This window comes from Sprattus sprattus (assembly GCF_963457725.1).
Source record: "Sprattus sprattus genome assembly, chromosome: 12".
NCBI lineage: Eukaryota > Metazoa > Chordata > Actinopteri > Clupeiformes > Clupeidae > Sprattus > Sprattus sprattus.
This window is the reverse complement of record NC_137910.1, coordinates 33,020,482-33,164,660: the sequence shown is the minus strand read 5'-3', so window position 1 is coordinate 33,164,660 and position 144,179 is coordinate 33,020,482.

The window sequence follows — 144,179 nt, the reverse complement described above, 5'->3', positions numbered from 1 at the left end:
GCATATTCATATGGACATATTACTCACCTCTGCATTAATCGCATTCAAAATTGTGAATACGTCACGTAAGTCATTTGCAGATCCATTGCTGCAATTGGACACTGCTTGCATACGTGAACAAGCTGAGCTGAGCTGTGATTGGATGGCCCGCCAGAGACGACTGTCTGGCGGGTAGCGCAAGGATGACACGCAAATTCGTGAAGCGTTCCACATTTTGAGTTTATTTGCCATATTTCGAGTTTTTTTTGCCATACTTCGAGTTTTTTTGCCATTTGCAATTTAAAAGAGACACTCCGGATGCGCCTTTCGACGCTGAACACGCCAGACGTGGTTTCAAGTGGATCCGACTGTTTTAATGTGTTCTTTGTTTGTTCATTTTTTTTGAGGATTTGTTTGGTTTGTTTTTGCCTGATGTATGCTATCCCAGTGCATAGTTTTCTGTTTCACAACAGCGGTGGCAATCTAACTTTTTGTCAAAAGTTACAGGCAAAATAAGATTTCCCCCCATCGACTTCAATGGGATTTTTTAGGGTTAGGGTTAGGCTTAGGGTTAGGGTTAGGGTTAGGGTTAACCTAATTTTTTATTTATTTTTTGCCAAAAATTGACAGGAGCACGTTTCAAGCCATTTTGAATCTTTTGAGCCCTATTTCATGTTTTTGATTTTTTGGTTGATTTTGCCAAATATCACCCAGACCAAACCCTCATACTAAACATAACCCTTGCAGCTCAGGTTAGGTTTAGTATGAGAGTTTGGTCCTTGCAGCTCAGGTTAGGTTTAGTATGAGAGTTTGGTCTGGGTGATATTTGTATGTTTCATTTTTGATTTTTGGGTGTTTTTGCCAAAAATTGCCAGGAGCATGTGTCAGGCCAAATGGAACCACTGCAGACTCAGACGCTAGGGAGGTCTTTCCTCCCCTGGGCAATGTAAGTGAATGGCAGGAAGAAACCTTAGGCAGAACCACGGCACATCAGGGGGGGACCCATCCGCTTGAGGTCGGCCGGGTATATACACCGTTCTCTCTACTACACTGACTGAGAAGTCATTTGAAAATATATTTGTTGGTGTGCTCGTATTCTTCCAGCCTGGACGGCATCATGTGGGCGGAGCTGGTCTCTGCTACGAACCAATGACTGGACAGGAAAGCACGATTTAAGTGATACCCACAATGCAACGCACCGCTCTTCTAGACCGTATTTCTGCTTTTTCAAGTGCATAAGCATAAAAAATAAATGTTTAAATAAAAGTTGTATGCAAACCCTACCGAGTACTGTGTCCATTGACTCCTTAGTTTACAGTTTTGTTCTGCTGCCGTGGTGAAAAGGAAGTCTTACAAAGCCCAAGCCACTGGAGAATGCGGGCATCGATCCCGCTACCTCTCGCATGCTAAGCGAGCGCTCTACCATTTGAGCTAATTCCCCTTGACGGCGCACAAGTGCCCTGCGACAGAGTCGATTTAAAAGCACTTCCTTTTCAGTGGAACACCCTTGATTCCCACCAGCCGTTGTGAATAGATCTCGACTTGTGCAAGGTAGAAGCCCCATTCCAATATTCGACCATTCTTCTCTGTTGACCCTTTAGAACCGGGTTCGATTCCCGGCCAATGCAGCTGGCTCTCCTCTTGGCCTTTCTTCGACTCAGCCCAGGGCCGAAGAAAGATAAAAGGACAGCCATCGTCTCCCCGTCGGGGAATTGAACCCCGGTCTCCCGCGTGACAGGCGGGGATACTATCCACTATACTAACGAGGAGCTTGTCGTCTCACTGTTCAGGGGACCCGTAGAATCCAGAAAAGGAGTTGACCGTCGACTGCTACACGGGGACCTGCTCAGTCCTTGGGGGAATGGCTGTTGCGAAGAGAGGCAGGACTTGTCGACCGTGGCCGGTTAGCTCAGTTGGTTACAGCGTGGTGCTAATAACGCCAAGGTCGCGGGTTCGATCCCCGTACTGGCCATTTTTAGACATTGAGCCCTGAAGTAGAAGAACTATGTTCTGGTGAGCATGAGGACATCCCTCTGAAACACGTTGTTGGCTGGCAACCTTCTCGCAGAAAAGAGGCACTTTCGTCCCTGGGTGGGCTTGAACCACCAACCTTTCGGATAACAGCCGAACGCGCTAACCAATTGCGCCACAGAGACTGCGCATGGTGCTGGAGGGGCTCAAGGATACAACGTTCAACCTACGGGCAGACAGGCGGCTGGCCGTTTGTCTCGTGCGTCGCCCTGCCGTGAACTGACAGCATCCCTGCAGGCTGCAAAAGCCCGGCTAGCTCAGTCGGTAGAGCATGAGACTCTTAATCTCAGGGTCGTGGGTTCGAGCCCCACGTTGGGCGCAGACTTTTCGCATTCGCCATGGCCAGAAAGTAGTCTATGCCAAAGAAGCAGTACTCCTCGACATAGCACAAGGAGCTGCCTGAGCCGTTGTCTGCTGCCGTGGTGAAAAGGAAGTCTTACACAGCCCAAGCCACTGGAGAATGCGGGCATCGATCCCGCTACCTCTCGCATGCTAAGCGAGCGCTCTACCATTTGAGCTAATTCCCCTTGACGGCGCACAAGTGCCCTGCGACAGAGTCGATTTAAAAGCACTTCCTTTTCAGTGGAACACCCTTGATTCCCACCAGCCGTTGTGAATAGATCTCGACTTGTGCTAGGTAGAAGCCCCATTCCAATATTCGACCATTCTTCTCTGTTGACCCTTTAGAACCGGGTTCGATTCCCGGCCAATGCAGCTGGCTCTCCTCTTGGCCTTTCTTCGACTCAGCCCAGGGCCGAAGAAAGATAAAAGGACAGTGTTACGGCCCACCTTGGGCACTAAACAAAGAATTGAGGTCCAGGCGAGAGGTAGAGTTAACCAGGGGTATTTATTAATTCCCGCACAAGACCAAAAGACCCGAAGGCCAAAAAAAGGTAAGCTCTCACGCAGGAGAGCGAATTTGAAAGAGGTAACGGAGGCGGTGGCGAAGCCGGAGACCAGCCACGCAATCCTTCCGTTGGTGGTCGAGAGAGAGAGCTCAGGTGGGAACTGGGCTCTTAAATAGGGAACGCCAGGTGCGCCTGATAGCCACAGCAATCAGCCTGGAAAAGACGGACAAAAAGGGTGAAAGCAATAACTGCCCCAGCAGGGGGTGCTAAAAATAAACCACAAAAATATGAGCGTCCGTAACACCCTCTCACCGAAATGGTGGCTCTAGCCAACATAAATTAGCTGCAGGTACAGGAGGAATACATCCACATTAACATTCAAACCCACAAGTCTTAGATGTTTACAAAAAATATCTATCTTATTGAAAAATACAGAAACAGTTTAGCAATTCCTAACTTGGGACTCAAATTAGGCGTTTACCCGGAACACTTTTCCAGCCCGTCAGGTAAAGGACGGTTCAATTCAAGAGTAAACCTAAATGGCCATGATCAAAGCCTAAACATCACAAGAGAGAAGCAAAAAGAAATAACCCCTTCCCTCAACCTAATGCCCACGAGATAATGCATCAGCCAAGATGTTATCTGCCCCGCGCACATGCACTATCTCGAGGTCGTATGGCTGGAGGATAAGGCTCCAACGCATAAGGCGTTGGTTAGAGTTGCGCATTTTGTTGAGGAAGCGCAACGGGTCGTGGTCACTGTAGACCGTGATGGGATACGACGACGAGCCGAGGTAAACCTCGAACTGTTGGATTGTGAGGACGAGGCTAAGTGCTTCCTTTTCAATAGTAGAATATACTCGCTGATGTTGATTAAACTTTCGAGAAAAGTAGCACACGGGATGCTCGACATCGTCAGGACCACGTTGAAGGAGGACAGCGCCCGCACCTACGTCACTCGCATCGACCGCGATGTTAAAGGGTCGACTGAAGTCGGGGGCTAGCAGTACGGGTGCGGAAATGAGAAGACCCTTTACGGTCTCAAACGCACATTGACACATTTTAGACCACACAAACGGAACCTTAGGACTGAGTAAGTCAGTTAGAGGCGAGACTACGGACGAAAAGTTTTGGCAAAAGCTACGGTAGTATCCTACCATTCCTAAGAACCGCCTCAGACCGCGTCGGTCATCAGGCGCAGGGAACCCCAGGATAGCTGAAACTTTAGCCTCCACTGGCCTAACCTCACCCCCACCAACTACATGGCCTAAGTAGGTAATCTTTGCTTTCGCGAACTCGCATTTTGCTAAGTTCAGTGTGAGATTCGCATCGGAAAACCGCTGGAACAGCTCACGCATTTGACACATGTGTAGCGACCATGTCTGACTGTACAACACGATGTCATCAAGATAGGCTTCACAACCAGACATGCCACTTAACACAATATTCACGAGCCTCTGGAAGGTCGCAGGAGCTTTTCGCATTCCGAACGCCATGACGCGATAACTTAGGAATGCGTCGGGAGTTACAAACGCGGAGATTTCTCTGGCGCGCGCGGTTAACGGGACTTGCCAGTAACCTTTAAGCATGTCGAACTTACTGACATAGACAGCAGCCCCCACCCTGTCTACACAGTCATCCGCACGAGGCAGAGGGAAACAATCTGGCCTAGTTACAGAATTAACTCGACGATAGTCCGTGCAGAAGCGCAGAGAACCATCTGATTTACCTACGAGCAAGCAAGGGGAACTCCAGGCACTAGTGCTGGGTTCAGCTATGTTATGGCTCAACATGTACTCGACTTCACGTTGCAGAAGTGCCCTTTTCGTTGGGTTAACCCGATAGGGATGTTGTTTTATCGGCGGAGTTGACCCAACATCGATGTCATGCTCGAGCACATTCGTTTGCGACGGTACGTCACCGAAAAGATTTCCGAAAGCACATATAAGCCGCTGGACATCCTCACTCTCACTAGGCGACAGATATGACAAAACCTCTGGGAGTTTTGCAAGCATTTCAGAGTTGCTAAGCCTGCCCACAGGGACAGACCTACTCGGGTCTGTTATGTCATCTTCTTCGGTTCCCACCAAAGACGACAACATAACAGGTGTTACTTTAGGAGGCGGAGGATCCGGGTTCAGGACCCCGGAGAGCGCCGCAGTATCGCTTTCTCGCTCGAAGTACGGTTTTAGCATGTTTACATGACACATACGGGAGCTTTGGCGTCGATCCGGTGTTTGGATCACATAATCACGATCAGACACTTTCCGTTCGACGGTGTATGGACCGCTAAAACGAGATTGCAAGGAGGAACCAGGGACAGGGAGCAACACGAGCACCTTGTCACCCGGCTTAAACACGCGTTCTTTCGCTTTGACGTCGTACCACCTTTTCATTTTTGATCCCGGACGAGCCCCCAATCAATTCCTGTTACGGCCCACCTTGGGCACTAAACAAAGAATTGAGGTCCAGGCGAGAGGTAGAGTTAAACAGGGGTATTTATTAATTCCCGCACAAGACCAAAAGACCCGAAGGCCAAAAAAAGGTAAGCTCTCACGCAGGAGAGCGAATTTGAAAGAGGTAACGGAGGCGGTGGCGAAGCCGGAGACCAGCCACGCATTCCTTCCGTTGGTGGTCGAGAGAGAGAGCTCAGGTGGGAACTGGGCTCTTAAATAGGGAACGCCAGGTGCGCCTGATAGCCACAGCAATCAGCCTGGAAAAGACGGACAAAAAGGGTGAAAGCAATAACTGCCCCAGCAGGGGGTGCTAAAAATAAACCACAAAAATATGAGCGTCCGTAACAGACAGCCATCGTCTCCCCGTCGGGGAATTGAACCCCGGTCTCCCGCGTGACAGGCGGGGATACTATCCACTATACTAACGAGGAGCTTGTCGTCTCACTGTTCAGGGGACCCGTAGAATCCAGAAAAGGAGTTGACCGTCGACTGCTACACGGGGACCTGCTCAGTCCTTGGGGGAATGGCTGTTGCGAAGAGAGGCAGGACTTGTCGACCGTGGCCGGTTAGCTCAGTTGGTTAGAGCGTGGTGCTAATAACGCCAAGGTCGCGGGTTCGATCCCCGTACTGGCCATTTTTAGACATTGAGCCCTGAAGTAGAAGAACTATGTTCTGGTGAGCATGAAGACATCCCTCTGAAACACGTTGTTGTTGGCTGGTAACCTTCTCGCAGAAAAGAGGCACTTTCGTCCCTGGGTGGGCTTGAACCACCAACCTTTCGGTTAACAGCCGAACGCGCTAACCAATTGCGCCACAGAGACTGCGCATGGTGATGGAGGGGCTCAAGGAAACAACGTTCAACCTACGGGCAGACAGGAGGTTGGCCGTTTGTCTCGTGCGTCGCTCTGCCGTCAACTGACAGCATCCCTGCAGGCTGCAAAAGCCCGGCTAGCTCAGTCGGTAGAGCATTAGACTCTTAATCTCAGGGTCGTGGGTTCGAGCCCCACGTTGGGCGCAGCCTTTTCGCAATCGCCATGGCCAGAAAGTAGTCTATGCCAAAGACGCAGTACTCCTCGAAATAGCACAAGGAGCTGCCTGAGCCGTTGTCTGCTGCCGTGGTGAAAAGGAAGTCTTACACAGCCCAAGCCACTGGAGAATGCGGGCATCGATCCCGCTACCTCTCGCATGCTAAGCGAGCGCTCTACCATTTGAGCTAATTCCCCTTGACGGCGCACAAGTGCCCTGCGACAGAGTCGATTTAAAAGCACTTCCTTTTCAGTGGAACACCCTTGATTCCCACCAGCCGTTGTGAATAGATCTCGACTTGTGCAAGGTAGAAGCCCCATTCCAATATTCGACCATTCTTCTCTGTTGACCCTTTAGCAACAGCTCGGTGGTTCTTGGTGGTTTCTCTTTGGCGGTTTTTCTTCTCTTCTTGCCCGTGGCACGCATTGGTGGTTCAGTGGTAGAATTCTCGCCTGCCACGCGGGAGGCCCGTGTTCGATTCACGGGCAATGCAGCTGGCTCTCCTCTTGGCCTTTCTTCGACTCAGCCCAGGGCCGAAGAAAGATAAAAGGACAGCCATCGTCTCCCCGTCGGGGAATTGAAGCCCGGTCTCCCGCGTGACAGGCGGGGATACTATCCACTATATTAACGAGGAGCTTGTCGTCTCACTGTTCATGGGACCCGTAGAATCCAGAAAAGGAGTTGACCGTCGACTGCTACACGGGGACCTGCTCAGTCCTTGGGGGAATGGCTGTTGCGAAGAGAGGCAGGACTTGTCGACCGTGGCCGGTTAGCTCAGTTGGTTAGAGCGTGGTGCTAATAACGCCAAGGTCGCGGGTTCGATCCCCGTACTGGCCATTTTTAGACATTGAGCCCTGAAGTAGAAGAACTATGTTCTGGTGAGCATGAAGACATCCCTCTGAAACACGTTGTTGTTGGCTGGTAACCTTCTCGCAGAAAAGAGGCACTTTCGTCCCTGGGTGGGCTTGAACCACCAACCTTTCGGTTAACAGCCGAACGCGCTAACCAATTGCGCCACAGAGACTGCGCATGGTGATGGAGGGGCTCAAGGAAACAACGTTCAACCTACGGGCAGACAGGAGGTTGGCCGTTTGTCTCGTGCGTCGCTCTGCCGTCAACTGACAGCATCCCTGCAGGCTGCAAAAGCCCGGCTAGCTCAGTCGGTAGAGCATGAGACTCTTAATCTCAGGGTCGTGGGTTCGAGCCCCACGTTGGGCGCAGCCTTTTCGCAATCGCCATGGCCAGAAAGTAGTCTATGCCAAAGACGCAGTACTCCTCGAAATAGCACAAGGAGCTGCCTGAGCCGTTGTCTGCTGCCGTGGTGAAAACGAAGTCTTACACAGCCCAAGCCACTGGAGAATGCGGGCATCGATCCCGCTACCTCTCGCATGCTAAGCGAGCGCTCTACCATTTGAGCTAATTCCCCTTGACGGCGAACAAGTGCCCTGCGACAGAGTCGATTTAAAAGCACTTCCTTTTCAGTGGAACACCCTTGATTCCCACCAGCCGTTGTGAATAGATCTCGACTTGTGCAAGGTAGAAGCCCCATTCCAATATTCGACCATTCTTCTCTGTTGACCCTTTAGCAACAGCTCGGTGGTTCTTGGTGGTTTCTCTTTGGCGGTTTTTCTTCTCTTCTTGCCCGTGGCACGCATTGGTGGTTCAGTGGTAGAATTCTCGCCTGCCACGCGGGAGGCCCGTGTTCGATTCACGGCCAATGCAGCTGGCTCTCCTCTTGGCCTTTCTTCGACTCAGCCCAGGGCCGAAGAAAGATAAAAGGACAGCCATCGTCTCCCCGTCGGGGAATTGAAGCCCGGTCTCCCGCGTGACAGGCGGGGATACTATCCACTATATTAACGAGGAGCTTGTCGTCTCACTGTTCATGGGACCCGTAGAATCCAGAAAAGGAGTTGACCGTCGACTGCTACACGGGGACCTGCTCAGTCCTTGGGGGAATGGCTGTTGCGAAGAGAGGCAGGACTTGTCGACCGTGGCCGGTTAGCTCAGTTGGTTAGAGCGTGGTGCTAATAACGCCAAGGTCGCGGGTTCGATCCCCGTACTGGCCATTTTTAGACATTGAGCCCTGAAGTAGAAGAACTATGTTCTGGTGAGCATGAAGACATCCCTCTGAAACACGTTGTTGTTGGCTGGTAACCTTCTCGCAGAAAAGAGGCACTTTCGTCCCTGGGTGGGCTTGAACCACCAACCTTTCGGTTAACAGCCGAACACGCTAACCAATTGCGCCACAGAGACTGCGCATGGTGATGGAGGGGCTCAAGGAAACAACGTTCAACCTACGGGCAGACAGGAGGTTGGCCGTTTGTCTCGTGCGTCGCTCTGCCGTCAACTGACAGCATCCCTGCAGGCTGCAAAAGCCCGGCTAGCTCAGTCGGTAGAGCATGAGACTCTTAATCTCAGGGTCGTGGGTTCGAGCCCCACGTTGGGCGCAGCCTTTTCGCAATCGCCATGGCCAGAAAGTAGTCTATGCCAAAGACGCAGTACTCCTCGAAATAGCACAAGGAGCTGCCTGAGCCGTTGTCTGCTGCCGTGGTGAAAAGGAAGTCTTACACAGCCCAAGCCACTGGAGAATGCGGGCATCGATCCCGCTACCTCTCGCATGCTAAGCGAGCGCTCTACCATTTGAGCTAATTCCCCTTGACGGCGAACAAGTGCCCTGCGACAGAGTCGATTTAAAAGCACTTCCTTTTCAGTGGAACACCCTTGATTCCCACCAGCCGTTGTGAATAGATCTCGACTTGTGCAAGGTAGAAGCCCCATTCCAATATTCGACCATTCTTCTCTGTTGACCCTTTAGCAACAGCTCGGTGGTTCTTGGTGGTTTCTCTTTGGCGGTTTTTCTTCTCTTCTTGCCCGTGGCACGCATTGGTGGTTCAGTGGTAGAATTCTCGCCTGCCACGCGGGAGGCCCGTGTTCGATTCACGGCCAATGCAGCTGGCTCTCCTCTTGGCCTTTCTTCGACTCAGCCCAGGGCCGAAGAAAGATAAAAGGACAGCCATCGTCTCCCCGTCGGGGAATTGAAGCCTGGTCTCCCGCGTGACAGGCGGGGATACTATCCACTATATTAACGAGGAGCTTGTCGTCTCACTGTTCATGGGACCCGTAGAATCCAGAAAAGGAGTTGACCGTCGACTGCTACACGGGGACCTGCTCAGTCCTTGGGGGAATGGCTGTTGCGAAGAGAGGCAGGACTTGTCGACCGTGGCCGGTTAGCTCAGTTGGTTAGAGCGTGGTGCTAATAACGCCAAGGTCGCGGGTTCGATCCCCGTACTGGCCATTTTTAGACATTGAGCCCTGAAGTAGAAGAACTATGTTCTGGTGAGCATGAAGACATCCCTCTGAAACACGTTGTTGTTGGCTGGTAACCTTCTCGCAGAAAAGAGGCACTTTCGTCCCTGGGTGGGCTTGAACCACCAACCTTTCGGTTAACAGCCGAACGCGCTAACCAATTGCGCCACAGAGACTGCGCATGGTGATGGAGGGGCTCAAGGAAACAACGTTCAACCTACGGGCAGACAGGAGGTTGGCCGTTTGTCTCGTGCGTCGCTCTGCCGTCAACTGACAGCATCCCTGCAGGCTGCAAAAGCCCGGCTAGCTCAGTCGGTAGAGCATGAGACTCTTAATCTCAGGGTCGTGGGTTCGAGCCCCATGTTGGGCGCAGCCTTTTCGCAATCGCCATGGCCAGAAAGTAGTCTATGCCAAAGACGCAGTACTCCTCGAAATAGCACAAGGAGCTGCCTGAGCCGTTGTCTGCTGCCGTGGTGAAAAGGAAGTCTTACACAGCCCAAGCCACTGGAGAATGCGGGCATCGATCCCGCTACCTCTCGCATGCTAAGCGAGCGCTCTACCATTTGAGCTAATTCCCCTTGACGGCGCACAAGTGCCCTGCGACAGAGTCGATTTAAAAGCACTTCCTTTTCAGTGGAACACCCTTGATTCCCACCAGCCGTTGTGAATAGATCTCGACTTGTGCAAGGTAGAAGCCCCATTCCAATATTCGACCATTCTTCTCTGTTGACCCTTTAGCAACAGCTCGGTGGTTCTTGGTGGTTTCTCTTTGGCGGTTTTTCTTCTCTTCTTGCCCGTGGCACGCATTGGTGGTTCAGTGGTAGAATTCTCGCCTGCCACGCGGGAGGCCCGTGTTCGATTCACGGCCAATGCAGCTGGCTCTCCTCTTGGCCTTTCTTCGACTCAGCCCAGGGCCGAAGAAAGATAAAAGGACAGCCATCGTCTCCCCGTCGGGGAATTGAAGCCCGGTCTCCCGCGTGACAGGCGGGGATACTATCCACTATATTAACGAGGAGCTTGTCGTCTCACTGTTCATGGGACCCGTAGAATCCAGAAAAGGAGTTGACCGTCGACTGCTACACGGGGACCTGCTCAGTCCTTGGGGGAATGGCTGTTGCGAAGAGAGGCAGGACTTGTCGACCCTGGCCGGTTAGCTCAGTTGGTTAGAGCGTGGTGCTAATAACGCCAAGGTCGCGGGTTCGATCCCCGTACTGGCCATTTTTAGACATTGAGCCCTGAAGTAGAAGAACTATGTTCTGGTGAGCATGAAGACATCCCTCTGAAACACGTTGTTGTTGGCTGGTAACCTTCTCGCAGAAAAGAGGCACTTTCGTCCCTGGGTGGGCTTGAACCACCAACCTTTCGGTTAACAGCCGAACGCGCTAACCAATTGCGCCACAGAGACTGCGCATGGTGATGGAGGGGCTCAAGGAAACAACGTTCAACCTACGGGCAGACAGGAGGTTGGCCGTTTGTCTCGTGCGTCGCTCTGCCGTCAACTGACAGCATCCCTGCAGGCTGCAAAAGCCCGGCTAGCTCAGTCGGTAGAGCATGAGACTCTTAATCTCAGGGTCGTGGGTTCGAGCCCCACGTTGGGCGCAGCCTTTTCGCAATCGCCATGGCCAGAAAGTAGTCTATGCCAAAGACGCAGTACTCCTCGAAATAGCACAAGGAGCTGCCTGAGCCGTTGTCTGCTGCCGTGGTGAAAAGGAAGTCTTACACAGCCCAAGCCACTGGAGAATGCGGGCATCGATCCCGCTACCTCTCGCATGCTAAGCGAGCGCTCTACCATTTGAGCTAATTCCCCTTGACGGCGCACAAGTGCCCTGCGACAGAGTCGATTTAAAAGCACTTCCTTTTCAGTGGAACACCCTTGATTCCCACCAGCCGTTGTGAATAGATCTCGACTTGTGCAAGGTAGAAGCCCCATTCCAATATTCGACCATTCTTCTCTGTTGACCCTTTAGCAACAGCTCGGTGGTTCTTGGTGGTTTCTCTTTGGCGGTTTTTCTTCTCTTCTTGCCCGTGGCACGCATTGGTGGTTCAGTGGTAGAATTCTCGCCTGCCACGCGGGAGGCCCGTGTTCGATTCACGGCCAATGCAGCTGGCTCTCCTCTTGGCCTTTCTTCGACTCAGCCCAGGGCCGAAGAAAGATAAAAGGACAGCCATCGTCTCCCCGTCGGGGAATTGAAGCCCGGTCTCCCGCGTGACAGGCGGGGATACTATCCACTATATTAACGAGGAGCTTGTCGTCTCACTGTTCATGGGACCCGTAGAATCCAGAAAAGGAGTTGACCGTCGACTGCTACACGGGGACCTGCTCAGTCCTTGGGGGAATGGCTGTTGCGAAGAGAGGCAGGACTTGTCGACCGTGGCCGGTTAGCTCAGTTGGTTAGAGCGTGGTGCTAATAACGCCAAGGTCGCGGGTTCGATCCCCGTACTGGCCATTTTTAGACATTGAGCCCTGAAGTAGAAGAACTATGTTCTGGTGAGCATGAAGACATCCCTCTGAAACACGTTGTTGTTGGCTGGTAACCTTCTCGCAGAAAAGAGGCACTTTCGTCCCTGGGTGGGCTTGAACCACCAACCTTTCGGTTAACAGCCGAACACGCTAACCAATTGCGCCACAGAGACTGCGCATGGTGATGGAGGGGCTCAAGGAAACAACGTTCAACCTACGGGCAGACAGGAGGTTGGCCGTTTGTCTCGTGCGTCGCTCTGCCGTCAACTGACAGCATCCCTGCAGGCTGCAAAAGCCCGGCTAGCTCAGTCGGTAGAGCATGAGACTCTTAATCTCAGGGTCGTGGGTTCGAGCCCCACGTTGGGCGCAGCCTTTTCGCAATCGCCATGGCCAGAAAGTAGTCTATGCCAAAGACGCAGTACTCCTCGAAATAGCACAAGGAGCTGCCTGAGCCGTTGTCTGCTGCCGTGGTGAAAAGGAAGTCTTACACAGCCCAAGCCACTGGAGAATGCGGGCATCGATCCCGCTACCTCTCGCATGCTAAGCGAGCGCTCTACCATTTGAGCTAATTCCCCTTGACGGCGAACAAGTGCCCTGCGACAGAGTCGATTTAAAAGCACTTCCTTTTCAGTGGAACACCCTTGATTCCCACCAGCCGTTGTGAATAGATCTCGACTTGTGCAAGGTAGAAGCCCCATTCCAATATTCGACCATTCTTCTCTGTTGACCCTTTAGCAACAGCTCGGTGGTTCTTGGTGGTTTCTCTTTGGCGGTTTTTCTTCTCTTCTTGCCCGTGGCACGCATTGGTGGTTCAGTGGTAGAATTCTCGCCTGCCACGCGGGAGGCCCGTGTTCGATTCACGGCCAATGCAGCTGGCTCTCCTCTTGGCCTTTCTTCGACTCAGCCCAGGGCCGAAGAAAGATAAAAGGACAGCCATCGTCTCCCCGTCGGGGAATTGAAGCCTGGTCTCCCGCGTGACAGGCGGGGATACTATCCACTATATTAACGAGGAGCTTGTCGTCTCACTGTTCATGGGACCCGTAGAATCCAGAAAAGGAGTTGACCGTCGACTGCTACACGGGGACCTGCTCAGTCCTTGGGGGAATGGCTGTTGCGAAGAGAGGCAGGACTTGTCGACCGTGGCCGGTTAGCTCAGTTGGTTAGAGCGTGGTGCTAATAACGCCAAGGTCGCGGGTTCGATCCCCGTACTGGCCATTTTTAGACATTGAGCCCTGAAGTAGAAGAACTATGTTCTGGTGAGCATGAAGACATCCCTCTGAAACACGTTGTTGTTGGCTGGTAACCTTCTCGCAGAAAAGAGGCACTTTCGTCCCTGGGTGGGCTTGAACCACCAACCTTTCGGTTAACAGCCGAACGCGCTAACCAATTGCGCCACAGAGACTGCGCATGGTGATGGAGGGGCTCAAGGAAACAACGTTCAACCTACGGGCAGACAGGAGGTTGGCCGTTTGTCTCGTGCGTCGCTCTGCCGTCAACTGACAGCATCCCTGCAGGCTGCAAAAGCCCGGCTAGCTCAGTCGGTAGAGCATGAGACTCTTAATCTCAGGGTCGTGGGTTCGAGCCCCATGTTGGGCGCAGCCTTTTCGCAATCGCCATGGCCAGAAAGTAGTCTATGCCAAAGACGCAGTACTCCTCGAAATAGCACAAGGAGCTGCCTGAGCCGTTGTCTGCTGCCGTGGTGAAAAGGAAGTCTTACACAGCCCAAGCCACTGGAGAATGCGGGCATCGATCCCGCTACCTCTCGCATGCTAAGCGAGCGCTCTACCATTTGAGCTAATTCCCCTTGACGGCGCACAAGTGCCCTGCGACAGAGTCGATTTAAAAGCACTTCCTTTTCAGTGGAACACCCTTGATTCCCACCAGCCGTTGTGAATAGATCTCGACTTGTGCAAGGTAGAAGCCCCATTCCAATATTCGACCATTCTTCTCTGTTGACCCTTTAGCAACAGCTCGGTGGTTCTTGGTGGTTTCTCTTTGGCGGTTTTTCTTCTCTTCTTGCCCGTGGCACGCATTGGTGGTTCAGTGGTAGAATTCTCGCCTGCCACGCGGGAGGCCCGTGTTCGATTCACGGCCAATGCAGCTGGCTCTCCTCTTGGCCTTTCTTCGACTCAGCCCAGGGCCGAAGAAAGATAAAAGGACAGCCATCGTCTCCCCGTCGGGGAATTGAAGCCCGGTCTCCCGCGTGACAGGCGGGGATACTATCCACTATATTAACGAGGAGCTTGTCGTCTCACTGTTCATGGGACCCGTAGAATCCAGAAAAGGAGTTGACCGTCGACTGCTACACGGGGACCTGCTCAGTCCTTGGGGGAATGGCTGTTGCGAAGAGAGGCAGGACTTGTCGACCGTGGCCGGTTAGCTCAGTTGGTTAGAGCGTGGTGCTAATAACGCCAAGGTCGCGGGTTCGATCCCCGTACTGGCCATTTTTAGACATTGAGCCCTGAAGTAGAAGAACTATGTTCTGGTGAGCATGAAGACATCCCTCTGAAACACGTTGTTGTTGGCTGGTAACCTTCTCGCAGAAAAGAGGCACTTTCGTCCCTGGGTGGGCTTGAACCACCAACCTTTCGGTTAACAGCCGAACACGCTAACCAATTGCGCCACAGAGACTGCGCATGGTGATGGAGGGGCTCAAGGAAACAACGTTCAACCTACGGGCAGACAGGAGGTTGGCCGTTTGTCTCGTGCGTCGCTCTGCCGTCAACTGACAGCATCCCTGCAGGCTGCAAAAGCCCGGCTAGCTCAGTCGGTAGAGCATGAGACTCTTAATCTCAGGGTCGTGGGTTCGAGCCCCACGTTGGGCGCAGCCTTTTCGCAATCGCCATGGCCAGAAAGTAGTCTATGCCAAAGACGCAGTACTCCTCGAAATAGCACAAGGAGCTGCCTGAGCCGTTGTCTGCTGCCGTGGTGAAAAGGAAGTCTTACACAGCCCAAGCCACTGGAGAATGCGGGCATCGATCCCGCTACCTCTCGCATGCTAAGCGAGCGCTCTACCATTTGAGCTAATTCCCCTTGACGGCGAACAAGTGCCCTGCGACAGAGTCGATTTAAAAGCACTTCCTTTTCAGTGGAACACCCTTGATTCCCACCAGCCGTTGTGAATAGATCTCGACTTGTGCAAGGTAGAAGCCCCATTCCAATATTCGACCATTCTTCTCTGTTGACCCTTTAGCAACAGCTCGGTGGTTCTTGGTGGTTTCTCTTTGGCGGTTTTTCTTCTCTTCTTGCCCGTGGCACGCATTGGTGGTTCAGTGGTAGAATTCTCGCCTGCCACGCGGGAGGCCCGTGTTCGATTCACGGCCAATGCAGCTGGCTCTCCTCTTGGCCTTTCTTCGACTCAGCCCAGGGCCGAAGAAAGATAAAAGGACAGCCATCGTCTCCCCGTCGGGGAATTGAAGCCTGGTCTCCCGCGTGACAGGCGGGGATACTATCCACTATATTAACGAGGAGCTTGTCGTCTCACTGTTCATGGGACCCGTAGAATCCAGAAAAGGAGTTGACCGTCGACTGCTACACGGGGACCTGCTCAGTCCTTGGGGGAATGGCTGTTGCGAAGAGAGGCAGGACTTGTCGACCGTGGCCGGTTAGCTCAGTTGGTTAGAGCGTGGTGCTAATAACGCCAAGGTCGCGGGTTCGATCCCCGTACTGGCCATTTTTAGACATTGAGCCCTGAAGTAGAAGAACTATGTTCTGGTGAGCATGAAGACATCCCTCTGAAACACGTTGTTGTTGGCTGGTAACCTTCTCGCAGAAAAGAGGCACTTTCGTCCCTGGGTGGGCTTGAACCACCAACCTTTCGGTTAACAGCCGAACGCGCTAACCAATTGCGCCACAGAGACTGCGCATGGTGATGGAGGGGCTCAAGGAAACAACGTTCAACCTACGGGCAGACAGGAGGTTGGCCGTTTGTCTCGTGCGTCGCTCTGCCGTCAACTGACAGCATCCCTGCAGGCTGCAAAAGCCCGGCTAGCTCAGTCGGTAGAGCATGAGACTCTTAATCTCAGGGTCGTGGGTTCGAGCCCCATGTTGGGCGCAGCCTTTTCGCAATCGCCATGGCCAGAAAGTAGTCTATGCCAAAGACGCAGTACTCCTCGAAATAGCACAAGGAGCTGCCTGAGCCGTTGTCTGCTGCCGTGGTGAAAAGGAAGTCTTACACAGCCCAAGCCACTGGAGAATGCGGGCATCGATCCCGCTACCTCTCGCATGCTAAGCGAGCGCTCTACCATTTGAGCTAATTCCCCTTGACGGCGCACAAGTGCCCTGCGACAGAGTCGATTTAAAAGCACTTCCTTTTCAGTGGAACACCCTTGATTCCCACCAGCCGTTGTGAATAGATCTCGACTTGTGCAAGGTAGAAGCCCCATTCCAATATTCGACCATTCTTCTCTGTTGACCCTTTAGCAACAGCTCGGTGGTTCTTGGTGGTTTCTCTTTGGCGGTTTTTCTTCTCTTCTTGCCCGTGGCACGCATTGGTGGTTCAGTGGTAGAATTCTCGCCTGCCACGCGGGAGGCCCGTGTTCGATTCACGGCCAATGCAGCTGGCTCTCCTCTTGGCCTTTCTTCGACTCAGCCCAGGGCCGAAGAAAGATAAAAGGACAGCCATCGTCTCCCCGTCGGGGAATTGAAGCCCGGTCTCCCGCGTGACAGGCGGGGATACTATCCACTATATTAACGAGGAGCTTGTCGTCTCACTGTTCATGGGACCCGTAGAATCCAGAAAAGGAGTTGACCGTCGACTGCTACACGGGGACCTGCTCAGTCCTTGGGGGAATGGCTGTTGCGAAGAGAGGCAGGACTTGTCGACCCTGGCCGGTTAGCTCAGTTGGTTAGAGCGTGGTGCTAATAACGCCAAGGTCGCGGGTTCGATCCCCGTACTGGCCATTTTTAGACATTGAGCCCTGAAGTAGAAGAACTATGTTCTGGTGAGCATGAAGACATCCCTCTGAAACACGTTGTTGTTGGCTGGTAACCTTCTCGCAGAAAAGAGGCACTTTCGTCCCTGGGTGGGCTTGAACCACCAACCTTTCGGTTAACAGCCGAACGCGCTAACCAATTGCGCCACAGAGACTGCGCATGGTGATGGAGGGGCTCAAGGAAACAACGTTCAACCTACGGGCAGACAGGAGGTTGGCCGTTTGTCTCGTGCGTCGCTCTGCCGTCAACTGACAGCATCCCTGCAGGCTGCAAAAGCCCGGCTAGCTCAGTCGGTAGAGCATGAGACTCTTAATCTCAGGGTCGTGGGTTCGAGCCCCACGTTGGGCGCAGCCTTTTCGCAATCGCCATGGCCAGAAAGTAGTCTATGCCAAAGACGCAGTACTCCTCGAAATAGCACAAGGAGCTGCCTGAGCCGTTGTCTGCTGCCGTGGTGAAAAGGAAGTCTTACACAGCCCAAGCCACTGGAGAATGCGGGCATCGATCCCGCTACCTCTCGCATGCTAAGCGAGCGCTCTACCATTTGAGCTAATTCCCCTTGACGGCGCACAAGTGCCCTGCGACAGAGTCGATTTAAAAGCACTTCCTTTTCAGTGGAACACCCTTGATTCCCACCAGCCGTTGTGAATAGATCTCGACTTGTGCAAGGTAGAAGCCCCATTCCAATATTCGACCATTCTTCTCTGTTGACCCTTTAGCAACAGCTCGGTGGTTCTTGGTGGTTTCTCTTTGGCGGTTTTTCTTCTCTTCTTGCCCGTGGCACGCATTGGTGGTTCAGTGGTAGAATTCTCGCCTGCCACGCGGGAGGCCCGTGTTCGATTCACGGCCAATGCAGCTGGCTCTCCTCTTGGCCTTTCTTCGACTCAGCCCAGGGCCGAAGAAAGATAAAAGGACAGCCATCGTCTCCCCGTCGGGGAATTGAAGCCCGGTCTCCCGCGTGACAGGCGGGGATACTATCCACTATATTAACGAGGAGCTTGTCGTCTCACTGTTCATGGGACCCGTAGAATCCAGAAAAGGAGTTGACCGTCGACTGCTACACGGGGACCTGCTCAGTCCTTGGGGGAATGGCTGTTGCGAAGAGAGGCAGGACTTGTCGACCGTGGCCGGTTAGCTCAGTTGGTTAGAGCGTGGTGCTAATAACGCCAAGGTCGCGGGTTCGATCCCCGTACTGGCCATTTTTAGACATTGAGCCCTGAAGTAGAAGAACTATGTTCTGGTGAGCATGAAGACATCCCTCTGAAACACGTTGTTGTTGGCTGGTAACCTTCTCGCAGAAAAGAGGCACTTTCGTCCCTGGGTGGGCTTGAACCACCAACCTTTCGGTTAACAGCCGAACGCGCTAACCAATTGCGCCACAGAGACTGCGCATGGTGATGGAGGGGCTCAAGGAAACAACGTTCAACCTACGGGCAGACAGGAGGTTGGCCGTTTGTCTCGTGCGTCGCTCTGCCGTCAACTGACAGCATCCCTGCAGGCTGCAAAAGCCCGGCTAGCTCAGTCGGTAGAGCATGAGACTCTTAATCTCAGGGTCGTGGGTTCGAGCCCCACGTTGGGCGCAGCCTTTTCGCAATCGCCATGGCCAGAAAGTAGTCTATGCCAAAGACGCAGTACTCCTCGAAATAGCACAAGGAGCTGCCTGAGCCGTTGTCTGCTGCCGTGGTGAAAAGGAAGTCTTACACAGCCCAAGCCACTGGAGAATGCGGGCATCGATCCCGCTACCTCTCGCATGCTAAGCGAGCGCTCTACCATTTGAGCTAATTCCCCTTGACGGCGCACAAGTGCCCTGCGACAGAGTCGATTTAAAAGCACTTCCTTTTCAGTGGAACACCCTTGATTCCCACCAGCCGTTGTGAATAGATCTCGACTTGTGCAAGGTAGAAGCCCCATTCCAATATTCGACCATTCTTCTCTGTTGACCCTTTAGCAACAGCTCGGTGGTTCTTGGTGGTTTCTCTTTGGCGGTTTTTCTTCTCTTCTTGCCCGTGGCACGCATTGGTGGTTCAGTGGTAGAATTCTCGCCTGCCACGCGGGAGGCCCGTGTTCGATTCACGGCCAATGCAGCTGGCTCTCCTCTTGGCCTTTCTTCGACTCAGCCCAGGGCCGAAGAAAGATAAAAGGACAGCCATCGTCTCCCCGTCGGGGAATTGAAGCCCGGTCTCCCGCGTGACAGGCGGGGATACTATCCACTATATTAACGAGGAGCTTGTCGTCTCACTGTTCATGGGACCCGTAGAATCCAGAAAAGGAGTTGACCGTCGACTGCTACACGGGGACCTGCTCAGTCCTTGGGGGAATGGCTGTTGCGAAGAGAGGCAGGACTTGTCGACCGTGGCCGGTTAGCTCAGTTGGTTAGAGCGTGGTGCTAATAACGCCAAGGTCGCGGGTTCGATCCCCGTACTGGCCATTTTTAGACATTGAGCCCTGAAGTAGAAGAACTATGTTCTGGTGAGCATGAAGACATCCCTCTGAAACACGTTGTTGTTGGCTGGTAACCTTCTCGCAGAAAAGAGGCACTTTCGTCCCTGGGTGGGCTTGAACCACCAACCTTTCGGTTAACAGCCGAACGCGCTAACCAATTGCGCCACAGAGACTGCGCATGGTGATGGAGGGGCTCAAGGAAACAACGTTCAACCTACGGGCAGACAGGAGGTTGGCCGTTTGTCTCGTGCGTCGCTCTTCCGTCAACTGACAGCATCCCTGCAGGCTGCAAAAGCCCGGCTAGCTCAGTCGGTAGAGCATGAGACTCTTAATCTCAGGGTCGTGGGTTCGAGCCCCACGTTGGGCGCAGCCTTTTCGCAATCGCCATGGCCAGAAAGTAGTCTATGCCAAAGACGCAGTACTCCTCGAAATAGCACAAGGAGCTGCCTGAGCCGTTGTCTGCTGCCGTGGTGAAAAGGAAGTCTTACACAGCCCAAGCCACTGGAGAATGCGGGCATCGATCCCGCTACCTCTCGCATGCTAAGCGAGCGCTCTACCATTTGAGCTAATTCCCCTTGACGGCGCACAAGTGCCCTGCGACAGAGTCGATTTAAAAGCACTTCCTTTTCAGTGGAACACCCTTGATTCCCACCAGCCGTTGTGAATAGATCTCGACTTGTGCAAGGTAGAAGCCCCATTCCAATATTCGACCATTCTTCTCTGTTGACCCTTTAGCAACAGCTCGGTGGTTCTTGGTGGTTTCTCTTTGGCGGTTTTTCTTCTCTTCTTGCCCGTGGCACGCATTGGTGGTTCAGTGGTAGAATTCTCGCCTGCCACGCGGGAGGCCCGTGTTCGATTCACGGCCAATGCAGCTGGCTCTCCTCTTGGCCTTTCTTCGACTCAGCCCAGGGCCGAAGAAAGATAAAAGGACAGCCATCGTCTCCCCGTCGGGGAATTGAAGCCCGGTCTCCCGCGTGACAGGCGGGGATACTATCCACTATATTAACGAGGAGCTTGTCGTCTCACTGTTCATGGGACCCGTAGAATCCAGAAAAGGAGTTGACCGTCGACTGCTACACGGGGACCTGCTCAGTCCTTGGGGGAATGGCTGTTGCGAAGAGAGGCAGGACTTGTCGACCGTGGCCGGTTAGCTCAGTTGGTTAGAGCGTGGTGCTAATAACGCCAAGGTCGCGGGTTCGATCCCCGTACTGGCCATTTTTAGACATTGAGCCCTGAAGTAGAAGAACTATGTTCTGGTGAGCATGAAGACATCCCTCTGAAACACGTTGTTGTTGGCTGGTAACCTTCTCGCAGAAAAGAGGCACTTTCGTCCCTGGGTGGGCTTGAACCACCAACCTTTCGGTTAACAGCCGAACGCGCTAACCAATTGCGCCACAGAGACTGCGCATGGTGATGGAGGGGCTCAAGGAAACAACGTTCAACCTACGGGCAGACAGGAGGTTGGCCGTTTGTCTCGTGCGTCGCTCTGCCGTCAACTGACAGCATCCCTGCAGGCTGCAAAAGCCCGGCTAGCTCAGTCGGTAGAGCATGAGACTCTTAATCTCAGGGTCGTGGGTTCGAGCCCCACGTTGGGCGCAGCCTTTTCGCAATCGCCATGGCCAGAAAGTAGTCTATGCCAAAGACGCAGTACTCCTCGAAATAGCACAAGGAGCTGCCTGAGCCGTTGTCTGCTGCCGTGGTGAAAAGGAAGTCTTACACAGCCCAAGCCACTGGAGAATGCGGGCATCGATCCCGCTACCTCTCGCATGCTAAGCGAGCGCTCTACCATTTGAGCTAATTCCCCTTGACGGCGCACAAGTGCCCTGCGACAGAGTCGATTTAAAAGCACTTCCTTTTCAGTGGAACACCCTTGATTCCCACCAGCCGTTGTGAATAGATCTCGACTTGTGCAAGGTAGAAGCCCCATTCCAATATTCGACCATTCTTCTCTGTTGACCCTTTAGCAACAGCTCGGTGGTTCTTGGTGGTTTCTCTTTGGCGGTTTTTCTTCTCTTCTTGCCCGTGGCACGCATTGGTGGTTCAGTGGTAGAATTCTCGCCTGCCACGCGGGAGGCCCGTGTTCGATTCACGGCCAATGCAGCTGGCTCTCCTCTTGGCCTTTCTTCGACTCAGCCCAGGGCCGAAGAAAGATAAAAGGACAGCCATCGTCTCCCCGTCGGGGAATTGAAGCCCGGTCTCCCGCGTGACAGGCGGGGATACTATCCACTATATTAACGAGGAGCTTGTCGTCTCACTGTTCATGGGACCCGTAGAATCCAGAAAAGGAGTTGACCGTCGACTGCTACACGGGGACCTGCTCAGTCCTTGGGGGAATGGCTGTTGCGAAGAGAGGCAGGACTTGTCGACCGTGGCCGGTTAGCTCAGTTGGTTAGAGCGTGGTGCTAATAACGCCAAGGTCGCGGGTTCGATCCCCGTACTGGCCATTTTTAGACATTGAGCCCTGAAGTAGAAGAACTATGTTCTGGTGAGCATGAAGACATCCCTCTGAAACACGTTGTTGTTGGCTGGTAACCTTCTCGCAGAAAAGAGGCACTTTCGTCCCTGGGTGGGCTTGAACCACCAACCTTTCGGTTAACAGCCGAACGCGCTAACCAATTGCGCCACAGAGACTGCGCATGGTGATGGAGGGGCTCAAGGAAACAACGTTCAACCTACGGGCAGACAGGAGGTTGGCCGTTTGTCTCGTGCGTCGCTCTGCCGTCAACTGACAGCATCCCTGCAGGCTGCAAAAGCCCGGCTAGCTCAGTCGGTAGAGCATGAGACTCTTAATCTCAGGGTCGTGGGTTCGAGCCCCACGTTGGGCGCAGCCTTTTCGCAATCGCCATGGCCAGAAAGTAGTCTATGCCAAAGACGCAGTACTCCTCGAAATAGCACAAGGAGCTGCCTGAGCCGTTGTCTGCTGCCGTGGTGAAAAGGAAGTCTTACACAGCCCAAGCCACTGGAGAATGCGGGCATCGATCCCGCTACCTCTCGCATGCTAAGCGAGCGCTCTACCATTTGAGCTAATTCCCCTTGACGGCGAACAAGTGCCCTGCGACAGAGTCGATTTAAAAGCACTTCCTTTTCAGTGGAACACCCTTGATTCCCACCAGCCGTTGTGAATAGATCTCGACTTGTGCAAGGTAGAAGCCCCATTCCAATATTCGACCATTCTTCTCTGTTGACCCTTTAGCAACAGCTCGGTGGTTCTTGGTGGTTTCTCTTTGGCGGTTTTTCTTCTCTTCTTGCCCGTGGCACGCATTGGTGGTTCAGTGGTAGAATTCTCGCCTGCCACGCGGGGGCCAGTCGAGAATACTGGACGAGTCCAGCAAGCCAATAGGATCGAGGCATTCTCTCCGGGTCCGTTCATTTATTTATTTATTTCCGATTCCCCAAAAGAACGGGTTCGTATCCCGATCGAGTTGTTATTGAATGTGATATTTTTGAGTAAAAAGCATTGAAAATACGTGGAGATTAACAATTAATTACGTTTTTGTAAGTAAAAATATATATTTTTGCCGTTTATAGAATGTAAATGCTACAACATTGAATTTGGTGAAATACTACTTTAACATATTTCCTGTGTCTTTGTGGAGATCTTATAATGTTTTTTTTTATGTCTTCACGTGATTGTAACAGTGTGTTTAATTATCATTAAAATCCTCCATTCTTATGACTCAGAACTTTTTGTCTTTGTGGAAATCTTTTAATGTTTTTTCTAGTTCTTCACTTGTTTGTAACAGTGTGCTTAATTATCATTAAAATCCTCCTTTCTTATGACTCAGAACCTATTGTTGTAGATGGTGTAATTAAGCTGAGATATAGATATATACATACTATAATATTGTTTTTATTTAAGCAGGACAAAAAGGCAGTGTGCAATATTTCAAAGAAAGTTACAGTTTTATTTATGAACATGTGAAATAATGTATATATGACAAATGAAATAATTGGACTGTAAGTTTTAGAAATAATATGGATAATTTAAGACAACAATTAGATATGACAATGACACAGTACATACATAGGGAGGGGGAGTATATAGTGATAGATACAGTGCTGGTTAATATGACAAGTAGAAAACTGGTGTTTCTGGTCATGCATTAATGTTAAAGTAAGTAAAACAATTAAGTAAAAGAAAAAAAAGAAAGAAAAAACTTTACAGCTATATTCAGCTCAACAGAAGTGGATCCATCAGTTTCAAATTCAGACTTGGGCTGTCCACAGGCAAGACAGGTCTTTGTCCGTCTTCTCTTCTGTTCTGGCTGGTGCTGCTGCTTCTCCTAGATGCCTCCCACAATTTTCTTAATGGAGTCTTCTGTCAGAGGTGTGGACAGAGCCACTGTACTGCCCCTGTCAGCCCTGGGCCTGGAACAATTCAGTGGCCAACTACTCTCTTCTTGGCACTGCCAAACTCTTTACACCTGGTAAGGCTGGAGCCTAGGGGACAGTAAAATAAACCAGTTATTATTTTTATGTGACTGAAATGAACACATTTGATTAGCAGGCAGGCAGGCACGCAGACACACGCAGGCAGGCACACACACACAGACGGACGCACGCATACACACAGGCATACGCATGCAGGCAGGCACGCACAGATTCAGGCAGACGCACACAGACGCACGCATACACACAGGCATACGCAGGCAGGCAGGCACAGATTCAGGCAGATACATACAGACAACATGCACCCATGCACGGACAGACGTACACACGCACACACAGACAGACGTACGCACGCACGCAGGCACAGACGCACGCACGCACGCACACACAGAGGTACGCAGGCAGGCAGGCAGGCACACACAGAAGCACGCACGCAGGCACGCACAGACGTAGGCAGGCACACACAGACGCACGCACACACACACACACACACACACACACACACAGAGAGGTACACAGGCAGGCAGGCACACACAGAAGCACGCACGCAGACAGGCAAGCAGGCAGGCACGCGGGCAGACGTAGGCGGGCCGGCACGTACAGACATACGCACTCACAGACGCACGCACGCACGCGCACACACACTCACACAGATGTACGCACCCAGGCAGGCAGGCACACACAGACGCTGGCAGGCACACACAGACGCATGCATGCACACACGCACAGACGTACGCACGCAGGCACGCACACACAGTGTTTTAAGTAGATACTCGTACTTCTACTCAGAAGAAGTGCTGTGCGTGCAGGCATGAGTGTGTGTGTGTCCTAGCGTGTGTGTCCACGTGTTTTCTGCGCGCCATGTTGTGCAACCCACATATGATGACTGGAGAGAGCTGAGGGGAGATAGGAGGGAGAATAGGCTTCACACACACCACAGGGAGATACTCCTATCTAAACACACACACCATCTCACAGCATACACACACATTCACACACACACACACACACACACACACACACAGAGGTTTTACTCACACTCTGTTCCCTCAGCTTGTCATACAGCAGGTCCTGGCGTTTATTGGCGACATCCAGCTTTCTCTTGGTTTGCTGAAACAGAGGAAGGAGATGAGAGCAGGAAGGAGGTCAGATACTCAACTGAACAGCCACCAAACACTCTCTCTTCTGTAGTGGACGGAGAAGGAAAGTCTAACCAAACCAAACACTATCTGGTCTACAACAAGTGGACTGTGTGTGAGAATGAGTGAGAAAGAGAGTTTGTGTGTGTGACCGTGTGCGTGTGTGTGCGTGTGTGTGTGTGTGTGTGTGTCCTGGCGTGTTTGTGAGTGTAACTAAGTGTATGTGTGCGTGCGTGCGTCTGTGTGTTCTTTCACATTCTGTGAGCCTGGGCAGAAGAAGTGCTGTGTGTGTGTGTGTGTGTGTGTGTGTGTGTGTGTGTGTGTGTGTGTGTGTGTGTGTGTGAGAGAGAGAGAGAGAGCAAGATGGGAGAAGGAAGAGAGGGGGGCAGGAGAGGTGTTGCATAGATCAAAGACTGAGGGGAAATTAAATTACATTTGATTAACACTGTAGACAGACTTCAGTTGATTGTTTGAAAGTCTACTGTGGTTCTAGTATAGTATTTACAACGTAATTTGTACATTAAATGTATGTTATATTGTATATTGTAAAAGAGAGCTCGTATCAATCCCTTAGTAGTCCAGCTGTCAGTTAGTGCAATGCATTAAGCCAATAGCTCTTACCAAGCCAGTGATTCTGACGAGTTATCAACACATTACAAGTCAAATCCATGGTGTAAGGATGAGTTAACATCAGAACATGAAAACCGTACACATAAATATAAAACACAATCATGTTCATGCATTATTACGTTATTTAAACACAAGCCTATAGCGTCAATCTCTTAGCAAGCTAGCAATGCTGAGGTATAGGTAGCTAACTTATCAACACAACATTACAACCCTGTCAGAAACGAACTGACAAGACTATTTAACGTCAGGACATGAAAGCTGTACACATGACTTTATAAAACGATCATGTCCATTAATACTTTGACGTGTTATTTCACCACAAATCTTCTGCGTTACCCTGCGACTGCGAGTGATGCTAGGCAACTGCTGACACGACATTACTGTCAATACCGCGCTGACGAATATATAAAATTAACCAACAACCTAAAAACCACACACAATATCAAGAAATAGCATGATGTTCATTCATTATTTAGCCCATAATTACCCCAAACTTAATTCCGGGCAGTTCTATCGCATCAACCAAGCGAATTAGCAGCGAACTAATGTTATCACAAAGCAGTCTAACTTTTATGAAAATAAAGCAACGTGTCTTACCTTTGACGAATGAAAATGAACACTGAAGTGAATAAACGCGAAAATGTAGCGATGATCTGGTCACTTGTACCGTCTTTTGTGATATCTGGCGATTCTCCGGTGACTTGTCTATGACCGTCTCCCGCTAGAGGTTTGCCTGAAGTCAAAACAAAATTTGAGGACCGCGGGTCTATAGAAAAAGTCGGAACAGCGCCACAACCGGAAGAGTGGCCAAAAGAATATTACATTCACACTGCACTATCATTGAAATGCATGTTAAAAGGCGTTTAGGTCGGTTTAGGTAAACTTTTCTCGACGGCCGCGCGGGAGGCCCGTGTTCGATTCACGGCCAATGCAGCTGGCTCTCCTCTTGGCCTTTCTTCGACTCAGCCCAGGGCCGAAGAAAGATAAAAGGACAGCCATCGTCTCCCCGTCGGGGAATTGAAGCCCGGTCTCCCGCGTGACAGGCGGGGATACTATCCACTATATTAACGAGGAGCTTGTCGTCTCACTGTTCATGGGACCCGTAGAATCCAGAAAAGGAGTTGACCGTCGACTGCTACACGGGGACCTGCTCAGTCCTTGGGGGAATGGCTGTTGCGAAGAGAGGCAGGACTTGTCGACCGTGGCCGGTTAGCTCAGTTGGTTAGAGCGTGGTGCTAATAACGCCAAGGTCGCGGGTTCGATCCCCGTACTGGCCATTTTTAGACATTGAGCCCTGAAGTAGAAGAACTATGTTCTGGTGAGCATGAAGACATCCCTCTGAAACACGTTGTTGTTGGCTGGTAACCTTCTCGCAGAAAAGAGGCACTTTCGTCCCTGGGTGGGCTTGAACCACCAACCTTTCGGTTAACAGCCGAACGCGCTAACCAATTGCGCCACAGAGACTGCGCATGGTGATGGAGGGGCTCAAGGAAACAACGTTCAACCTACGGGCAGACAGGAGGTTGGCCGTTTGTCTCGTGCGTCGCTCTGCCGTCAACTGACAGCATCCCTGCAGGCTGCAAAAGCCCGGCTAGCTCAGTCGGTAGAGCATGAGACTCTTAATCTCAGGGTCGTGGGTTCGAGCCCCACGTTGGGCGCAGCCTTTTCGCAATCGCCATGGCCAGAAAGTAGTCTATGCCAAAGACGCAGTACTCCTCGAAATAGCACAAGGAGCTGCCTGAGCCGTTGTCTGCTGCCGTGGTGAAAAGGAAGTCTTACACAGCCCAAGCCACTGGAGAATGCGGGCATCGATCCCGCTACCTCTCGCTTGCGCCTGCTGTCTCCTGTGAACTTCGCCAAAGTGAGCCCAAAGTAAGCCCACCTTAGCCAATCACGTTTCCTCCCCTGTGGCTTACTTTGCCAAAGTAAGCCCACCGTGGCTTACTTTTGACCAATCACGTCTCCAGCTGTGGGCTGACTTTCAGCCGCTCCGTTCTCGCGCTCGTTCTCGCGCTGCTTTTCACCCATCCCTGCTGATATAAGTTGAATTCACTGAAGAAAAAAAGAGAAGAGGTACATTAAAGAAAAAAGAGAAGAGGTAAGTCGAATTTTACTCTCTGTCATTGAATGTGAACAGTACGATTTTCTACGATTAATAAAGAGCAAAAGGTGTCGCTAAAGTAAATACAAAATATAATTACGTGCTAAGGTTAGCCTGCTTTGAGATAACATTAGTTCGCTGCTAATTCATTTGGTTGCAAGAGCTGACAGGCATTATGTTTGAGGTAGTTATGTAATTATGTGCTAAAGAATGAATGAACATCATAATAGTTGTGGTTTTGTGTGTGGGTTTTCATGTTATTACATGATTATATATCGTCAGCTGTGGTACTGACGCTAACTGTGTGTCACCAATTGGCTAGCAACACTAACGATTTGTGGTGAAATGACGCGCCAAATTGTACATTTACATGATCGTTTTGTAAAAGAATATTTATAGTTTTCATGTCGTGACGTTAAATAGTCTTGTCAGTCCGTTTTTTGTCAATGTGTTTATAAGATAGCTATACCTCAGTAAAGTCTAATTCGCTTAGTTGCAAGAGCTGACAGGCATTATGTTTGAGGTAGTTATGTAATTATGTGCTAAAGAATGAATGAACATCATAATAGTTGTGGTTTTGTGTGTGGGTTTTCATGTTATTACATGATTATATATCGTCAGCTGTGGTACTGACGCTAACTGTGTGTCACCAATTGGCTAGCAACACTAACGATTTGTGGTGAAATGACGCGTCAAATTATACATTTACATGATCGTTTTGTAAAAGAATATTTATAGTTTTCATGTCGTGACGTTAAATAGTCTTGTCAGTCCGTTTTTTGTCAATGTGTTTATAAGATAGCTATACCTCAGTAAAGTCTAATTCGCTTAGTTGCAAGAGCTGACAGGCATTATGTTTGAGGTAGTTATGTAATTATGTGCTAAAGAATGAATGAACATCATAATAGTTGTGGTTTTGTGTGTGGGTTTTCATGTTATTACATGATTATATATCGTCAGCTGTGGTACTGACGCTAACTGTGTGTCACCAATTGGCTAGCAACACTAACGATTTGTGGTGAAATGACGCGCCAAATTATACATTTACATGATCGTTTTGTAAAAGAATAATTATAGTTTTCATGTCGTGACGTTAAATAGTCTTGTCAGTCCGTTTTTTGTCAATGTGTTTATAAGATAGCTATACCTCAGTAAAGTCTAATTCGCTTAGTTGCAAGAGCTGACAGGCATTATGTTTGAGGTAGTTATGTAATTATGTGCTAAAGAATGAATGAACATCATAATAGTTGTGGTTTTGTGTGTGGGTTTTCATGTTATTACATGATTATATATCGTCAGCTGTGGTACTGACGCTAACTGTGTCACCAATTGGCTAGCAACACTAACGATTTGTGGTGAAATGACGCGTCAAATTATACATTTACATGATCGTTTTGTAAAAGAATATTTATAGTTTTCATGTCGTGACGTTAAATAGTATTGTCATTCCGTTTTTTGTCAATGTGTTACTAGAGGTAACAGTCTTTCTTATTTTCTTTCAGAAAATGTATGCATATCCGGTTTTTCAACGCCAGTCACCCAGGTCAACCAGACTCTCCATGGCACCGTCAGAGGAGGCAAGGGCCGGTGGAAATGTCTGCTCAGGAAGGGCTAAACCCAAAGAGGAGGTGCTGGAAGAGGCCAGTACGTTTGTCACTGGCTATGGTGGAGACCCAGCTGATGAGTTTCTTGTACTGGCTCACTGCAAGCTGCAGTTTGGCATGTACCAGGGCCAGAGATTTAGATGGCTCCTGGAGAACAGTCTTGGCTATGCACTATATTTAGTGCATAGTTTTTCAAAGGAAAGAGCACAGGCAACCCCTCTATCTGAAAATAAACAGCTGTTACTGAAGTACACTTGTCGCATCAGAGAGTTTTCACAGGAACTGGAGAGGTTCAGTAAGAAGCAGGAAATGCAGGCTAAAGCACAGGAAACTGGAGACCAGGGCTTTTTTATGGTGGCGTGGGGAGAATTCGCTGGTCGCTCCATGAAGGATGTTTATGAGGACCAGAGCAAGGCGGCCCAGGCCCTCATCAAGTACCTGGTTACAGCTCCTGACCGGCCCAACACCAACATGGCCATTTTCAAGGCATATGTCTTGAAGAGACGAGCATCTGCAGCCTCCAGCACCTCTGCACTTTCCTCTGCAGCCTCCAGCACCTCTGCACTCCCATCTGCAGCCTCCAGCACCTCTGCAGCCTCCAGCACCTCTGCACTTTCCTCTGCAGCCTCCAGCACCTCTGCACTTTCCTCTGCAGCCTCCAGTACCTCTGCACTCCCATCTGCAGCCTCCAGCACCTCTGCACTCCAATCTGCAGCCTCTGTGAAAGCGCTGATGGCGCGTGGCAAACATTTGTCTCCCTCACAGCTGGCGAAAAAGATCATGTCACCAGTTAAACCCTGTGAGTAGGAGTTTGAATTCTAGCAGTTCTACACGTACAGCTTTACTAGTTTACCTGACCTTTTTAAATTCAGCAGTTCTACATGTATAGATTTACTAATTTTCCTGACTTTTTTTTCAGCTCCAGCACCCCAGCGCACCTTGCATCCTCGTTCGAAACCCCTGTCACAACGGCAGCTTTTCCCTTCTGGTAAGTATGCACCATCTTGCATACATTTGTGTCTTGTGTACTGTTAACAGTAGGCTAATAGCGTTAACATTTGTTCTCCAGGCGCCTGTGGGGATGGTGATGATGATGAGGAACATATACTTGCTGCATCACAATGCGAAGCACAGCTAAATACAGGTGTGGCATATGACACAAATGTCAATAAACATTCTCACAATATTTGCATGTTATTATTTTAGTATACGTGTGTATATATACTGCATTTATGGCATATTAATTTAATATCAAACACAAGTCAACCAGATTGTTTTTCTGCCCTGCTTCATTTCTCCTTCATTAGCTCTTGCAACCACTGCCGATCCCCCTCCAGCAGCGATAGCAGATCATCAGCCACCAGCTGAGCTTCCAAGTCACTGGAAGGATCAGCTTCCGCCTTTCCAGCAGGAGTGGATTCGGCACACGCTGTTCAAGGCCAACCCAAAAACTGGCAAGCCAGAACTAGTGGCCCCGCTGCAACTGTGGTGGCATCCTCCTCAGCCCGTCCGCATACACACCCAGCCTCCCGCCTCACCTGACCACTTCTTCTGTCGGCCATTGTTCCTTTGGATGCCCCAGAAGATGTGGAAGTTTCCTCTTGCCTGTGTTCACCCTGCCTGTGGCAAGCACAGACTTACAGCAGCAGGGCTGTACCAAACAGTCCGCAAGGTGTTGGCAATTGACGGGTGGTATGACCTTACCACTGAGTACCTGGAGTGCAAGCGCTGCAAAAAAAAGTATCCTGCCTGGTCCGAGGACATCTTAGGCCAGCTGGATATGGGTCACCGCAGCTACTTTCCAGCTTTGCTTACATACAGGTAATTCATCATGAATGTCGATCATTATTAGGTGCTTGTATTTGTGTTATCTTTTAGACATTACTCTCTTTCCTTTCCTTAGATACTTATGTGACATCCGGGTGCTGAGGATGATGAGGGAGAGGACAATGGGCAACAGTGTGACTCAACTGTTCAGAAAGCTGCAGGAACAACACAGCGAAGCATGGATGCAGCGTGTCCTGCAGTACCTGACAGCTTGTGAGCCATTCTCAAGGTCCTCTGTTGCGCGCCCCCCTGCATTCGCTGAACCTCCCCTCTTACCTGCCCTTCCCAAACCCAAGTGGATGTTAGCAGTGTATGCCAGGGATGTTTTAGGACGCCTGCCTGAGGTGAAGGCCAAAATAACATCTGTCTTTGGCTCTGTCCTCAAGATGGACTCCACAAAAAAGGTATCACAGCCCTGTTTATATCCAGTATTTTGAGTGCATACATAGTGAACACCGTTTTAAAACTCTTATCTTTTCTAAATAGGTCACCAAGAAACTTGCTGGTGCTGCTGCAGGTACAGCTGCCTGGTGCACCAATGTGGGGAACGAGCACGGTCAAGTGCTTGTCTCGGTCCTGACAGCCGGCGAGGGACATGCGCTGGACGCTATGGCAGCTGGCCTAATGAAGCGCTACAGGGGAGCTGGAGAGGCGGCACCAAAAGTTATGTACGTGGACAGAGACTGCTGCGGTCAGCATGGCCCTTGCCGGGTGAATGCCATGTTTGCCGAGTGGGAGAGGCTTCAGGTGCGCCTTGACATATGGCATTTCATGTGCCGGTTTGCTGCAGGCGTCACAACAGAGGCTCATCCCATGTACGGCACTTTCATGGCACGCCTGTCCACGTGCATTTTTGAGTGGGATCCGGAGGATGTTGTTGCTCTTCGCCGTGCCAAGGAGGGCGAGCTGGCAGCAGAGAGGGTTGGCCACCTCTCGGAGAAGGCGCTTAACACTCGCATCACCCGGAGGGAGTTGGCTCTGCACTGCAGGAGGACGACCAGAGGGGTGGAGGAGACCACGAGACTGATCGGGTCATTGATCAGTCTGTTTGACAGTGCAAGTGGGAAGGACACTCTGGGCGTTCCTCTGCTGGAGCACGATCGGATCCAGCAGATATGGCAGGAGCAGCAGAAACACGTGCGCTGTATCCAGGACCCAGAGGACTTCCCGCTCTACACCCAAACAGGCACCCTGAAGAAAGGTGGTGTGGAGCTGTGCTGCTACAGGTGTGCCCGTGGATCTACCTCCCTGGAGTCCTTCCACCTCCACCTGAATAAATTCATTCCAGGTATTGCATATGGGTTTCTGGTATAATACCTATGTTTTCCTCAATGTCTGGTTGTAATGACAAACATATTTCTATTACATGTTATAGATACAGTAGTTCATAGCATCCCATATGTAGTGAATATCTTGTATGAATGTGACAAACGCTTCTTTGGGTATTTAACCTTCAGGAACCAGTGCCAGTGCTGCGCATTTCCAGGCGTATCTTCTGGAAGGCCTGATGCGCTGGAATGATGACCGGATGGAGAGCGCCGTAAAAGGAGCACCTTCCATCCGCTCTGATGGCAGTGCTCTGAGAGAGGCAGTGGACCAGCTCAGCCAAAAGGTGCTCAGGAGATGCTGGGATGAGCGTTATCGCACCCCTGGAGCATACACAGGCAAGAAATGATCCCCCATTCAACATGAAAAAGAACACGTTAATGAATGAATTTGTTCTTTAGTAACACTGGTTATAAATCAATAATGTATTAGATATTATGAATATTTTCTTTTTTCTGTTTTGTTTTTGTAGGTGAATTGCTGGGAATTGAGTACCTGTACGACCAGACTGGCAAAACCCTGACTCCAGTGCTCCAGAACCCAGAGGAGGAGGAGGATAGGCTGGTGGAGGAAGTGATGGATGAGGAAGCACAAGATGAGGGGTTTGAAGACGAGACCGCGGAGGACATCACAGTTCCCGTCCTTCATGAGGATGACCCCTGCCGTGATCTGGGATCGTTGAGGACGAGTCCTCAGGCCTCCCCGTCTCAAGCCCCTGCATCACCTGCTGATCTGCCATCACGTGATGGAGGACAACATCCTGCTGCCGCCTCTGCAGTACCGCCCGACACTTCTCAGGCTGCACAGGAGAGTGACACCAGTATGTCCAACGAGGCTCAGGTAAGACACTTGAATGGCTATTTCAATCCAATCGCAATGACATTTTATTTCACATACATTACTCCTAATTTATTTATGTATTAGGGAGAAGTCATTGGACCACATGGGATCGCTGGGTGGGACAAGGTCCAGCATTTAGCGACCTACCTGGTGGGTCTCCGTGAGGCTTCCTACATCAATCCGCTGCAGGTGACCCAGGTCATCAAACTGTGGAATGAGCTCCCGGAAGGCGACCAGAAGAGGGTTGTCTACCAGCCACGACACCAGCAGCAACTAACAAGTGGCCGTTTTAAGGCACCCAAGCGGAAGCGGTCTGGAGTCACACCGGGTGTGGAGAGTGTCAAGCGTTGCTTGATCGGACATCCTGGGGGGCCCGCTCAGTGGCCCAACACCAGCCGCTTGGTGGAGGCCATGTGCATAAAGCTGTGCACTTTGCACAAGACACCCACCAGGAAGGCTGGAGGTTCCACCCCCAGATGGACGAAAATTCTCTCTGATTACCACCACATCCGGGACTTAGTGCTTAGCTCTAGTGTTGTAGAAGACACAGAGATCCAGCTCTTTGAGCTAAATCAGAGGACACTCATTCAATGGTAGGTCAGGCACATTATTTACCTCAAATTGACTAGAATAATTCTCTAATTAATACATATCTAACACATATGATCTTCTCTCAGGTTTCAACGGCGGCAGAAGAACCAGGAGCTGAGTGTCCTTTCTCAGGGAATGGCTCCACCCAACCCCATTCCTGTGGCCCCGGCCCAGCTTCCACCACCGAAGGAGAAACTGCAGCTCCTTCCTTCGACATCAGGCCCCCAACATGTATTTGTCCTCCCTCCAAATCTGGAAAGACATTCTCCTGTTCTGCGGCCAGGCAGACGGCCAGCTGCTGAGCGCCCCATCGCACTTCTCCCCACTGCACCATCATACACTGCACAGCCCTGGACACTCCTCCTCAACCCAGCTCCACTTGCTCCTGCGCCTGCTGCTCCTCCTGTGTCCCGGGCACTCCTCCTCAACCTAGCTCCACTTGCTCCTGTTCTGCAGCCAGGCAGACGGCCAGCTGCTGAGCGCCCCATCGCACTTCGCCCCACTGCACCATCACACACTGCACAGCCCCGGGCGCTCCTCCTCAATCCAGCTCCACTTGCTCCTGCTGCTCCTCCTGTGTCCCAGGCACTCCTCCTCAACCCAGCTCCACTTGCGCCTGCTGCTCCTCCTGTGTCCCGGTACACACAGAGGAACAGGCGGCGGCGGGCCCGTGAGGAAGAAAGTGGAGCCAGCAAGCGGCCTTACAATAGAAAGGTTACCTTTAACACCTGTAGCCTGTGTAACTGCCCCAAAACAAATGAGTACGGGCATAGCCGTCATGGCAGTGCCACATTTTGCTCTCGTACCACACAGGGCAAATCTCTCGAAGAGTGGTTGGCAGAGCAGAGAGCACAAAAATAGGTTTTGCTTGTGTATAGATATTGTATATAACTGTTTTGCTTGTATATATTGTATATTGTGTGTTTGCGTAAAGTTCCTTGTATGGTATGTATATAGTTTTTCTGAAGTGTGTGTTTTTACCTATTGTGTTCAAGTACATTAAATCTGATCCTATCAACATTTAAGACTCTGTCTGTGCATCAGCAAAAAGGTCCATATTGTCCCATACTCTTTGAAGGCACATTTTATTGTTATTATCATTACATTAACAGATACAGACACCAAAATAAACATTACAAGTCATTGGGGGGACATATGTTCTTAAAGCCAAAACAATGTTCTTCCTTTCAGAAATGAAAGGTGTGTCCATAAATGAAAGTAGGAGGTATTAACTAATTTGGTCTAATTTAATTAAGTGTTTGTCTGGGGTCCTGGCTCCGGGACATCTCATACAACCATTGATCTCCAGCTGTCTTTAAGCCCCTGGACAAAAGACAGGATCTACCTTGATGTTCCAGTCAAACATCAAATGGTCAGGAAGTGTGAAGGAAGCAGGCCTGACGCTCCGTCTGTGAGACCCGTCTGATCCTATCAACATTTAAGACTCTGTCTGTGCATCAGCAAAAAGGTCCATATTGTCCCATAGTCTTTGAAGGCACATTTTATTGTTATTATCATTACATCAACAGATACAGACACCAAAATAAACATTACAAAGACAGATGCCATAGCATGTCATGCCATTGTATTGATTCATACATCTTATTTTGTGTTTATTATGATAATTATTTGGCAATGTGACACGTAAATGTCCTTTGATTGGATACTGAGGCAGACTGATGCAGTGCCTCAGTGCTCAGTTTAGTTGGCGAATGCAAAAACGTACACGTAGCGAAAACGTACATTTCAGTTTATTTTCAACCGACAATGGCTGAAGGAGGAGGAGATAAAGATAAGCCAAAGCAATGTTCTTCATAATAAACACAAATTAAGTTGTATGAATCAATACAATGGCATGAAATTGCTATGGCATCAGTCTTTGGGGGCACACTTTATTATTATTATTATATTTATAAGGCTGCCTCTTCCGTTCAGCGTCTGTAGAGCTAAATTAACTAAATTAGTGTCCGGCAGTTCGTAGCTTCGAATCCAGCTCACGGCGGGTGACTCGATAAACATATAAATCAAAATCTTCCACAACGCCCAGAAATGTCGTCTGAATGTAATTGCATGACAGAATATCTCTGTTATTTAATTATTATACACTTCCCCGTATTTTCCGTGTGTTTTTATGCTTGCGCGAGGGAGCGAAAAGATCGGCTCCCTGCCTTTGCGCAGCGAGCGCTCTACCATTTGAGCTAATTCCCCTTGACGGCGCACAAGTGCCCTGCGACAGAGTCGATTTAAAAGCACTTCCTTTTCAGTGGAACACCCTTGATTCCCACCAGCCGTTGTGAATAGATCTCGACTTGTGCAAGGTAGAAGCCCCATTCCAATATTCGACCATTCTTCTCTGTTGACCCTTTAGCAACAGCTCGGTGGTTCTTGGTGGTTTCTCTTTGGCGGTTTTTCTTCTCTTCTTGCCCGTGGCACGCATTGGTGGTTCAGTGGTAGAATTCTCGCCTGCCACGCGGGAGGCCCGTGTTCGATTCACGGCCAATGCAGCTGGCTCTCCTCTTGGCCTTTCTTCGACTCAGCCCAGGGCCGAAGAAAGATAAAAGGACAGCCATCGTCTCCCCGTCGGGGAATTGAAGCCCGGTCTCCCGCGTGACAGGCGGGGATACTATCCACTATATTAACGAGGAGCTTGTCGTCTCACTGTTCATGGGACCCGTAGAATCCAGAAAAGGAGTTGACCGTCGACTGCTACACGGGGACCTGCTCAGTCCTTGGGGGAATGGCTGTTGCGAAGAGAGGCAGGACTTGTCGACCGTGGCCGGTTAGCTCAGTTGGTTAGAGCGTGGTGCTAATAACGCCAAGGTCGCGGGTTCGGTCCCCGTACTGGCCATTTTTAGACATTGAGCCCTGAAGTAGAAGAACTATGTTCTGGTGAGCATGAAGACATCCCTCTGAAACACGTTGTTGTTGGCTGGTAACCTTCTCGCAGAAAAGAGGCACTTTCGTCCCTGGGTGGGCTTGAACCACCAACCTTTCGGTTAACAGCCGAACGCGCTAACCAATTGCGCCACAGAGACTGCGCATGGTGATGGAGGGGCTCAAGGAAACAACGTTCAACCTACGGGCAGACAGGAGGTTGGCCGTTTGTCTCGTGCGTCGCTCTGCCGTCAACTGACAGCATCCCTGCAGGCTGCAAAAGCCCGGCTAGCTCAGTCGGTAGAGCATGAGACTCTTAATCTCAGGGTCGTGGGTTCGAGCCCCACGTTGGGCGCAGCCTTTTCGCAATCGCCATGGCCAGAAAGTAGTCTATGCCAAAGACGCAGTACTCCTCGAAATAGCACAAGGAGCTGCCTGAGCCGTTGTCTGCTGCCGTGGTGAAAAGGAAGTCGTACACAGCCCAAGCCACTGGAGAATGCGGGCATCGATCCCGCTACCTCTCGCATGCTAAGCGAGCGCTCTACCATTTGAGCTAATTCCCCTTGACGGCGCACAAGTGCCCTGCGACAGAGTCGATTTAAAAGCACTTCCTTTTCAGTGGAACACCCTTGATTCCCACCAGCCGTTGTGAATAGATCTCGACTTGTGCAAGGTAGAAGCCCCATTCCAATATTCGACCATTCTTCTCTGTTGACCCTTTAGCAACAGCTCGGTGGTTCTTGGTGGTTTCTCTTTGGCGGTTTTTCTTCTCTTCTTGCCCGTGGCACGCATTGGTGGTTCAGTGGTAGAAATCTCGCCTGCCACGCGGGAGGCCCGTGATCGATTCACGGCCAATGCAGCTGGCTCTCCTCTTGGCCTTTCTTCGACTCAGCCCAGGGCCGAAGAAAGATAAAAGGACAGCCATCGTCTCCCCGTCGGGGAATTGAAGCCCGGTCTCCCACGTGACAGGCGGGGATACTATCCACTATATTAACGAGGAGCTTGTCGTCTCACTGTTCATGGGACCCGTAGAATCCAGAAAAGGAGTTGACCGTCGACTGCTACACGGGGACCTGCTCAGTCCTTGGGGGAATGGCTGTTGCGAAGAGAGGCAGGACTTGTCGACCGTGGCCGGTTAGCTCAGTTGGTTAGAGCGTGGTGCTAATAACGCCAAGGTCGCGGGTTCGATCCCCGTACTGGCCATTTTTAGACATTGAGCCCTGAAGTAGAAGAACTATGTTCTGGTGAGCATGAAGACATCCCTCTGAAACACGTTGTTGTTGGCTGGTAACCTTCTCGCAGAAAAGAGGCACTTTCGTCCCTGGGTGGGCTTGAACCACCAACCTTTCGGTTAACAGCCGAACGCGCTAACCAATTGCGCCACAGAGACTGCGCATGGTGATGGAGGGGCTCAAGGAAACAACGTTCAACCTACGGGCAGACAGGAGGTTGGCCGTTTGTCTCGTGCGTCGCTCTGCCGTCTACTGACAGCATCCCTGCAGGCTGCAAAAGCCCGGCTAGCTCAGTCGGTAGAGCATGAGACTCTTAATCTCAGGGTCGTGGGTTCGAGCCCCACGTTGGGCGCAGCCTTTTCGCAATCGCCATGGCCAGAAAGTAGTCTATGCCAAAGACGCAGTACTCCTCGAAATAGCACAAGGAGCTGCCTGAGCCGTTGTCTGCTGCCGTGGTGAAAAGGAAGTCTTACACAGCCCAAGCCACTGGAGAATGCGGGCATCGATCCCGCTACCTCTCGCATGCTAAGCGAGCGCTCTACCATTTGAGCTAATTCCCCTTGACGGCGCACAAGTGCCCTGCGACAGAGTCGATTTAAAAGCACTTCCTTTTCAGTGGAACACCCTTGATTCCCACCAGCCGTTGTGAATAGATCTCGACTTGTGCAAGGTAGAAGCCCCATTCCAATATTCGACCATTCTTCTCTGTTGACCCTTTAGCAACAGCTCGGTGGTTCTTGGTGGTTTCTCTTTGGCGGTTTTTCTTCTCTTCTTGCCCGTGGCACGCATTGGTAGTTCAGTGGTAGAATTCTCGCCTGCCACGCGGGAGGCCCGTGTTCGATTCACGGCCAATGCAGCTGGCTCTCCTCTTGGCCTTTCTTCGACTCAGCCCAGGGCCGAAGAAAGATAAAAGGACAGCCATCGTCTCCCCGTCGGGGAATTGAAGCCCGGTCTCCCGCGTGACAGGCGGGGATACTATCCACTATATTAACGAGGAGCTTGTCGTCTCACGGGGGAATGGCTGTTGCGAAGAGAGGCAGGACTTGTCGACCGTGGCCGGTTAGCTCAGTTGGTTAGAGCGTGGTGCTAATAACGCCAAGGTCGCGGGTTCGATCCCCGTACTGGCCATTTTTAGACATTGAGCCCTGAAGTAGAAGAACTATGTTCTGGTGAGCATGAAGACATCCCTCTGAAACACGTTGTTGTTGGCTGGTAACCTTCTCGCAGAAAAGAGGCACTTTCGTCCCTGGGTGGGCTTGAACCACCAACCTTTCGGTTAACAGCCGAACCCGCTAACCAATTGCGCCACAGAGACTGCGCATGGTGATGGAGGGGCTCAAGGAAACAACGTTCAACCTACGGGCAGACAGGAGGTTGGCCGTTTGTCTCGTGCGTCGCTCTGCCGTCAACTGACAGCATCCCTGCAGGCTGCAAAAGCCCGGCTAGCTCAGTCGGTAGAGCATGAGACTCTTAATCTCAGGGTCGTGGGTTCGAGCCCCACGTTGGGCGCAGCCTTTTCGCAATCGCCATGGCCAGAAAGTAGTCTATGCCAAAGACGCAGTACTCCTTGAAATAGCACAAGGAGCTGCCTGAGCTGTTGTCTGCTGCCGTGGTGAAAAGGAAGTCTTACACAGCCCAAGCCACTGGAGAATGCGGGCATCGATCCCGCTACCTCTCGCTTGCGCCTGCTGTCTCCTGTGAACTTCGCCAAAGTGAGCCCAAAGTAAGCCCACCGTAGCCAATCACGTTTCCTCCCCTGTGGCTTACTTTGCCAAAGTAAGCCCACCTTGGCTTACTTTTGACCAATCACGTTTCCAGCTGTGGGCTGACTTTCAGCCGCTCCGTTCTCGCGCTCGTTCTCGCGCTGCTTTTCACCCATCCCTGCTGATATAAGTTGAATTCACTGAAGAAAAAAAGAGAAGAGGTACATTAAAGAAAAAAGAGAAGAGGTAAGTCGAATTTTACTCTCTGTCATTGAATGTGAACAGTACGATTTTCTACGATTAATAAAGAGCAAAAGGTGTCGCTAAAGTAAATACAAAATATAATTACGTGCTAAGGTTAGCCTGCTTTGAGATAACATTAGTTCGCTGCTAATTCATTTGGTTGCAAGAGCTGACAGGCATTATGTTTGAGGTAGTTATGTAATTATGTGCTAAAGAATGAATGAACATCATAATAGTTGTGGTTTTGTGTGTGGGTTTTCATGTTATTACATGATTATATATCGTCAGCTGTGGTACTGACGCTAACTGTGTGTCACCAATTGGCTAGCAACACTAACGATTTGTGGTGAAATGACGCGCCAAATTATACATTTACATGATCGTTTTGTAAAAGAATATTTATAGTTTTCATGTCGTGACGTTAAATAGTCTTGTCAGTCCGTTTTTTGTCAATGTGTTTATAAGATAGCTATACCTCAGTAAAGTCTAATTCGCTTAGTTGCAAGAGCTGACAGGCATTATGTTTGAGGTAGTTATGTAATTATGTGCTAAAGAATGAATGAACATCATAATAGTTGTGGTTTTGTGTGTGGGTTTTCATGTTATTACATGATTATATATCGTCAGCTGTGGTACTGACGCTAACTGTGTCACCAATTGGCTAGCAACACTAACGATTTGTGGTGAAATGACGCGTCAAATTATACATTTACATGATCGTTTTGTAAAAGAATATTTATAGTTTTCATGTCGTGACGTTAAATAGTATTGTCAGTCCGTTTTTTGTCAATGTGTTACTAGAGGTAACAGTCTCTCTTATTTTCTTTCAGAAAATGTATGCATATCCGGTTTTTCAACGCCAGTCACCCAGGTCAACCAGACTCTCCATGGCACCGTCAGAGGAGGCAAGGGCCGGTGGAAATGTCTGCTCAGGAAGGGCTAAACCCAAAGAGGAGGTGCTGGAAGAGGCCAGTACGTTTGTCACTGGCTATGGTGGAGACCCACCTGATGAGTTTCTTGTACTGGCTCACTGCAAGCTGCAGTTTGGCATGTACCAGGGCCAGAGATTCAGATGGCTCCTGGAGAACAGTCTTGGCTATGCACTATATTTAGTGCATAGTTTTTCAAAGGAAAGAGCACAGGCAACCCCTCTATCTGAAAATAAACAGCTGTTACTGAAGTACACTTGTCGCATCAGAGAGTTTTCACAGGAACTGGAGAGGTTCAGTAAGAAGCAGGAAATGCAGGCTAAAGCACAGGAAACTGGAGACCAGGGCTTTTTGATGGTGGCGTGGGGAGAATTCGCTGGTCGCTCCATGAAGGATGTTTATGAGGACCAGAGCAAGGCGGCCCAGGCCCTCATCAAGTACCTGGTTACAGCTCCTGACCGGCCCAACACCAACATGGCCATTTTCAAGGCATATGTCTTGAAGAGACGAGCATCTGCAGCCTCCAGCACCTCTGCACTCCCATCTGCAGCCTCCAGCACCTCTGCACTTTCCTCTGCAGCCTCCAGCACCTCTGCACTTTCCTCTGCAGCCTCCAGTACCTCTGCACTCCCATCTGCAGCCTCCAGTACCTCTGCACTCCCATCTGCAGCCTCTGTGAAAGCGCTGATGGCGCGTGGCAAACATTTGTCTCCCTCACAGCTGGCGAAAAAGATCATGTCACCAGTTAAACCCTGTGAGTAGGAGTTTGAATTTTAGCAGTTCTACACGTACAGCTTTACTAGTTTACCTGACCTTTTTAAATTCAGCAGTTCTACATGTATAGATTTACTAATTTTCCTGACTTTTTTTCAGCTCCAGCACCCCAGCGCACCTTGCATCCTCGTTCGAAACCCCTGTCACAACGGCAGCTTTTCCCTTCTGGTAAGTATGCACCATCTTGCATACATTTGTGTCTTGTGTACTGTTAACAGTAGGCTAATAGCGTTAACATTTGTTCTCCAGGCGCCTGTGGGGATGGTGATGATGATGAGGAACATATACTTGCTGCATCACAATGCGAAGCACAGCTAAATACAGGTGTGGCATATGACACAAATGTCAATAAACATTCTCACAATATTTGCATGTTATTATTTTAGTATACGTGTGTATATATACTGCATTTATGGCATATTAATTTAATATCAAACACAAGTCAACCAGATTGTTTTTCTGCCCTGCTTCATTTCTCCTTCATTAGCTCTTGCAACCACTGCCGATCCCCCTCCAGCAGCGATAGCAGATCCTCAGCCACCAGCTGAGCTTCCAAGTCACTGGAAGGATCAGCTTCCGCCTTTCCAGCAGGAGTGGATTCGGCACACGCTGTTCAAGGCCAACCCAAAAACTGGCAAGCCAGAACTAGTGGCCCCGCTGCAACTGTGGTGGCATCCTCCTCAGCCCGTCCGCATTTACACCCAGCCTCCCGCCTCACCTGACCACTTCTTCTGTCGGCCATTGTTCCTTTGGATGCCCCAGAAGATGTGGAAGTTTCCTCTTGCCTGTGTTCACCCTGCCTGTGGCAAGCACAGACTTACAGCAGCAGGGCTGTACCAAACAGTCCGCAAGGTGTTGGCAATTGACGGGTGGTATGACCTTGCCACTGAGTACCTGGAGTGCAAGCGCTGCAAAAAAAAGTATCCTGCCTGGTCCGAGGACATCTTAGGCCAGCTGGATATGGGTCACCGCAGCTACTTTCCAGCTTTGCTTACATACAGGTAATTCATCATGAATGTCGATCATTATTAGGTGCTTGTATTTGTGTTATCTTTTAGACATTACTCTCTTTCCTTTCCTTAGATACTCATGTGACATCCGGGTGCTGAGGATGATGAGGGAGAGGACAATGGGCAACAGTGTGACTCAACTGTTCAAAAAGCTGCAGGAACAACACAGCGAAGCATGGATGCAGCGTGTCCTGCAGTACCTGACAGCTTGTGAGCCATTCTCAAGGTCCTCTGTTGCGCGCCCCCCTGCATTCGCTGAACCTCCCCTCTTACCTGCCCTTCCCAAACCCAAGTGGATGTTAGCAGTGTATGCCAGGGATGTTTTAGGACGCCTGCCTGAGGTGAAGGCCAAAATAACATCTGTCTTTGGCTCTGTCCTCAAGATGGACTCCACAAAAAAGGTATCACAGCCGTGTTTATATCCAGTATTTTGAGTGCATACATAGTGAACACAGTTTTAAAACTCTTATCTTTTCTAAATAGGTCACCAAGAAACTTGCTGGTGCTGCTGCAGGTACAGCTGCCTGGTGCACCAATGTGGGGAACGAGCACGGTCAAGTGCTTGTCTCGGTCCTGACAGCCGGCGAGGGACATGCGCTGGACGCTATGGCAGCTGGCCTAATGAAGCGCTACAGGGGAGCTGGAGAGGCGGCACCAAAAGTTATGTACGTGGACAGACTGCTGCGGTCAGCATGGCCCTTGCCGGGTGAATGCCATGTTTGCCGAGTGGGAGAGGCTTCAGGTGCGCCTTGACATATGGCATTTCATGCGCCGGTTTGCTGCAGGCGTCACAACAGAGGCTCATCCCATGTACGGCACTTTCATGGCACGCCTGTCCACGTGCATTTTTGAGTGGGATCCGGAGGATGTTGTTGCTCTTCGCCGTGCCAAGGAGGGCGAGCTGGCAGCAGAGAGGGTTGGCCACCTCTCGGAGAAGGCGCTTAACACTCGCATCACCCGGAGGGAGTTGGCTCTGCACTGCAGGAGGACGACCAGAGGGGTGGAGGAGACCACGAGACTGATCGGGTCATTGATCAGTCTGTTTGACAGTGCAAGTGGGAAGGACACTCTGGGCGTTCCTCTGCTGGAGCACGATCGGATCCAGCAGATATGGCAGGAGCAGCAGAAACACGTGCGCTGTATCCAGGACCCAGAGGACTTCCCGCTCTACACCCAAACAGGCACCCTGAAGAAAGGTGGTGTGGAGCTGTGCTGCTACAGGTGTGCCCGTGGATCTACCTCCCTGGAGTCCTTCCACCTCCACCTGAATAAATTCATTCCAGGTATTGCATATGGGTTTCTGGTATAATACCTATGTTTTCCTCAATGTCTGGTTGTAATGACAAACATATTTCTATTACATGTTATAGATACAGTAGTTCATAGCATCCCATATGTAGTGAATATCTTGTATGAATGTGACAAACGCTTCTTTGTTTATTTAACCTTCAGGAACCAGTGCCAGTGCTGCGCATTTCCAGGCGTATCTTCTGGAAGGCCTGATGCGCTGGAATGATGACCGGATGGAGAGCGCCGTAAAAGGAGCACCTTCCATCCGCTCTTATGGCAGTGCTCTGAGAGAGGCAGTGGACCAGCTCAGCCAAAAGGTGCTCAGGAGATGCTGGGATGAGCGTTATCGCACCCCTGGAGCATACACAGGCAAGAAATGATCCCCCATTCAACATGAAAAAGAACACGTTAATGAATGAATTTGTTCTTTAGTAACACTGGTTATAAATCAATAATGTATTAGATATTATGAATATTTTCTTTTTTCTGTTTTGTTTTTATACGTGAATTGCTGGGAATTGAGTACCTGTACGACCAGACTGGCAAAACCCTGACTCCAGTGCTCCAGAACCCAGAGGAGGAGGAGGATAGGCTGGTGGAGGAAGTGATGGATGAGGAAGAACAAGATGAGGGGTTTGAAGACGAGACCGCGGAGGACATCACAGTTCCCGTCCTTCATGAGGATGACCCCTGCCGTGATCTGGGATCGTTGAGGACGAGTCCTCAGGCCTCCCCGTCTCAAGCCCCTGCATCACCTGCTGATCTGCCATCACGTGATGGAGGACAACATCCTGCTGCCGCCTCTGCAGTACCGCCCGACACTTCTCAGGCTGCACAGGAGAGTGACACCAGTATGTCCAAGAGACCAGAGGCTCAGGTAAGACACTTGAATGGCTATTTCAATCCAATCGCAATGACATTTTATTTCACATACATTACTCCTAATTTATTTATGTATTAGGGAGAAGTCATTGGACCACATGGGATCGCTGGGTGGGACAAGGTCCAGCATTTAGCGACCTACCTGGTGGGTCTCCGTGAGGCTTCCTACATCAATCCGCTGCAGGTGACCCAGGTCATCAAACTGTGGAATGAGCTCCCGGAAGGCGACCAGAAGAGGGTTGTCTACCAGCCACGACACCAGCAGCAACTAACAAGTGGCCGTTTTAAGGCACCCAAGCGGAAGCGGTCTGGAGTCACACCGGGTGTGGAGAGTGTCAAGCGTTGCTTGATCGGACATCCTGGGGGGCCCGCTCAGTGGCCCAACACCAGCCGCTTGGTGGAGGCCATGTGCATAAAGCTGTGCACTTTGCACAAGACACCCACCAGGAAGGCTGGAGGTTCCACCCCCAGATGGACGAAAATTCTCTCTGATTACCACCACATCCGGGACTTAGTGCTTAGCTCTAGTGTTGTAGAAGACACAGAGATCCAGCTCTTTGAGCTAAATCAGAGGACACTCATTCAATGGTAGGTCAGGCACATTATTTACCTCAAATTGACTAGAATAATTCTCTAATTAATACATATCTAACACATATGATCTTCTCTCAGGTTTCAACGGCGGCAGAAGAACCAGGAGCTGAGTGTCCTTTCTCAGGGAATGGCTCCACCCAACCCCATTCCTGTGGCCCCGGCCCAGCTTCCACCACCGAAGGAGAAACTGCAGCTCCTTCCTTCGACATCAGGCCCCCAACATGTATTTGTCCTCCCTCCAAATCTGGAAGGACAGGCTCCTGTTCTGCGGCCAGGCAGACGGCCAGCGGCTGAGCGCCCCATCGCACTTCTCCCCACTGCACCATCATACACTGCACAGCCCTGGACACTCCTCCTCAACCCAGCTCCACTTGCTCCTGCACCTGCTGCTCCTCCTGTGTCCCAGGCACTCCTCCTCAACCCAGCTCCACTTGCTCCTGCTGCTCCTCCTGTGTCCCAGGCACTCCTCCTCAACCCAGCTCCACTTGCGCCTGCTGCTCCTCCTGTGTCCCGGTACACACAGAGGAACAGGCGGCGGCGGGCCCGTGAGGAAGAAAGTGGAGCCAGCAAGCGGCCTTACAATAGAAAGGTTACCTTTAACACCTGTAGCCTGTGTAACTGCCCCAAAACAAATAGTACGGGCATAGCCGTCATGGCAGTGCCACATTTTGCTCTCGTACCACACAGGGCAAATCTCTCGAGGAGTGGTTGGCAGAGCAGAGAGCACAAAAATAGGTTTTGCTTGTGTATAGATATTGTATATAACTGTTTTGCTTGTATATATTGTATATTGTGTGTTTGCGTAAAGTTCCTTGTATGGTATGTATATAGTTTTTCTGAAGTGTGTGTTTTTACCTATTGTGTTCAAGTACATTAAATCTGATCCTATCAACATTTAAGACTCTGTCTGTGCATCAGCAAAAAGGTCCATATTGTCCCATACTCTTTGAAGGCACATTTTATTGTTATTATCATTACATTAACAGATACAGACACCAAAATAAACATTACAAGTCATTGGGGGGACATATGTTCTTAAAGCCAAAGCAATGTTCTTCCTTTCAGAAATGAAAGGTGTGTCCATAAATGAAAGTAGGAGGTATTAACTAATTTGGTCTAATTTAATTAAGTGTTTGTCTGGGGTCCTGGCTCCGGGACATCTCATACAACCATTGATCTCCAGCTGTCTTTAAGCCCCTGGACAAAAGACAGGATCTACCTTGATGTTCCAGTCAAACATCAAATGGTCAGGAAGTGTGAAGGAAGCAGGCCTGACGCTCCGTCTGTGAGACCCGTCTGATCCTATCAACATTTAAGACTCTGTCTGTGCATCAGCAAAAAGGTCCATATTGTCCCATAGTCTTTGAAGGCACATTTTATTGTTATTATCATTACATCAACAGATACAGACACCAAAATAAACATTACAAAGACTGATGCCATAGCATTGCATGCCATTGTATTGATTCATACATCTTATTTTGTGTTTATTATGATAATTATTTGGCAATGTGACACGTAAATGTCCTTTGATTGGATACTGAGGCAGACTGATGCAGTGCCTCAGTGCTCAGTTTAGTTGGCGAATGCAAAAACGTACACGTAGCGAAAACGTACATTTCAGTTTATTTTCAACCGACAATGGCTGAAGGAGGAGGAGATAAAGATTAGCCAAAGCAATGTTCTTCATAATAAACACAAATTAAGTTGTATGAATCAATACAATGGCATGAAATTGCTATGGCATCAGTCTTTGGGGGCACACTTTATTATTATTATTATTATTATTATTATTATATTTATAAGGCTGCCTCTTCCGTTCAGCGTCTGTAGAGCTAAATTAACTAAATTAGTGTCCGGCAGTTCGCAGCTTCGAATCCAGCTCACGGCGGGTGACTCGATAAACATATAAATCAAAATCTTCCACAACGCCCAGAAATGTCGTCTGAATGTAGTTGCATGACAGAATATCTCTGTTATTTAATTATTATACACTTCCCCGTATTTTCCGTGTGTTTTTATGCTTGCGCGAGGGAGCGAAAAGATCGGCTCCCTGCCTTTGCGCAGCGAGCGCTCTACCATTTGAGCTAATTCCCCTTGACGGCGCACAAGTGCCCTGCGACAGAGTCGATTTAAAAGCACTTCCTTTTCAGTGGAACACCCTTGATTCCCACCAGCCGTTGTGAATAGATCTCGACTTGTGCAAGGTAGAAGCCCCATTCCAATATTCGACCATTCTTCTCTGTTGACCCTTTAGCAACAGCTCGGTGGTTCTTGGTGGTTTCTCTTTGGCGGTTTTTCTTCTCTTCTTGCCCGTGGCACGCATTGGTGGTTCAGTGGTAGAATTCTCGCCTCCCACGCGGGAGGCCCGTGTTCGATTCACGGCCAATGCAGCTGGCTCTCCTCTTGGCCTTTCTTCGACTCAGCCCAGGGCCGAAGAAAGATAAAAGGACAGCCATCGTCTCCCCGTCGGGGAATTGAACCCCGGTCTCCCGCGGGGCCGCCGTGGATAATTTAGCTAAAAGGACCTAAATGCTGTCCCATGCATTTCCAATGTTACTGCTAAAAAGTGTGGTTGTAATATTATTTTGGCCACAACGACTTTTTGGCGCTGTTCCGAGGTTTTTTAAAGACGCGCCGTCTTTGAAATTTTACTTCAGGCAAACTTCTGACAGGAGACGGGACAAGTCACCAGAGATTCGCTACTTTTATTCACGCTAATGTGCATGCATTTAAGGTAAGCTACGTTGTTTGGGGGGAATGTAAAAATACAGGATTCATTTAAGTTATAACGCCATATATTTCCTGCTTTGTGGTAACATTAGTGTTCGCTGCTAATTCGTTTGGTTGATGACAGGATTTTCTCTCTCACATTAGACAAGTTTGGAGTAATCATGTGTTAAATAATGAATGAACATAATAACAATCATTGGTATTGTGTATGGTATTCCTGTTGTTACATGATCTTATATTGTAAGGACGGTACTGACACTCATTTAGTGTCACCAATTGGCTAGCATCGCTAGCTAGGTAATGATGTAGACTTGTGGTGAAATGACACGTCAAATAATGAATGGACATGATCGTTTTATATAGTCATGTGTCCAGCTTTCATGTCGTGACGTTAAATAGTCTTGTCAGTTCGTTTCTGACAGGGTTGTAATGTTGTGTTGATGAGTTAGCTACCTATACCTCAGCATTGCTAGCTTGCTAAGAGATTGACGCTACAGGCTTGTGTTTAACTAACGTAATAATGAATGAACATGATTGTATTTTATATTTATGTGCACGGTTTTCATGTTGTGATGTTAACTCATCCTTACACCATGGATTTGACTTGTAATGTGTTGATAACTCGTCAGAATCACTGGCTTGGTAAGAGCTATTGGCTTAATGCATTGCACCAACTAACAGCTGGACTACTAAGGGATTGATACGAGCTCTCTTTTACAATATACAATATAACATAGGCTACATATAATGTACAAATTACGTTGTAAATACTATACTAGAACCACAGTAGACTTTCAAACAATCAACTGAAGTCTGTCTACAAATGTTATGTAATTTCCCCTCAGTCTTTGATCTATGCAACACCTCTCCTGCCCCCCTCTCTTCCTTCTCCCATCTTGCTCTCTCTCTCACACACACACACACACACACACACACACACACACACACACACACACACACACACACACACACACACACACACACACACACACACACACACACACACACACACACACACACACACACACACACACACACACACACACACACACACACACACACACACACCACTTCTTCTGCCCAGGCTCACAGAATGTGAAAGAACACACAGACGCACGCACACACATACACACACACACCACTTCTTCTGCCCAGGCTCACAGAATGTGAAAGAACACACAGACGCACGCACGCACGCACACATACACTTACACTCACAAACACGCCAGGACACACGCACACACAGAAGAGAGTGTTTGGTGGCTGTTCAGTTGAGTATCTGACCTCCTTCCTGCTCTCATCTCCTCCCTCTGTTTCAGCAAACCAAGAGAAAGCTGGATGTCGCCAATAAACGCCAGGAGCTGCTGTATGACAAGCTGAGGGAACAGAGTGTGAGTACAACCTCTGTGTCTGTGTGAATGTGTGTGTATGCTGTGAGATGGTGTGTGTGTGTTTAGATAGGAGTATCTCCCTGTGGTGTGTGTGTGTGAGGCCTATTCTCCCTCCTATCTCCCCTCAGCTCTCTCCAGTCATCATGTGTGGGTTGCACAACATGTCGCGCAGAAAACACATGTGGACACACACGCTAGGACACACACACACTAATGCCTGCACGCACAGCACTTCTTCTGAGTAGAAGTATGAGTATCTACTTAAAGCACTGTGTGTGCGTGCCTGCGTGCGTACGTCTGTGCGTGTGTGCATGCGTCTGTGTGTCCCTGCCTGCCTGGGTGCGTACGTCTGTGTGAGTGTGTGTGTGCGTGCGTGCATCTGTGAGTGCGTATGTCTGTACGTGCCGGCCCGCCTACGTCTGCCCGCGCGTGCCTGCCTGCTTGCCTGCCTGCGTGCGTGCTTCTGTGTGTGCCTGCCTGCCTGTGTACCTCTCTGTGTGTGTGTGCGTGCGTGCGTCTGTGTGTGCCTGCCTACGTCTGTGCGTGCCTGCGTGCGCACGTCTGTGTGTGCATGAGTGCATCTGTGTATGCATGCGTGCATCTGTGTGTGCTTGCCTGTGTCTGTGCATGCCTGCCTGCGTGTGTACCTCTGTGTGTGCGTGCATGCGTCTATGCCTGCCTGCGTGCGTACGTCTGTCTGTGTGTGCGTCTGTGGGTGCATGGGTGCATGTTGTCTCTATGTGTCTGCCTGAATCTGTGCGTGCCTGCCTGCGTATGCCTGTGTTTATGCGTGCGTGCGTGCGTGCATCTGTGTGGATGTGTGCGTCTGTGTGTGTGTGTGCCTGCCTGCGTGTGTCTGCGTGCCTTCCTGCCTGCTAATCAAATGTGTTCATTTCAGTCACATAAAAATAATAACTGGTTTATTTTACTGTCCCCTAGGCTCCAGCCTAACCAGGTGTAAAGAGTTTGGCAGTGCCAAGAAGAGAGTGGATGGCCACTGAATTGTTCCAGGCCCAGGGCTGACAGGGGCAGTACAGTGGCTCTGTCCACACGTCTGACACAAGACTCCATTTAGAAAATTGTGGGAGGCATCTAGGAGAAGCAGCAGCACCAGCCAGAACAGAAGAGAAGACAGACAAAGACCTGTCTTGCCTGTGGACAGCCCAGGTCTAAATATGAGACTGATGAAGGAGCTTTAATGTATTTATTGAAATCTCACATGCTCTGCCCCTGATGCTGAGGTCTTCACCATGACGACAGTGCACATTCACATGTATTGAACACACGCATAAAGTACTAATTTGGAGCGAGGGGATGTATGTCTATGCTTGTCAGTTTCATTTAGACATTGTGAAAAGGTATATTTGAAAGCTGGCCTTAAAATGTTCCATATCATTTCTGAAATGCTTATCTTATGATTACCATACTACATTTGTAAAAACCATGCAGTCCTATTGATACATATAATTTGATGCGTATATTTTGTCAGTTATATATTTGACTTTCTTTTATCTGTGCACATAAGACTGTATGTTAAACTGACCAGCCAGGCAGATGCTCCCTTTTGATCAAGTTTCCATCTTTTTAAAGGGAAGTTTGGCATTGTTAATAGCTATTTGTTAGTCATTTTCTTTTGTCATTGTTAGCAGTTATATTTAATTGTTGGCCTTAAATGATACATGTTATTTCTAAAACATGTATCTTTACATACAGTCCACGGTATTCCATTTGTGTAAATATTGAGACAAGTACAAATTATTTCAGATAATGTCAATAAAACTATGATGACTAATAAAAATTGAACTTTCTTTGAAATATTACACACTGCCTTTACTCCTGCTTAAATGAAAACCATATAGCTTTTTCTCAGCGTAATTATACCATCTACAACAATAGGCTCTGTGTCATAAGAATGTATCCAAGTCTGCTGGTTCGGTTGATTTAAGCACTGCAGGGGATATTAATAATAAACACACTTTGACAAACAAGAGAAGAACTAAACAACATTACTACATTTCTCCAAAGATACTGACAATCTGATGGAGTAGTAATTGTACTATGTTCAAAGTAGTAGCATTACTATACATTTGATATAAACTACAAAAAAACTAATTTTACATAGAAAGTTGTAATTGTTTTTTTAATCCCCAAGTATTTCCAATGCTTTCTACTCATTTATTTCACTTTCGATAACGCCTCAATGGGGATACGAACCCTCTATCTTGGGGAATATAAAATAAATAATCAAATGCACGGACCCAGGAAAATGCTTCAATCCGATTGGCCGGTAATCCGTTACAGGAATACACAACTGGCCCCCGCGTGACAGGCGGGGATACTATCCACTATACTAACGAGGAGCTTGTCGTCTCACTGTTCATGGGACCCGTAGAATCCAGAAAAGGAGTTGACCGTCGACTGCTACACGGGGACCTGCTCAGTCCTTGGGGGAATGGCTGTTGCGAAGAGAGGCAGGACTTGTCGACTGTGGCCGGTTAGCTCAGTTGGTTAGAGCGTGGTGCTAATAACGCCAAGGTCGCGGGTTCGATCCCCGTACTGGCCATTTTTAGACATTGAGCCCTGAAGTAGAAGAACTATGTTCTGGTGAGCATGAAGACATCCCTCTGAAACACGTTGTTGTTGGCTGGTAACCTTCTCGCAGAAAAGAGGCACTTTCGTCCCTGGGTGGGCTTGAACCACCAACCTTTCGGTTAACAGCCGAACGCGCTAACCAATTGCGCCACAGAGACTGCGCATGGTGATGGAGGGGCTCAAGGAAACAACGTTCAACCTACGGGCAGACAGGAGGTTGGCCGTTTGTCTCGTGCATCGCTCTGCCGTCAACTGACAGCATCCCTGCAGGCTGCAAAAGCCCGGCTAGCTCAGTCGGTAGAGCATGAGACTCTTAATCTCAGGGTCGTGGGTTCGAGCCCCACGTTGGGCGCAGCCTTTTCGCAATCGCCATGGCCAGAAAGTAGTCTATGCCAAAGACGCAGTACTCCTCGAAATAGCACAAGGAGCTGCCTGAGCCGTTGTCTGCTGCCGTGGTGAAAAGGAAGTCTTAAGGTGCTCACATGCTTGTCCGATCGTGCTCTCCGATCCGACGAGGCACGCCCTAAAACGCCCTCCTTGAGTTGGGACCACACCTTTGAGCACCTGGGACAGCCTTCCGATCGTGTCGGATGGCCTCTGAAGCACCGCTCGAATTTTCTCACTGTCCGATCCGACCTGTCCGACACCCCTGGCTGTGATTGGACGCGACAAATGCATACTTTTCGGAATCACGTTTCCTGTTTCCTGTCCCTATATGACAGCACCGCCGTTTTTAAAAACCCAAACAGATCTTGGAAGAAGAAGAATATGGTCAGCATCGCAGAAGAAAGACTGTCCGAAGAGGTGAGGCTATATGACCACTTGTACAACCCTACGCTGAAGACGCACAAAGACGCGCAGATGACTGCAAACTCTTGGCGAGAGATCGCTGGGCACCTGGGGATGGAGGTCCAGGAGTGCAAAAATAATTGGAGGAAGATAAGGGACAAGTTCGTTAAAATGAAGAGAACTATGCACGGCACCAGCGGCGATGCCGGAGGAAAAGAGACACCTCCCTTCTTCATTGCTCTATCGTGGCTCTCGCCGCATATAAAGCATAGGGAGACGTCGTCTAATTACGGCAATAAGGTAAACATTTCTTGGTTTTCGAACAGCCTCTTTGTGTTTGAGCTAGCAGATCATGCAGCGTAAATGATTAAATTGTAAAATAACCTGAATTGTTGACGTATAAAAGCAGAACTGTTTGTGTGGTATAATAATAGAAAATATTCGGCAATAACCGCCAGCTGGGTCATTGTCGTTAGTAATTCATTTCACAACAACAGCCTCTGATCATTAATGGAAAATACACGGGATAAAGACAAACGATTTCTTATTTTATAGTTGTACTGTTGTTTATGATGATGTAATGGCCTTGTAACATCAAAGAAGCTGATGGTAATTAACACTGTTATTTTATTATCATGAACAGGAGACAGAGGTTACTGCAGAAGTCCATCCACCACCCCAGGCATCCACCCTGGCACCTGCACCTGAGGTCTCCCCACAGTCTTCATCAGCCTCAGCGGAGGATGACTCCTTATCAACGCAGCCATCCACTTCAGGCAGCTGTCCATCTCCCAGACTCCAGGCTCCAGTCACGCCTCAATCCTGTCCCCGGGCCGGGCCATCCCCACGGTGGCAGAAGAGGAAAAGGAGGACGGAGGCCGAGGAATGTGATGCGGTGGATCGTGTCCTGGCCAGGATCGAAGAGCGCAGGCTGGAGCTGACGAATACCATGCTCGCCAGACGAGACGTGATTTCTACGTTTTGCATGAGTATTGATGCTCAAATGAGGACAATGCCGGACGATATGACAGGCCAAGTGATGTCAAGAGTCCAGCAACTTATCACGGAACTGAAGACGGAAGCCTCCAGAAGCCCCCAGTACTACTCGTTGTAGTTTGCATCTTGTGTCATTTTTACTTTTTGGCACCTATTTTTGTGTCTCCATTGTAGCACCTTTGCACTATTACTTATTTTTATTTACTTATTTGTTTGAATTTTAAATTTCACTTATTTACTTATTTAATTATTGACCTGTTTGTACATAGTTCTTTGCCTGTTTCTTTGACTTGGTTTCTTTTACATATATATACATATATGTTGTGTTGCATGCTCTTTTTCTTGTACTTACTTTGCTTGTTGTTTCTTGTTTGTCTTAATACTTATTGTGCTTGTTGTTTATATTATGTTACTATTAATAATAAAAAACACCAAGCTTAACCCTAAACTGTTGATCTTTTTTATTACAAGGCTATAAGCTGGCATTAATTCATGCTCAGATGCAGAATACAGAAACAGAACAGATACCGAACCTAGTAGTTGGAATAGTTGCTACCTACAATGTAGACCACACAAAACACCAAATAGCTTAGGAAACAGTTGTCAGCATCAGGTATAAAAGAATATGAAATGAAACCCAAATTAAAGAATGTGCTCAGGTATCATCAGGTCAATATCAGGTCAGGGTCAGGTGCAACGGGGCTGCTGTTGCCTCTGTGGCCAGAAATAATTGCATAATTTAATTGTAATTACAATGGCTTTAAGCCAGCATTTAACAGGTCATCAGGTATGTTCAGGTCCAACAGTCTTGCATGTCTGGAGACAAAGACCAGCAATTTGCTTCTAAATAGAGACACACAAAAGACAGGAGGAGATGTCTGATGACTCTCAGCATAGACAAAGGGCCAGGAACCAAGTCCACATGTGATATTCATGTCAATGTAACAGGTATCATCAGGTCGTTAACAGGTGAACCATCATTGTCATCAGGTATGAAAGACTATGCTATGGCCAGGGCTATATGGATCATCTCGCGTGACTGGAGACAAAGCCCAGTAATTTGATTCTAATAGCTCTATCTCAGAGACACACAAAAGACAGGATGAGATGTCTGATGACTCTCAGCATAGAGGGGCAACATACAGGGTTGTTGCCTCTGGCCAGAAAATTTGCATTGCATCTTTTAATTCTAATTACAACCAGTATTGTCATCAGGTATGTACAGTTCCACAGCCTGTTTTATAAACAACAAGGTTGTTCATATACAGTAATGTTTGCATTGTTTGTGCTTTGCACCTTGTTTATGTGCAGAGTAAAATAAAACCAAAAAAGAGAGAGAGTATTGGGTGTTTTTATGTACAATTCTAAAAGCCTGCTTTATAAACAACAAGGCTATTCTGTAGCCTACAGTATTGTTTTAATTGTTTGTGTTTTGCATCTTGCTTTTTATGTACAGTAATAAAACAACAAGTAGGGTTTGAGAAGGTAGGGATTTTTTATTTACAATTCTGCATATCAGGTAATGTACTGTCATGGTCTGGGGTCAAGTGTGCCACGAGACACTGCATCATTTTGCCATGGAACCTCACCCTCAGGTGTGACAAAGAACTCCATCAGGTCATTCCTCACACCCTGAGCAACTCTGCTGGCATGGGCTCTTGTCATCTGTGGTGTCTGTGATAGATTGGCATCGCCAGCCACCACTGCGCGCCACTCACCCGCCTGTACCGTTCCCCCTGTGTCTGTGTCAGAGTACCGTGGCGGAATGTAGCGGCTGTCAGGTGTAGACGTCTCATCTGTGTAGGCCAGGTAGTTGTGCAGAACTACACAGGCCTTGACCACATCCACTGCCTTGTTTGGTCCAAACTCAATCGACCTCCCCAGAATTCTCCACCGTGCCGCCATGATGCCAAATGCATTCTCAATTACCCTCCTGGCTCTAGAGAGGCGGTAATTGAATATCTGCTTCTCCCTGCTCAGATGTATCCCTGTTCACAGCGAAAAACAAAACATGCAGAGTGTTTTAGAACATGGCTACACCACTGTCTACAAGAGTCTACATGCTGTCACGTACCTATGCAACGTTTATTATTATTGTTACTAGTTATTATTGCAGTTCATTATTATGGTTTGTGACATACCTGGAAATGGACGCATAATGTTCCTATGCAGGGGAAAGGCAGCATCGGCTACAATGACGTGCGGGGCATCGGTCCTGGTCCCGGGAAGGTGTGCTGATGGGGGCAGGTTCAGCTTATTGTTCAGAAGTTGCGACCCAAAATTGCTACGCTGGAAAACGCCACCGTCGCTCTCCCGTCCGTAACCTCCAACGTCCACCATCGTAAAACGATATCTGGCATCACACGTTGCCATCAACACAATGGAGTGAACACCTTTATAGTTGAAATAGTCACTACCGGCGCGAGGAGGTGCCCTGATGTTGACATGCTTCCCATCAACGCTTCCAACGCAATTCGGGAAATTCCACAGCCGCCAGAAATCTGCTGCGATCGCTGTCCACTGGCCTGTCGAGGGACATGGCAGGTAGTCCGGCTGAAGAACTGTCCATAACGCCTTGCACACCTCTGACACAATGGCAGACACCGTTGAAGTTCCCAGCTTGTAGCTCGCCGCTACACCCTCTTGGATCCCACCAGAGGCTAAAAGCCGTAGCGTCACAGCGAGTCTCTGGCTGGCTTCAACCGGCATGTTGTGAGTGCCCTGGTGCCGTATATGTGGTTCCAACCGGCGAAGAAGGTCGTTAAATTTGAAAGACGACATACGGAAATACTTGAAATGCCTTTCTTCGTCAATGGCCCTCAGTGGTCGTACAAGCGTTGAATACTCTCCCGTCCCCGACCTGGATTGATTTAGTGGACGGACTGCCCACCTCCTCCGCCTCCGTCTCTTCCTTTCTTGCTCTCGTTTCCACATTTTCACTATAATCAGATCCTCTTCCAGCGCAAGCAGCTCCAATTCCATCAACTCCATGTCAGTTGCCATTGTTAACGTTCAAGTGAAGTGACAGTACTGGAGGCATAGACATTGGGAGGCAGTATATAAACAATCAACGACGACGCTCAAAGAGGCCCTATGATCGTCTTCGACACAAACGTTGCTCCACCTACTGCTCTGGCGGAGAATTGCTGTCCAATCTCTACGACCCCTCGTAGAACCGTGAAACCAAAAGGTGAGTCGTACAATCATCCGATTAGAAAGGGCGTGCCTCTCGTGAAGTCGTACGAGGTCGTACGAGGTGAGTCGGAGAAGCATGCAAATGCCTTTACACAGCCCAAGCCACTGGAGAATGCGGGCATCGATCCCGCTACCTCTCGCATGCTAAGCGAGCGCTCTACCATTTGAGCTAATTCCCCTTGACGGCGCACAAGTGCCCTGCGACAGAGTCGATTTAAAAGCACTTCCTTTTCAGTGGAACACCCTTGATTCCCACCAGCCGTTGTGAATAGATCTCGACTTGTGCAAGGTAGAAGCCCCATTCCAATATTCGACCATTCTTCTCTGTTGACCCTTTAGCAACAGCTCGGTGGTTCTTGGTGGTTTCTCTTTGGCGGTTTTTCTTCTCTTCTTGCCCATGGCACGCATTGGTGGTTCAGTGGTAGAATTCTCGCCTGCCACGCGGGGGCCAGTCGAGAATACTGGACGAGTCCAGCAAGCCAATAGGATCGAAGCGTTCTCTCCGGGTCCGTTCATTTATTTATTTATTTCCGATTCCCCAAAAGAACGGGTTCGTATCCCGATCGAGTTGTTATTGAATGTGATATTTTTGAGTAAAAAGCATTGAAAATACGTGGAGATTAACAATTAATTACGTTTTTGTAAGTAAAAATATATATTTTTGCCGTTTATAGAATGTAAATGCTACAACATTGAATATGGTGAAATACTACTTCAACATATTTCCAGTGTCTTTGTGGAGATCTTATAATGTTTTTTTTTAATGTCTTCACGTGATTGTAACAGTGTGTTTAATTATCATTAAAATCCTCCATTCTTATGACTCAGAACTTTTTGTCTTTGTGGAAATCTTTTAATGTTTTTTCTAGTTCTTCACTTGTTTGTAACAGTGTGCTTAATTATCATTAAAATCCTCCTTTCTTATGACTCAGAACCTATTGTTGTAGATGGTGTAATTAAGCTGAGATATAGATATATACATACTATAATATTGTTTTTATTTAAGCAGGACAAAAAGGCAGTGTGCAATATTTCAAAGAAAGTTACAGTTTTATTTATGAACATGTGAAATAATGTATATATGACAAATGAAATAATTGGACTGTAAGTTTTAGAAATAATATGGATAATTTAAGACAACAATTAGATATGACAATGACACAGTACATACATAGGGAGGGGGAGTATATAGTGATAGATACAGTGCTGGTTAATATGACAAGTAGAAAACTGGTGTTTCTGGTCATGCATTAATGTTAAAGTAAGTAAAACAATTAAGTAAAAGAAAGAAAAAACTTTACAGCTATATTCAGCTCAACAGAAGTGGATCCATCAGTTTCAAATTCAGACTTGGGCTGTCCACAGGCAAGACAGGTCTTTGTCCGTCTTCTCTTCTGTTCTGGCTGGTGCTGCTGCTTCTCCTAGATGCCTCCCACAATTTTCTTAATGGAGTCTTCTGTCAGAGGTGTGGACAGAGCCACTGTACTGCCCCTGTCAGCCCTGGGCCTGGAACAATTCAGTGGCCAACTACTCTCTTCTTGGCACTGCCAAACTCTTTACACCTGGTAAGGCTGGAGCCTAGGGGACAGTAAAATAAACCAGTTATTATTTTTATGTGACTGAAATGAACACATTTGATTAGCAGGCAGGCAGGCACGCAGACACACGCAGGCAGGCACACACACAGAGACGCACACATCCACACAGACGGACGCACGCATACACACAGGCATACGCAGGCAGGCAGGCACGCACAGATTCAGGCAGACACACACAGACGCACGCATACACACAGGCATATGCAGGCAGGCAGGCACAGATTCAGGCAGATACATACAGACAACATGCACCCATGCACGGACAGACGTACACACGCACACACAGACAGACGTACGCACGCAGGCAGGCACAGACGCACGCACGCACACACAGAGGTACGCAGGCAGGCAGGCACACACAGAAGCACGCACGCACAGACGTAGGCAGGCACACACAGACGCACGCACACACACACACACACACACAGAGAGGTACACAGGCAGGCAGGCACACACAGAAGCACGCACGCACAGACGTAGGCAGGCACACACAGACGCACGCACACACACACACACACACACAGAGAGGTACACAGGCAGGCAGGCACACACAGAAGCACGCAGGCAGGCACGCGGGCAGACGTAGGCGGGCCGGCACGTACAGACATACGCACTCACAGACGCACGCACGCGCACACACACTCACACAGATGTACGCACCCAGGCAGGCAGGCACACACAGACGCAGGCAGGCACACACAGACGCATGCATGCACACACGCACAGACGTACGCACGCAGGCACGCACACACAGTGTTTTAAGTAGATACTCGTACTTCTACTCAGAAGAAGTGCTGTGCGTGCAGGCATGAGTGTGTGTGTGTCCTAGCGTGTGTGTCCACATGTGTTTTCTGCGCGCCATGTTGTGCAACCCACATATGATGACTGGAGAGAGCTGAGGGGAGATAGGAGGGAGAATAGGCTTCACACACACCACAGGGAGATACTCCTATCTAAACACATACACCATCTCACAGCATACACACACATTCACACACACACACACACACACACACACACACACACACACAGAGGTTTTACTCACACTCTGTTCCCTCAGCTTGTCATACAGCAGGTCCTGGCGTTTATTGGCGACATCCAGCTTTCTCTTGGTTTGCTGAAACAGAGGAAGGAGATGAGAGCAGGAAGGAGGTAAGATACTCAACTGAACAGCCACCAAACACTCTCTTCTGTAGTGGACGGAGAAGGAAAGTCTAACCAAACCAAACACTATCTGGTCTACAACAAGTGGACTGTGTGTGAGAATGAGTGAGAAAGAGAGTTTGTGAGTGTGACCGTGTGTGTGCGTGCGTGTGTGTGTGTGTGTGTGTGTGTGTGTCCTGCCGTGTTTGTGAGTGTAAGTGTATGTGTGCGTGCGTGCGTCTGTGTGTTCCTCCTGGTGAGCATGAAGACATCCCTCTGAAACACGTTGTTGTTGGCTGGTAACCTTCTCGCAGAAAAGAGGCACTTTCGTCCCTGGGTGGGCTTGAACCACCAACCTTTCGGTTAACAGCCGAACGCGCTAACCAATTGCGCCACAGAGACTGCGCATGGTGATGGAGGGGCTCAAGGAAACAACGTTCAACCTACGGGCAGACAGGAGGTTGGCCGTTTGTCTCGTGCGTCGCTCTGCCGTCAACTGACAGCATCCCTGCAGGCTGCAAAAGCCCGGCTAGCTCAGTCGGTAGAGCATGAGACTCTTAATCTCAGGGTCGTGGGTTCGAGCCCCACGTTGGGCGCAGCCTTTTCGCAATCGCCATGGCCAGAAAGTAGTCTATGCCAAAGACGCAGTACTCCTCGAAATAGCACAAGGAGCTACCTGAGCCGTTGTCTGCTGCCGTGGTGAAAAGGAAGTCTTACACAGCCCAAGCCACTGGAGAATGCGGGCATCGATCCCGCTACCTCTCGCTTGCGCCTGCTGTCTCCTGTGAACTTCGCCAAAGTGAGCCCAAAGTAAGCCCACCTTAGCCAATCACGTTTCCTCCCCTGTGGCTTACTTTGCCAAAGTAAGCCCACCGTGGCTTACTTTTGACCAATCACGTCTCCAGCTGTGGGCTGACTTTCAGCCGCTCCGTTCTCGCGCTCGTTCCCGCGCTGCTTTTCACCCATCCCTGCTGATATAAGTTGAATTCACTGAAGAAAAAAAGAGAAGAGGTACATTAAAGAAAAAAGAGAAGAGGTAAGTCGAATTTTACTCTCTGTCATTGAATGTGAACAGTACGATTTTCTACGATTAATAAAGAGCAAAAGGTGTCGCTAAAGTAAATACAAAATATAATTACGTGCTAAGGTTAGCCTGCTTTGAGATAACATTAGTTCGCTGCTAATTCATTTGGTTGCAAGAGCTGACAGGCATTATGTTTGAGGTAGTTATGTAATTATGTGCTAAAGAATGAATGAACATCATAATAGTTGTGGTTTTGTGTGTGGGTTTTCATGTTATTACATGATTATATATTGTCAGCTGTGGTACTGACGCTAACTGTGTCACCAATTGGCTAGCAACACTAACGATTTGTGGTGAAATGACGCGTCAAATTATACATTTACATGATCGTTTTGTAAAAGAATATTTATAGTTTTCATGTCGTGACGTTAAATAGTCTTGTCAGTCCGTTTTTTGTCAATGTGTTTATAAGATAGCTATACCTCAGTAAAGTCTAATTCGCTTAGTTGCAAGAGCTGACAGGCATTATGTTTGAGGTAGTTATGTAATTATGTGCTAAAGAATGAATGAACATCATAATAGTTGTGGTTTTGTGTGTGGGTTTTCATGTTATTACATGATTATATATCGTCAGCTGTGGTACTGACGCTAACTGTGTCACCAATTGGCTAGCAACACTAACGATTTGTGGTGAAATGACACGTCAAATTATACATTTACATGATCGTTTTGTAAAAGAATATTTATAGTTTTCATGTCGTGACGTTAAATAGTCTTGTCAGTCTGTTTTTTGTCAATGTGTTTATAAGATAGCTATACCTCAGTAAAGTCTAATTCGCTTAGTTGCAAGAGCTGACAGGCATTATGTTTGAGGTAGTTATGTAATTATGTGCTAAAGAATGAATGAACATCATAATAGTTGTGGTTTTGTGTGTGGGTTTTCATGTTATTACATGATTATATATCGTCAGCTGTGGTACTGACGCTAACTGTGTCACCAATTGGCTAGCAACACTAACGATTTGTGGTGAAATGACGCGTCAAATTATACATTTACATGATCGTTTTGTAAAAGAATATTTATAGTTTTCATGTCGTGACGTTAAATAGTATTGTCATTCCGTTTTTGTCAATGTGTTACTAGAGGTAACAGTCTTTCTTATTTTCTTTCAGAAAATGTATGCATATCCGGTTTTTCAACGCCAGTCACCCAGGTCAACCAGACTCTCCATGGCACCGTCAGAGGAGGCAAGGGCCGGTGGAAATGTCTGCTCAGGAAGGGCTAAACCCAAAGAGGAGGTGCTGGAAGAGGCCAGTACGTTTGTCACTGGCTATGGTGGAGACCCAGCTGATGAGTTTCTTGTACTGGCTCACTGCAAGCTGCAGTTTGGCATGTACCAGGGCCAGAGATTTAGATGGCTCCTGGAGAACAGTCTTGGCTATGCACTATATTTAGTGCATAGTTTTTCAAAGGAAAGAGCACAGGCAACCCCTCTATCTGAAAATAAACAGCTGTTACTGAAGTACACTTGTCGCATCAGAGAGTTTTCACAGGAACTGGAGAGGTTCAGTAAGAAGCAGGAAATGCAGGCTAAAGCACAGGAAACTGGAGACCAGGGCTTTTTGATGGTGGCGTGGGGAGAATTCGCTGGTCGCTCCATGAAGGATGTTTATGAGGACCAGAGCAAGGCGGCCCAGGCCCTCATCAAGTACCTGGTTACAGCTCCTGACCGGCCCAACACCAACATGGCCATTTTCAAGGCATATGTCTTGAAGAGACGAGCATCTGCAGCCTCCAGCACCTCTGCACTTTCCTCTGCAGCCTCCAGCACCTCTGCACTCCCATCTGCAGCCTCCAGCACCTCTGCACTTTCCTCTGCAGCCTCCAGCACCTCTGCACTCCCATCTGCAGCCTCCAGCACCTCTGCACTTTCCTCTGCAGCCTCCAGCACCTCTGCACTTTCCTCTGCAGCCTCCAGAACCTCTGCACTCCCATCTGCAGCCTCCAGTACCTCTGCACTCCCATCTGCAGCCTCCAGCACCTCTGCACTCCAATCTGCAGCCTCTGTGAAAGCGCTGATGGCGCGTGGCAAACATTTGTCTCCCTCACAGCTGGCGAAAAAGATCATGTCACCAGTTAAACCCTGTGAGTAGGAGTTTGAATTCTAGCAGTTCTACACGTACAGCTTTACTAGTTTACCTGACCTTTTTAAATTCAGCAGTTCTACATGTATAGATTTACTAATTTTCCTGACTTTTTTTTCAGCTCCAGCACCCCAGCGCACCTTGCATCCTCGTTCGAAACCCCTGTCACAACGGCAGCTTTTCCCTTCTGGTAAGTATGCACCATCTTGCATACATTTGTGTCTTGTGTACTGTTAACAGTAGGCTAATAGCGTTAACATTTGTTCTCCAGGCGCCTGTGGGGATGGTGATGATGATGAGGAACATATACTTGCTGCATCACAATGCGAAGCACAGCTAAATACAGGTGTGGCATTTGACACAAATGTCAATAAACATTCTCACAATATTTGCATGTTATTATTTTAGTATACGTGTGTATATATACTGCATTTATGGCATATTAATTTAATATCAAACACAAGTCAACCAGATTGTTTTTCTGCCCTGCTTCATTTCTCCTTCATTAGCTCTTGCAACCACTGCCGATCCCCCTCCAGCAGCGATAGCAGATCATCAGCCACCAGCTGAGCTTCCAAGTCACTGGAAGGATCAGCTTCCGCCTTTCCAGCAGGAGTGGATTCGGCACACGCTGTTCAAGGCCAACCCAAAAACTGGCAAGCCAGAACTAGTGGCCCCGCTGCAACTGTGGTGGCATCCTCCTCAGCCCGTCCGCATACACACCCAGCCTCCCGCCTCACCTGACCACTTCTTCTGTCGGCCATTGTTCCTTTGGATGCCCCAGAAGATGTGGAAGTTTCCTCTTGCCTGTGTTCACCCTGCCTGTGGCAAGCACAGACTTACAGCAGCAGGGCTGTACCAAACAGTCCGCAAGGTGTTGGCAATTGACGGGTGGTATGACCTTGCCACTGAGTACCTGGAGTGCAAGCGCTGCAAAAAAAAGTATCCTGCCTGGTCCGAGGACATCTTAGGCCAGATGGATATGGGTCACCGCAGCTACTTTCCAGCTTTGCTTACATACAGGTAATTCATCATGAATGTCGATCATTATTAGGTGCTTGTATTTGTGTTATCTTTTAGACATTACTCTCTTTCCTTTCCTTAGATACTCATGTGACATCCGGGTGCTGAGGATGATGAGGGAGAGGACAATGGGCAACAGTGTGACTCAACTGTTCAGAAAGCTGCAGGAACAACACAGCGAAGCATGGATGCAGCGTGTCCTGCAGTACCTGACAGCTTGTGAGCCATTCTCAAGGTCCTCTGTTGCGCGCCCCCCTGCATTCGCTGAACCTCCCCTCTTACCTGCCCTTCCCAAACCCAAGTGGATGTTAGCAGTGTATGCCAGGGATGTTTTAGGACGCCTGCCTGAGGTGAAGGCCAAAATAACATCTGTCTTTGGCTCTGTCCTCAAGATGGACTCCACAAAAAAGGTATCACAGCCCTGTTTATATCCAGTATTTTGAGTGCATACATAGTGAACACCGTTTTAAAACTCTTATCTTTTCTAAATAGGTCACCAAGAAACTTGCTGGTGCTGCTGCAGGTACAGCTGCCTGGTGCACCAATGTGGGGAACGAGCACGGTCAAGTGCTTGTCTCGGTCCTGACAGCCGGCGAGGGACATGCGCTGGACGCTATGGCAGCTGGCCTAATGAAGCGCTACAGGGGAGCTGGAGAGGCGGCACCAAAAGTTATGTACGTGGACAGAGACTGCTGCGGTCAGCATGGCCCTTGCCGGGTGAATGCCATGTTTGCCGAGTGGGAGAGGCTTCAGGTGCGCCTTGACATATGGCATTTCATGCGCCGGTTTGCTGCAGGCGTCACAACAGAGGCTCATCCCATGTACGGCACTTTCATGGCACGCCTGTCCACGTGCATTTTTGAGTGGGATCCGGAGGATGTTGTTGCTCTTCGCCGTGCCAAGGAGGGCGAGCTGGCAGCAGAGAGGGTTGGCCACCTCTCGGAGAAGGCGCTTAACACTCGCATCACCCGGAGGGAGTTGGCTCTGCACTGCAGGAGGACGACCAGAGGGGTGGAGGAGACCACGAGACTGATCGGGTCATTGATCAGTCTGTTTGACAGTGCAAGTGGGAAGGACACTCTGGGCGTTCCTCTGCTGGAGCACGATCGGATCCAGCAGATATGGCAGGAGCAGCAGAAACACGTGCGCTGTATCCAGGACCCAGAGGACTTCCCGCTCTACACCCAAACAGGCACCCTGAAGAAAGGTGGTGTGGAGCTGTGCTGCTACAGGTGTGCCCGTGGATCTACCTCCCTGGAGTCCTTCCACCTCCACCTGAATAAATTCATTCCAGGTATTGCATATGGGTTTCTGGTATAATACCTATGTTTTCCTCAATGTCTGGTTGTAATGACAAACATATTTCTATTACATGTTATAGATACAGTAGTTCATAGCATCCCATATGTAGTGAATATCTTGTATGAATGTGACAAACGCTTCTTTGTTTATTTAACCTTCAGGAACCAGTGCCAGTGCTGCGCATTTCCAGGCGTATCTTCTGGAAGGCCTGATGCGCTGGAATGATGACCGGATGGAGAGCGCCGTAAAAGGAGCACCTTCCATCCGCTCTTATGGCAGTGCTCTGAGAGAGGCAGTGGACCAGCTCAGCCAAAAGGTGCTCAGGAGATGCTGGGATGAGCGTTATCGCACCCCTGGAGCATACACAGGCAAGAAATGATCCCCCATTCAACATGAAAAAGAACACGTTAATGAATGAATTTGTTCTTTAGTAACACTGGTTATAAATCAATAATGTATTAGATATTATGAATATTTTCTTTTTTCTGTTTTGTTTTTGTAGGTGAATTGCTGGGAATTGAGTACCTGTACGACCAGACTGGCAAAACCCTGACTCCAGTGCTCCAGAACCCAGAGGAGGAGGAGGATAGGCTGGTGGAGGAAGTGATGGATGAGGAAGCACAAGATGAGGGGTTTGAAGACGAGACCGCGGAGGACATCACAGTTCCCGTCCTTCATGAGGATGACCCCTGCCGTGATCTGGGATCGTTGAGGACGAGTCCTCAGGCCTCCCCGTCTCAAGCCCCTGCATCACCTGCTGATCTGCCATCACGTGATGGAGGACAACATCCTGCTGCCGCCTCTGCAGTACCGCCCGACACTTCTCAGGCTGCACAGGAGAGTGACACCAGTATGTCCAACGAGGCTCAGGTAAGACACTTGAATGGCTATTTCAATCCAATCGCAATGACATTTTATTTCACATACATTACTCCTAATTTATTTATGTATTAGGGAGAAGTCATTGGACCACATGGGATCGCTGGGTGGGACAAGGTCCAGCATTTAGCGACCTACCTGGTGGGTCTCCGTGAGGCTTCCTACATCAATCCGCTGCAGGTGACCCAGGTCATCAAACTGTGGAATGAGCTCCCGGAAGGCGACCAGAAGAGGGTTGTCTACCAGCCACGACACCAGCAGCAACTAACAAGTGGCCGTTTTAAGGCACCCAAGCGGAAGCGGTCTGGAGTCACACCGGGTGTGGAGAGTGTCAAGCGTTGCTTGATCGGACATCCTGGGGGGCCCGCTCAGTGGCCCAACACCAGCCGCTTGGTGGAGGCCATGTGCATAAAGCTGTGCACTTTGCACAAGACACCCACCAGGAAGGCTGGAGGTTCCACCCCCAGATGGACGAAAATTCTCTCTGATTACCACCACATCCGGGACTTAGTGCTTAGCTCTAGTGTTGTAGAAGACACAGAGATCCAGCTCTTTGAGCTAAATCAGAGGACACTCATTCAATGGTAGGTCAGGCACATTATTTACCTCAAATTGACTAGAATAATTCTCTAATTAATACATATCTAACACATATGATCTTCTCTCAGGTTTCAACGGCGGCAGAAGAACCAGGAGCTGAGTGTCCTTTCTCAGGGAATGGCTCCACCCAACCCCATTCCTGTGGCCCCGGCCCAGCTTCCACCACCGAAGGAGAAACTGCAGCTCCTTCCTTCGACATCAGGCCCCCAACATGTATTTGTCCTCCCTCCAAATCTGGAAGGACAGGCTCCTGTTCTGCGGCCAGGCAGACGGCCAGCGGCTGAGCGCCCCATCGCACTTCTCCCCACTGCACCATCATACACTGCACAGCCCTGGACACTCCTCCTCAACCCAGCTCCACTTGCTCCTGCGCCTGCTGCTCCTCCTGTGTCCCGGGCACTCCTCCTCAACCTAGCTCCACTTGCTCCTGTTCTGCAGCCAGGCAGACGGCCAGCTGCTGAGCGCCCCATCGCACTTCGCCCCACTGCACCATCACACACTGCACAGCCCCGGGCGCTCCTCCTCAATCCAGCTCCACTTGCTCCTGCTGCTCCTCCTGTGTCCCAGGCACTCCTCCTCAACCCAGCTCCACTTGCGCCTGCTGCTCCTCCTGTGTCCCGGTACACACAGAGGAACAGGCGGCGGCGGGCCCGTGAGGAAGAAAGTGGAGCCAGCAAGCGGCCTTACAATAGAAAGGTTACCTTTAACACCTGTAGCCTGTGTAACTGCCCCAAAACAAATGAGTACGGGCATAGCCGTCATGGCAGTGCCACATTTTGCTCTCGTACCACACAGGGCAAATCTCTCGAAGAGTGGTTGGCAGAGCAGAGAGCACAAAAATAGGTTTTGCTTGTGTATAGATATTGTATATAACTGTTTTGCTTGTATATATTGTATATTGTGTGTTTGCGTAAAGTTCCTTGTATGGTATGTATATAGTTTTTCTGAAGTGTGTGTTTTTACCTATTGTGTTCAAGTACATTAAATCTGATCCTATCAACATTTAAGACTCTGTCTGTGCATCAGCAAAAAGGTCCATATTGTCCCATACTCTTTGAAGGCATTTTATTATCATTAAATTAACAGATACAGACACCAAAATAAACATTACAAGTCATTGGGGGGACATATGTTCTTAAAGCCAAGGCACATTTTATTGTTATTATCATTACATCAACAGATACAGACACCAAAATAAACATTACAAAGACAGATGCCATAGCATTTCATGCCATTGTATTGATTCATACATCTTATTTTGTGTTTATTATGATAATTATTTGGCAATGTGACACGTAAATGTCCTTTGATTGGATACTGAGGCAGACTGATGCAGTGCCTCAGTGCTCAGTTTAGTTGGCGAATGCAAAAACGTACACGTAGCGAAAACGTACATTTCAGTTTATTTTCAACCGACAATGGCTGAAGGAGGAGGAGATAAAGATAAGCCAAAGCAATGTTCTTCATAATAAACACAAATTAAGTTGTATGAATCAATACAATGGCATGAAATTGCTATGGCATCAGTCTTTGGGGGCACACTTTATTATTATTATTATATTTATAAGGCTGCCTCTTCCGTTCAGCGTCTGTAGAGCTAAATTAACTAAATTAGTGTCCGGCAGTTCGTAGCTTCGAATCCAGCTCACGGCGGGTGACTCGATAAACATATAAATCAAAATCTTCCACAACGCCCAGAAATGTCGTCTGAATGTAATTGCATGACAGAATATCTCTGTTATTTAATTATTATACACTTCCCCGTATTTTCCGTGTGTTTTTATGCTTGCGCGAGGGAGCGAAAAGATCGGCTCCCTGCCTTTGCGCAGCGAGCGCTCTACCATTTGAGCTAATTCCCCTTGACGGCGCACAAGTGCCCTGCGACAGAGTCGATTTAAAAGCACTTCCTTTTCAGTGGAACACCCTTGATTCCCACCAGCCGTTGTGAATAGATCTCGACTTGTGCAAGGTAGAAGCCCCATTCCAATATTCGACCATTCTTATCTGTTGACCCTTTAGCAACAGCTCGGTGGTTCTTGGTGGTTTCTCTTTGGCGGTTTTTCTTCTCTTCTTGCCCGTGGCACGCATTGGTGGTTCAGTGGTAGAATTCTCGCCTGCCACCCGGGGGCCAGTCGAGAATACTGGACGAGTCCAGCAAGCCAATAGGATCGAAGCGTTCTCTCCGGGTCCGTTCATTTATTTATTTATTTCCGATTCCCCAAAAGAACGGGTTCGTATCCCGATCGAGTTGTTATTGAATGTGATATTTTTGAGTAAAAAGCATTGAAAATACGTGGAGATTAACAATTAATTACGTTTTTGTAAGTAAAAATATATATTTTTGCCGTTTATAGAATGTAAATGCTACAACATTGAATATGGTGAAATACTACTTCAACATATTTCCAGTGTCTTTGTGGAGATCTTATAATGTTTTTTTTTAATGTCTTCACGTGATTGTAACAGTGTGTTTAATTATCATTAAAATCCTCCATTCTTATGACTCAGAACTTTTTGTCTTTGTGGAAATCTTTTAATGTTTTTTCTAGTTCTTCACTTGTTTGTAACAGTGTGCTTAATTATCATTAAAATCCTCCTTTCTTATGACTCAGAACCTATTGTTGTAGATGGTGTAATTAAGCTGAGATATAGATATATACATACTATAATATTGTTTTTATTTAAGCAGGACAAAAAGGCAGTGTGCAATATTTCAAAGAAAGTTACAGTTTTATTTATGAACATGTGAAATAATGTATATATGACAAATGAAATAATTGGACTGTAAGTTTTAGAAATAATATGGATAATTTAAGACAACAATTAGATATGACAATGACACAGTACATACATAGGGAGGGGGAGTATATAGTGATAGATACAGTGCTGGTTAATATGACAAGTAGAAAACTGGTGTTTCTGGTCATGCATTAATGTTAAAGTAAGTAAAACAATTAAGTAAAAGAAAGAAAAAACTTTACAGCTATATTCAGCTCAACAGAAGTGGATCCATCAGTTTCAAATTCAGACTTGGGCTGTCCACAGGCAAGACAGGTCTTTGTCCGTCTTCTCTTCTGTTCTGGCTGGTGCTGCTGCTTCTCCTAGATGCCTCCCACAATTTTCTTAATGGAGTCTTCTGTCAGAGGTGTGGACAGAGCCACTGTACTGCCCCTGTCAGCCCTGGGCCTGGAACAATTCAGTGGCCAACTACTCTCTTCTTGGCACTGCCAAACTCTTTACACCTGGTAAGGCTGGAGCCTAGGGGACAGTAAAATAAACCAGTTATTATTTTTATGTGACTGAAATGAACACATTTGATTAGCAGGCAGGCAGGCACGCAGACACACGCAGGCAGGCACACACACAGAGACGCACACATCCACACAGACGGACGCACGCATACACACAGGCATACGCAGGCAGGCAGGCACGCACAGATTCAGGCAGACACACACAGACGCACGCATACACACAGGCATATGCAGGCAGGCAGGCACAGATTCAGGCAGATACATACAGACAACATGCACCCATGCACGGACAGACGTACACACGCACACACAGACAGACGTACGCACGCAGGCAGGCACAGACGCACGCACGCACACACAGAGGTACGCAGGCAGGCAGGCACACACAGAAGCACGCACGCACAGACGTAGGCAGGCACACACAGACGCACGCACACACACACACACACACACAGAGAGGTACACAGGCAGGCAGGCACACACAGAAGCACGCACGCACAGACGTAGGCAGGCACACACAGACGCACGCACACACACACACACACACACAGAGAGGTACACAGGCAGGCAGGCACACACAGAAGCACGCAGGCAGGCACGCGGGCAGACGCAGGCGGGCCGGCACGTACAGACATACGCACTCACAGACGCACGCACGCGCACACACACTCACACAGATGTACGCACCCAGGCAGGCAGGCACACACAGACGCAGGCAGGCACACACAGACGCATGCATGCACACACGCACAGACGTACGCACGCAGGCACGCACACACAGTGTTTTAAGTAGATACTCGTACTTCTACTCAGAAGAAGTGCTGTGCGTGCAGGCATGAGTGTGTGTGTGTCCTAGCGTGTGTGTCCACATGTGTTTTCTGCGCGCCATGTTGTGCAACCCACATATGATGACTGGAGAGAGCTGAGGGGAGATAGGAGGGAGAATAGGCTTCACACACACCACAGGGAGATACTCCTATCTAAACACATACACCATCTCACAGCATACACACACATTCACACACACACACACACACACACACACACACACACACACACACAGAGGTTTTACTCACACTCTGTTCCCTCAGCTTGTCATACAGCAGGTCCTGGCGTTTATTGGCGACATCCAGCTTTCTCTTGGTTTGCTGAAACAGAGGAAGGAGATGAGAGCAGGAAGGAGGTAAGATACTCAACTGAACAGCCACCAAACACTCTCTTCTGTAGTGGACGGAGAAGGAAAGTCTAACCAAACCAAACACTATCTGGTCTACAACAAGTGGACTGTGTGTGAGAATGAGTGAGAAAGAGAGTTTGTGAGTGTGACCGTGTGTGTGCGTGCGTGTGTGTGTGTGTGTGTGTGTGTGTGTCCTGCCGTGTTTGTGAGTGTAAGTGTATGTGTGCGTGCGTGCGTCTGTGTGTTCCTCCTGGTGAGCATGAAGACATCCCTCTGAAACACGTTGTTGTTGGCTGGTAACCTTCTCGCAGAAAAGAGGCACTTTCGTCCCTGGGTGGGCTTGAACCACCAACCTTTCGGTTAACAGCCGAACGCGCTAACCAATTGCGCCACAGAGACTGCGCATGGTGATGGAGGGGCTCAAGGAAACAACGTTCAACCTACGGGCAGACAGGAGGTTGGCCGTTTGTCTCGTGCGTCGCTCTGCCGTCAACTGACAGCATCCCTGCAGGCTGCAAAAGCCCGGCTAGCTCAGTCGGTAGAGCATGAGACTCTTAATCTCAGGGTCGTGGGTTCGAGCCCCACGTTGGGCGCAGCCTTTTCGCAATCGCCATGGCCAGAAAGTAGTCTATGCCAAAGACGCAGTACTCCTCGAAATAGCACAAGGAGCTACCTGAGCCGTTGTCTGCTGCCGTGGTGAAAAGGAAGTCTTACACAGCCCAAGCCACTGGAGAATGCGGGCATCGATCCCGCTACCTCTCGCTTGCGCCTGCTGTCTCCTGTGAACTTCGCCAAAGTGAGCCCAAAGTAAGCCCACCTTAGCCAATCACGTTTCCTCCCCTGTGGCTTACTTTGCCAAAGTAAGCCCACCGTGGCTTACTTTTGACCAATCACGTCTCCAGCTGTGGGCTGACTTTCAGCCGCTCCGTTCTCGCGCTCGTTCTCGCGCTGCTTTTCACCCATCCCTGCTGATATAAGTTGAATTCACTGAAGAAAAAAAGAGAAGAGGTACATTAAAGAAAAAAGAGAAGAGGTAAGTCGAATTTTACTCTCTGTCATTGAATGTGAACAGTACGATTTTCTACGATTAATAAAGAGCAAAAGGTGTCGCTAAAGTAAATACAAAATATAATTACGTGCTAAGGTTAGCCTGCTTTGAGATAACATTAGTTCGCTGCTAATTCATTTGGTTGCAAGAGCTGACAGGCATTATGTTTGAGGTAGTTATGTAATTATGTGCTAAAGAATGAATGAACATCATAATAGTTGTGGTTTTGTGTGTGGGTTTTCATGTTATTACATGATTATATATCGTCAGCTGTGGTACTGACGCTAACTGTGTCACCAATTGGCTAGCAACACTAACGATTTGTGGTGAAATGACGCGTCAAATTATACATTTACATGATCGTTTTGTAAAAGAATATTTATAGTTTTCATGTCGTGACGTTAAATAGTCTTGTCAGTCCGTTTTTTGTCAATGTGTTTATAAGATAGCTATACCTCAGTAAAGTCTAATTCGCTTAGTTGCAAGAGCTGACAGGCATTATGTTTGAGGTAGTTATGTAATTATGTGCTAAAGAATGAATGAACATCATAATAGTTGTGGTTTTGTGTGTGGGTTTTCATGTTATTACATGATTATATATCGTCAGCTGTGGTACTGACGCTAACTGTGTCACCAATTGGCTAGCAACACTAACGATTTGTGGTGAAATGACACGTCAAATTATACATTTACATGATCGTTTTGTAAAAGAATATTTATAGTTTTCATGTCGTGACGTTAAATAGTCTTGTCAGTCCGTTTTTTGTCAATGTGTTTATAAGATAGCTATACCTCAGTAAAGTCTAATTCGCTTAGTTGCAAGAGCTGACAGGCATTATGTTTGAGGTAGTTATGTAATTATGTGCTAAAGAATGAATGAACATCATAATAGTTGTGGTTTTGTGTGTGGGTTTTCATGTTATTACATGATTATATATCGTCAGCTGTGGTACTGACGCTAACTGTGTCACCAATTGGCTAGCAACACTAACGATTTGTGGTGAAATGACGCGTCAAATTATACATTTACATGATCGTTTTGTAAAAGAATATTTATAGTTTTCATGTCGTGACGTTAAATAGTATTGTCATTCCGTTTTTTGTCAATGTGTTACTAGAGGTAACAGTCTTTCTTATTTTCTTTCAGAAAATGTATGCATATCCGGTTTTTCAACGCCAGTCACCCAGGTCAACCAGACTCTCCATGGCACCGTCAGAGGAGGCAAGGGCCGGTGGAAATGTCTGCTCAGGAAGGGCTAAACCCAAAGAGGAGGTGCTGGAAGAGGCCAGTACGTTTGTCACTGGCTATGGTGGAGACCCAGCTGATGAGTTTCTTGTACTGGCTCACTGCAAGCTGCAGTTTGGCATGTACCAGGGCCAGAGATTTAGATGGCTCCTGGAGAACAGTCTTGGCTATGCACTATATTTAGTGCATAGTTTTTCAAAGGAAAGAGCACAGGCAACCCCTCTATCTGAAAATAAACAGCTGTTACTGAAGTACACTTGTCGCATCAGAGAGTTTTCACAGGAACTGGAGAGGTTCAGTAAGAAGCAGGAAATGCAGGCTAAAGCACAGGAAACTGGAGACCAGGGCTTTTTGATGGTGGCGTGGGGAGAATTCGCTGGTCGCTCCATGAAGGATGTTTATGAGGACCAGAGCAAGGCGGCCCAGGCCCTCATCAAGTACCTGGTTACAGCTCCTGACCGGCCCAACACCAACATGGCCATTTTCAAGGCATATGTCTTGAAGAGACGAGCATCTGCAGCCTCCAGCACCTCTGCACTTTCCTCTGCAGCCTCCAGCACCTCTGCACTCCCATCTGCAGCCTCCAGCACCTCTGCACTTTCCTCTGCAGCCTCCAGCACCTCTGCACTCCCATCTGCAGCCTCCAGCACCTCTGCACTTTCCTCTGCAGCCTCCAGCACCTCTGCACTTTCCTCTGCAGCCTCCAGAACCTCTGCACTCCCATCTGCAGCCTCCAGTACCTCTGCACTCCCATCTGCAGCCTCCAGCACCTCTGCACTCCAATCTGCAGCCTCTGTGAAAGCGCTGATGGCGCGTGGCAAACATTTGTCTCCCTCACAGCTGGCGAAAAAGATCATGTCACCAGTTAAACCCTGTGAGTAGGAGTTTGAATTCTAGCAGTTCTACACGTACAGCTTTACTAGTTTACCTGACCTTTTTAAATTCAGCAGTTCTACATGTATAGATTTACTAATTTTCCTGACTTTTTTTTCAGCTCCAGCACCCCAGCGCACCTTGCATCCTCGTTCGAAACCCCTGTCACAACGGCAGCTTTTCCCTTCTGGTAAGTATGCACCATCTTGCATACATTTGTGTCTTGTGTACTGTTAACAGTAGGCTAATAGCGTTAACATTTGTTCTCCAGGCGCCTGTGGGGATGGTGATGATGATGAGGAACATATACTTGCTGCATCACAATGCGAAGCACAGCTAAATACAGGTGTGGCATTTGACACAAATGTCAATAAACATTCTCACAATATTTGCATGTTATTATTTTAGTATACGTGTGTATATATACTGCATTTATGGCATATTAATTTAATATCAAACACAAGTCAACCAGATTGTTTTTCTGCCCTGCTTCATTTCTCCTTCATTAGCTCTTGCAACCACTGCCGATCCCCCTCCAGCAGCGATAGCAGATCATCAGCCACCAGCTGAGCTTCCAAGTCACTGGAAGGATCAGCTTCCGCCTTTCCAGCAGGAGTGGATTCGGCACACGCTGTTCAAGGCCAACCCAAAAACTGGCAAGCCAGAACTAGTGGCCCCGCTGCAACTGTGGTGGCATCCTCCTCAGCCCGTCCGCATACACACCCAGCCTCCCGCCTCACCTGACCACTTCTTCTGTCGGCCATTGTTCCTTTGGATGCCCCAGAAGATGTGGAAGTTTCCTCTTGCCTGTGTTCACCCTGCCTGTGGCAAGCACAGACTTACAGCAGCAGGGCTGTACCAAACAGTCCGCAAGGTGTTGGCAATTGACGGGTGGTATGACCTTGCCACTGAGTACCTGGAGTGCAAGCGCTGCAAAAAAAAGTATCCTGCCTGGTCCGAGGACATCTTAGGCCAGATGGATATGGGTCACCGCAGCTACTTTCCAGCTTTGCTTACATACAGGTAATTCATCATGAATGTCGATCATTATTAGGTGCTTGTATTTGTGTTATCTTTTAGACATTACTCTCTTTCCTTTCCTTAGATACTCATGTGACATCCGGGTGCTGAGGATGATGAGGGAGAGGACAATGGGCAATAGTGTGACTCAACTGTTCAGAAAGCTGCAGGAACAACACAGCGAAGCATGGATGCAGCGTGTCCTGCAGTACCTGACAGCTTGTGAGCCATTCTCAAGGTCCTCTGTTGCGCGCCCCCCTGCATTCGCTGAACCTCCCCTCTTACCTGCCCTTCCCAAACCCAAGTGGATGTTAGCAGTGTATGCCAGGGATGTTTTAGGACGCCTGCCTGAGGTGAAGGCCAAAATAACATCTGTCTTTGGCTCTGTCCTCAAGATGGACTCCACAAAAAAGGTATCACAGCCCTGTTTATATCCAGTATTTTGAGTGCATACATAGTGAACACCGTTTTAAAACTCTTATCTTTTCTAAATAGGTCACCAAGAAACTTGCTGGTGCTGCTGCAGGTACAGCTGCCTGGTGCACCAATGTGGGGAACGAGCACGGTCAAGTGCTTGTCTCGGTCCTGACAGCCGGCGAGGGACATGCGCTGGACGCTATGGCAGCTGGCCTAATGAAGCGCTACAGGGGAGCTGGAGAGGCGGCACCAAAAGTTATGTACGTGGACAGAGACTGCTGCGGTCAGCATGGCCCTTGCCGGGTGAATGCCATGTTTGCCGAGTGGGAGAGGCTTCAGGTGCGCCTTGACATATGGCATTTCATGCGCCGGTTTGCTGCAGGCGTCACAACAGAGGCTCATCCCATGTACGGCACTTTCATGGCACGCCTGTCCACGTGCATTTTTGAGTGGGATCCGGAGGATGTTGTTGCTCTTCGCCGTGCCAAGGAGGGCGAGCTGGCAGCAGAGAGGGTTGGCCACCTCTCGGAGAAGGCGCTTAACACTCGCATCACCCGGAGGGAGTTGGCTCTGCACTGCAGGAGGACGACCAGAGGGGTGGAGGAGACCACGAGACTGATCGGGTCATTGATCAGTCTGTTTGACAGTGCAAGTGGGGAGGACACTCTGGGCGTTCCTCTGCTGGAGCACGATCGGATCCAGCAGATATGGCAGGAGCAGCAGAAACACGTGCGCTGTATCCAGGACCCAGAGGACTTCCCGCTCTACACCCAAACAGGCACCCTGAAGAAAGGTGGTGTGGAGCTGTGCTGCTACAGGTGTGCCCGTGGATCTACCTCCCTGGAGTCCTTCCACCTCCACCTGAATAAATTCATTCCAGGTATTGCATATGGGTTTCTGGTATAATACCTATGTTTTCCTCAATGTCTGGTTGTAATGACAAACATATTTCTATTACATGTTATAGATACAGTAGTTCATAGCATCCCATATGTAGTGAATATCTTGTATGAATGTGACAAACGCTTCTTTGTTTATTTAACCTTCAGGAACCAGTGCCAGTGCTGCGCATTTCCAGGCGTATCTTCTGGAAGGCCTGATGCGCTGGAATGATGACCGGATGGAGAGCGCCGTAAAAGGAGCACCTTCCATCCGCTCTTATGGCAGTGCTCTGAGAGAGGCAGTGGACCAGCTCAGCCAAAAGGTGCTCAGGAGATGCTGGGATGAGCGTTATCGCACCCCTGGAGCATACACAGGCAAGAAATGATCCCCCATTCAACATGAAAAAGAACACGTTAATGAATGAATTTGTTCTTTAGTAACACTGGTTATAAATCAATAATGTATTAGATATTATGAATATTTTCTTTTTTCTGTTTTGTTTTTGTAGGTGAATTGCTGGGAATTGAGTACCTGTACGACCAGACTGGCAAAACCCTGACTCCAGTGCTCCAGAACCCAGAGGAGGAGGAGGATAGGCTGGTGGAGGAAGTGATGGATGAGGAAGCACAAGATGAGGGGTTTGAAGACGAGACCGCGGAGGACATCACAGTTCCCGTCCTTCATGAGGATGACCCCTGCCGTGATCTGGGATCGTTGAGGACGAGTCCTCAGGCCTCCCCGTCTCAAGCCCCTGCATCACCTGCTGATCTGCCATCACGTGATGGAGGACAACATCCTGCTGCCGCCTCTGCAGTACCGCCCGACACTTCTCAGGCTGCACAGGAGAGTGACACCAGTATGTCCAACGAGGCTCAGGTAAGACACTTGAATGGCTATTTCAATCCAATCGCAATGACATTTTATTTCACATACATTACTCCTAATTTATTTATGTATTAGGGAGAAGTCATTGGACCACATGGGATCGCTGGGTGGGACAAGGTCCAGCATTTAGCGACCTACCTGGTGGGTCTCCGTGAGGCTTCCTACATCAATCCGCTGCAGGTGACCCAGGTCATCAAACTGTGGAATGAGCTCCCGGAAGGCGACCAGAAGAGGGTTGTCTACCAGCCACGACACCAGCAGCAACTAACAAGTGGCCGTTTTAAGGCACCCAAGCGGAAGCGGTCTGGAGTCACACCGGGTGTGGAGAGTGTCAAGCGTTGCTTGATCGGACATCCTGGGGGGCCCGCTCAGTGGCCCAACACCAGCCGCTTGGTGGAGGCCATGTGCATAAAGCTGTGCACTTTGCACAAGACACCCACCAGGAAGGCTGGAGGTTCCACCCCCAGATGGACGAAAATTCTCTCTGATTACCACCACATCCGGGACTTAGTGCTTAGCTCTAGTGTTGTAGAAGACACAGAGATCCAGCTCTTTGAGCTAAATCAGAGGACACTCATTCAATGGTAGGTCAGGCACATTATTTACCTCAAATTGACTAGAATAATTCTCTAATTAATACATATCTAACACATATGATCTTCTCTCAGGTTTCAACGGCGGCAGAAGAACCAGGAGCTGAGTGTCCTTTCTCAGGGAATGGCTCCACCCAACCCCATTCCTGTGGCCCCGGCCCAGCTTCCACCACCGAAGGAGAAACTGCAGCTCCTTCCTTCGACATCAGGCCCCCAACATGTATTTGTCCTCCCTCCAAATCTGGAAGGACAGGCTCCTGTTCTGCGGCCAGGCAGACGGCCAGCGGCTGAGCGCCCCATCGCACTTCTCCCCACTGCACCATCATACACTGCACAGCCCTGGACACTCCTCCTCAACCCAGCTCCACTTGCTCCTGCGCCTGCTGCTCCTCCTGTGTCCCGGGCACTCCTCCTCAACCCAGCTCCACTTGCTCCTGCGCCTGCTGCTCCTCCTGTGTCCCGGGCACTCCTCCTCAATCCAGCTCCACTTGCTCCTGCTGCTCCTCCTGTGTCCCAGGCACTCCTCCTCAACCCAGCTCCACTTTCTCCTGCTGCTCCTCCTGTGTCCCAGGCACTCCTCCTCAACCCAGCTCCACTTGTGCCTGCTGCTCCTCCTGTGTCCCAGGCACTCCTCCTCAACCCAGCTCCACTTGCGCCTGCTGCTCCTCCTGTGTCCCGGTACACACAGAGGAACAGGCGGCGGCGGGCCCGTGAGGAAGAAAGTGGAGCCAGCAAGCGGCCTTACAATAGAAAGGTTACCTTTAACACCTGTAGCCTGTGTAACTGCCCCAAAACAAATGAGTACGGGCATAGCCGTCATGGCAGTGCCACATTTTGCTCTCGTACCACACAGGGCAAATCTCTCGAAGAGTGGTTGGCAGAGCAGAGAGCACAAAAATAGGTTTTGCTTGTGTATAGATATTGTATATAACTGTTTTGCTTGTATATATTGTATATTGTGTGTTTGCGTAAAGTTCCTTGTATGGTATGTATATAGTTTTTCTGAAGTGTGTGTTTTTACCTATTGTGTTCAAGTACATTAAATCTGATCCTATCAACATTTAAGACTCTGTCTGTGCATCAGCAAAAAGGTCCATATTGTCCCATACTCTTTGAAGGCACATTTTATTGTTATTATCATTACATTAACAGATACAGACACCAAAATAAACATTACAAGTCATTGGGGGGACATATGTTCTTAAAGCCAAAGCAATGTTCTTCCTTTCAGAAATGAAAGGTGTGTCCATAAATTAAAGTAGGAGGTATTAACTAATTTGGTCTAATTTAATTAAGTGTTTGTCTGGGGTCCTGGCTCCGGGACATCTCATACAACCATTGATCTCCAGCTGTCTTTAAGCCCCTGGACAAAAGACAGGATCTACCTTGATGTTCCAGTCAAACATCAAATGGTCAGGAAGTGTGAAGGAAGCAGGCCTGACGCTCCGTCTGTGAGACCCGTCTGATCCTATCAACATTTAAGACTCTGTCTGTGCATCAGCAAAAAGGTCCATATTGTCCCATAGTCTTTGAGGGCACATTTTATTGTTATTATCATTACATCAACAGATACAGACACCAAAATAAACATTACAAAGACTGATGCCATAGCATTTCATGCCATTGTATTGATTCATACATCTTATTTTGTGTTTATTATGATAATTATTTGGCAATGTGACACGTAAATGTCCTTTGATTGGATACTGAGGCAGACTGATGCAGTGCCTCAGTGCTCAGTTTAGTTGGCGAATGCAAAAACGTACACGTAGCGAAAACGTACATTTCAGTTTATTTTCAACCGACAATGGCTGAAGGAGGAGGAGATAAAGATTAGCCAAAGCAATGTTCTTCATAATAAACACAAATTAAGTTGTATGAATCAATACAATGGCATGAAATTGCTATGGCATCAGTCTTTGGGGGCACACTTTATTATTATTATTATTATTATTATTATATTTATAAGGCTGCCTCTTCCGTTCAGCGTCTGTAGAGCTAAATTAACTAAATTAGTGTCCGGCAGTTCGCAGCTTCGAATCCAGCTCACGGCGGGTGACTCGATAAACATATAAATCAAAATCTTCCACAACGCCCAGAAATGTCGTCTGAATGTAGTTGCATGACAGAATATCTCTGTTATTTAATTATTATACACTTCCCCGTATTTTCCGTGTGTTTTTATGCTTGCGCGAGGGAGCGAAAAGATCGGCTCCCTGCCTTTGCGCAGCGAGCGCTCTACCATTTGAGCTAATTCCCCTTGACGGCGCACAAGTGCCCTGCGACAGAGTCGATTTAAAAGCACTTCCTTTTCAGTGGAACACCCTTGATTCCCACCAGCCGTTGTGAATAGATCTCGACTTGTGCAAGGTAGAAGCCCCATTCCAATATTCGACCATTCTTCTCTGTTGACCCTTTAGCAACAGCTCGGTGGTTCTTGGTTGTTTCTCTTTGGCGGTTTTTCTTCTCTTCTTGCCCGTGGCACGCATTGGTGGTTCAGTGGTAGAATTCTCGCCTGCCACGCGGGAGGCCCGTGTTCGATTCACGGCCAATGCAGCTGGCTCTCCTCTTGGCCTTTCTTCGACTCAGCCCAGGGCCGAAGAAAGATAAAAGGACAGCTATCGTCTCCCCGTCGGGGAATTGAACCCCGGTCTCCCGCGGGGCCGCCGTGGATAATTTAGCTAAAAGGACCTAAATGCTGTCCCATGCATTTCCAATGTTACTGCTAAAAAGTGTGGCTGTAATATTATTTTGGCCACAACGACATTTTGGTTCTGTTCCGAGGTTTTTTAAAGACGCGCCGTCTTTGAAATTTTACTTCAGGCAAACTTCTGACAGGAGACGGGACAAGTCACCAGAGATTCGCTACTTTTATTCACGCTAATGTGCATGCATTTAAGGTAAGCTACGTTGTTTGGGGGGAATGTAAAAATACAGGATTCATTTAAGTTATAACGCCATATATTTCCTGCTTTGTGGTAACATTAGTGTTCGCTGCTAATTCGTTTGGTTGATGACAGGATTTTCTCTCTCACATTAGACAAGTTTGGAGTAATCATGTGTTAAATAATGAATGAACATAGTAGCAATCATTGGTATTGTGTATGGTATTCCTGTTGTTACATGATCTTATATTGTAAGGACGGTACTGACACTCATTTAGTGTCACCAATTGGCTAGCATCGCTAGCTAGGTAATGATGTAGACTTGTGGTGAAATGACACGTCAAATAATGAATGGACATGATCGTTTTATATAGTCATGTGTCCAGCTTTCATGTCGTGACGTTAAATAGTCTTGTCAGTTCGTTTCTGACAGGGTTGTAATGTTGTGTTGATGAGTTAGCTACCTATACCTCAGCATTGCTAGCTTGCTAAGAGATTGACGCTACAGGCTTGTGTTTAAATAACGTAATAATGAATGAACATGATTGTATTTTATATTTATGTGCACGGTTTTCATGTTGTGATGTTAACTCATCCTTACACCATGGATTTGACTTGTAATGTGTTGATAACTCGTCAGAATCACTGGCTTGGTAAGAGCTATTGGCTTAATGCATTGCACCAACTAACAGCTGGACTACTAAGGGATTGATACGAGCTCTCTTTTACAATATACAATATAACATAGGCTACATATAATGTACAAATTACGTTGTAAATACTATACTAGAACCACAGTAGACTTTCAAACAATCAACTGAAGTCTGTCTACAGTGTTAATCAAATGTTATGTAATTTCCCCTCAGTCTTTGATCTATGCAACACCTCTCCTGCCCCCCTCTCTTCCTTCTCCCATCTTGCTCTCTCTCTCTCTCTCACACACACACACACACACACACACACACACACACACACACACACACACACACACACAAACACACACACACACACACACACACAGCACTTCTTCTGCCCAGGCTCACAGAATGTGAAAGAACACACAGACGCACGCACGCACGCACGCACACATACATACACTTACACTCACAAACACGCCAGGACACACGCACACACAGAAGAGAGTGTTTGGTGGCTGTTCAAGTTGAGTATCTGACCTCCTTCCTGCTCTCATCTCCTCCCTCTGTTTCAGCAAACCAAGAGAAAGCTGGATGTCGCCAATAAACGCCAGGAGCTGCTGTATGACAAGCTGAGGGAACAGAGTGTGAGTACAACCTCTGTGTCTGTGTGAATGTGTGTGTATGCTGTGAGATGGTGTGTGTGTGTTTAGATAGGAGTATCTCCCTGTGGTGTGTGTGTGTGAGGCCTATTCTCCCTCCTATCTCCCCTCAGCTCTCTCCAGTCATCATGTGTGGGTTGCACAACATGTCGCGCAGAAAACACATGTGGACACACACGCTAGGACACACACACTAATGCCTGCACGCACAGCACTTCTTCTGAGTAGAAGTACGAGTATCTACTTAAAGCACTGTGTGTGCTTGCCTGCGTGCGTACGTCTGTGCGTGTGTGCATGCGTCTGTGTGTCCCTGCCTGCCTGGGTGCGTACGTCTGTGTGAGTGTGTGTGTGCGTGCGTGCATCTGTGAGTGCGTATGTCTGTACGTGCCGGCCCGCCTACGTCTGCCCGCGCATGCCTGCCTGCTTGCCTGCCTGCGTGCGTGCGTGCTTCTGTGTGTGCCTGCCTGCCTGTGTACCTCTCTGTGTGTGTGCGTGCGTGCGTCTGTGTGTGCCTGCCTACGTCTGTGCGTGCCTGCGTGCGTACGTCTGTGTGTGCATGAGTGCATCTGTGTATGCATGCGTGCATCTGTGTGTGCTTGCCTGTGTCTGTGCATGCCTGCCTGCGTGTGTACCTCTGTGTGTGCGTGCATGCGTCTATGCCTGCCTGCGTGCGTACGTCTGTCTGTGTGTGCGTCTGTGGGTGCATGGGTGCATGTTGTCTGTATGTGTCTGCCTGAATCTGTGCGTGCCTGCCTGCGTATGTCTGTGTTTATGCGTGCGTGCGTGCATCTGTGTGGATGTGTGCGTCTGTGTGTGTGTGTGCCTGCCTGCGTGTGTCTGCGTGCCTTCCTGCCTGCTAATCAAATGTGTTCATTTCAGTCACATAAAAATAATAACTGGTTTATTTTACTGTTCCCTAGGCTCCAGCCTAACCAGGTGTAAAGAGTTTGGCAGTGCCAAGAAGAGAGTGGATGGCCACTGAATTGTTCCAGGCCCAGGGCTGACAGGGGCAGTACAGTGGCTCTGTCCACACGTCTGACACAAGACTCCATTTAGAAAATTGTGGGAGGCATCTAGGAGAAGCAGCAGCACCAGCCAGAACAGAAGAGAAGACAGACAAAGACCTGTCTTGCCTGTGGACAGCCCAGGTCTAAATATGAGACTGATGAAGGAGCTTTAATGTATTTATTGAAATCTCACATGCTCTGCCCCTGATGCTGAGGTCTTCACCATGACGACAGTGCACATTCACATGTATTGAACACACGCATAAAGTACTAATTTGGAGCAAGGGGATGTATGTCTATGCTTGTCAGTTTCATTTAGTCATTGTGAAAAGGTATATTTGAAAGCTGGCCTTAAAATGTTCCATATCATTTCTGAAATGCTTATCTTATGATTACCATACTACATTTGTAAAAACCATGCAGTCCTATTGATACATATAATTTGATGCGTATATTTTGTCAGTTATATATTTGACTTTCTTTTATCTGTGCACATAAGACTGTATGTTAAACTGACCTCAATGCATCAGGCCAGCCAGGCAGATGCTCCCTTTTGATCAAGTTTCCATCTTTTTAAAGGGAAGTTTGTCATTGTTAATAGCTATTTGTTAGTCATTTTCTTTTGTCATTGTTAGCAGTTATATTTAATTGTTGGCCTTAAATGATACATGTTATTTCTAAAACATGTATCTTTACATACAGTCCACGCTATTCCATTGGTGTAAATATTGAGACAAGTACAAATTATTTCAGATAATGTCAATAAAACTATGATGACTAATAAAAATTGAACTTTCTTTGAAATATTACACACTGCCTTTACTCCTGCTTAAATGAAAACCATATAGCTTTTTCTCAGCGTAATTATACCATCTACAACAATAGGCTCTGTGTCATAAGAATGAATCCAAGTCTGCTGGTTCGGTTGTTTTAAGCACTGCAGGGGATATTAATAATAAACACACTTTGACAAACAAGAGAAGAACTAAACAACATTACTACATTTCTCCAAAGATACTGACAATCTGATGGAGTAGTAATTGTACTATGTTCAAAGTAGTAGCATTACTATACATTTGATATAAACTACAAAAAAACTAATTTTACATAGAAAGTTGTAATTGTTTTTTTAATCCCCAAGTATTTCCAATGCTTTCTACTCATTTATTTCACATTCGATAACGCCTCAATGGGGATACGAACCCTCTATCTTGGGGAATATAAAATAAATAATCAAATGCACGGACCCAGGAAAATGCTTCAATCCGATTGGCCGGTAATCCGTTACAGGAATACACGACTGGCCCCCGCGTGACAGGCGGGGAAACTATACACTATACTAACGAGGAGCTTGTCGTCTCACTGTTCATGGGACCCGTAGAATCCAGAAAAGGAGTTGACCGTCGACTGCTACACGGGGACCTGCTCAGTCCTTGGGGGAATGGCTGTTGCGAAGAGAGGCAGGACTTGTCGACCGTGGCCGGTTAGCTCAGTTGGTTAGAGCGTGGTGCTAATAACGCCAAGGCCGCGGTTTCGATCCCCGTACTGGCCATTTTTGGCTGGTAACCTTCTCGCAGAAAAGAGGCACTTTCGTCCCTGGGTGGGCTTGAACCACCAACCTTTCGGTTAACAGCCGAACGCGCTAACCAATTGCGCCACAGAAACTGCGCATGGTGCTGGAGGGGCTCAAGGAAACAACGTTCAACCTACGGGCAGACAGGAGGTTGGCCGTTTGTCTCGTGCGTCGCTCTGCCGTGAACTGACAGCATCCCTGCAGGCTGCAAAAGCCCGGCTAGCTCAGTCGGTAGAGCATGAGACTCTTAATCTCAGGGTCGTGGGTTCAAGCCCCACGTTGGGCGCAGCCTTTTCGCAATCGCCATGGCCAGAAAGTAGTCTATGCCAAAGATGCAGTACTCCTCGAAATAGCACAAGGAGCTGCCTGAGCCGTTGTCTGCTGCCGTGGTGAAAAGGAAGTCTTACACAGCCCAAGCCACTGGAGAATGCGTGCATCGATCCCGCTACCTCTCGCATGCTAAGCGAGCGCTCTACCATTTGAGCTAATTCCCCTTGACGGCGCACAAGTGCCCTGCGACAGAGTCGATTTAAAAGCACTTCCTTTTCAGTGGAACACCCTTGATTCCCACCAGCCATTGTGAATAGTAACAGTAACAGTGTGTTTAATTATCATTAAAATCCTCCATTCTTATGACTCAGAACTTTTTGTCTTTGTGGAAATCTTTTAATGTTTTTTTTTAGTTCTTCATTTGTTTGTAACAGTGTGCTTAATTATCATTAAAATCCTCCATTCTTATGACTCAGAACCTATTGTGTAATTAAGCTGAGATATAGATATATACATACTATATTGTTTTTAATTAAGCAGGACAAAAAGGCAGTGTGCAATATTTCAAAGAAAGTTCCAGTTTTATTTATGAACATGTGAAATAATGTATATATGACAAATGAAATAATTGGACTGTAAGTAAAGTTTTAGAAATAATATGGATAATTTAAGACAACAATTAGATATAATAATAATAATTATTAATTTTATTTTTAAAGCACTTTTCATTCAAAGGAATCTCAGAGTGCCTACATATTAGAAAATAACTATAATAATACAATAAAATTAAAAACAAATTTAAATATTAACATAAGCATAACAGAGAAGATTCAACACAAGGCCAGAAATGCCTTCCTGAATAAAAAAGTCTTAAGTCCAGCTTTAAAGGAATCCAGCGTCTGCGTTGCCCTTAGGTGGTCAGGGAGGCTGTTCCATAAATGTGGCGCTGCCGAGCAAAAGGCCCGGTCGCCCATGGTGCGACGCTTGGTTTTGGGGACGCGGAGGAGCAAGCTGTTTGAAGACCTGAGGGTGCAGGTGGAGGTTTGGGGAGTTATTCATTCTTGCAGGTAGGGAGGTGCATGTCCATTTATGCATGTATGGGAGATTATAAGGACTTTGTAGTCTATCCGGAAAGAGACAGGGAGCCAGTGTAGTGAATGTAATATTGGTGTTATGTGCTCATATTTCCGGACCTTCATCAGAATCCTGGCAGCGCTGTTTTGGATGTATTGCAGCTTCTGGATGTTCTTGCCAGTGATTCCATAGAAGAGTGAATTACAATAGTCCAGTCTTGAGGAGATAAAGGCGTGGACAAGCTTCTCTGCATCTGATAGGGTTAAAGTGGGGCGGAGTTTGGAGATGTTTCTTAGATGATAAAAAGGGGTTTTGCACAGGTGTTTTATATGATCATTAAAGTTCAGGTGAGAGTCAAACCTAACTCCGAGATTAGTGACTGTGGAGGAGAGGGGGATGACCTGGCTGTCGAAGGTGAGATGAGTCAAGGAGGATGACTGAACCTGGTGTGGGGTACCAACAAGAAGGGCTTCAGTTTTGCTACTATTAAGCTGGAGAAAGTTGTTGCTCAATGACACAGTACATACATAGGGAGGGGGAGTATATAGTGATAGATACAGTGCTGGTTAATATGACAAGTAGAAAACTGGTGTTTCTGGTCATGCATTAATGTTAAAGTAAGTACAAAAATTAAGTAAAAGAAAGAAAAAACTATACAGCTATATTAAGCTCAACAGAAGTGGATCCATCAGTTTCAAATTCAGACTTGGGCGGTCCACAGGCAACACAGGTCTTTGTCCGTCTTCTCTTCTGTTCTGGCTGGTGCTGCTGCTGCTTCTCCTAGATGCCTCCCACAATTTTCTTAATGGAGTCTTGTGTCGGAGGTGTGGACAGAGCCACTGTACTGCCCCTGTCAGCCCTGGGCCTGGAACAATTCAGTGGCCATCCACTCTCTTCTTGGCACTGCCAACCTCTTTACACCTGGTTAGGCTGGAGCCTAGGGGACAGTAAAATAAACCAGTTATTATTTTTATGTGACTGAAATGAACACATTTGATTAGCAGGCAGGCAGGCACGCAGACACACGCAGGCAGGCACACACACACAGACGCACACATCCACACAAACGCACGCACGCATACACACAGGCATACGCAGGCAGGCATGCACAGATTCAGGCAGACACACACAGACGCACGCATACACACAGGCATACGCAGGCAGGCAGGCACAGATTCAGGCAGATACATACAGACAACATGCACCCATGCACGGACAGACATACACACGCACACATAGACAGACATACACACGCAGGGCAGGCACAGACGCACGCACGCACGCACGCACACACAGAGGTACGCAGGCAGGCATGCACAGACACAGGCAGGCACACACAGATGCACGCATGCATACACAGATGCATGCATGCACACACAGACGTACGCACGCAGGCACGCACAGACGTAGGCAGGCACACACAGACGCACGCACGCACGCACACTAACACACAGAGAGGTACACAGGCAGGCAGGCACACACAGAAGCACGCACGCAGGCAGGCAAGCGGGCAGACGTAGTCGGGCCGGCACGTACAGACATACGTACTCACAGACGCTCGCACGCACACACACACTCACAGACAGACGTACGCACCCAGGCAGGCAGGCAGGCACACACAGACGCAGGCAGGCACACACAGACACAGGCAGGCACACACAGACGCATGCATGCACACACGCACAGACGTACGCACGCAGGCACGCACACACAGTGTTTTAAGTAGATACTCGTACTTCTACTCAGAAGAAGTGCTGTGCGTGCAGGCATGAGTGTGTGTGTGTTCTAGCGTGTGTGTCCACATGTGTTTTCTGCGCGCCATGTTGTGCAACCCACACATGATGACTGGAGAGAGCTGAGGGGAGATAGGAGGGAGAATAGGCTTCACACACACCACAGGGAGATACTCCTATCTAAACACACACACCATCTCACAGCATACACACACATTCACACACACACACACACACAGAGGTTTTACTCACACTCTGTTCCCTCAGCTTGTCATACAGCAGCTCCTGGGGTTTATTGGCGACATCCAGCTTTCTCTTGGTTTGCTGAAACAGAGGGAAGTTATTTTCAAATAGATATGAGTTTTAACAACCACTTAATTGCACCATGTAGTTCAAGTGACCTAAATCACTTAAAAAACACAGTCAAATATACTTGAGATACATGTGGATTACCACTGAGCAGAAGTCAGAAGTGTCGTCATAAACCACAAGTTTTCCTCAATTGGTGGCACGATCGGATTCACTCGAACACATCTCAAAACGTCTCTGAGGCTGCATGCCAGTGATGTGAACTGAAGCAAGTACAACAGCTGAAGAAAACATTGTGCCTTTCTACTTCAAAAGCTAAAGGTAAGCTCACATAATTTAACTTCTGCCTACTTTGGTAATTCGTCAGCGATATTGAAAACCAAAATGTATCGTAAATGACCAAGACCTCTGGTTGAAGTTATAAACGTTTTAGCAAACAAAGCTAGCACAGGTGGCGTTAGCTAAGACGGCTAACCTAGCACATTAAATTCAATTGAAGCACATTTCGACTGAGCTAACGTATGTTTTTAACTAGTGCCAGGTAATACAATGTCAGAAAGTGTCCCTTTTAGTCTTGTCTGTGAAAAGTAAGCAAGTTTAGAGGACTCATTTAGTGTGAATGTTGGTGATATAATAGCTAGTAGCTGCAGTTAGCTCTTAGCTGGCTAGCTACTCTATATTAAGGATCCTTTGACTTGAAGTTCAAGATTTTTTTCTTTCTGAAAGAGTAAGAACCCTTTTCTTTAAATTACAGATTGAGCAATTGGACAAGACAACACAGTAACTTCTGGAAGGTAAGTCTATAATAGTAGATATGATAAAAGATGGTTGTATAGATAAAGCCAAAGATTGTGGCTAGACTGGCTATGCATGTTTTCCTGGTCATTATCGCCACATAGCCGATATGCTTCCACTCTTTTCCTTGAATCCTCAGTGCTCTTAAGTATCCATATTTTCAGAGACATCATAAATATTGCTGATTCACTCTTACCCCTTTGTTTGCAGCTGCACAGATCATTGCCTTGTTGGAGGTTCTCCTAAAAATGTTCCCTTCCTCAGCCGTCCCTCCAAGAAAACTCAAGTCAGCAAGTGGGGCACTACACAATGTCCTTGAGGTGGGTTTTAGTGTCAGTACACGTACTGTACACGTGTATAATGGTTTCATTTGTGAATTTCATGTGTTTGGTTTAACTTCATTCTGCCCCCCTCCCCCAATTTGTTGCTTTCAGCCATCTGAGGACCCCAATGTCTTCTTGCGTAAAAGGCCGCTTAGCAGTCCTGTCTTCATCATCGACTCCAACAATGTGCTTCCGACAGTAAGCAATACCCCACTGACGACCTTGCCAAGGGACATGCTTCCGGAATCCCTCATGATACTGATGGGATGTTGCTATGTGTGCCAGTTCACCTATTCCAAGTGAATTGCTACTCTATTGTCCATAATACAAACAGATGTACTGAAAGATTCGGTAACACTTTCTATGAAGCCCAGCGTTATAAGGCCCTATAAGGACATTATAAAGGCCTTAATAATGACTTATAGCGATTGCTACGATGACTTATAGCTACTTTATAACTACGTATAATGTCTTCATGATGACTCATAATCACCTTTATGATACATTATATCAGTTCATTATGAATGGTTATAATTAAAGACGGAATAATGCATTATAAATATGTGACTGTCGGGTAACACTTGCTATGAAGCCTGCCTTTATAAGGTCCTATAAGGACATTAATGATGACGTTTTAAAAGTAGCTATTAGTCATTGTAGCACTCTTTATAACTATGTTTAGCATCTCCACAATGACTCATATCCATTGCTCTGAAACGTTATGTCAGTTAATTATAAATGGTTATAATCTAAGATAAAATGATGCATTATAAATATGTGATCATAGGTTTGTGTGGGTAATCATGAATCCTATGAAGCCTGCATATATGAAGCACTATAAGAACATTCATAATACCTTTAAAAACTAGTTAAGTCATTGTGGCACTCATTCTTACCTTCTCAGTCCTACGTCTTCTACCTTCTTGAGCGTGCTCTCAGGTCTGAAAGCTGTATTACCATCGATATTTGCTTGACTGGTTGATGAACAGATTTCATTGGTCTCACTTTAATATTTCGTAGTTTCTGCAACTATCAGTATTTATTGTGTAGGGACATTGGGTTTGGAGTAATAACAGCAACTCTGAAGTTCAAAAGTCTTAGCCCGAAATCTTTACAATGTGTTTTTGTATACAGTCTGAGCACCTCCAGAAAGTTTTTAATAAAAGGGTTTTCATCTGTATCCTGTTGTATTTACTGTCAGCACTATTAACAAGTTCATAATGCCTTATCTTCTCTTCTCTTATCTTATAATAATCATATATCTGTTTAAAACAACATTACCCTTTTGTCACTTTACTTAAAGCTGACAAAGTACACTTATAGAATCTTATATCTGTTCATAACAACACCACCCTTTTGTCACTTTACTTAAAGCTGACAAAGTCCACTTAAAGGATCTTCTAAAAGTTTATAATATTCTATGTCTGTATAGCAGCCTAGTCACCATACTAATAACCATTAATGAATATGCATAATATATCACAAAGGTGGTTATGATGTGCCGTGAAGACCTATATACATAGTTACTGTATAATGAGTGCCACAATGACTTAACTAGTTTTTAAAGCTATTATGAATGTTCTTATAGTGCTTCATATATGCAGGCTTCATAGGATTCATGATTACCCACACAAACCTATGATCACATATTTATAATGCATCATTTTATCTTAGATTATAACCGTTTATAATTAACTGACATAACGTTTCAGAGCAGTGGATATGAGTAATTGTGGAGATGCTAAACATAGTTATAAAGAGTGCTAAAATGACTTATAGCTACTTTTAAACGTCATCATTAATGTCCTTATAGGACCTTATAAAGGCAGGCTTCATAGCAAGTGTTACCCGACAGTCACATATTTATAATGCATTATTCCGTCTTTAATTATAACCATTCATAATGAACTGATATAATGTATCATAAAGGTGATTATGAGTCATCATGAAGACATTATACGTTGTTAAAAAGTAGCTATAAGTCATTGTAGCAATCGCTATAAGTCGTTATTAAGGCCCTTATAATGTCCTTATAGGGCCTTATAACGCTGGGCTTCATAGAAAGTGTTACCAAAAATAGTTCTTCACGCATGTGCGTAGCAACCCGCATTCTGACTTCAAGTTTCAATGACTTTCCGTTACGTTCAATTACCGGACTACTTGCGGACTGATATAAAAGATGTGAATTAGAAGCACAAAAGCCGTTGCCAATGACAGCGGATATAAACTTTTCGCCGCAGTGAAAATCAAGGAACTACAAACCTGCGAACGCAGACATTTAACCCACATAGCTATGGCCCATACAAATCGACTGAACATTCTGAATAGCCGTATAATAACTATTTTTAAAGGATTTTTGAATGGAGGCTAATTTGGAATATATCTTTTAAAAATCTCACGTACCCCCTGGACTACCTTCACGTACCCCCAGGAGTACGCGTACCCCCGGTTGAGAACCACTGCACTACACTACGGAAACAGACAACACTGGACCTTGCTCCGTTTGGAAGTGGATATACCTTGTAAAGTGGGCTTTCTGTGAGACTTGGTCTGAAGACAGACCACAGCCTTAAACAAGACATTGTTTCCACCCAGTTTCGAACTGGGGACCTTTCGCGTGTTAGGGGAACGTGATAACCACTACACTATGGAAACAGACATGACAGCTTCCTGGACTGTTTGGAACTGGATATATCTTGTAAAGTGGGCTTCATGTGATTGTTGTCTCAAGACAGACCACAGCCTTAAACAAGAGATTTTTCCAACCAGTTTTGAACTGGGGACCTTTCGCGTGTAAAGCGAACGTGATAACCACTACACTATGGAAACATACAATACTTATCTTGCTCCATTTGGAACTGGAGAGCTCTTGTAAAGTGGGCTTAATATGATTGCTGTCTCAAGACAGACCACAGCCTTAAACAACAGATTGTTTCCACCCAGTTTCGAACTGGGAACCTTTCGCGTGTGAGGCGTACGTGATAACCACTACACTATGGAAACAGAAATGACAGCGTCTTGGACTGTTTGGAACTGGATATATCTTGTAAAGTGGGCTTAATGTGATTGTTGTCTCAAGACAGACCACAGCCTTAAACAAGACATTGTTTCCACCCAGTTTCGAACTGGGGACCTTTCGCGTGTGAGGCGAACGTGATAACCACTACACTATGGAAACAGACAACCCTGAACCTAGCTCCTTTTGGAAGTGGAGATACCTTGTAAAGTGGGCTTTATGTGAAACTTGGTCTGAAGACAGACCACAGCCTTAAACAAGAGATTTTTTTCCACCCAGTTTCGAACTGGGGACCTTTCGCGTGTGAGGCGAACGTGATAACCACTACACTATGGAAACAGACAACACTGGACCTTGCTCCGTTTGGGAGTGGAGATACCTTGTAAAGTGGGCTTTATGTGAGACTTGGTCTGAAGACAGACCACAGCCTTAAACAAGACATTGTTTCCACCCAGTTTCGAACGGGGGACCTTTCGCGTGTTAGGCGAACGTGATAACCACTACACTATGGAAACAGACATGACAGCTTGGACTGTTTGGAACTGGATATATCTTGTAAAGTGGGCTTAACTCTTTGGTGACTGCCCCAAAATTGACAATTTTTAGTGACTTTTTGTAAATCTTGGATATCTCTGCAAATATTGAACATAACACCATATATTATGATTCATTTTAAAGGGTGATGAATGTAGAATCAATGTAGAATAGATTTTGAAAAATAATTCTCTCAATTTAAATTATTAATAAATAATTTATGCTAATTTATGCGGCGACATTTCTGAAATAAAACACAAATTGTAGGTGTAATCTGCTGTGGTTGCCATCATGTTTAAATTACTGCAATTGTGCAAACGCTAAGTTTTAGTATATATTGTAAGTAATCTTCCTGCCAAGTTTGGAGTCAATTTGACTAAATCTTCATCTCCTATCATGCATCTATAGGTCGCTGAAAAAACCGGAAAAACATATTTATTTAGAAAAAAACATAATTTTTTCCCAAAAAAATATATTTTCTGTATCTTGTTGAAACGACAATGTATTTGCCTAAATAGATATAAAACATGTCACTATAGAACATTTGAACAACATGAACATCAATTATTTGATCAGGTTACTTCAATAAACAAACATGGCATGGAAGGTCAAGAGTGACCTATTTTGTGGTAGCCCTTACTCTGCCAAACTTGAAAACTACAAACTATTACGAGAAATAACAACACAAATGCAAGTATAGAAATATATTAGCATTTATTTTGGTTGATCAAGATACAAAACAAAAGAACTATGAGACAGAAGTGATAGCATTGTATAAAATAATTTGTATCGCGATCTAAATGCGGTACATATGACACGAACGAATGCATGAATGACACGTCATTCCACGTGGACCCAAAACACTGGAAACACATCGGTTATTTCAAGAAAACGTCTAAAAACTTCCAATAACCCCTTCCAAATAATAATATAATGTTCAAACGTTTAGTGTTACTAAAAATGATGTATATATTGATGGCGCAAAAAAGCGGAAATTGAAATGTAAGGATAAACAGCGTGTCGTTCAGAAGTCAACATAGACGCATCTCACCTCAATTCTTGATCAGATCACAATCATTCATTACCAGATTGTCAAGTTCTTACTCTTCTCCACTGCTCATCCTACCAGTTGAACTATCTGCATCGTTATCCTCTTCATTGTCCGTTTGTAAACAAAGCTGAACCGCTTGATCGAGCGTATACACTTTGCTTGAAAACGCCGTGTTTGAAATGAAGCGCCGTCAATAATTTTTTCCGGTAAAACGTCTCTAAACCAATGGTATTTGAGATTGGGTACTCAAATAAAATACATCCTTGTGATTGGACAACTGTAAACAACATTTTCAGTACCATGGGAACGAAGATTGAGTGAAATAGAACAAGAATGTAACCAGATACGTGACCGGTCATGAGTGACCGAAATTTAAATGGACCGTCACCAAAGAGTTAATGTGATTGTTGTCTCAAGACAGACAACAGCCTTAAACAAGACACTGTTTCCACCCAGTTTCGAACTGGGGACCTTTAGCGTGTAAAGCGAACGTGATAACCACTACACTATGGAAATATACAATACTTATCTTGCTCCATTTGGAACTGGAGAGCTCTTGTAAAGTGGGCTTAATATGACTGTTGTCTCAAGACAGACAACAGCCTTAAACAAGAGATTGTTTCCACCCGGTTTCGAACTGGGGAGGTTTCGCGTGTGAGGCGAACGTGATAACCACTACACTATGGAAACAGACAACACTGAACCTTGCTCCGTTTGGAAGTGGAGATACCTTGTAAAGTGGGCTTTATGTGAAACTTGGTCTGAAGACAGACCACAGCCTTAAACAAGAGATTTTTTTCCACCCAGTTTCGAACTGGGGACCTTTCGCGTGTGAGGCGAACGTGATAACCACTACACTATGGAAACAGAAAACACTGGACCTTGCTCCATTTGGAAGTGGAGATACCTTGTAAAGTGGGCTCTATGTGAGACTTGGTCTGAAGACAGACCACAGCCTTAAACAAGACATTGTTTCCACCCAGTTTCGAACTGGGGACCTTTCGCGTGTTAGAAGAGCGTGATAACCAATACACTATGGAAACATACAATACTTATCTTGCTCCATTTGGAACTGGAGAGCTCTTGTAAACTGGGCTTAATATGATTGTTGTCTCAAGACAGACTACAGCCTCAAACAAAAGATTGTTTCCACCCGGTTTCGAACTGGGGAGGTTTCGCGTGTGAGGCGAACGTGATAACCACTACACTATGGACACAGACAACACTGAACCTTGCTCCGTTTGGAAGTGGAGATACCTTGTAAAGTGGGCTTTATGTGAAACTTGGTCTGAAGACAGACCACAGCCTTAAACAAGAGATTTTTTTCCACTCAGTTTCGAACTTGGGACCTTTCGCGTGTGAGGCGAACGTGATAACCACTACACTATGGAAACAGACAACACTGAACCTTGCTCCGTTTGGGAGTGGAGATACCTTGTAAAGTGGGCTTTATGTGAGACTTGGTCTGAAGACAGACCACAGCCTTAAACAAGACATTGTTTCCACCCAGTTTCGAACTGGGGACCTTTCGCGTGTTAGGCGAACGTGATAACCACTACACTATGGAAACAGACATGACAGCTTCTTGGACTGTTTGGAACTGGATATATCTTGTAAAGTGGGCTTAATGTGATTGTTGTGTCAAGACAGACCACAGCCTTAAACAAGAGATTGTTTCCACCCAGTTTCGAACGGGGGAGCTATTGCTTGTGAGGCGAACGTGATAACCACTACACTATGGAACCAGACAACACTGAACCTTGCTCCGTTTGGAAGTGGAGATACCTTGTAAAGTGGGCTTTATGTGAAACTTGGTCTAAAGACAGACCACAGCCTTAAACAAGAGATTTTTTTCCACCCAGTTTCGAACTGGGGACCTTTCGCGTGTGAGGCGAACGTGATAACCACTACACTATGGAAACAGACAACACTGGACCTTGCTCCGTTTGGAAGTGGAGATACCTTGTAAAGTGGGCTTTATGTGAGACTTGGTCTGAAGACAGACCACAGCCTTAAAGAAGACATTGTTTCCACCCAGTTTCGAACTGGGGACCTTTCACGTGTTAGAAGAACGTGATAACCACTACACTATGGAAACAGACATGACAGCTTCTTGGACTGTTTGGAACTGGATATATCTTGTAAAGTGGGCTTAATGTGATTGTTGTCTCAAGACAGACCACAGCCTTAAAAAAGACATTGTTTCCACCCAGTTTCGAACTGGGGACCTTTCGCGTGTGAGGCGAACGTGATAACCACTACACTATGGAAACAGACAACACTGGACCTTGCTCCATTTGGAACTGGAGAGCTCTTGCAAAGTGGGATTAATATGATTGTTGTCTCAAGACAGACCAAAGCCTTAAACAAGAGATTGTTTCCACCCGGTTTCGAACTGGGGAGGTTTCGCGTGTGAGGAGAACGTGATAACCACTACACTATGGAACCAGACAACACTGAACCTTGCTCCGTTTGGAAGTGGAGATACCTTGTGAAGTGGGCTTTATTTGAAACTTGGTCTGAAGACAGACCACAGCCTTAAACAAGACATTGTTTCCACCCAGTTTCGAACTGGGGACCTTTCGCGTGTTAGGCGAACGTGATAACCACTACACTATTGAAACAGACATGACAGCTTCTTGGACTGTTTGGAACTGGATATATCTTGTAAAGTGGGCTTAATATGATTGTTGTCTCAAGACAGACCACAGCCTTAAACAAGACATTGTTTCCACCCAGTTTCGAACTGGGGACCTTTCGCATGTGAGGCGAACGTGATAACCACTACACTATGGAAACAGACATGACAGCTGCTTGGACTGTTTGGAACTGGATATACAGCCGCGGAAAAAATTAAGAGACCACTTCAAAATTATCAGTTTCTCTGGTTTTACTATTTATTGGTATGTGTTAAAGTAAAATGTACATTTTAGTTGTATTCTATAACCTACTGGCAACATTCCTACCAAATTTCATATAAAAATATTGTCATTTAGATCATTTATTTGCAGAAAAATGACAATTGGTCAAAATAGCTAAAATGATGCAGTGTCTTCAGATCTCGAATAATGCAAAGAAAACAAGCTCATATTCATTTTTAAACTACACAATACTAATGCTTACACTTAGGAAGAGTTCAGAAATCAATATTTGGTGGAATAACCTTGATTTAAAATCACAACGTTCATGTGTCTTGGCATGCTCTCCACCAGCCTTTCACATTGCCGTTGGGTGACTTTATGCTACTCCTGGCGCAAGAATTCAAGCAGCTCGGCTTCTTTTCATGGCTTTTGACCATCCATCTTCCTCTTGATCACATTTCAGAGGTTTTTTTATGGGATTCAGGTCTCGAAATTGGGCTGGCCATGACAGGGTCCTGATCTGGTGGTACTCCATCCACACCTTTACTGGCCTGGCTGTGTGGCATGGAGCATTGCCCTGCTGGAAAAAACACTTCTCAGAGTTGGGGAACATTGTCAGAGCAAAAGGAAGCAAGTTTTTCTTCCGGGACAACGTTGTACTTTGCCTGGCTGAGGTTTGTAAAAGACCATAAGGGTTGAAAAAGCGGACTGGAGGTTCTTCTAAGTTCGTCTTCTCTGATGAGTCCGATTTCACAGTAGGTGCAAGACTCTCTGGCTTGTAGGCCTCTCCAGGTCTCTGTCTAACCATCAGACGACCATGTGTTGGGCAAAGCTGAAAATTGGACTCATCAGAGAAGACGAACTAGAAGACCCTCCAGTCCGCTTTTTTCAATCCTTATGGTCTTTTACAAACCTCTGCCAGGCAAAGTACAACGTTGTCCCGGAAGAAAAACTTGCCAGCCCAATGTACATTTTACTTTAACACATACCAATAAATAGTAAAACCAGAGAAACTGATAATTTTGAAGTGGTCTCTTAATTTTTTCCGCGGCTGTATCTTGTAAAGTGGGCTTAATGTGATTGTTGTCTCAAGACAGACCACAGCCTTAAACAAGTCACTGTTTCCACCCAGTTTCGAACTGGGGACCTTTCGCGTGTAAAGCAAACGTGATAACCACTACACTATGGAAACATACAATACTTATCTTGCTGCATTTGGAACTGGAGAGCTCTTGTAAAGTGGGCTTAATATGATTGTTGTCTCAAGACAGACCACAGCCTTAAACAAGAGATTGTTTCCACCCGGTTTCGAACTGGGGAGGTTTCGCGTGTGAGGCGAACGTGATAACCACTACACTATGGAACCAGACAACACTGAACCTTGCTCCGTTTGGAAGTGGAGATACCTTGTAAAGTGGGCTTTATGTGAAACTTGGTCTGAAGACAGACCACAGCCTTAAACAAGAGATTTTTTTCCACCCAGTTTCGAACTGGGGACCTTTCGCGTGTGAGGCGAACGTGATAACCACTACACTATGGAAACAGACAACACTGGACCTTGCTCCGTTTGGAAGTGGAGATACCTTGTAAAGTGGGCTTTATATGAGACTTGGTCTGAAGACAGACCACAGCCTTAAAGAAGACATTGTTTCCACCCAGTTTCGAACTGGGGACCTTTCACGTGTTAGAAGAACGTGATAACCACTACACTATGGAAACAGACAACACTGGACCTTGCTCCGTTTGGAAGTGGAGATACCTTGTAAAGTGGGCTTTATGTGAGACTTGGTCTGAAGACAGACCACAGCCTTAAACAAGAGATTGTTTCCACCCAGTTTCGAACTGGGGACCTTTCGCGTGTGAGGCGAACGTGATAACCACCACACTATGGAAACAGACAACACAGGACCTTGCTCCGTTTGGAAGTGGAGATACCTTGTAAAGTGGGCTTTATGTGAGACTTGGTCTGAAGACAGACCACAGCCTTAAACAAGACATTGTTTCCACCCAGTTTCGAACTGGGGACCTTTCGCGTGTTAGGCGAACATGATAACCACTACACTATGGAAACAGCCTTGACAGCTTCTTGGACTGTTTGGAACTGGATATATCTTGTAAAGTGGGCTTAATGTTATTGTTGTCTCAAGACAGACCACAGCCTTAAACAAGACACTGTTTCCACCCAGTTTCGAACTGGGGACCTTTCGCGTGTAAAGCGAACGTGATAACCACTACACTATGGAAACATACAATACTTAGCTTGCTCCATTTGGAACTGGAGAGCTCTTGTAAATTGGGCTTAATATGATTGTTGTCTCAAGACAGACCACAGCCTTAAACAAGAGATTGTTTCCACCCGATTTCGAACTGGGGAGGTTTCGCGTGTGAGGCGAACGTGATAACCACTACACTATGGAAACAGACAACACTGAACCTTGCTCCGTTTGGAAGTGGAGATACCTTGTAAAGTGGGCTTTATGTGAAACTTGGTCTGAAGACAGACCACAGCCTTTTTTTTTATAATTATTTTTATTTGGTAGAAAGGCAGCAGAAAATATGATAGGGTACCAAATCATACAATAATCACACATAATTTAAGAAAGCATCCAGTTTTACAAACAAGTCCATCATTTTCAGCTATCTTCTAATAATTAATGCTTCCCCTACCATTCAAAATAGGTGGCCCCATCTATCCCCACCCCTTCAGTTCTACCTTAGTTTCGGTTCTACCTTATATCCCTCTCATCAAGCCCCATAGCCCAGTCCCTCCCCCGCCCACTCATTCCCTTCCAGACATTTCCCTCCCCCTACCCCCACCCACATCCCACAACCCTTAATACATAGCACATTCATCCAACATTTAAAATAAATACATATATACATACCTAAATAAAGAAAAAAGAAAAAAAAGGAAAAAAAACAAATAACAAACAAATGGGTTCTAATGTCTATTGCTTGGGCAGCATTAACTAAAGTGCGTTATAGATGGAGCTCCATTGGCTATCAAATTGTTTCTTTTTGTTTTGGTCCGCTGACATTGCCTTTTCAATGTTCAAGTAGAATTTCATTAAGGCTTTCCATTTTTCTAATGCAGGTGCCTCTTTATTCTTCCAGTGTTGTAAGATCAATTTTTTAAAGATTAAAGAACAGAAAAGTATCTGCCAACCAGTTGGGTATCGTATTCCCTCTATATCTTGGAAAATACATGTTTTTGGAGTTAATATTACTTTTTTATCTGTGTATTTTGAAAGCCACCTCCCAATATCCTCCCATTTCTTCTTAATTTTTTCACAATACCAAAAGGCATGCATGAGAGAATCAGTGTGTTGGTTACATTTTAGACAGATACCAGATTGTCCTTCATCAAATTTTTTAATTTTATCTCTGGTATAATATATTCTTGTCATTATTTTAAACTGAATTAAGCGCAAATTTTCATTAGTGGTTATCTTATATGAGAGAGTCAGGCAGTCCTTCCACTTATCTTTAATGTTATATCCTAAATCTTCTGTCCACTTGTTATAAATATTTTCTAGTAACTCGTCATTGTCTTCCTTTTTTATTAAGATATTATATACAGAGCCTATCAGCTTCTTCCTTCTCCCCTCCTGGTTAAGGAGAGTTGACAACACAGAACTTTCCTGCAGACTGAGATCAAAGTTGGAATTAATACAGTTTTTTAATTGCATATACCTGAAAACTTCTACATCTTTTAAATTATATTGACTTTTAAGTTCCTGGAAGAGTAGAACTGAGTTCTGTCTACTAATGTCTGATATCCTTTGAATACCTCGGTTTGACCACATATCCCACTCTAGCTGGGAGTTTTGGATATTTATTGAGGGGTTGTTCCAAAGATGTATATGTCTAGGTAGCCCCATTTCTTGGCCTAGCATTCCCTTGATTTTGTTCCAAGCATTTAATGTACTGTTGATAATAAAGTTTGTCGATTTAACCCTGTCCCTGGAAAAGAGAGCTACAAGTAGGCTGTTTTTTTGTAATTGATTGTTTTCTATCTCTATCCATGGATCCTCGTTTGTGTTATTGATAACACGATCGACATAGAACATCTGTGCAGCTAAATGGTAAACCTCAAGATTTGGAAGGTTTAGGCCCCCCTCATCTTTTGGATAGTGCAACAGTTTCCTTTTCATTCTACTTACTTTATTAGACCATATAAATGAGGACAGAGTGGAGTTTACGTCCTTGAAAAAAGATTTTGGTGGAGTTATAGGAATTGTTTGGAATTTAAACAGGAATTTTGGTAGCCACATCATTTTGAAAAGGTGTATCCTTCCAATTAAATTGATTTTCAGATCCTGCCACTGCTTAACATCCTCCTTAAATGCTTTAACAAGGGGAAGAAAATTGTCTTTAAACAACTGTTTTTTGTCGGAACTTATGTAACAACCCAGATACTTGATTTTTTTTTTCTGCATCTGAAATTGCTTCAAACTGTCACTATCCGTTTTGCAAGGATTTACTACCATCAATTCAGTTTTCCCAATGTTCATTTTGTAACCTGAGATCTTGGAGAATTTGGCTATGACTTCCATCAAATGTGGTACCGAAGTGTTGACATTAGTTAAATAGAGTAACAAATCATCTGCAAATAAGCTTAATTTATATTGTTTCTTATTAATCATAATACCACTTATTTCTTTTGAGTCTCGTATTTTTTGAGCCAAAGGTTCAATTGCCAATGCAAATAATGAAGGTGATAATGGGCATCCTTGGGCTGTGCCTCTACCTAAAGCAAAAGGGACTGACAGTATTCCATTGGTAAAAACATATGCTTTAGGAGCTTTGTAACAAGTTATAACCATATTTATAAAATGCGTTGGGAAATTGTAAACTTCTAAGACTTTAAACAAATAGTGCCATTCTATTCTGTCGAAGGCCTTTTCTGCGTCTACTGCCAATAGTGACAAGTCTTTATTGTTTTTCTTCGCATATTGTACCAGTGTTATAGATGTTCTGGTGTTAGTCCTTAGGTCCCGATGTTGAATAAACCCGGCTTGGTCGTGATGGATTAGACTAGGTAGGATCTGTAACAATCTATTGTTTAATATTTTTGTAATGATCTTCTTATCGCAGTTAATTAAACTTATTGGCCTATAGTCAGAAGGTGTTTCGCCTTTCTTCCCTGGTTTTGGTATTACAGAGATGATTGCCTGGTACATTGTTTGAGGTAAATTTTTACTTTTTTGTGCTGAGTGGATCAACTCTATAAAAAGGGGATCTATCTTTTTCCAAAACGTTGAGTAAAATTCTATGGGTAAACCATCCATACCTGGAGCTTTCTTGAGGGGTACATTTTTTATGGCAGCTTGTATTTCTGTGCCGGAAATGTCCCTATTTAGTTCCTCTTTTTGTTCATGGGTTAACTGTTTAAGATTTACTGATTTTAAAAAGGGAAGAGGATCTTCTTTAACCTCAGAAGTGTAAAGCTTCTCATAAAACATTCTGAATTTGTCATTTATGTCTTGATTGCTTATGTGGGTTTTGCTTAAGGTTTCATCTTTTAAGGTAATTGGTTGTCTTTTCAAAACTCTCTTTATTAAAGAGCTCAGGTGTTTACCTGACTTATTGGCCGCAATGTAATTTATTTTTGTAGAGTTACATTTGTAGTCATCTGCTTTTCTAATTAAGAGGCTATCTAATTTTAATTTTGCTTCCTGTAGTTCCTTATAAACCTTGCTATTTGTTTGGGTTTTATGTGCTCTTTGAAGGTTTTTTATTTCGTGTCTTATTCTGTTTAATTCCTTGTCCAATTCGTTTTTTTTCCTTGCTGCATAGCCTATCATAATACCCCTAATATATGCTTTAAAGGTATCCCAGATTACACCAATATCAGGTTTGTCTTGAGGTTCCGCTCTGGTCACATTTGTTTCGATAAATAAGTCTATGTTGCTATTTATACACCTCATAAAGTCCATGTCGAGCAAATATTTCCTATTCATTCTCCATGTTCTGTTAGATATTACATTTTCTTTTGGGGACAATGTGAATGAGACAATGGCATGATCAGATATTACAATATCATTCATTTTGCTTGATAGAACCATGTCCAAGTGTTTCTTTGAGATGAATAAGTAGTCGATACGACTATAGCTGTTCTGAGAGTGTGAGAAGTACGTATAGTCTAAGGTATTAGGGTGCAGAGTTCTCCAAATATCCTGAAGGTCGTTTGTAGAGAGGAAGTTTAAGAGTTTATTTGGAGGTTTTGCCTTCCTGGTTGATGTTGAACTATCCTTAGAACTGAATATATTGTTCAGATCCCCCCCCAGAATTATTATACCTGTTGGCGAACTGTCTAATACCGACTGTATCTTATTTAGAAAGGACAAATCTGATATTGGGGGTTTATAGATATTAATAAGTGTGTACAGCTCTCCTACTATTTCACACCTGAGTATTAAGTATCTGCCATATTTATCAGCAACTTGTGACACTAATTTGAACGATAACCTTTTGTTTATGAGAATCCCCACCCCTCTACTCCTGGACGAGAGTGTTGCCTCGAAGGCCTCCCCCACCCATTGCCTTTTAAGAAACTCTATCTGGCCTGTTTTAAAGTGAAGCTCCTGAAGAAAAACAATATCGGGAGACAATTTCCCTAAATGATACAAAACTTTGTGTTTTTTAGTACCTTCCTGTAGCCCGTTAACATTCCATGTTGAAACTTTAATTGTATTCAGAAGGTTTTCAGCCAGTTTTTCAAGAGCCATGGAGTAATAATTGTATTCGATGCATTGCTACTCGAGCTGACAGTAGAACCCAACAAACAAGAAAAAGACATACACTTAACACAATAACACATTCCAACACACACTCATACTCAAACACACAAACATTTATAACATGAAATCCCCATATCCCCTTACAAACCCCATATCCCCACACTCCTAAGGTTCTATCCTTATTGAGCATGCTTTGATTAGGTCTTTTGCCCCTTCTTATGCGTTGGGCATTGATCTATGCATACCTTAATTAACAAATAAGTGTACAAAGACGTGTTCCCTTGCTTCATTTTTTATTGATACCCTGAAGTAGCACATTTTAACTAACAAAAAAAAAAAAAAAAAAACTAAACCTAAAAAGTAATAATAATAATAATAATCAGCATATTATTTCCAAAGGGTGAAAGCAAAAGAGAAAGAGAGAGGGAAAAAAAAAGAGTTCAACTCCTACTGGTCAAGCAGGTTATTGGTTCCCATTAATCCGAGATTGATGTGTATCTTTTGCCGAGTTCAAGCTTTGCTTCATGCACAGTAGAGAACTTCAGTTCTTCATCTTCTGTCATAACTAGCAAAACCGCCGGGTGTCTCATTTTGGTTGTAATGTTTAACTTGTGCAGTTTTTCTCTCAAAGGCCAGAAGGCATCGCGTTTCTTCCTTAATTGTGCAGAGATGTCAAGAACAATCCTGTACTTACTGTGTGTCCCGTCAGAGCGGTTTGTTTGGCGTGCTTTGATGGCTCTCGTAATCTGTAGCTTGGTTTGAAAGTGCTGGACCCGGAATATGATTGCCCGTGGCTTTTTTGCTTGTTGGTTAAGTGGTCCAAGTCGATATGCTTTCTCGATGTCCGCCTCCTGTAGCGTTAGTCCCCATTCAGCCTGTATTAGATCCACCAGAAAGGAAAACATCCCCTTACACCTTTCGCCTGATTCCGGCACATTTAGAATTTTTAGATTTTTTTCTCGCTGTCGGTTCTCCAGTGTGTCGATGTACTCCAGCGCTTGGTCGAGGTTGTTTTGTAGTTGGTCAATTAGTTCCTTCTGTGTGCTTAATTGGGTTGCGTGTTCGTGTGTATCTCCATCCAGCTTCTCGAGTTTGTTGTCGATCGAGTCCACTCTAGTCGTCAAAGACGACATGAGTGTGTTTGTCGCTGTTTGTAGCTCCAGGAGTTTGTCAAGTTTACTTTCCAAGTCGTCGAATCGTTGTGCGTTTGGGGCAGGCATTTCTCCGGTTTGGGATCTCGTGTGCATCTGCACAGCTCTTGCACTTGTTGTTTAACCGTTCTTGACGTTGTCTTTGGGATTATCGGGATCAACAGGAGGCTTTCTTGTGCTTTTGACCAGTATTGTTTAACTACACTTGTCTTTGTACCAATATTACGTTTTTAGATCAATTAAGCCCTACGCGACCAGGAACACTAACCTCTCCGACCTCTCACGTCGCGCATGCCTACTCTGACAACTCCTGCCTACTCTGACAACTCTGACAGACCACAGCCTTAAACAAGAGATTTTTTTCCACCCAGTTTAGAACTGGGGACCTTTCGCGTGTGAGGAGAACGTGATAACCACTACACTATGGAAACAGACAACACTGGACCTTGCTCCGTTTGGAAGTGGAGATACCTTGTAAAGTGGGCTTTATGTGAGACTTGGTCTGAAGACAGACCACAGCCTTAAAGAAGACATTGTTTCCACCCAGTTTCGAACTGGGGACCTTTCACGTGTTAGAATAACGTGATAACCACTACACTATGGAAACAGACAACACTGGACCTTGCTCCGTTTGGAAGTGGAGATACCTTGTGAAGTGGGCTTTATGTGACACTTGGTCTGAAGACAGACCACAGCCTTAAACAAGACATTGTTTCCACCCAGTTTCGAACTGGGGACCTTTCGCGTGTTAGGCGAACGTGATAACCACTACACTATGGAAACAGACATGACAGCTTCTTGGAGTGTTTGGAACTGGATATATCTTTTAAAGTGGGCTTAATGTGATTGTTGTCTCAAGACAGACCACAGCCTTAAACAAGAGATTGTTTCCACCCAGTTTCGAACTAGGGACCTTTCGCGTGTGAGGCGAACGTGATAACCTCTACACTATGGAAACAGACAACACTGGACCTTGCTCCGTTTGGAAGTGGAGATACCTTGTAAAGTGGGCTTAATGTGAAACTTGGTCTGAAGACAGACCACAGCCTTAAACAAGACATTGTTTCCACCCAGTTTCGAACTGGGGACCTTTCCGTGTTAGGCGAACGTGATAACCACTACACTATGGAAACAGACATGACAGCTTCTTGGACTGTTTGGAACTGGATATATCTTGTAAAGTGGGCTTAATGTGCTTGTTGTCTCAAGACAGACCACAGCCTTAAACAAGACATTGTTTCCACCCGGTCTCGAACTGGGGAGGTTTCGCGTGTGAGGAGAACGTGATAACCACTACACTATGGAACCAGACAACACTGAACCTTGCTCCGTTTGGAAGTGGAAATACCTTGTAAAGTGGGCTTTATGTGAAACTTGGTCTGAAGACAGACCACAGCCTTAAACAAGAGATTTTTTTCCACCCAGTTTCGAACTGGGGACCTTTCGCATGTGAGGCGAACGTGATAACCACTACACTATGGAAACAGACAACACTGGACCTTGCTCCGTTTGGAAGTGGAGATACCTTGTAAAGTGGGCTTTATGTGAGACTTGGTCTGAAGACAGACCACAGCCTTAAACAAGACATTGTTTCCACCCAGTTTCGAACTGGGGACCTTTCGCGTGTTAGGCGAACGTGATAACCACTACACTATGGAAACAGACATGACAGCTATTTGGACTGTTTGGAACTGGATATATCTTGTAAAGTGGGCTTAATGTTATTGTTGTCTCAAGAGAGACCACAGCCTTAAACAAGAGATTGTTTCCACCCAGTTTCGAACTGGGGAGCTTTTGCTTGTGAGGCGAACGTGATAACCACTACACTATGGAACCAGACAACACTGAACCTTGCTCCGTTTGGAAGCGGACATACCTTGTAAAGTGGGCTTTATGTGAAACTTGGTCTGAAGACAGACCACAGCCTTAAACAAGAGATTTTTTTCCACCCAGTTTCGAACTGGGGACCTTTCGCGTGTGAGGCGAACGTATTAACCACTACACTATGGAAACAGACAACACTGGACCTTGCTCCGTTTGGAAGTGGAGATACCTTGTAAAGTGGGCTTTATGTGAGACTTGGTCTGAAGACAGACCACAGCCTTGACATGTTTCCACCCAGTTTCGAACTGGGGACCTTTCACGTGTTAGAAGAACGTGATAACCACTACACTATGGAAACAGACAACACTGGATCTTGCTCCGTTTGGAAGTGGAGATACCTTGTAAAGTGGGCTTTATGTGAGACTTGGTCTGAAGACAGACCACAGCCTTAAACAAGAGATTGTTTCCACCCAGTTTCGAACTGGGGACCTTTCGCGTGTGAGGCGAACTTGATAACCACTACACTATGGAAACAGACAACACTGGACCTTGCTCCGTTTGGAAGTGGAGATACCTTGTAAAGTGGGCTTTATGTGAGACTTGGTCTGAAGACAGACCACAGCCTTAAACAAGACATTGTTTCCACCCAGTTTCGAACTGGGGACCTTTCGCGTGTTAGGCGAACATGATAACCACTACACTATGGAAACAGCCTTGACAGCTTCTTGGACTGTTTGGAACTGGATATATCTTGTAAAGTGGGCTTAATGTGCTTGTTGTCTCAAGACAGACCACAGCCTTAAACAAGACATTGTTTCCACCCAGTTTCGAACTGGGGACCTTTCGCGTGTAAAGCGAACGTGATAACCACTACACTATGGAAACATACAATACTTATCTTGCTCCATTTGGAACTGGAGAGCTCTTGTAAAGTGGGCTTAATATGATTGTTGTCTCAAGACAGACCACAGCCTTAAACAAGAGATTGTTTCCACCCGGTCTCGAACTGGGGAGGTTTCGCGTGTGAGGAGAACGTGATAACCACTACACTATGGAACCAGACAACACTGAACCTTGCTCCGTTTGGAAGTGGAAATACCTTGTAAAGTGGGCTTTATGTGAAACTTGGTCTGAAGACAGACCACAGCCTTAAACAAGAGATTTTTTTCCACCCAGTTTCGAACTGGGGACCTTTCGCATGTGAGGCGAACGTGATAACCATAACACTATGGAAACAGACAACACTGGACCTTGCTCCGTTTGGAAGTGGAGATACCTTGTAAAGTGGGCTTTATGTGAGACTTGGTCTGAAGACAGACCACAGCCTTGACATGTTTCCACCCAGTTTCGAACTGGGGACCTTTCACGTGTTAGAAGAACGTGATAACCACTACACTATGGAAACAGACAACACTGGATCTTGCTCCGTTTGGAAGTGGAGATACCTTGTGAAGTGGGCTTTATGTGAAACTTGGTCTGAAGACAGACCACAGCCTTGACATGTTTCCACCCAGTTTCGAACTGGGGACCTTTCACGTGTTAGAAGAACGTGATAACCACTACACTATGGAAACAGACAACACTGGATCTTGCTCCGTTTGGAAGTGGAGATACCTTGTAAAGTGGGCTTTATGTGAGACTTGGTCTGAAGACAGACCACAGCCTTAAACAAGAGATTGTTTCCACCCAGTTTCGAACTGGGGACCTTTCGCGTGTGAGGCGAACTTGATAACCACTACACTATGGAAACAGACAACACTGGACCTTGCTCCGTTTGGAAGTGGAGATACCTTGTAAAGTGGGCTTTATGTGAGACTTGGTCTGAAGACAGACCACAGCCTTAAAAAAGACATTGTTTCCACCCAGTTTCGAACTGGGGACCTTTCGTGTGTTAGGCGAACATGATAACCACTACACTATGGAAACAGCCTTGACAGCTTCTTGGACTGTTTGGAACTGGATATATCTTGTAAAGTAGACTTAATGTTATTGTTGTCTCAAGACAGGCCACAGCCTTAAACAAGACACTGTTTCCACCCAGTTTCGAACTGCGGACCTTTCGCGTGTAAAGCGAACGTGATAACCACTACACTATGGAAACAGACAACACTGAACCTTGCTCCGTTTGGAAGTGGAGATACCTTGTAAAGTGGGCTTTATGTGAAACTTGGTCTGAAGACAGACCACAGCCTTAAACAAGAGATTTTTTTCCACCCAGTTTCGAACTGGAGACCTTTCGCGTGTGAGGCGAACGTGATAACCACTACACTATGGAAACAGACAACACTGGACCTTGCTCCGTTTGGAAGTGAAGATACCTTGTAAAGTGGGCTTTATGTGAGACTTGGTCTGAAGACAGACCACAGCCTTAAACAAGAGATTGTTTCCACCCGGTTTCGAACTGGGGAGGTTTCGCGTGTGAGGCGAACGTGATAACCACTACACTATGGAAACAGACAACACTGAACCTTGCTCCGTTTGGAAGTGGAGATACCTTGTAAAGTGGGCTTTATGTGAAACTTGGTCTGAAGACAGACCACAGCCTTAAACAAGAGATTTTTTTCCACCCAGTTTCGAACTGGGGACCTTTCGCGTGTGAGGCGAACGTGATAACCACAACACTATGGAAACAGACAACACTGGACCTTGCTCCGTTTGGAAGTGGAGATATCTTGTAAAGTGGGCTTTATGTGAGACTTGGTCTGAAGACAGACCACAGCCTTAAACAAGAGATTTTTTTCCACCCAGTTTCGAACTGGGGACCTTTCGCGTGTGAGGCGAACGTATTAACCACTACACTATGGAAACAGACAACACTGGACCTTGCTCCGTTTGGAAGTGGAGATACCTTGTAAAGTGGGCTTTATGTGAGACTTGGTCTGAAGACAGACCACAGCCTTGACATGTTTCCACCCAGTTTCGAACTGGGGACCTTTCACGTGTTAGAAGAACGTGATAACCACTACACTATGGAAACAGACAACACTGGATCTTGCTCCGTTTGGAAGTGGAGATACCTTGTAAAGTGGGCTTTATGTGAGACTTGGTCTGAAGACAGACCACAGCCTTAAACAAGAGATTGTTTCCACCCAGTTTCGAACTGGGGACCTTTCGCGTGTGAGGCGAACTTGATAACCACTACACTATGGAAACAGACAACACTGGACCTTGCTCCGTTTGGAAGTGGAGATACCTTGTAAAGTGGGCTTTATGTGAGACTTGGTCTGAAGACAGACCACAGCCTTAAACAAGACATTGTTTCCACCCAGTTTCGAACTGGGGACCTTTCGCGTGTTAGGCGAACATGATAACCACTACACTATGGAAACAGCCTTGACAGCTTCTTGGACTGTTTGGAACTGGATATATCTTGTAAAGTGGGCTTAATGTGCTTGTTGTCTCAAGACAGACCACAGCCTTAAACAAGACATTGTTTCCACCCAGTTTCGAACTGGGGACCTTTCGCGTGTAAAGCGAACGTGATAACCACTACACTATGGAAACATACAATACTTATCTTGCTCCATTTGGAACTGGAGAGCTCTTGTAAAGTGGGCTTAATATGATTGTTGTCTCAAGACAGACCACAGCCTTAAACAAGAGATTGTTTCCACCCGGTCTCGAACTGGGGAGGTTTCGCGTGTGAGGAGAACGTGATAACCACTACACTATGGAACCAGACAACACTGAACCTTGCTCCGTTTGGAAGTGGAAATACCTTGTAAAGTGGGCTTTATGTGAAACTTGGTCTGAAGACAGACCACAGCCTTAAACAAGAGATTTTTTTCCACCCAGTTTCGAACTGGGGACCTTTCGCATGTGAGGCGAACGTGATAACCATAACACTATGGAAACAGACAACACTGGACCTTGCTCCGTTTGGAAGTGGAGATACCTTGTAAAGTGGGCTTTATGTGAGACTTGGTCTGAAGACAGACCACAGCCTTGACATGTTTCCACCCAGTTTCGAACTGGGGACCTTTCACGTGTTAGAAGAACGTGATAACCACTACACTATGGAAACAGACAACACTGGATCTTGCTCCGTTTGGAAGTGGAGATACCTTGTAAAGTGGGCTTTATGTGAGACTTGGTCTGAAGACAGACCACAGCCTTAAACAAGAGATTGTTTCCACCCAGTTTCGAACTGGGGACCTTTCGCGTGTGAGGCGAACTTGATAACCACTACACTATGGAAACAGACAACACTGGACCTTGCTCCGTTTGGAAGTGGAGATACCTTGTAAAGTGGGCTTTATGTGAGACTTGGTCTGAAGACAGACCACAGCCTTAAAAAAGACATTGTTTCCACCCAGTTTCGAACTGGGGACCTTTCGTGTGTTAGGCGAACATGATAACCACTACACTATGGAAACAGCCTTGACAGCTTCTTGGACTGTTTGGAACTGGATATATCTTGTAAAGTAGACTTAATGTTATTGTTGTCTCAAGACAGGCCACAGCCTTAAACAAGACACTGTTTCCACCCAGTTTCGAACTGCGGACCTTTCGCGTGTAAAGCGAACGTGATAACCACTACACTATGGAAACAGACAACACTGAACCTTGCTCCGTTTGGAAGTGGAGATACCTTGTAAAGTGGGCTTTATGTGAAACTTGGTCTGAAGACAGACCACAGCCTTAAACAAGAGATTTTTTTCCACCCAGTTTCGAACTGGGGACCTTTCGCGTGTGAGGCGAACGTGATAACCACTACACTATGGAAACAGACAACACTGGACCTTGCTCCGTTTGGAAGTGAAGATACCTTGTAAAGTGGGCTTTATGTGAGACTTGGTCTGAAGACAGACCACAGCCTTAAACAAGAGATTGTTTCCACCCGGTTTCGAACTGGGGAGGTTTCGCGTGTGAGGCGAACGTGATAACCACTACACTATGGAAACAGACAACACTGAACCTTGCTCCGTTTGGAAGTGGAGATACCTTGTAAAGTGGGCTTTATGTGAAACTTGGTCTGAAGACAGACCACAGCCTTAAACAAGAGATTTTTTTCCACCCAGTTTCGAACTGGGGACCTTTCGCGTGTGAGGCGAACGTGATAACCACTACACTATGGAAACAGACAACACTGGACCTTGCTCCGTTTGGAAGTGGAGATATCTTGTAAAGTGGGCTTTATGTGAGACTTGGTCTGAAGACAGACCACAGCCTTAAACAAGACATTGTTTCCACCCAGTTTCGAACTGGGGACCTTTCGCGTGTTAGGCGAACATGATAACCACTACACTATGGAAAAAGCCTTGACAGCTTCTTGGACTGTTTGGAACTGGATACATCTTGTAAAGTGGGCTTAATGTTATTGTTGTCTCAAGACAGACCACAGCCTTAAACAAGACACTGTTTCCACCCAGTTTCGAACTGGGGACCTTTCGTGTGTTAGGCGAACATGATAACCACTACACTATGGAAACAGCCTTGACAGCTTCTTGGACTGTTTGGAACTGGATATATCTTGTAAAGTAGACTTAATGTTATTGTTGTCTCAAGACAGGCCACAGCCTTAAACAAGACACTGTTTCCACCCAGTTTCGAACTGCGGACCTTTCGCGTGTAAAGCGAACGTGATAACCACTACACTATGGAAACAGACAACACTGAACCTTGCTCCGTTTGGAAGTGGAGATACCTTGTAAAGTGGGCTTTATGTGAAACTTGGTCTGAAGACAGACCACAGCCTTAAACAAGAGATTGTTTCCACCCGGTTTCGAACTGGGGAGGTTTCGCGTGTGAGGCGAACGTGATAACCACTACACTATGGAAACAGACAACACTGAACCTTGCTCCGTTTGGAAGTGGAGATACCTTGTAAAGTGGGCTTTATGTGAAACTTGGTCTGAAGACAGACCACAGCCTTAAACAAGAGATTTTTTTCCACCCAGTTTCGAACTGGGGACCTTTCGCGTGTGAGGCGAACGTGATAACCACAACACTATGGAAACAGACAACACTGGACCTTGCTCCGTTTGGAAGTGGAGATATCTTGTAAAGTGGGCTTTATGTGAGACTTGGTCTGAAGACAGACCACAGCCTTAAACAAGAGATTTTTTTCCACCCAGTTTCGAACTGGGGACCTTTCGCGTGTGAGGCGAACGTATTAACCACTACACTATGGAAACAGACAACACTGGACCTTGCTCCGTTTGGAAGTGGAGATACCTTGTAAAGTGGGCTTTATGTGAGACTTGGTCTGAAGACAGACCACAGCCTTGACATGTTTCCACCCAGTTTCGAACTGGGGACCTTTCACGTGTTAGAAGAACGTGATAACCACTACACTATGGAAACAGACAACACTGGATCTTGCTCCGTTTGGAAGTGGAGATACCTTGTAAAGTGGGCTTTATGTGAGACTTGGTCTGAAGACAGACCACAGCCTTAAACAAGAGATTGTTTCCACCCAGTTTCGAACTGGGGACCTTTCGCGTGTGAGGCGAACTTGATAACCACTACACTATGGAAACAGACAACACTGGACCTTGCTCCGTTTGGAAGTGGAGATACCTTGTAAAGTGGGCTTTATGTGAGACTTGGTCTGAAGACAGACCACAGCCTTAAACAAGACATTGTTTCCACCCAGTTTCGAACTGGGGACCTTTCGCGTGTTAGGCGAACATGATAACCACTACACTATGGAAACAGCCTTGACAGCTTCTTGGACTGTTTGGAACTGGATATATCTTGTAAAGTGGGCTTAATGTGCTTGTTGTCTCAAGACAGACCACAGCCTTAAACAAGACATTGTTTCCACCCAGTTTCGAACTGGGGACCTTTCGCGTGTAAAGCGAACGTGATAACCACTACACTATGGAAACATACAATACTTATCTTGCTCCATTTGGAACTGGAGAGCTCTTGTAAAGTGGGCTTAATATGATTGTTGTCTCAAGACAGACCACAGCCTTAAACAAGAGATTGTTTCCACCCGGTCTCGAACTGGGGAGGTTTCGCGTGTGAGGAGAACGTGATAACCACTACACTATGGAACCAGACAACACTGAACCTTGCTCCGTTTGGAAGTGGAAATACCTTGTAAAGTGGGCTTTATGTGAAACTTGGTCTGAAGACAGACCACAGCCTTAAACAAGAGATTTTTTTCCACCCAGTTTCGAACTGGGGACCTTTCGCATGTGAGGCGAACGTGATAACCATAACACTATGGAAACAGACAACACTGGACCTTGCTCCGTTTGGAAGTGGAGATACCTTGTAAAGTGGGCTTTATGTGAGACTTGGTCTGAAGACAGACCACAGCCTTGACATGTTTCCACCCAGTTTCGAACTGGGGACCTTTCACGTGTTAGAAGAACGTGATAACCACTACACTATGGAAACAGACAACACTGGATCTTGCTCCGTTTGGAAGTGGAGATACCTTGTAAAGTGGGCTTTATGTGAGACTTGGTCTGAAGACAGACCACAGCCTTAAACAAGAGATTGTTTCCACCCAGTTTCGAACTGGGGACCTTTCGCGTGTGAGGCGAACTTGATAACCACTACACTATGGAAACAGACAACACTGGACCTTGCTCCGTTTGGAAGTGGAGATACCTTGTAAAGTGGGCTTTATGTGAGACTTGGTCTGAAGACAGACCACAGCCTTAAAAAAGACATTGTTTCCACCCAGTTTCGAACTGGGGACCTTTCGTGTGTTAGGCGAACATGATAACCACTACACTATGGAAACAGCCTTGACAGCTTCTTGGACTGTTTGGAACTGGATATATCTTGTAAAGTAGACTTAATGTTATTGTTGTCTCAAGACAGGCCACAGCCTTAAACAAGACACTGTTTCCACCCAGTTTCGAACTGCGGACCTTTCGCGTGTAAAGCGAACGTGATAACCACTACACTATGGAAACAGACAACACTGAACCTTGCTCCGTTTGGAAGTGGAGATACCTTGTAAAGTGGGCTTTATGTGAAACTTGGTCTGAAGACAGACCACAGCCTTAAACAAGAGATTTTTTTCCACCCAGTTTCGAACTGGGGACCTTTCGCGTGTGAGGCGAACGTGATAACCACTACACTATGGAAACAGACAACACTGGACCTTGCTCCGTTTGGAAGTGAAGATACCTTGTAAAGTGGGCTTTATGTGAGACTTGGTCTGAAGACAGACCACAGCCTTAAACAAGAGATTGTTTCCACCCGGTTTCGAACTGGGGAGGTTTCGCGTGTGAGGCGAACGTGATAACCACTACACTATGGAAACAGACAACACTGAACCTTGCTCCGTTTGGAAGTGGAGATACCTTGTAAAGTGGGCTTTATGTGAAACTTGGTCTGAAGACAGACCACAGCCTTAAACAAGAGATTTTTTTCCACCCAGTTTCGAACTGGGGACCTTTCGCGTGTGAGGCGAACGTGATAACCACTACACTATGGAAACAGACAACACTGGACCTTGCTCCGTTTGGAAGTGGAGATATCTTGTAAAGTGGGCTTTATGTGAGACTTGGTCTGAAGACAGACCACAGCCTTAAACAAGACATTGTTTCCACCCAGTTTCGAACTGGGGACCTTTCGCGTGTTAGGCGAACATGATAACCACTACACTATGGAAAAAGCCTTGACAGCTTCTTGGACTGTTTGGAACTGGATACATCTTGTAAAGTGGGCTTAATGTTATTGTTGTCTCAAGACAGACCACAGCCTTAAACAAGACACTGTTTCCACCCAGTTTCGAACTGGGGACCTTTCGCGTGTAAAGCGAACGTGATAACCACTACACTATGGAAACATACAATACTTATCTTGCTCCATTTGGAACTGGAGAGCTCTTGTAAAGTGGGCTTAATATGATTGTGGTCTCAAGACAGACCACAGCCTTAAACAAGAGATTGTTTCCAACCGGTTTCGAACTGGGGAGGTTTTGCGTGTGAGGCGAATGTGATAACCACTACACTATGGAAACAGACAACACTGAACCTTGCTCCGTTTGGAAGTGGAGATACCTTGTAAAGTGGGCTTTATGTGAAACTTGGTCTGAAGACAGACCACAGCCTTAAACAAGAGATTTTTTTCCACCCAGTTTCGAACTGGGGACCTTTCGCGTGTGAGGCGAACGTGATAACCACTACCCTATGGAAAGAGACAACACTGGACCTTGCTCCATTTGGAAGTGGAGATACCTTGTAAAGTGGGCTTTATGTGAGACTTGGTCTGAAGACAGACCACAGCCTTAAAGAAGACATTGTTTCCACCCAGTTTCGAACTGGGGACCTTTCACGTGTTAGAAGAACGTGATAACCACTACACTATGGAAACAGACAACACTGGACCTTGCTCCGTTTGGAAGTGGAGATACCTTGTGAAGTGGGCTTTATGTGAAACTTGGTCTGAAGACAGACCACAGCCTTAAACAAGACATTGTTTCCACCCAGTTTCGAACTGGGGACCTTTCGCGTGTTAGGCGAACGTGATAACCACTACACTATGGAAACAGACATGACAGCTTCTTGGACTGTTTGGAACTGGATATATCTTGTAAAGTGGGCTTAATGTGATTGTTGTCTCAACACAGACCACAGCCTTAAACAACAGATTGTTTCCACCCAGTTTCGAACTAGGGACCTTTCGCGTGTGAGGCGAACGTGATAACCTCTACACTATGGAAACAGACAACACTGGACCTTGCTCCGTTTGGAAGTGGAGATACCTTGTAAAGTGGGCTTTATGTGAAACTTGGTCTGAAGACAGACCACAGCCTTAAACAAGAGATTGTTTCCACCCAGTTTCGAACTGGGGACCTTTCGCGTGTGAGGCGAAGGTGACAACCACTACACTATGGAAACAGACAACACTGGACCTTGCTCCGTTTGGAAGTGGAGATACCTTGTGAAGTGGGCTTTATGGGAAACTTGGTCTGAAGACAGACCACAGCCTTAAACAAGAGATTGTTTCCACCCAGTTTCAAACTGGGGACCTTTCGCGTGTTAGGCGAACATGATAACCACTACAATATGGAAACAGACATGACAGCTTCTTGGACTGTTTGGAACTGGATATATCTTGTAAAGTGGGCTTAATGTGATTGTTGTCTCAAGACAGACCACAGCATTAAACAAGACACTGATTCCACCCAGTTTTGAACTGGGGACCTTTCGCGTGTGAGGCAAACGTGATAACCACTACACTATGGAAACAGACAACACTGGACCTTGCTCCGTTTGGAAGTGGAGATACCTTGTAAAGTGGGCTTTATGGGAAACTTGGTCTGAAGACAGACCACAGCCTTAAACAAGAGATTGTTTCCATCCAGTTTCGAACTGGGGACCTTTCGCGTGTTAGGCGAACATGATAACCACTACAATATGGAAACAGACATGACAGCTTCTTGGACTGTTTGGAACTGGATATATCTTGTAAAGTGGGCTTAATGTGATTGTTGTCTCATGACAGACCACAGCATTAAACAAGACACTGTTTCCACCCAGTTTCGAACTGGGGACCTTTCGCGTGTAAAGCGAACATGATAACCACTACACTATGGAAACATACAATACTTATCTTGCTCCATTTGGAACTGGAAAGCTCTTGTAAAGTGGGCTTAATATGATTTATGTCTCAAGACAGACCACAGCCTTAAACAAGAGATTGTTTCCACCCAGTTTCGAACTGGGGACCTTTCGCGTGTGAGGCGAATGTGATAACCACTACACTATGGAAACAGACAACACTGGACCTTGCTCCGTTTGGAAGTGGAGATACCTTGTAAAGTGGGCTTAATGTGATTGTTGTCTCAAGACAGACCACAGCCTTAAACAAGAGATTGTTTCCACCCAGTTTCGAACTGGGGACCTTTCGCGTGTTAGGCGAACATGATAACCACTACAATATGGAAACAGACATGACAGCTTCTTGGACTGTTTGGAACTGGATATATCTTGTAAAGTGGGCTTAATGTGATTGTTGTCTCAAGACAGACCACAGCATTAAACAAGACACTGTTTCCACCCAGTTTTGAACTGGGGACCTTTCGCGTGTGAGGCAAACGTGATAACCACTACACTATGGAAACAGACAACACTGGACCTTGCTCCGTTTGGAAGTGGAGATACCTTGTAAAGTGGGCTTTATGGGAAACTTGGTCTGAAGACAGACCACAGCCTTAAACAAGAGATTGTTTCCATCCAGTTTCGAACTGGGGACCTTTCGCGTGTTAGGCGAACATGATAACCACTACAATATGGAAACAGACATGACAGCTTCTTGGACTGTTTGGAACTGGATATATCTTGTAAAGTGGGCTTAATGTGATTGTTGTCTCAAGACAGACCAGAGCATTAAACAAGACACTGTTTCCACCCAGTTTCGAACTGGGGACCTTTCGCGTGTAAAGCGAACGTGATAACCACTACACTATGGAAACATACAATACTTATCTTGCTCCATTTGGAACTGGAGAGCTCTTGTAAAGTGGGCTTAATATGATTTTTGTCTCAAGACAGACCACAGCCTTAAACAAGAGATTGTTTCCACCCAGTTTCGAACTGGGGACCTTTCGCGTGTGAGGCGAACGTGATAACCACTACACTATGGAAACAGACAACACTGGACCTTGCTCCGTTTGGAAGTGGAGATACCTTGTAAAGTGGGCTTAATGTGATTGTTGTCTCAAGACAGACCACAGCCTTAAACAAGAGATTGTTTCCACCCAGTTTCAAACTGGGGACCTTTCGTGTGTTAGGCGAACATGATAACCACTACAATATGGAAACAGACATGACAGCTTCTTGGACTGTTTGGAACTGGATATATCTTGTAAAGTGGGCTTAATGTGATTTTTGTCTCAAGACAGACCACAGCCTTAAACAAGAGATTGTTTCCACCCAGTTTCGAACTTGGGACCTTTCGCGTGTGAGGCGAACGTGATAACCACTACACTATGGAAACAGACAACACTGGACCTTGCTCCGTTTGGAAGTGGAGATACCTTGTAAAGTGGGCTTAATGTGATTGTTGTCTCAAGACAGACCACAGCCTTAAACAAGAGATTGTTTCCACCCAGTTTCGAACTGGGGACCTTTCGCGTGTTAGGCGAACGTGATAACCACTACACTATGGAACCAGACTTGACAGCTTCTTGGGCTGTTTGGAACTGGATATATCTTGTAAAGTGGTTTTAATGTTATTGTTGTCTCAAGACAGACCACAGCCTTAAACAAGACATTGTTTCCACCCAGATTCGAACTGGGGACCTTTCGCGTGTAAAGCGAACGTGATAACCACTACACTATGGAAACATACAATACGTATCTTGCTCCATTTGGAACTGGAGAGCTCTTGTAAAGTGGGCTTAATATGATTGTTGTCTCAAGACAGACCACAGCCTTAAACAAGAGATTGTTTCCACCCGGTTTCGAACTGGGGAGGTTTCGCTTGTGAGGCGAACGTGATAACCACTACACTATGGAAACAGACAACACTGAACCTTGCTCCGTTTGGAAGTGGAGATACCTTGTAAAGTGGGATTTATGTGAAACTTGGTCTGAAGACAGACCACAGCCTTAAACAAGAGATTTTTTCCACCCTGTTTCGAACTGGGGACCTTTCGCGTGTGAGGCGAACGTGATAACCACTACACTATGGAAACAGACAACACTGGACCTTGCTCCGTTTGGAAGTGGAGATACCTTGTAAAGTGGGCTTTATGTGAGACTTGGTCTGAAGACAGACCACAGCCTTAAACAAGACATTGTTTCTACCCAGTTTCGAACTGGGGACCTTTCGCGTGTTAGGCGAACATGATAACCACTACACTATGGAAAAAGCCTTGACAGCTTCTTGGACTGTTTGGAACTGGATATATCTTGTAAAGTGGGCTTAATGTTATTGTTGTCTCAAGACAGACCACAGCCTTAAACAAGACACTGTTTCCACCCAGTTTCGAACTGGGGACCTTTCGCGTGTAAAGCGAACGTGATAACCACTACACTATGGAAACATACAATACTTATCTTGCTCCATTTGGAACTGGAGAGCTCTTGTAAAGTGGGCTTAATATGATTGTTGTCTCAAGACAGACCACAGCCTTAAACAAGAGATTGTTTCCACCCGGTTTCGAACTGGGGAGGTTTTGCGTGTGAGGCGAATGTGATAACCACTACACTATGGAAACAGACAACACTGAACCTTGCTCCGTTTGGAAGTGGAGATACCTTGTAAAGTGGGCTTTATGTGAAACTTGGTCTGAAGACAGACCACAGCCTTAAAGAAGACATTGTTTCCACCCAGTTTCGAACTGGGGACCTTTCACGTGTTAGAAGAACGTGATAACCACTACACTATGGAAACAGACAACACTGGACCTTGCTCCGTTTGGAAGTGGAGATACCTTGTGAAGTGGGCTTTATGTGAAACTTGGTCTGAAGACAGACCACAGCCTTAAACAAGACATTGTTTCCACCCAGTTTCGAACTGGGGACCTTTCGCGTGTTAGGCGAACGTGATAACCACTACACTATGGAAACAGACATGACAGCTTCTTGGACTGTTTGGAACTGGATATATCTTGTAAAGTGGGCTTAATGTGATTGTTGTCTCAAGACAGACCACAGCCTTAAACAAGAGATTGTTTCCACCCAGTTTCGAACTGGGGACCTTTCGCGTGTGAGGCGAACGTGATAACCACTACACTATGGAAACAGACAACACTGGACCTTGCTCCGTTTGGAAGTGGAGATACCTTGTAAAGTGGGCTTTATTTGAGACTTGGTCTGAGGACAGACCACAGCCTTAAACAAGACATTGTTTCCACCCAGTCTTGAACTGGGGACCTTTCGCGTGTTAGGCGAACGTGATAACCACTACACTATGGAAACAGACAACACTGGACCTTGCTCCGTTTGGAAGTGGAGATACCTTGTAAAGTGGGCTTTATGTGAGACTTGGTCTGAAGACAGACCACAGCCTTAAACAAGACATTGTTTCTACCCAGTTTCGAACTGGGGACCTTTCGCGTGTTAGGCGAACATGATAACCATTACACTATGGAAAAAGCCTTGACAGCTTCTTGGACTGTTTGGAACTGGATATATCTTGTAAAGTGGTTTTAATGTTATTGTTGTCTCAAGACAGACCACAGCCTTTGTTTGTGCACAGCCACAAGACATTGTTTCCACCCATTTTCGAACTGGGGACCTTTCGCGTGTGAGGCGAACGTGATAACCACTACACTATGGAAACAGACATGACAGCTTCTTGGACTGTTTGGAACTGGATATATCTTGTAAAGTGGGCTTAATGTGATTGTTGTCTCAAGACAGACCACAGCCTTAAACAAGAGATTGTTTCCACCCAGTTTCGAACTGGGGACCTTTGGAAGTGGAGATACCTTGTAAAGTGGGATTTATGTGAAACTTGGTCTGAAGACAGACCACAGCCTTAAACAAGAGATTTTTTTCCACCCAGTTTCGAACTGGGGACCTTTCGCGTGTGAGGCGAACGTGATAACCACTACACTATGGAAACAGACAACACTGGACCTTGCTCCGTTTGGAAGTGGAGATACCTTGTAAAGTGGGCTTTATGTGAGACTTGGTCTGAAGACAGACCACAGCCTTAAACAAGACATTGTTTCCACCCAGTTTCGAACTGGGGACCTTTCGCGTGTGAGGCGAACGTGATAACCACTACACTATGGAAACAGACAACACTGGACCTTGCTCCGTTTGGAAGTGGAGATACCTTGTAAAGTGGGCTTAATGTGATTGTTGTCTCAAGACAGACCACAGCCTTAAACAAGAGATTGTTTCCACCCAGTTTCGAACTGGGGACCTTTCGCGTGTTAGGCGAACATGATAACCACTACAATATGGAAACAGACATGACAGCTTCTTGGACTGTTTGGAACTGGATATATCTTGTAAAGTGGGCTTAATGTGATTTTTGTCTCAAGACAGACCACAGCCTTAAACAAGAGATTGTTTCCACCCAGTTTCGAACTGGGGACCTTTCGCGTGTGAGGCGAACGTGATAACCACTACACTATGGAAACAGACAACACTGGACCTTGCTCCGTTTGGAAGTGGAGATACCTTGTAAAGTGGGCTTAATGTGATTGTTGTCTCAAGACAGACCACAGCCTTAAACAAGAGATTGTTTCCACCCAGTTTCGAACTGGGGACCTTTCGCGTGTTAGGCGAACGTGATAACCACTACACTATGGAACCAGACTTGACAGCTTCTTGGGCTGTTTGGAACTGGATATATCTTGTAAAGTGGTTTTAATGTTATTGTTGTCTCAAGACAGACCACAGCCTTAAACAAGACATTGTTTCCACCCAGATTCGAACTGGGGACCTTTCGCGTGTAAAGCGAACGTGATAACCACTACACTATGGAAACATACAATACTTATCTTGCTCCATTTGGAACTGGAGAGCTCTTGTAAAGTGGGCTTAATATGATTGTTGTCTCAAGACAGACCACAGCCTTAAACAAGAGATTGTTTCCACCCGGTTTCGAACTGGGGAGGTTTCGCTTGTGAGGCGAACGTGATAACCACTACACTATGGAAACAGACAACACTGAACCTTGCTCCGTTTGGAAGTGGAGATACCTTGTAAAGTGGGATTTATGTGAAACTTGGTCTGAAGACAGACCACAGCCTTAAACAAGAGATTTTTTCCACCCTGTTTCGAACTGGGGACCTTTCGCGTGTGAGGCGAACGTGATAACCACTACACTATGGAAACAGACAACACTGGACCTTGCTCCGTTTGGAAGTGGAGATACCTTGTAAAGTGGGCTTTATGTGAGACTTGGTCTGAAGACAGACCACAGCCTTAAACAAGACATTGTTTCTACCCAGTTTCGAACTGGGGACCTTTCGCGTGTTAGGCGAACATGATAACCACTACACTATGGAAAAAGCCTTGACAGCTTCTTGGACTGTTTGGAACTGGATATATCTTGTAAAGTGGGCTTAATGTTATTGTTGTCTCAAGACAGACCACAGCCTTAAACAAGACACTGTTTCCACCCAGTTTCGAACTGGGGACCTTTCGCGTGTAAAGCGAACGTGATAACCACTACACTATGGAAACATACAATACTTATCTTGCTCCATTTGGAACTGGAGAGCTCTTGTAAAGTGGGCTTAATATGATTGTTGTCTCAAGACAGACCACAGCCTTAAACAAGAGATTGTTTCCACCCGGTTTCGAACTGGGGAGGTTTTGCGTGTGAGGCGAATGTGATAACCACTACACTATGGAAACAGACAACACTGAACCTTGCTCCGTTTGGAAGTGGAGATACCTTGTAAAGTGGGCTTTATGTGAAACTTGGTCTGAAGACAGACCACAGCCTTAAAGAAGACATTGTTTCCACCCAGTTTCGAACTGGGGACCTTTCACGTGTTAGAAGAACGTGATAACCACTACACTATGGAAACAGACAACACTGGACCTTGCTCCGTTTGGAAGTGGAGATACCTTGTGAAGTGGGCTTTATGTGAAACTTGGTCTGAAGACAGACCACAGCCTTAAACAAGACATTGTTTCCACCCAGTTTCGAACTGGGGACCTTTCGCGTGTTAGGCGAACGTGATAACCACTACACTATGGAAACAGACATGACAGCTTCTTGGACTGTTTGGAACTGGATATATCTTGTAAAGTGGGCTTAATGTGATTGTTGTCTCAAGACAGACCACAGCCTTAAACAAGAGATTGTTTCCACCCAGTTTCGAACTGGGGACCTTTCGCGTGTGAGGCGAACGTGATAACCACTACACTATGGAAACAGACAACACTGGACCTTGCTCCGTTTGGAAGTGGAGATACCTTGTAAAGTGGGCTTTATTTGAGACTTGGTCTGAGGACAGACCACAGCCTTAAACAAGACATTGTTTCCACCCAGTTTTGAACTGGGGACCTTTCGCGTGTTAGGCGAACGTGATAACCACTACACTATGGAAACAGACAACACTGGACCTTGCTCCGTTTGGAAGTGGAGATACCTTGTAAAGTGGGCTTTATGTGAGACTTGGTCTGAAGACAGACCACAGCCTTAAACAAGACATTGTTTCTACCCAGTTTCGAACTGGGGACCTTTCGCGTGTTAGGCGAACATGATAACCATTACACTATGGAAAAAGCCTTGACAGCTTCTTGGACTGTTTGGAACTGGATATATCTTGTAAAGTGGTTTTAATGTTATTGTTGTCTCAAGACAGACCACAGCCTTTGTTTGTGCACAGCCACAAGACATTGTTTCCACCCATTTTCGAACTGGGGACCTTTCGCGTGTGAGGCGAACGTGATAACCACTACACTATGGAAACAGACATGACAGCTTCTTGGACTGTTTGGAACTGGATATATCTTGTAAAGTGGGCTTAATGTGATTGTTGTCTCAAGACAGACCACAGCCTTAAACAAGAGATTGTTTCCACCCAGTTTCGAACTGGGGACCTTTGGAAGTGGAGATACCTTGTAAAGTGGGATTTATGTGAAACTTGGTCTGAAGACAGACCACAGCCTTAAACAAGAGATTTTTTTCCACCCAGTTTCGAACTGGGGACCTTTCGCGTGTGAGGCGAACGTGATAACCACTACACTATGGAAACAGACAACACTGGACCTTGCTCCGTTTGGAAGTGGAGATACCTTGTAAAGTGGGCTTTATGTGAGACTTGGTCTGAAGACAGACCACAGCCTTAAACAAGACATTGTTTCCACCCAGTTTCGAACTGGGGACCTTTCGCGTGTGAGGCGAACGTGATAACCACTACACTATGGAAACAGACAACACTGGACCTTGCTCCGTTTGGAAGTGGAGATACCTTGTAAAGTGGGCTAAATGTGATTGTTGTCTCAAGACAGACCACAGCCTTAAACAAGATATTGTTTCCACCCAGTTTCGAACTGGGGACCTTTCGCGTGTTAGGCGAACATGATAACCACTACAATATGGAAACAGACATGACAGCTTCTTGGACTGTTTGGAACTGGATATATCTTGTAAAGTGGGCTTAATGTGATTTTTGTCTCAAGACAGACCACAGCCTTAAACAAGAGATTGTTTCCACCCAGTTTCGAACTGGGGACCTTTCGCGTGTGAGGCGAACGTGATAACCACTACACTATGGAAACAGACAACACTGGACCTTGCTCCGTTTGGAAGTGGAGATACCTTGTAAAGTGGGCTTAATGTGATTGTTGTCTCAAGACAGACCACAGCCTTAAACAAGAGATTGTTTCCACCCAGTTTCGAACTGGGGACCTTTCGTGTGTTAGGCGAACGTGATAACCACTACACTATGGAACCAGACTTGACAGCTTCTTGGGCTTTTTGGAACTGGATATATCTTGTAAAGTGGTTTTAAAGTTATTGTTGTCTCAAGACAGACCACAGCCTTAAACAAGACATTGTTTCCACCCAGATTCGAACTGGGGACCTTTCGCGTGTAAAGCGAACGTGATAACCACTACACTATGGAAACATACAATACTTATCTTGCTCCATTTGGAACTGGAGAGCTCTTGTAAAGTGGGCTTAATATGATTGTTGTCTCAAGACAGACCACAGCCTTAAACAAGAGATTGTTTCCACCCGGTTTCGAACTGGGGAGGTTTCGCTTGTGAGGCGAACGTGATAACCACTACACTATGGAAACAGACAACACTGAACCTTGCTCCGTTTGGAAGTGGAGATACCTTGTAAAGTGGGATTTATGTGAAACTTGGTCTGAAGACAGACCACAGCCTTAAACAAGAGATTTTTTTCCACCCAGTTTCGAACTGGGGACCTTTCGCGTGTGAGGCGAACGTGATAACCACTACACTATGGAAACAGACAACACTGGACCTTGCTCCGTTTGGAAGTGGAGATACCTTGTAAAGTGGGCTTTATGTGAGACTTGGTCTGAAGACAGACCACAGCCTTAAACAAGACATTGTTTCTACCCAGTTTCGAACTGGGGACCTTTCGCGTGTTAGGCGAACATGATAACCACTACACTATGGAAAAAGCCTTGACAGCTTCTTGGACTGTTTGGAACTGGATATATCTTGTAAAGTGGGCTTAATGTTATTGTTGTCTCAAGACAGACCACAGCCTTAAACAAGACAATGTTTCCACCCAGTTTCGAACTGGGGACCTTTCGCGTGTAAAGCGAACGTGATAACCACTACACTATGGAAACATACAATACTTATCTTGCTCCATTTGGAACTGGAGAGCTCTTGTAAAGTGGGCTTAATATGATTGTTGTCTCAAGACAGACCACAGCCTTAAACAAGAGATTGTTTCCACCCGGTTTCGAACTGGGGAGGTTTTGCGTGTGAGGCGAATGTGATAACCACTACACTATGGAAACAGACAACACTGAACCTTGCTCCGTTTGGAAGTGGAGATACCTTGTAAAGTGGGCTTTATGTGAAACTTGGTCTGAAGACAGACCACAGCCTTAAACAAGAGATTTTTTTCCACCCAGTTTCGAACTGGGGACCTTTCGCGTGTGAGGCGAACGTGATAACCACTACCCTATGGAAAGAGACAACACTGGACCTTGCTCCATTTGGAAGTGGAGATACCTTGTAAAGTGGGCTTTATGTGAGACTTGGTCTGAAGACAGACCACAGCCTTAAAGAAGACATTGTTTCCACCCAGTTTCGAACTGGGGACCTTTCACGTGTTAGAAGAACGTGATAACCACTACACTATGGAAACAGACAACACTGGACCTTGCTCCGTTTGGAAGTGGAGATACCTTGTGAAGTGGGCTTTATGTGAAACTTGGTCTGAAGACAGACCACAGCCTTAAACAAGACATTGTTTCCACCCAGTTTCGAACTGGGGACCTTTCGCGTGTTAGGCGAACGTGATAACCACTACACTATGGAAACAGACATGACAGCTTCTTGGACTGTTTGGAACTGGATATATCTTGTAAAGTGGGCTTAATGTGATTGTTGTCTCAAAACAGACCACAGCCTTAAACAAGAGATTGTTTCCACCCAGTTTCGAACTGGGGACCTTTCGCGTGTGAGGCGAACGTGATAACCACTACACTATGGAAACAGACAACACTGGACCTTGCTCCGTTTGGAAGTGGAGATACCTTGTAAAGTGGGCTTTATTTGAGACTTGGTCTGAGGACAGACCACAGCCTTAAACAAGACATTGTTTCCACCCAGTTTCGAACTGGGGACCTTTCGCGTGTTAGGCGAACGTGATAACCACTACACTATGGAAACAGACATGACAGCTTCTTGGACTGTTTGGAACTGGATATATCTTGTAAAGTGGTTTTAATGTTATTGTTGTCTCAAGACAGACCACAGCCTTTGTTTGTGCACAGCCACAAGACATTGTTTCCACCCATTTTCGAACTGGGGACCTTTCGCGTGTGAGGCGAACGTGATAACCACTACACTATGGAAACAGACATGACAGCTTCTTGGACTGTTTGGAACTGGATATATCTTGTAAAGTGGGCTTAATGTGATTGTTGTCTCAAGACAGACCACAGCCTTAAACAAGAGATTGTTTCCACCCAGTTTCGAACTGGGGACCTTTCGCGTGTGAGGCGAACGTGATAACCACTACACTATGGAAACAGACAACACTGAACCTTGCTCCGTTTGGAAGTGGAGATACCTTGTAAAGTGGGATTTATGTGAAACTTGGTCTGAAGACAGACCACAGCCTTAAACAAGAGATTTTTTTCCACCCAGTTTCGAACTGGGGACCTTTCGCGTGTGAGGCGAACGTGATAACCACTACACTATGGAAACAGACAACACTGGACCTTGCTCCGTTTGGAAGTGGAGATACCTTGTAAAGTGGGCTTTATGTGAGACTTGGTCTGAAGACAGACCACAGCCTTAAACAAGACATTGTTTCCACCCAGTTTCGAAATGGGGACCTTTCGCGTGTTAGGCGAACGTGATAACCACTACACTATGGAAACAGACAACACTGAACCTTGCTCCGTTTGGAAGTGGAGATACCTTGTAAAGTGGGCTTTATGTGAAACTTGGTCTGAAGACATACCACAGCCTTAAACAAGAGATTGTTTCCACCCGGTTTCGAACTGGGGAGGTTTTGCGTGTGAGGCGAATGTGATAACCACTACACTATGGAAACAGACAACACTGAACCTTGCTCCGTTTGGAAGTGGAGATACCTTGTAAAGTGGGCTTTATGTGAAACTTGGTCTGAAGACAGACCACAGCCTTAAACAAGAGATTTTTTTCCACCCAGTTTCGAACTGGGGACCTTTCGCGTGTGAGGCGAACGTGATAACCACTACCCTATGGAAAGAGACAACACTGGACCTTGCTCCATTTGGAAGTGGAGATACCTTGTAAAGTGGGCTTTATGTGAGACTTGGTCTGAAGACAGACCACAGCCTTAAAGAAGACATTGTTTCCACCCAGTTTCGAACTGGGGACCTTTCACGTGTTAGAAGAACGTGATAACCACTACACTATGGAAACAGACAACACTGGACCTTGCTCCGTTTGGAAGTGGAGATACCTTGTGAAGTGGGCTTTATGTGAAACTTGGTCTGAAGACAGACCACAGCCTTAAACAAGACATTGTTTCCACCCAGTTTCGAACTGGGGACCTTTCGCGTGTTAGGCGAACGTGATAACCACTACACTATGGAAACAGACATGACAGCTTCTTGGACTGTTTGGAACTGGATATATCTTGTAAAGTGGGCTTAATGTGATTGTTGTCTCAAGACAGACCACAGCCTTAAACATGAGATTGTTTCCACCCAGTTTCGAACTGGGGACCTTTCGCGTGTGAGGCGAACGTGATAACCACTACACTATGGAAACAGACAACACTGGACCTTGCTCCGTTTGGAAGTGGAGATACCTTGTAAAGTGGGCTTTATTTGAGACTTGGTCTGAGGACAGACCACAGCCTTAAACAAGACATTGTTTCCACCCAGTTTCGAACTGGGGACCTTTCGCGTGTTAGGCGAACGTGATAACCACTACACTATGGAAACAGACATGACAGCTTCTTGGACTGTTTGGAACTGGATATATCTTGTAAAGTGGTTTTAATGTTATTGTTGTGTCAAGACAGACCACAGCCTTTGTTTGTGCACAGCCACAAGACATTGTTTCCACCCATTTTCGAACTGGGGACCTTTCGCGTGTGAGGCGAACGTGATAACCACTACACTATGGAAACAGACATGACACCTTCTTGGACTGTTTGGAACTGGATATATCTTGTAAAGTGGGCTTAATGTGATTGTTGTCTCAAGACAGACCACAGCCTTAAACAAGAGATTGTTTCCACCCAGTTTCGAACTGGGGACCTTTCGCGTGTGAGGTGAACGTGATAACCACTACACTATGGAAACAGACAACACTGGACCTTGCTCCGTTTGGAAGTGGAGATACCTTGTAAAGTGGGCTTTATGTGAGACTTGGTCTGAGGACAGACCACAGCCTTAAACAAGACATTGTTTCCACCCAGTTTCGAACTGGGGACCTTTCGCGTGTTAGGCGAACGTGATAACCACTAAACTATGGAAACAGACATGACAGCTTCTTGGACTGTTTGGAACTGGATATATCTTGTAAAGTGGTTTTAATGTTATTGTTGTCTCAAGACAGACCACAGCCTTAAACAAGACACTGTTTCCACCCAGTTTCGAACTGGGGACGTTTCGCGTGTAAAGCGAACGTGATAACCACTACACTATGGAAACATACAATACTTATCTTGCTCCATTTGGAACTGGAGAGCTCTTGTAAAGTGGGCTTAATATGATTGGTGTCTCAAGACAGACCACAGCCTTAAACAAGAGATTGTTTCCACCCGGTTTCGAACTGGGGATGTTTCGCTTGTGAGGCGAACGTGATAACCACTACACTATGGAAACAGACAACACTGAACCTTGCTCCGTTTGGAAGTGGAGATACCTTGTAAAGTGGGATTTATGTGAAACTTGGTCTGAAGACAGACCACAGCCTTAAACAAGAGATTTTTTTCCACCCAGTTTCGAACTGGGGACCTTTCGCGTGTGAGGCGAACGTGATAACCACTACACTATGGAAACAGACAACACTGGACCTTGCTCCGTTTGGAAGTGGAGATACCTTGTAAAGTGGGCTTTATGTGAGACTTGGTCTGAAGACAGACCACAGCCTTAAACAAGACATTGTTTCCACCCAGTTTCGAAATGGGGACCTTTCGCGTGTTAGGCGAACGTGATAACCACTACACTATGGAAACAGACAACACTGAACCTTGCTCCGTTTGGAAGTGGAGATACCTTGTAAAGTGGGCTTTATGTGAAACTTGGTCTGAAGACAGACCAAAGCCTTAAACAAGAGATTTCTTTCCACCCAGTTTCGAACTGGGGACCTTTCGCGTGTGAGGCGAACGTGATAACCACTACACTATGGAAACAGACAACACTGGACCTTGCTCCGTTTGGAAGTGGAGATACCTTGTAAAGTGGGCTTTATGTGAGACTTGGTCTGAAGACAGACCACAGCCTTAAACAAGACATTGTTTCCACCAAGTTTCGAACTGGGGACCTTTCGCTTGTTAGAAGAACGTGATAACCACTACACTATGGAAACAGACATGACAGCTTCTTGGACAGTTTGGAACTGGATATATCTTGTAAAGTGTGCTTTATGTGAGACTTGGTCTGAAGACAGACCACAGCCTTAAACAAGACATTTTTTCCACCCAGTTTCGAACTGGGGACCTTTCGCATGTTAGGCGAACGTGATAACCACTACACTATGGAAACAGACATGACAGCTTCTTGGACTGTTTGGAACTGGATATATCTTGTAAAGTGGGCTTAATGTTATTGTTGTCTCAAGACAAACCACAGCCTTAAACAAGACACTGTTTCCACCCAGTTTCGAACTGGGGACCTTTCGCGTGTGAGGCGAACGCGATAACCACTACACTATGGAAACAGACAACACTGGACCTTGCTCCGTTTGGAAGTGGAGATACCTTGTGAAGTGGTCTTTATGTGAAACTTGGTCTGAAGACAGACCACAGCCTTAAACAAGACATTGTTTCCACCCAGTTTCGAACTGGGGACCTTTCGCGTGTGAAGCGAACGTGATAACCACTACACTATGGAAACATACAATACTTATCTTGCTCCATTTGGAACTGGAGAGCTCTTGTAAAGTGGGCTTAATATGATTGGTGTCTCAAGACAGACCACAGCCTTAAACAAGACATTGTTTCCACCCAGTTTCGAACTGGGGACCTTTCGCGTGTGAGGCGAACGTGATAACCACTACACTATGGAAACAGACAACACTGGACCTTGCTCCGTTTGGAAGTGGAGATACCTTGTGAAGTGGGCTTTATGTGAAACTTGGTCTGAAGACAGACCACAGCCTTAAACAAGACATTGTTTCCACCCAGTTTCGAACTGGTGTAGGTAAAACCGGGGTTGTTACAATAGTTTAATTAAATCAGTCTCATAAAATGTAATAATCATTAATTTTAGTAATTAATATTTAATAATTAATGTACTATAATGATGAAAACTCTAGCTGTACCACTATGCTACAGTCTTAGTATAATATTACAACACTAACGTATTACAATTAAAATACAAGTCTATAACACTTCATGGATAACTAGACAAGTGAAGGCAATCAAGAGTATCTGGTTGGCGTAAAATGGCTTTCAGTGGAATATTGGAACAATAACAGGCAAGACAATTGTTTAAGTAAAAGTAAACAATTTATTAAAAGTAACAAAAGGTAATTAATGGTCAATAATGAATCAGGTATAATCACTTAAACACTGGAGTAAAACAATTGAGTAAGGCACAAAGTGGAATTGGGGATAAGGTAGATTGTCTCCGGAATGCAGAGGAGGAGGCGTTAGCTTCCCGTCTCTGTCTGTGTGTGTGTTTGTGCGTGTGTGTGTGTGAGAGAGAGAGGGTGCGTGCGTGTGTGAGCGGGTGCGTGTGTGGGTATGCGCAGTTGCGAGTTAACGCGGTCGCGCGCTCAATGGAGAGATGGGGAGAAGTGAGAGGGAGACTATGCGCATGCGCACAGGTGATAAGCAGCTAAAGAGCGTGATATGAAGGATGCGCAGACACAAATTAACTTTGGCTGCGGGACCGAAATCTGGGCTCTTTGTTTCTTACGCGCCAACTTCGTTGGGGGAAGGGGCGCAGAGTAAATACTGTTTAACAAAGGAATTTCTTGTCTTAAGGACTAAATCTAAGCTAGGCCTTAATTTAACACAAGATATTCCACAACACTGAAATCACGATGTGCGTGTGTGTATGTCCAGGTGGTGATGCAAAAGGGAGTTAGGGAGAGAGAGAGAGAAAGACGTGCGTGCACTATCTAATTAAAAGCAATAGAACCAAGCAAGATTATAAACGGTCAAAGACCGTGTAGATTGTGAATTTAAGATTGCATTTAAATCTCAATGAAACAAAATAACAATACTTCTCACATAGATTAAAACATACATATAAAACTAAATTCTGCCCAGATATTTAGCCTTACTTCGATCGCTCTTGCGTAGCGACCAAGATGTTTTCTGCCGGGTTTCCGTTGAGCAGCGCGGAGCACAGGCTTCGTGGAATGTCCCGGGGCCTTCTGCTTCTTCTCGTCAGATGAAGCCCTTGGACGGCCTGGAGGTCGTCAGTGGAGAAGGAGATGAATGTTCGTCGACGTTGAATTGATGAGAAGGGAGCCGGTCGCCTCGCTCGTATTCAAACAAAACTGCTGGGCTGCAGTATATAGTACTATCGATATAAACTCAGGTTGTAACTAAACGATTTCAAATAGTTTGGAACTTTGATCAGAAGTTCCGAAGGCTATGATTCGTCGTGTCGTCCTTTGTCCTGATGAAGAATTCTTTAGAGGGTTTGGTATCTCTATTTTGAATGGTAGTTTGATGAAAGCCAAACGAGAGAGACTGAATTTGAGGCTTGCCGCTGTTTATATGGAGAAAACGCGTCATTGTTTTTATCACCTTTGCCGTGACCATACAGGGCATGAGAAGAGTAGATAAGGGAATTGAAGAGATAAGGGAACTCTGGGTAATGAAGTCTGTGGTATAATGTAGTCTATAGTGTGACCACCTACATCCCCCTTTTTGGTCTCATGGCTGGGATTCCTTCATAGCCCATGAGAGCAACAGAAAGCTGCAGAGTCCGTTAATCCATCAGAGCACGGAAATGTGCATGGTCCATTACTCCATAGTTCATCAGAGTCTCTTATTCCTGGAGGCATAAACAGTTCGTAAACAGGCTTTTGATATCTGGGCAGCACAAAGGCTTTAACATCTGGGCAGATGGCATTTCTAACTTAGGTTGCTAAGACATTTCTAACACTACATTCAAACATTTCAAACTTAAAACACACTTGGAAAAAAACGCAAGGAAAGGAAAGAAGGGTGTTAGCTTTGAGGGTTAACAAGCCTATTCCTTTGGAAAGTTAGTGGCGGCTTTCGGTATGAGGGAGGTCTGAGCCCCGCCGCGCTGGAAACTGGTTGGAATGTTGACTACGGAGTCAAGTTTTGCGTGTAGTGTTTGGATATGTTTGTGTAGCATGTATGCAATGCCTGCCGTGATGATCCAGCCACTGAGGAGGAGTACCAAGGCCACCAGACTAATGGGGTGTCCTAAATCAGGTGACTGTCCGACTACATGGTGAGAAAATATGGCTTTCGGTCCAGTTGGTTCTAGACTGAACTTTACCATTTTGGTCCCTTCAGCCAGAAGCTGCTGTTGAAGGGCGTCACCAATGCTGAAGTTATGACCTCGAAATGCATCAATCATTTCGATCTCAGTGTCATATCTATCGGGGTTGAGATCATTTAGGGCAATGTCGTTTATGTGTATAGTGGCTTCCTGTGGGACAGTGATGAACACAGTTTGATTGGGGATTTTCATCCTAGTGACTGTGTCATGCCGATCAAAAGACATCAGGATCTCAGTGCTGGGAGTGTTAACGACCCATCGATTGCCTGCTCTTTCTATCCTAGTTTCAGTGCCCTCATCTTTGACAGACATACTACCTACACATTTTTGTTCAGGCGAGTTAGCTCTCAGCCCACAAAGGTGATCGGTTGTGTCTCTAATGAATGGGTTGCTTGGGCAGACCCAGTGAATGTCTTTGGTGGAGGTGCACATATTTAGGTTAGGGATAAGGTTGAAAGAGGGGTTGTCATCGTGGTAAGCTAACATGGGTGGTGTTTTGATGTGGATGTGTATGTTATCCTTCCAGAAACCTATGTTCAGGACTGTTTTCAGCCTGAAAATGTTTTGATTTTCAATGATGGGTAGGTTAAGGATGAATCCTATTTCCAGCTTCTGAGGATTTACAAAAATAGGAATAGCACTGCCAAGACTATATGCCAAATGTACTTGTGAGATATACACGTTAGTAGTGGTAGTGGATTTTAGTATGTTTTCGACCATGTCAAGGGGAATGAGGTAAGGAGGGATTTTCCCACCACTCAAGCTATTCACCGAGCTGCTAACCTCTCTTAACAGGTCTTGCATTAGATCTCTAACTACACGTACATAGGTGATATCTATATTGAATTGAATTGAATTGAATTGATATCTGATTGCACAATTGCTGACAGTTTAGAGCTGCTAACCTCTCTTAACAGGTCTTGCATTAGATCTCTAACTACACGTACATAGGTGATATCTATATTGAATTGAATTGAATTGAATTGATATCTGATTGCACAATTGCTGACAGTTTATCTAAGGCATGCAGGGTTAATGGGGACTTAGATGGTTCCGGTCTATCCACCCCCCTTTGGAGTGAGAATGGCTCAAAGGCTTGATCTGGTTGATATGGACCCATACTGGTGTGCTGTGTACGCTAACATCCTCTGGCTCGTTCGTTTAGCTGCCTGTAATCGATAGTCAGGCGGCATTTGCCATTTGGCTTCAACACTGGCCACAAGGGTGAGTTATACGTGGAGTTGCATTCTCTGATGCTCTGTTTCTCCAGTAAGATGTCCAGAGTTTCCTGAATGGACTCATAAGCTCCTAGGGGAATCTTATATTGACACACAAACGTGGGTGGCGTACTTGGATCTGTAGGGATTCGCATAGTGTGGAGTTCTGTTACACCACAGTCATTGGCGTTCCGGGACCAGATGTGTTGGTAGTCATAGAAGAGCTCGCGGAGCTGTTTTCTTTGTGCATCCAAAGTTAGAGCATCAGCCTTTTTCAGCTGTTGCTGGACTTCACTTTCAAACCCAGGATATGGCTCACCTAGTGAGGAGTCTATGTCATCTTGTGATGACGCTGAACTTTCAGGAGGGACAGCAAGGGCATAGACAATCATATCTCTTTCAGTATCTGGGTTGGCACTGCAGATTTGCTCATTGCACAGTGTCTCGTGTGGAGCTATGAGGATCATTTTGTCAGGGAATGTGAACAATGATTGTTCAAAGCTTCCTGGTTTAACCAAGGAAGGTGGCAGTTCGCCGATCACGGGAATGGTCAATTCAAAGTCATGGAAAGATAAGTCGCAGACACCATCAGCCTTGATTGTGTTCTGTGGTTGGTCGACAGAAAGAAAGCGGTGGCTTTCCTGCACAAAGGGAAGACAGGGGTGGCTTTTGATCGGAGCCTTGTTCTGAGTGAAGCTTACAATGTTGAGGTCACAGGTTCTAGTTGCAAGTTGTTTGCCTAGAGGAAGCATTGCTCGGGTGACTTCAGCAAAAGTATCTGCACTCATGAGGCTAATCTCAGACCCAGTGTCGAGTAGAGCTTGGATGTTTAAACTACCCTCAACAAGTACTAGAGTGTAAATGCGCTTGGCATTACCTTTCCGGATCAGATCACTCAAAAACTGCAAGAGAGGCGGCCTATAGGTGTTAGTCCCCACCGCCTGAGGAGGCTCAGGTCTCTGGTGGGCGTTCAACGCCTTCTCTGGGTTTTCTCCCCAGCCCACTAGGTAAACCGGTGCTGGCGGGGGAGAGGGATCACGGTCTAGTCATTTCCATGGGGAACTCTCTTCAGCCCTGTTAGCTTGGCTAGTCTCCATTGTGGCTCTGGGTAAAGACACGTCTATTTGCTTTTGCATGCTTGCCAGGGCTGCTCTAAAAGACTCGAGTTCTGACTTCATATGTTCCTCTGCCAGTTTTCCTGATTCTGATTCCATATCCCTGCGGCTATGCTGAGGTCCATGGTTGAACCTGTCATGGGATTTCTTAGGGAAACGGCCCTGTTTAGAGTCACGAGGATAACGGCCCTGTTGGCGGTTACCCTTGCCTTGGAAAGGTTGTTCCTGGCGTTGGTAGTGGCCATTCGATGAGTTCGGGTCGTTTCTTGGTTGGCCATTAAACTTTTGGGAGTGGCTATTTTGCCAGCTCTTTCCCCCACCCTGGTGGTGGTTTTGGGGAAGGCGGTTTTGAGTGGCACCCTTTTGGTTTGGCCACTCAGATGGCACTTCACTACCCTCAAGCTCTAGAGTGTCACCCGCTGTGGGTTGAATGCTGAGCACTCTGGACTCCTCATCTGGCTTGTCTGTCGGGCGCACGACAGTCTCCCATGTCATCTGTGCCTTTTTCCTGATTTCCCTCATTTTAGGCTTACCCTGTTGGAATGTTAGTGCAACATGGGTGCGCACACATGGGTGGAGGTTATGAATGAACAAGGATCTGAAAACCTTGTCGTCTTCCAGGCCTGGTGCGCTACTGCCTTGGAAGTACGCGTGTCTTAAACGCGTATAGTATTCCCGTGGGGGTTCATTCCTTCGCTGTTTAATCTGAATAGCACTGATTGTTGCTATTGTCTCGTCAGTATAAGAGGAGTACTCCTCACACAAAACCTTACACAGCTTGGAATATTTGTTGCGAGTACGAGAGGTTTGTGTCTCAATAAAAGCATGAACAGTTCTGCTGGTTGTTTTCCAGAGTAACTTCAGCTTCTCGCGGGATGTGGCATGGGGTAAGTCAGCTAGAGAGTGCTTAATCTCTCTAAGGTAGTCCTCTATGTTGGAGTTACCACTGCTAGGGTCAAAGCGCTCGATATCTTTAGCGAGAGAGTCAAGCTGACGCATGCGGGGGCCTGGGGACCTCTCTCTCTGTGATTTCTTTGACTTCCTTGACTTCCTGGGCCGATCACTCTCTGAGCTACTTGACGAATATTTCCCTAAGGAGAAACTGCTCTCGTCAGAGTCATCAGAGGATGAGGATGAGGATGAGGATGAGGAGGGGGGTTTACGGCGAGAAGACTTAACTAATTTGTGACCTTTCCCTTTTCCCTTTTCCTTCTTTACAGCCTGATGCTTTAGGAGCACTTCAGGTGTCGGTGGGCGTGAACTAGCTCCACCTGAGTGGTGAGAGGAGGCTACAGCAGAGCGCCTAGTTTTGGCTGAGAGGGCTGCTTGGTGTGAGGCCAAGTAATGCGATGTGTCAGAATCTGACTCTCTTCCTCTCCTATTTGCCGGCTCTGCTTCTACCTCTGTCTCTCTGGGGGATGCTCTCACCCCCTTTAGGGCCATGGCGCGCATTTCGCGGGTTGCCTTCAGGACCTGGTCGTTAGCAGCTTCTCTGCTGGCCCGTTCCTCTTCCTTAATTCTGGCGAGGCCTTCCGCCAGTGCCTGATTGGTGAGATCTTGCTCCTCCTGCAATCTCAGGCTGTTCAGGCAGGCAAGTTTGTCATGACTAGAACTCAGAGCCTGGTTCTCCAAGCGGAGAGTTTCTATTTGCCGGCAGAACATTTGGTTCTGGAGCAGGAACAGTTCGCCTATAGCGTCTTTAATGGTCAGGGCACCCCTTTGGGGGTCCTGGATGTGTTTGACTAGTTTTTCAATCTTAGACTGACACAACTCTAAGCCCATATGCGTATATAGCGTCCTATCCCCAGGGGTGACTTTGAGGAGGTCCGCAACCACATCAAACAGTTGGTTGGGGCTCACAGACGAGGAGTAACCCTCGGCTGCTGTCGCGTGTAGGTTTTCCTGGCTCATCCTGTCTGCCTAGTCTGGGGCACGGAACTACACCTGGCAAGCTAGTGACGTGGTCACTGACGCTTAAACAAACCCTTTTAATGCAAGTTAATGCACGTAGTTACAACGCAAACTACAACAATGTTATGCTTGATAACATACAAGGAGGTGCACAGGAGAGGGCCTCTGACCTGTGACTTACACCAACGGCTAAACAACTACCGTGTTATTTTTACAGTTCTTTGAAAATTGCTAGTTTCTCTCTAGTTACAACTATTACAACTGATGGTACAGGTTGCTATGGTAACAAATGGTACTTGTGTCTCCAACTGGTTGCTGGTAACACAAGTATGGACTCCCGCTAATTAACTTACCGTATGGAACAGGGACTGTTAAGATAATTAGTTTGTATTAGAACAATTAGTATCACGACACTGTTATAATTCAAAACCACATTTGATTTATGCCTTAGCAGTTTCAATGGACCTGTTAGGGTCCTGGAGTTACTCAGGGGTTGGATTCTTATCTGTTATTGCAACAATATCACTGAAGCCAACAATACCAATCCTCACACGGGGCACCATATTATGTAGGTAAAACCGGGGTTGTTACAATAGTTTAATTAAATCAGTCTCATAAAATTTAATAATCATTAATTTTAGTAATTAATATTTAATAATTAATGTACTATAATGATGAAAACTCTAGCTGTACCACTATGCTACAGTCTTAGTTAATATTACAACACTAACGTATTACAATTAAAATACAAGTCTATAACACTTCATGGATAACTAGACAAGTGAAGGCAATCAAGAGTATCTGGTTGGCGTAAAATGGCTTTCAGTGGAATATTGGAACAATAACAGGCAAGACAATTGTTTAAGTAAAAGTAAACAATTTATTAAAAGTAACAAAAGGTAATTAATGGTCAATAATGAATCAGGTATAATCACTTAAACACTGGAGTAAAACAATTGAGTAAGGCAAAAAGTGGAATTGGGGATAAGGTAGATTGTCTCCGGAATGCAGAGGAGGAGGCGTTAGCTTCCCGTCTCTGTCTGTGTGTGTGTGTGTGTGTGCGTGTGTGTGTGTGAGAGAGAGAGGGTGCGTGCGTGTGTGAGCGGGTGCGTGTGTGGGTATGCGCAGTTGCGAGTTAACGCGGTCGCGCGCTCAATGGAGAGATGGGGAGAAGTGAGAGGGAGACTATGCGCATGCGCACAGGTGATAAGCAGCTAAAGAGCGTGATATGAAGGATGCGCAGACACAAATTAACTTTGGCTGCGGGACCGAAATCTGGGCTCTTTGTTTCTTACGCGCCAACTTCGTTGGGGGAAGGGGCGCAGAGTAAATACTGTTTAACAAAGGAATTTCTTGTCTTAAGGACTAAATCTAAGCTAGGCCTTAATTTAACACAAGATATTCCACAACACTGAAATCACGATGTGCGTGTGTGTATGTCCAGGTGGTGATGCAAAAGGGAGTTAGGGAGAGAGAGAGAGAAAGACGTGCGTGCACTATCTAATTAAAAGCAATAGAACCAAGCAAGATTATAAACGGTCAAAGACCGTGTAGATTGTGAATTTAAGATTGCATTTAAATCTCAATGAAACAAAATAACAATACTTCTCACATAGATTAAAACATACATATAAAACTAAATTCTGCCCAGATATTTAGCCTTACTTCGATCGCTCTTGCGTAGCGACCAAGATGTTTTCTGCCGGGTTTCCGTTGAGCAGCGCGGAGCACAGGCTTCGTGGAATGTCCCGGGGCCTTCTGCTTCTTCTCGTCAGATGAAGCCCTTGGACGGCCTGGAGGTCGTCAGTGGAGAAGGAGATGAATGTTCGTCGACGTTGAATTGATGAGAAGGGAGCCGGTCGCCTCGCTCGTATTCAAACAAAACTGCTGGGCTGCAGTATATAGTACTATCGATATAAACTCAGGTTGTAACTAAACGATTTCAAATAGTTTGGAACTTTGATCAGAAGTTCCGAAGGCTATGATTCGTCGTGTCGTCCTTTGTCCTGATGAAGAATTCTTTAGAGGGTTTGGTATCTCTATTTTGAATGGTAGTTCGATGAAAGCCAAACGAGAGAGACTGAATTTGAGGCTTGCCGCTGTTTATATGGAGAAAACGCGTCATTGTTTTTATCACCTTTGCCGTGACCATACAGGGCATGAGAAGAGTAGATAAGGGAATTGAAGATATAAGGGAACTCTGGGTAATGAAGTCTGTGGTATAATGTAGTCTATAGTGTGACCACCTACACTGGGGATGTTTCGCGTGTTAGAAGAACGTGATAATCACTACACTATGGAAACAGACATGACAGCTTCTTGGACTGTTTGGAACTGGATATATCTTGTAAAGTGGGCTTTATGTGAGACTTGGTCTGAAGACAGACCACAGCCTTAAACAAGACATTGTTTCCACCCAGTTTCGAACTGGGGACCTTTCGCGTGTTAGGCGAACGTGATAACCACTACACTATGGAAACATACAAAGATACAATCCTTATCTTGCTCCATTTGGAACTGGAGAGCTCTTGTAAAGTGGGCTTAATATGATTGGTGTCTCAAGACAGACCACAGCCTTAAACAAGAGATTTTTTTCCACCCAGTTTCGAACTGGGGACCTTTCGCGTGTGAGGCGAACGTGATAACCACTACACTATGGAAACAGACAACACTGGACCTTGCTCCGTTTGGAAGTGGAGATACCTTGTAAAGTGGGCTTTATGTGAGACTTGGTCTGAAGACAGACCACAGCCTTAAACAAGACATTGTTTCCACCCAGTTTCGAACTGGGGACCTTTCGCGTGTTAGGCGAACGTGATAACCACTACACTATGGAAACAGACAACACTGAACCTTGCTCCGTTTGGAAGTGGAGATACCTTGTAAAGTGGGCTTTATGTGAGACTTGGTCTGAAGACAGACCACAGCCTTAAACAAGACATTGTTTCCACACAGTTTCGAACTGGGGACCTTTCGCGTGTTAGAAGAACGTGATAACCACTACACTATGGAAACAGACATGACATTCTCTTGGACTGTTTGGAACTGGATATATCTTTTAAAGTGGGCTTTATGTGAAACTTGGTCTGAAGACAGACCACAGCCTTAAACAAGACATTATTTCCACCCAGTTTCGAACTGGGGACCTTTCGCGTGTTAGGCGAACGTGATAACCACTACACTATGGAAACAGACATGACAGCTTCTTGGACTGTTTGGAACTCGATATATCTTGTAAAGTGGGCTTTATGTGAGAATTGGTCTGAAGACAGACCACATTCTTAAACAAGACATTGTTTCCACCCAGTTTCGAACTGGGGACCTTTCGCGTGTTAGGCGAACTTGATAACCACTACATTATGGAAACAGACATGACAGCTTCTTGGACTGTTTGGAACTGGATATATCTTTTAAAGTGGGCTTTATGTGAAACTTGGTCTGAAGACAGACCACAGCCTTAAACAAGACATTATTTCCACCCAGTTTCGAACTGGGGACCTTTCGCGTGTTAGGCGAACGTGATAACCACTACACTATGGAAACAGACATGACAGCTTCTTGGACTGTTTGGAACTGGATACATCTTGTAAAGTGGGCTTAATGTTATTGTTGTCTCAAGACAGACCACAGCCTTAAACAAGACACTGTTTCCACCCAGTTTCGAACTGGGGACCTTTCGCGTGTAAAGCGAACGTGATAACCACTACACTATGGAAACATACAATACTTATCTTGCTCCATTTGGAACTGGAGAGCTGTTGTAAAGTGGGCTTAATATGATTGGTGTCTCAAGACAGACCACAGCCTTAAACAAGACATTGTTTCCACCCAGTTTCGAACTGGGGACCTTTCGCGTGTGAGGCGAACGTGATAACCACTACACTATGGAAACAGACAACACTGGACCTTGCTCCGTTTGGAAGTGGAGATACCTTGTAAAGTGGGCTTTATGTGAGACTTGGTCTGAAGACAGACCACAGCCTTAAACAAGACATTGTTTCCACCCAGTTTCGAACTGGGGACCTTTCGCGTGTTAGGCGAACGTGATAACCACTACACTATGGAAACAGACATGACAGCTTCTTGGACTGTTTGGAACTGGATACATCTTGTAAAGTGGGCTTAATGTTATTGTTGTCTCAAGACAGACCACAGCCTTAAACAAGACACTGTTTCCACCCAGTTTCGAACTGGGGACCTTTCGCGTGTAAAGCGAACGTGATAACCACTACACTATGGAAACATACAATACTTATCTTGCTCCATTTGGAGCTGGAGAGCTCTTGTAAAGTGGGCTTAATATGATTGGTGTCTCAAGACAGACCACAGCCTTAAACAAGACATTGTTTCCACCCAGTTTCGAACTGGGGACCTTTCGCGTGTGAGGCGAACGTGATAACCACTACACTATGGAAACAGACAACACTGGACCCTGCTCCGTTTGGAAGTGGAGATACCTTGTGAAGTGGGCTTTATGTGAAACTTGGTCTGAAGACAGACCACAGCCTTAAACAAGACATTGTTTCCACCCATTTTCGAACTGGGGACCTTTCGCGTGTAAAGCGAACGTGATAACCACTACACTATGGAAACATACAATACTTATCTTTCTCCATTTGGAACTGGAGAGCTCTTGTAAAGTGGGCTTAATATGATTGGTGTCTCAAGACAGACCACAGCCTTAAACAAGACATTGTTTCCACCCAGTTTCGAAATGGGGACCTTTCGCGTGTGAGGCGAACGTGATAACCACTACACTATGGAAACAGACAACACTGGACCTTGCTCCGTTTGGAAGTGGAGATACCTTGTGAAGTGGGCTTTATGTGAAACTTGGTCTGAAGACAGACCACAGCCTTAAACAAGACATTGTTTCCACCCAGTTTCGAACTGGGGACCTTTCGCGTGTTAGGCGAACGTGATAACCACTACACTATGGAAACAGACATGACAACTTCTTGGACTGTTTGGAACTGGATATATCTTGTAAAGTGGGCTTAATGTGATTGTTGTCTCAAGACAGACCACAGCCTTAAACAAGAGATTGTTTCCACCCAGTTTCGAACTGGGGACCTTTCGCGTGTGAGGCGAACGTGATAACCACTACACTATGGAAACAGACAACACTGGACCTTGCTCCGTTTGGAAGTGGAGATACCTTGTAAAGTGGGCTTTATGTGAGACTTGGTCTGAAGACAGACCACAGCCTTAAACAAGACATTGTTTCCACCCAGTTTCGAACTGGGGACCTTTCGCGTGTTAGGCGTACGTGATAACCACTACACTATGGAAACAGACATGACAGCTTCTTGGACTGTTTGGAACTGGATATATCTTGTAAAGTGGGCTTAATGTTATTGTTGTCTCAAGACAGACCACAGCCTTAAACAAGACACTGTTTCCACCCAGTTTCGAACTGGGGACCTTTCGCGTGTAAAGCGAACGTGATAACCACTACACTATGGAAACATACATTACTTATCTTGCTCCATTTGGAAACGGAGAGCTGTTGTAAAGTGGGCTTAATATGATTGGTGTCTCAAGACAGACCACAGCCTTAAACAAGACATTGTTTCCACCCAGTTTCGAACTGGGGACCTTTCGCGTGTGAGGCGAACGTGATAACCACTACACTATGGAAACAGACAACACTGGACCTTGCTCCGTTTGGAAGTGGAGATACCTTGTAAAGTGGGCTTTATGTGAGACTTGGTCTGAAGACAGACCACAGCCTTAAACAAGACATTGTTTCCACCCAGTTTCGAACTGGGGACCTTTCGCGTGTAAAGCGAACGTGATAACCACTACACTATGGAAACATACAATACTTATCTTTCTCCATTTGGAACTGGAGAGCTCTTGTAAAGTGGGCTTTATATGATTGGTGTCTCAAGACAGACCACAGCCTTAAACAAGACATTGTTTCCACCCAGTTTCGAAATGGGGACCTTTCGCGTGTGAGGCGAACGTGATAACCACTACACTATGGAAACAGACAACACTGGACCTTGCTCCGTTTGGAAGTGGAGATACCTTGTGAAGTGGGCTTTATGTGAAACTTGGTCTGAAGACAGACCACAGCCTTAAACAAGACATTGTTTCCACCCAGTTTCGAACTGGGGACCTTTCGCGTGTTAGGCGAACGTGATAACCACTACACTATGGAAACAGACATGACAACTTCTTGGACTGTTTGGAACTGGATATATCTTGTAAAGTGGGCTTAATGTGATTGTTGTCTCAAGACAGACCACAGCCTTAAACAAGAGATTGTTTCCACCCAGTTTCGAACTGGGGACCTTTCGCGTGTGAGGCGAACGTGATAACCACTACACTATGGAAACAGACAACACTGGACCTTGCTCCGTTTGGAAGTGGAGATACCTTGTAAAGTGGGCTTTATGTGAGACTTGGTCTGAAGACAGACCACAGCCTTAAACAAGACATTGTTTCCACCCAGTTTCGAACTGGGGACCTTTCGCGTGTTAGGCGTACGTGATAACCACTACAC